General features: G+C 39.5%; 6 protein-coding genes and 2 long non-coding RNA genes across 13 annotated transcripts; 4 read left to right on the top strand and 4 right to left on the bottom strand.

Annotated features, from left to right (window-relative positions):
• Positions 1-1606: 1606 nt before the first annotated feature.
• LOC117207230 (zinc finger protein 395) lies at positions 1607-93425 on the bottom strand. Of its 2 annotated transcripts, XM_033447220.1 has the most exons (8): positions 92131-93425; positions 56208-56368; positions 35574-35791; positions 34368-34684; positions 29177-29248; positions 5460-5560; positions 4639-4903; positions 1607-4307 (listed from the first exon to the last, which is right to left on the bottom strand). In XM_033447220.1, the coding sequence occupies exons 1-8, from the start codon at positions 92518-92520 to the stop codon at positions 4089-4091; spliced, it is 1743 nt and encodes a 580-aa protein (XP_033303111.1). In that variant the 5' UTR covers positions 92521-93425; the 3' UTR covers positions 1607-4088. The 2 variants fall into 2 exon arrangements, with proteins under 2 accessions (XP_033303111.1, XP_033303112.1); XM_033447221.1 differs by lacking the exon at positions 29177-29248.
• Positions 80397-82676, top strand: LOC117207238. Its single transcript, XR_004487485.1, has 2 exons — positions 80397-81228; positions 81693-82676. It is a non-coding gene; the product is annotated as an uncharacterized LOC117207238 (long non-coding RNA).
• On the top strand, positions 83130-89730 carry LOC117207237. Of its 2 annotated transcripts, XR_004487484.1 has the most exons (5): positions 83130-84142; positions 84208-84368; positions 84475-86269; positions 86842-87427; positions 87497-89730. It is a non-coding gene; the product is annotated as an uncharacterized LOC117207237 (long non-coding RNA). The 2 variants fall into 2 exon arrangements; XR_004487483.1 differs by having other exon boundaries at positions 86842-89730.
• A 965-nt stretch (positions 93426-94390) lies between the features above and the next one.
• Positions 94391-98261, top strand: LOC117207232 (leucine-rich repeat-containing G-protein coupled receptor 5A-like). 3 transcript variants are annotated; one of them, XM_033447223.1, is made up of 6 exons: positions 94391-94975; positions 96043-96248; positions 96409-96581; positions 96730-96963; positions 97049-97209; positions 97442-98260. In XM_033447223.1, exons 2-6 carry the CDS (start codon positions 96053-96055, stop codon positions 98058-98060), a joined length of 1383 nt encoding a protein of 460 aa, XP_033303114.1. In that variant the 5' UTR covers positions 94391-94975; positions 96043-96052; the 3' UTR covers positions 98061-98260. The 3 variants fall into 3 exon arrangements, with proteins under 3 accessions (XP_033303114.1, XP_033303116.1, XP_033303115.1); XM_033447225.1 differs by lacking the exon at positions 96043-96248; XM_033447224.1 differs by lacking the exon at positions 94391-94975 and having other exon boundaries at positions 96108-96581; positions 97442-98261.
• Positions 98262-98341: 80 nt separating this feature from the next.
• Positions 98342-100947, bottom strand: LOC117207233 (lipoyltransferase 1, mitochondrial). 2 transcript variants are annotated; one of them, XM_033447227.1, is made up of 4 exons: positions 100011-100947; positions 99464-99571; positions 99025-99238; positions 98342-98963 (listed from the first exon to the last, which is right to left on the bottom strand). In XM_033447227.1, exons 1-4 carry the CDS (start codon positions 100575-100577, stop codon positions 98614-98616), a joined length of 1239 nt encoding a protein of 412 aa, XP_033303118.1. In that variant the 5' UTR covers positions 100578-100947; the 3' UTR covers positions 98342-98613. The 2 variants fall into 2 exon arrangements, with proteins under 2 accessions (XP_033303118.1, XP_033303117.1); XM_033447226.1 differs by having other exon boundaries at positions 99999-100601.
• Positions 100662-100979, bottom strand: LOC117207235. Its single transcript, XM_033447228.1, has one exon. It carries the CDS (start codon positions 100943-100945, stop codon positions 100793-100795), a length of 153 nt encoding a protein of 50 aa, XP_033303119.1. The 5' UTR covers positions 100946-100979; the 3' UTR covers positions 100662-100792.
• Positions 100980-102540: 1561 nt separating this feature from the next.
• On the top strand, positions 102541-106188 carry LOC117207228 (prolyl endopeptidase). Its single transcript, XM_033447212.1, has 13 exons — positions 102541-102721; positions 102796-102909; positions 103126-103349; positions 103410-103597; positions 103677-103902; positions 104042-104201; positions 104284-104484; positions 104603-104785; positions 104886-104999; positions 105065-105213; positions 105283-105495; positions 105577-105901; positions 105969-106188. Exons 1-13 carry the CDS (start codon positions 102593-102595, stop codon positions 106032-106034), a joined length of 2292 nt encoding a protein of 763 aa, XP_033303103.1. The 5' UTR covers positions 102541-102592; the 3' UTR covers positions 106035-106188.
• Positions 106189-107026: 838 nt separating this feature from the next.
• Positions 107027-114116, bottom strand: LOC117207231 (phospholipase ABHD3). Its single transcript, XM_033447222.1, has 7 exons — positions 113810-114116; positions 109742-109911; positions 109150-109360; positions 108426-108538; positions 107983-108220; positions 107714-107879; positions 107027-107595 (listed from the first exon to the last, which is right to left on the bottom strand). The coding sequence occupies exons 1-7, from the start codon at positions 114041-114043 to the stop codon at positions 107417-107419; spliced, it is 1311 nt and encodes a 436-aa protein (XP_033303113.1). The 5' UTR covers positions 114044-114116; the 3' UTR covers positions 107027-107416.
• Positions 114117-115764: the final 1648 nt, after the last annotated feature.

The raw sequence follows: 115764 nt of genomic DNA, 5'->3' as shown, positions 1-115764 counted from the left end.
CGCAAGATTTACACAATCCTCGTGGTACGACAATGACGAACTGTGTTTAAGCGACTTGTTCTCGACGAAGAGAATCCTGAACTCCACAGATCGATTGAAATTTGGTAAACACGATCGGAGATACGACGGCGTCTTTGGTTCGGAAATACATGATTCTATGTGCCTGTATGCGCGTGTCGCGAGAAAACGTAATGTATCGCCACGATAATAATATAATTGGTCTGATTTCGTGATTCTTCTTTTTCTCCGCGGAATTTGACACGGTTTTGCACAAAAAAGAACTCCGTAATTGACACTTCTCCTCCCTTTTCTTTCTTTCTTTTTTTCCCCTTTTTTTTTTAAATGTTTATTCGCCCGACGAATCTCTTAATCTCAAGTAACGTTAAAGTGTTAAAACGGGCATATATATATGTATATACTTACAACGTTAATATACATATAACTATCATATATAGATATATATATTAAATATCGATACACGATTCGAGAGTGATATAAACCGTAAAATTATGCGAGCAAACAAGGATAAAACACGTGTGTGAGGAGGAAAAACATCGTCGCGCGATTAAATTGTACTAGAAAAATGAGCATCGATTAACACGATGGAAGTAGTCTCCTCTCCGTAAATACGAATTAAAATAGAGAGGGAAAGAAACGAACGGACGTTAAATATATACCTACAGTCTTTGAAATACCCTTTGAATTTTTTCGTTTCGGTGTTCGTTTAAAAAAAAAAAAAAAAAAAAAAAAGGAACGAGACGCTGGTCTCGTTAACAGAAACGAGTAACAACGGTCCTAATAATATCAAACATCAATGACAAAGGATCAGTTTAAATTAGTCGATGAGACAACAACGAAATCTATCGCTACGTTTCGAAGCAACCTCTTCCAAAGCGAACATAATATCGTCGTCTAGAGACTTGATGCGTACGAGTTCACCCGTGTATCACGTCGCAAAATTTATGCAGATCAAATGATTTCTTTCTTTTTTCTCTCTATGTGTGTTCCTTTTTTTTCCTTTTCTTTTTTACTCTTTATTCTATTATCGTCTCTTTCGATAACCGAAAAAGATGATTCGTATATAAGTTACGCGCGAGTCGTGCGAACGATCGAAAGCGAGAAGGGAGCACATTTGACGATGTTGGTTTAAAGTAGAAGCGTCCCGCGATAGACAGACAAAGAAGTTGCTGAACGTTTAATACCTGCCTCACAAATTTTATATGTTTCATTTATCTTTTTCCATTGTTCTACATACACGTGTGTATATATATATATATATATATATATATATATATATATATAAACGCATTTATACACATATGTATATAATCAGAAAGCAAGATCTTGAAAAGAGAATCTCGCTGCTAGGGTACAATCGATCGATCGATTCAACTGCGAAGCCTATCTATCTATACCGAAATTTCGTGCATGCAGCTTCATATTCTTATTATTCGTTTTTCCTTCTATCGGCGAACACGGTCTTAGGTCGTCGAGAGGAGGCTAGCAAGCAGCCTGAGCCTGACACACACGATGGTATCTTCGTGGTGTGTGTGCGTGTGTGTATTTTTTCGTATACGAAGCTCGAAACGATATTTTAATCGTTCTCCTTCGTTTTTATACCTCCTTTTTTTGTTTTTTTTTCGTATAATTTTTTATTCGTTTCATTGAATTACTTTTTAATCTGGCAGTATAACAATTGGTGTATAAAATTTTGCTTCCGCGCGTTTGCCCTTCTTTCTTTTCCCTGCGTTTTTAAACCATTACCTTATCGACACGTCGTATTATTTTCGTCGCTTTTTGTCGACCCATCGTCATCCCAATAAAATTCATGCCTAATTTATAGTATCGGCCCACGGTGATTCGCCTAATTAATTCGATAAAATTTCGAGAAAAAATATCACAATTGCCTGTAGGTTCGCGGCGAATCTTCGTTCTAGACATGCCCGCCTGCGTCCTTCAAGGAAGAACAATCGGTCAAATCGAATATTCGATTTGTTTTCACGGTCTTCCGTTCGTCCGGAACGCGCGTCGCGTACGTCCCCCACGCTATATTACATACGACAGAGAAATTATACTATATCGACCCCCCACGAAACGTGCCATTCGCAAACGAATATTTCATGTTTTAGCTAAAGCCACGGAACGCGAGACTTTTTACGCGAGTCGATAAATTGATACGAAGCGAACCGCGCGAATATTCGTTTATTGGAAGTATACTTAAAAATGACTCGCAGCGAATACAAAGTCACGAATTATAAATTCGCGGATTTATGAAATTTTTAAAAGCAACAGTCTCGGGTAACGAGAATGAAACGTTCATTACACGCCAATAAATATGTTCCTCCATACATATTCATCGGATAAATATTAAAAATTTCAAGGCGATCGTTAATTTCTTCCGATTAAATATTTCGACACAAGTTTTTCTGGTTTAAAAATATTCCGTTCCCAATCAACTTTCTGGATAGTATGCGCGTTAATTTCGAATATTCGTTCGTTTCGTCTCGCATCAATTTCAAGACCAGCTGAAATGATCTTACGCGAATATACGTTCGATAATATTTCTAAAGATCGGCGAATATTCGTTGACGAATACGCGTATGCGAGCGCACGCGAGGGGCCACCGTGAGGCAAACGGACGAATAATCAGCCGAACAAACGAACGGCCACGATGTGGGACACGCACGCGTGACACACGGACCCACGGGGACTCTCTTTTTCTGCGAGGATCGCGTGACGACCATCCACATCCCTCGAAAAGGCAAGCCAAGAGAGCCCAGCGAGGAAATGGAGCCTAGACGCTCTCGTCGGATGAAGGAAGACCTATTGTAATGACCTAAGAGTCGGTTCGGGAACCAGCACGTATTTTCAGAGGCACGCGTGCTCATCCGTACGATTCTTGAGTCGCGTGTCTCTTTGTTTTCTTTTTTTTTTTTTTTTCTTTACCTAACGAATCACGGAAAGATTCTTTTTTTTTCTTTTAAAATTCTTGTTTTTTGGCGAACCGGAAGCGAGGTCATGTTCCGAGCCCTCTTACATTCCATCAGAGACAGGAAGAGAGAAAAGACTACATAGAGATAACAAAGAGAAAGAATGGAGAAAGAGAGACAGAGAGGGCGCGACAGTCTAAGGACGCCTCGTCCAGTACGCCAATTATTCGCTATCTACTAATCAAAACCCCTTATTACGGCTAAAAAGACCCTGACGGAGTTTGCCAAGTGCTAGACGAGAGTGATAAGATATCGTTCGACGATCGGTCAACGATCTTCTATTTCTATTTCTTTTTTCCTTTCGTTACAACGTTACACTCGATTTTCTTCTTCTCCGCTCTACCATCGCTCGACAACGCAACATATATCTGTGTATTTTAGACCAAGTCAAACACGATTCTTTCCTTTACGATTCTATATCCTTTTTTTTTTTACCACGTAGTAAACAAACGCGAGATCAGTCCTTCTAACCACCCGCCATCCGTCATGGGATTTGACGTATTTTTCTTGACCCGTGCCCCTCTCATCGCCTCGTTTCCATAAAAGAGGGAAGCGAGGAGAACGGCGAGGAAACACGACGGGTTTAGCGAGAAGAATAAGAAGAAAAAACAGGAAGAAGTGGTGTTTCGCTGTTCGATATGAGCCGCGCTGAACATCACAGACCACACAGAGATCGTTCTTCGATCTTTGGCGCTTTCTTCGTTTTTTTTTTCGAATCTATTTATATATGGATCCGGTCGAACGGAAGATGGTGGACGATACTGCAGGATACGTCTTCGCTGTCCCGTGACCATGATACAACGCGAACCACGCGAGAGGAAAACGCGCTTTCATCGCGCCTGTATCAAGCGAGTGGTCGCCATCGCCGCGACGACAACAACGTCACAATTGACGACGACGACGACGACGACGACGACGACCGTTCGTAACTTGACTTGTTACAACTCGTGGCTGTCTGTAACTGTTCGACTGTTGTGGAAATTTGCAATTGTTGTTTGCTGGCAGTTGGCGAGAAGTTTAACGTAGCATTGGCAAACTCTGGGGTCGGCTCGGCGACGGTCTCCGCCCGCGGACATACGAACGGGGCGGCCGCTTGGCCTAGTCGCCGAAACGGCTGCAGGCCTTCTTCCATTTGCATTGTGTGCACCATTGGTCACGATGCTCCATACCGTAGACCTTGCGGCATTTCTTCGTCTCGCCGCGGATCCGTCGCGGCGACGACGGCATCTTGCCGGTAGACACCGTCAGCAGGCCTATGTTCTGCTGATACGCCTGGAACGGCCGGGGCGACAACTTTATGTGCTTGATCGGTGTACCCTGTTTTGTGGAAAGAGAAATCAAATTTTAGTAATTGGAAGGGCTTTTGTAATTTGCTTCTTTCTACGTTTGGACTACGGTTGGACTGCGTTTATTTGGCTCGTTTGAATTTACTGATTTAGCAACTAACGTAATCTTGATCGATAATGCACGGCGTGTATTAAAACGAAAGAACTTTTTTTTCTTCGTGGTTTCCAGGCTTTTGGGAAACAAACCAACCGTTCATTCTGCTAAACCATGCTTCTCAAAAATTGCTCGATTCGAAGAATTGCTCGAACTACCACAATAAACGTGTCCAAGTCGGAATCAACACGAATGTAATGCGACGTACCGGCGATTGCGAGATGGCGAACGCAGTGTTCCGTTCTCTGATGCCCACCATCACGTTTTCTGTGCTGGTAGTGGCGGAAGTGGCCTCTAAACGGAGCTGTTTCTGGTATTCCGGATCTTCGTGCGGAGGCCTGGCCATGTCTCGATGTGACATCGTTGGCGGAGAGCTCATGTGATCGACCGCCACCTCTTGATAATAAAATTCTTCTTCGTGGTCAGAAATGTCGTCGTCTTCCTCGTTATCATAGCCATTCGACTTTTTCGGCCTGAAACATAAGCGTGATCCTCGTTAAAGGTGCCTATATCAGCGCGTGCGAACGTATACACAATCTGCTCGCGCGTGAACGAAAACGATCTACTCTTCCCGATGTTCACGAAGTCCGGCATGCCCAGTAGTTTTATCTTATCGCTTGGTTCAAGGTTAATGCTTGGATGGCGAAGGCTTTGAAAAATTATACTCGCGACGATAGATACCGGGCCGTTCCAACTTTGAGTATTGTAAGTTGGGAAGTAGCGCAGATGTGGTGAATATAGGATTGTTTCAAGTTGACAAATAAGATAGATGGCTTATCTAAAGATGAAAGATATCGTATCTCTTTTCTGATTGCAACTGGACGAAGATGTTAGAAGAAAAGATAAACAATCGAAAGAGTATAGATATAGATCTTGCAGATAACCTGTGACCATATTCACGAAACGAGGATTAATCGTAGCGCACACGAGTTCGTGCAACAGACGCGATAAAATACAGCGCGGTGTGCCGAGAGCTCGTTAGATTTTCACGAGACTTGTTGCGTCTTACGGTACTACGCTTAAACTTACCCCAAGTGTGATTGACGCACGTGCTCCTCGATAAGCGCCACAGTTGCTTTGATTTCCAGGCAGCCTGGCCAAGTGCATTTGAACACTATCGCTGCGTTCGCCTAAAATCAAAAAGATCGAATAGATTTATCATCTGTTAGTTTCTACGTTAACATAGTTCGTACTGTGTCAGAAGAATAACAGTGATTGTTTCAAATGTTAGACCGATGATAGGAATGTTGAATTGATAAATACGAAGATGATTGAACGTTAAAGCGATAGCGTTTTTAGTATCCATCGTATATCTTCCTCCTCGTAGAGAAAGAATTCGATATCTAGAGCGAAGAGAATTTATTAACACGTCGATTAGCGTTGTTGCGTGGAGTTGTTCGCAGTAGTGAGTTGCAAATCCGTTCGAAACTCTAACACACTATATCGTAAATGTAACATTTCGAAAACGTTCGAATCGAGCCAAATTTCACGATTAATTCAGAAATCTGTACGGCTGTAAGTGCAAAGTTGGAAAAATTTGAAATCCACCTCGGATCCGCGAGCAACTCACCTACTCGCGAAACGCGAATTTCAGACAAATACAGTCGGTGTTAATTTCATATGATTTTCGAACAGTCTCGATCGTAGTGCCGAAATATTTCGTGAAGGATTTCAGACGTCCTCTAACGACGTCTCACGGTCCGTCGACGAGAGCGGCGTAGCGTGAATCGTACGTATATCGCGCGAAGCACAGTGGCGCACGGGCGAAAATCGATGCGCGGCAGTCGGCGCGTACGCTGCGCGCCACGTTTCTTTGTTTATATCGGGCCGGCAGCTCAGTGCCGGCGCGATCACGTGCTATTGATCCAGGAACGATACACCGCTTGGTCGGGCCACGCGGTCGTGCTATGATCGTGCCGCGATCCTTCCTTCAACCGTTTCACACGGCTCTGTCTGCCGCACGCAACGGAACAGACGCGAAATCATGATTATGCCGCTTTGTTTTCCAGAGAGTCGACCGTTTCGAGATGCGAGACGATTGGAAATTGACGATGCAAGCACGCGTGGTGATGCAGATATGGAATTTTTTATATGTCGTGGAACGTGTCATTTTATACCTATAATTTGAGGTTAGGTTTCGGGGAAACGTAAGAATCGCAGGTACGCGAGAGGTTTAGGTGATTATTTAATTTGTTGGGTTTTGTGCTTAATCGGTAGGTTAAGGTTATTGGTTTTACGATTAGCCAAATATTCTATCTAACATTCTTCAAGAATCTCTAAATCTTGCAATTTACGAAAGCCGGTTGTTAGCATGAAATTTCCAATCGATAATTCTTCGCAGAATAAGTGATAATTACACGCGTTGTGTTTCATACTCGTCTACTTCAATTTCCTATATACTCTTTTATCGAAACACAGGAAGAAAGAGGCAATCCAACTTGTCCAGTAAATAATAAAAAAAGATAATGATAGAAGACATTCTAAAGCTACGTTCGTTGAATGTATCGATCTCTCTTGCATTTAGTTAAACATAACGTCAGGAATACGAAATCAGAACAGTTCTATTATTCCGAAAACGAATGATTTACGAAGACACGAAACTTCGTGTATACAAATCTTTCGATTTCAATAATTCAACTAACAACTTTCTTTCCTTGCGCGTCTTATCTCTTAATTAAACGCTTGAACTATCGGGTAATGCACATTCGAAGTAATGTAGCGAGAAACAGTGTTTTGAATGTAAGTTAAGAGATTTATTGTTCGCGAGCAAGATTATACCACGGTTGGCAAAAAGTGACAGAGCACACGCCTTAATCTGTCTTGCGTAATTACATCTTGAGATGTTCACGAAATACGCTTGACTTTTATAAGATATCCATGAGAATGTTCGTATGCAAATGTTCGCTATGGAAAAGGGAGGATGTTTTATATGTGTGTATGACAGTGTCAGCTGAAAATTTCGACACGACTCGTGTCTGACATTGGCTGCGCCTGCAGGCATACTCAAATCACGAAAGGTTAAAAGCGAAGGACGCCGCGAGTGGCGACACTTTGAGGAACGCTTTGAACGATTAAAACTATGTTCCACGCTGCGTGGGTCATCGATGATCCACAAATTTTAGTCGATAAAATATACATTTTACATATTCCATTACAGGTTCCGCGCTCTTTCCCTTAATATTGAAAGTGTGATTCTATAAAATTAAATATTAAATAACACCGCTGAATATAGATAACATTGCTAGAGAGTGACAAATGTAGCCAGATACGACATTATAGTACACTTGCATTGGAATCGAATAGCGATAAGAGAACATAGCAACATATATCTCCGTGACAGTTACTTCTCAAGGACTCGTTTCTTGTACGCCAAGAAGTACACGTGTATCAAAGACACTTAACAATGGAACTATTAAACTCGTAAATTAATAATCGCACAATCGAAAAATATATTTGCTACGAGTCTGCACCAGGTTTACAAATTGTAACTCTTGATACAAATCTAATACGGTGAACATTGCAAGATTTTATTGCCACGTGTAGTACGATAGAAGATTGACAGATAAAGAGATTTCATAAAGCAGTAAAATGCTTTTAATTTCACAAAGTAGGGATATAGAAAAATGAAAATTAAATTTACGCGTAAAATATCTTTACACGTTTCCAAGATGTGTAACTTCAGATTTACAATAATTCTAATTACAAATATGTCGCGTGGATTCTACAAAAAGAATATTATTTGCTCTAGCACAGTTGCAATTATCATTTACTGCTATTGTTACTTTTCCCTGAACTAACTCGGAAACTAAACCTTAACAACACGCTGGAAACCCCTACAGTTACACAAAGCTTCAAAGTCAATACCGTCAAACATAAATGGCCGACGCGACAGTTGACGAGTTTAAAACTCGCCATTAATATCGCATTAGAAAAAGGGAACAAACTTTTTCCATCGTAGAAATTGACATCGTAAAAAATACCGTGAACGCGGTTCAGGCTCGATGACGCGAATCTCCCCTCCGTTTATCGAATGAGTCAGACGGAAAACGTGTTGTACCGGTGTGTCTCGGTTTTCAAAGTTCCATAAAACAGGAAAAGAATCGCTCGAGAAAAGCTGCTCTCAGTTCTTCAAGGACCTTTCCGTTCGTGACATCACCTCTGAAACGGTACACGCGGCCAGCGGCGTATACACGGCGTAGCATAGGCATCGCCGAGGTCACAGACCTTCTATGCCGGTTGGCAGGCAATGTTTTCCCTTTGCTTTGCCTTGCCTTGCCTTGCCTTGCCTCGTACCGAAGAAGTCAGCGTCGATTCTTTCCCTTCTTAAGCGCGTCGACTTTCAGTTACGTTGGTTAATAATTACGAATAGAGGCTGTCCATATCGATGAACGTGTAGTATCATTACGTCTACGCATACACCTAATGTAGATAAGATGTAAACAGACTTTCTAAAATATCCTCCGATCTTTGTATCACATAATCGTTCGACCAGTTTCGTTTCCAAAAAAAGAAACGGTGGTCTGTAAAGCGTGTACGGTAATACGCGGTAGTATACGCTATATATACACACGAGGCTGTGTTAACAGGTTGCATCGAGTGCAACACGGTGCACAATACGACCGATGTAATTGGTCACGGTCCGTTCCATTGGCGAGATGATCCAAAAGGAGTACCGTGAGTCGAAGAAAGAGAGATGTAAATCTCGCCAGCCGAAGAGAAAGACGATCTTCTTCGGTGTTGCTCTGGATGGTGTGGCGGTCTTTTCAGTGAGCCAGGGATAAGTAAGCGAGCTGGCAGGGTTGCCGAGTTCGCTAGGCGAGTAGTCTTGTCCGTGGGTGCATCGCGCGCCGCGATACCATGTTGCCGGTAGTATAGATAGATAGATGGGGATGCACGCGGCTCCGCTCGGATCGGACCACGCCGGGGCCATCTACCCTAGGGCTTCAGGCTCGTTTACGCGACGATCTCCTCTCTTTCCCTTCTCTCCCTGCATCGTGCACACGCACAAGCATGCACGCCCTCTGGAATCCATCTGCTAATGTCACGCACGCATAGCGTCCGTTTCGTATCGTGGCGTACGAATTGCTTATAATTGGACCGTGCATGCGATTATACATACAGCGTCCTCCACGAATGAAAATTCCAAGCAAGGTCTCTCTTCGCGGTGCAGCCGCGTGTTTATTTCGCGTCCATCACGAGAGTACTTGGTGCGTATATCGTGGAGTAGTGTACGCGTATAGGTGCACCGCGGGATAGCAGCGAATCAAACGTTCACCACGTTCGAGGTGAACGTAACGAACACGACGAGACACGGGATATGAAAATCGATCCGAAACTACTTGCACCGCAATAACTTGCTTTCCACAGCTCTCGCTTTCTCCGCGCGTCACACTCGCCATGCTCACTGCCTTGGAAACAACGCCGTGCTTCCTTTCAATCCTTTACTGTTTCGACCTTTCGATAACTTGCATTTAGTACCGTTGCTTATCTATTTGTTTTGTTTCGAAACAACTACATCGTTACTTTTCCTAGCGAGCTATCGAAGTATAGCAATGCTCAATTCATTCGAACCTCAAATTTATGAAATGCATCGATATACAGATATATCTCCTTTTTCTGGTATTTCATCGTCGGGTAGCATTACCTAGTCATCGTGTACGTTCGTTGACGTCACGCTAATTCGATGTCAATTCCCATTTTGAGATCGCGTCGTCACCGTATAACACGCCGATCTACCTTCCACTAGCGTCGGACGTATCGTGCGCGCGGGAAGAGAAAGAACGAGATGACTATACGGTCGGTGCGGGTAAGAAAGGGAGAAAGAAAGAGAGAGGAGTCAGTTGCGAAGAAGTGGGGAGGCAAGGGTAATGCCCGGGAAACCAAAACAAACCAGGCTTCTGTGTGTTGGCGCGTCGATCCGTGGCGTGTGGTGAGGGTCGGACGTTGACCCTTCTTAACACACGAATGCTTTACGCACGAACATGGAGTATACAGGGTGACGAGAAATCTATGGGTTTGTTATGGGGTACCTCATCATGGTCGAAGTTACGTCGATATGAACGCACCGAGATTAGGAAGTTTTAGCGTAAGTGCGGGGCACGATAAGACGATGTCGCTTGAAAACTCTGGAAACGACAGAATCGCGCACGAAAAACAGTACAAAGTTTCACGCGCTTTCTGACATCTATTTCTTTCATTTTACGAATAGATAGGCAGAAACGAGTGGATATTCAAAAAGGTTTAAGCGTTTTTTACGCTCGGTTTTGAATTCGCGTATTGTTTGTACGCTGCGTACGCGCGCGCGTCAAAGCGTGCTATTGTTTACTAAAGCGTGTTTGGAGCGGCATCGGCGATAATAGATGCGCACAAAGAGCAAGAAGTTAGCCTGAGGTCTGTCATTGTTCGGCGTCGCCAATGTGTAGCAATTTGAGCGGTAAAAAATGCACGAGGCACAGAAACACGCTGGAACGGCAGATTCGGCGCAATTTCCAAGCAAGAACAGAGGTCGACGACACAGGGAACACAGAAAGAGAATCGTTCCTAGCACGTGAGAGGGAGGGAGGAGAGCGTTGAACATCCGTGAGTCACGATGAAACTGCATCAGGATATTCAACTGTTTACAATGTGTGCCTGGCCAACGAGAAATATGGTATAAAGAGACCGATTCGCAAATGGAGTAATATTTTCAGGAGCCATCCTTGCTCCGTTATCAACATCTGTTTGTTTGTTTTTTTTTTTTCTTTAATGATCGGGATTCTTCGGAAAAATTTGCGATAAATCTCGATTTACCGGTGAGATCGTCGCCATTATGAAGGTCAGCGCCACCATCGAGAACACTGTGAAACGGCAGTTGCTTGGCCCGTAAGAGCAACAGAGAACAATATACGAAGGAAGTAGGACGGAAAAAGTGAAAGACTCAAGAGCAAGAGCGCAGGGGGGAAGCACGGCGCATGCGCAGTCGCGTTGTTTACGTCGTCGAACGGCGTGCGTCTTTGACCAGCGTCTACCCGAAACGATAGAGGACGCTAGCACATCGAAGTAGCGGCAAATCATCAGACATGATACGTATGTACTTCCTTGCGTCGAGTCTCGATCGAATGTGTCACTTTGTCGTTTGGGTAGACAAACGCGAGCCGACGGCAAGCGGTCGAGATAACGAGCGAACGAAAACGATAACGAGATGGGATAAAGACGAGCGACGTGACGCGCGAATTGTCGGTCATTCCCTCCATGCTTATCGTCTTATCGTTGACTTTGACTTTGACACGGGGTACATTCCAGCCATGTTGTAAAAATCCGCCGGTTACCTTGTTCGTGCTTCCGCGATAAAAATACGCGCGCGTTGTTAGTTTGCGCGCGGAGCAGCTGAATTCAAGACGGAAACGAGGCGAGGCTGATTAATCATGGCCGACTCTACTTTGCGTTAGCGGTATACCGGTCGCGGCGTTTGTTTTCTTCGCGTATGTGGGAAACACCGCGCAGATTAGCATAATAATTTGGGATTCTACTTTCCAACGAAGATTAATTATCTCGATGATTATCTTAATTAGTTTGGCTCTGTTGTACTTTCGCATTGTTCCGATTCACTCGATCGAAAGTAACTAAGCTGATACGCTGTTACCAACGGAATAATTGAGATCGTAATTAGGACATTGATCATTTATACGATTTATACGACACACAATAAAATTATATTTCGAAGATATCTTTTAATTAATCGCGTAAATAGGCAACGTAGAAAGCGAGAGTACTGTTACCGTTTCGCTACGACTAATTCTTTGCAGTTTTTTAAAAATGTTGCATTACGATTCAGCTTCCCCATTTCTACTATTCTTATAAACTATACTTTTATGTTTATAAGTTTCAAATCGTATCGTCGCGATGCTATTCCACGTATAAAACATTAGACGTTCTAACCTAATTTCCTGACTTTACTTTGAAACACAACCGAAACTCGGAGCTTTCTCACCAGAACGAGTATCATTCCACTGAAACCACGAACGCTTAAGAATTCCTCAGTCGAGCGACCAGTGAACTCGCTGAAATCTCAGCGTGTCCGTTCGGCTGTTCCTTTCTACCTCGTTTTTCGTGGCCACATTCCACACAATTACGTTTCGTTAAGGAACAAGCATCGCTGCGAACCAACAGCCAAAACTGGTAGATACCGTTACTACGGGTAGGAAACATGGTTTTCGTCGACCATGCCTCGCCGTAATTCATTCTTAATTGCTGTACGCCGAGCAACGTTAACGATAGAGATACTCGTGGCCTGTGGACCGCGTACAAGCGTGTACAAGCGTGCACGAGCGTTGGAACGCATTCGGTTGGTCACGTATGAGCATTTTTCTGGCCGAGAGATACGCGGATTGAATCATGGCGAGCAAACGGGCGCACGTTACGCTTTTAAGGCGGTTGTCAGCTTGACAAGCGACGAGTTGTTACCGTTCACTGCGCCTCGAACTCGCGCCAGTCGCCGATTGTTCGGATAGGGACGCTTTTTCAAGGCCAGTGCCGGCTTGCACCGCAACGAGAAATATTTATTCGCGCTCTTATCGCCACAGGCTCACTTGTTATTGCCAAACTGGACGACAATGCTCGTCTGCGCGGCCGCTATCGGACGAGAAAGGTTCAAAATCCAAGCTGAGGTCGCGAAACGTACGCTCGATGCGATACCAGGAAATTCGATCGATGCCGCGATCTGTTTTATTCGGCGCAACGAAACTTTTAGCGTCCTTGAGATAGTTTTTCGCTTCACCGCAACTATTTTGCTCATTCTCTTCTGTGGAAATGTCTAGCTACATTCGATGATTCACAGCTATCCATATGCCTAATTTCACAAGGATACAGACGATGTCCGTCGATATTTGTACAACTTATTTGTAAGTTTTCGTCTGGTTGCATGGATCTCATTGAAGGACTCTCTTTCATCAATATTTATGGAGCATCATCGTCGGGCATGTTAGTCCCGGTTACAAAATTTTACGAATCGGTGTTAACACATTTTCTGATTTTATCAGATCGAAAACAGTTCGGAGAAATTGCCAAGTGCAGGAATAAAACGATTTCACTGCTTAAATTCAATACTATCTTTATTTCGTACTCGATCTGTGGCAAAAATTCACAAACCCAAGTGTTCAACTATCGTGTCACGTCGAATTATATATAGGTACTCGAAATCTAAATTTGTTAAAAGAAAACATATGAATAAGAAAACAAATAAAAAGAAATTGGAAACAGCAACGTTTATAGAATCCGTTTGCACTTTAAACCTTGCGTTGATAAAAATTGGCAAATACAGTGGCTGGCAGAAGCTTCCGGCCACAGTGCGGTATCGTTGCGCTGTCGAGATAACACGTTTTTCAAAGCTTATTGCACAATTATATCGTGCATACTTAACGCATAGAATACGATGTTCTGGAATTTGTTGGCCAAAGAATACTATTTTATAATATTAGATAATAAAGTAATCTAACCGAAACCTAATTTCGTATTCATTTACGAAAACAGTCTATAATTAATCAAAGCGTCTTATTAAAAGAAACGTGAACAATTCAAATCGAAACAGAGAACTACGATCTAGCCGGAAATTGTTGGCAGCCATTTACAATAAATCCTCTGTTCAGTTTAAACTTGCCATAGCATTTTTAGTACATTTTTAGTACATTTTTAGTGCATAGCTCGCGGAACTATTATTCACGTGGTCATCGGTTCGCGTTTCTATAATTGCAACGAGACTGCGCATGGTTCTTGGAACAGGCGCGAAAAACAAGTCTGATCGGCTTGCACAAGGTAAATCGCGCCGGGCCACGCCACTTGTAAAAATAAAATTCGGTTATACGTCTGCCTGTTAAACTGTATTTGTCTGTGCGCTGTGCTGCAAATCGTTTTGCAAATAAAACAAGATCGCGAAAGAATGATCTCTGTGCTCGAATTCGTGGATGATAAGACCAACGATGTGGTTCATTATCAGTAAATAATATTTGTTGTTTAGGCTGTGAGTATATAGTAGATTTGATTGCATATCGAGAAGATATTGCTACGAGCATGTAGAAAAAAAACGAAGTTTCCACAATCAGCTTTCTTCGAATGGAGACATTGATTCGTTACAGGAGATTATGTCGCAATTAGTTTGTAAACAGTGTTGTAAATCAGCTGCGTAAATATAAACAAGAACAAATTTGATCGCAAATTATATTCAATGAATCGAATAATTAATATCTTACGAGTGTTTTTCGTTGGTCTCGAGTGTAATGAAAGACAAATATTTTTTCGATATATGAGGTCAATGATACTTGGTAGTCTGACAAAGAGTAACGCGATTAGCGATAAGATTATCATGAATTTCCATGTAGATAAATGTGTTTATCGAGTATATTTTAATTTATAATCGTTACCCCTGCACCTATACATATTGCTACAATAAATTTCTTAAAGTCAGCCATAACTACGCGATTCTTGGAATTTTACAGAAAATAGTTGGAATCGCGTAAAGAACTGAAAGAGCGTCGTTTCCCTTGGCGATAGTTTTTAATAGTTAACTAGGCGAAAGAAACGAATTAAGCAGTGGAACCAAGGTCATGTTCTGAAACGTTAGAAGAGGTGATACTAGAACGAGCTGTCGACTCGTTAATGGTTAGCGTAAAATCGTTGAACAAACGACGAGAAAGAATACGTGAACGTATTTGGAGGATAATATTACCCTAGGCCATGGTTACTTTCCAATTTGATTGGTCAGAGGCGTTCTTTCTTCAAATATGACACGCAATCGATAATTCTGTTCGACTCGTTCACGAGTTCTATTATTTGATACCATCGAATCTTCATTCATTTTTATCGTGCCGTTTAATTTTAACCTTAGTTCACCGTTATTTCTAGAGAGCAATTCTTCCTTATTTAATAGGCGACTCTTTTTCAATCTTCCAACTCGATGCTCGAGGAATCACGAAAGGTTCAGGAACATCATTGGTCAACGTCAGTGTCCCCCAACCAGACAGATTCACCATATTCTTCTCTCTATGTTTGACAAATTTAAATATACCTCCAATCTCATATGACGTAGAACGATCTTTCTCGACAGACGAATTATCTAGCTTTAACTCTTTGCACTCCGAATTTTATTTCGATTTCGTTACCAGCAGCTCTCAACGCTGTTAAGCGTTTTATTTGAAATTTACTTCAACTAAAAAATAAGACAATTTGAATAAATAAAGGAGGAAACAAATTCACTTAAATACCAGTTTTATTCACACTATTGTTGCATTTTGTAATTTTGAAGTGTACGATATATCTTGAAGCAATTTCCAGGATGCAATCCTGGTTTTCTTTCTCACGTTTCAAAAAAAAAAAAAAAAGATGGGACTGAAAGAATGACGACTGAGACTCGATAAAGCAGCTCCTGAGCTAAAAACTGATGTTGAGTCACACTTGACATAGGAGTGCAAAGAGTTAAAGGATATTTACAGTCGATGACATTGGAAAGATTATCATCTTAACGACCACAAGCTTTGCCAGGAAACTCTCTTTCTACGTTCGCATCCAAGCGAACGTGCATTAGCAATGGATTTCGCTTTCGATGTCTGCATGCTTCGACCACACAGAAACGTTTCGAAACGATCGAATCGTCTCCCTGTGTCTCGTTCGAAGTAAACCGCGACTAAATCGAAACGAAAAAAGAGAATGCTTGGCACGACGAGCGAGCAAAACGGTCGGTTGGCCGTTCTGATCCTTTCTCGGCGGATCAGCTGTCCAGGCAGCGCAACGGTCGCGGATTTTGCTTGCCAAGCGTGACAACCATCGATTCTCTATCGCTGTCAACGGCCTTGCCGCGTACCCAACACACCGGTTCTCCTCGGCTTACCGAAGTTGAGCAACTCTCTGGGCGCGGCCCGTCTTAGGACCAGTTTACAGTTAGCCGGGTTCTAAGGAAATCGCCTGTCCTCCAATTGCATGAAAATTCCCATTCTTTGAATTCTGCACGTTTAACGCCATTAAGTTAAACAGTAGATGAGTGATTTCCTCTATGTTTCCTATATATTTTACGTTTTAAAATAGCTAAAGGTACACAAGAACGTACGTAACGCCTAAAAAATTCATAGATCCTAGAAAAACGAGGCTTCGTAGTTCTTTGGAATGTTATATATCTAAAGATCGTAAATTCGTATTTTTCCATCGATCTAATTTGCACACAGTTGATTTATATGCAACCTTCGTGTGGAATTTCCTTGATTTCAAGATCGTGAAAGTGTTTCTATGTGGAACTATGCCTTTTTGTAGCGCAGGGATGGCCGCTCTGTTCAGCCATTGTATTTTCCATAAATAACCGATCCACTGATTGCTTCTGCTCTGTTTGAAATCGTTTTTGTCGACGCGAGGATATATGATTTAAGCGTTTAGCGCGTGTTAAAGTACGAAGCGGACTCGTGCATCTCGATTTTCATAATCACGATGTCGAAAGGTCGAATTCGATTATATAAATCGGAAAGAAGTTAACAAGAAATCTTAAGCTAATGGCATTAATGGATCAAGCGCCGCGTTTTAACACGCGTGCCAAGTAGGAAATGCAAAACGACCGAATGCTCATGGATAAATTTTACGCAGGTTAACCGACTACGACGGCGGCGTCGAGTAAAAGGGAAAACGCATTTCTGCCCGTGCCACGAACGATCGTCGTTGTCGTACTTTCCCCTTTCGCGCGAGCATTCCTCTTTCATAAGTTCGTTTCACGGACGAACAAGTCCTCGCTGGATATGTGACTTTCCGACCCGAGATCGATACGAGAGAAAGTTGGCCGATTGCGATTCGATCGATGTCGAAAGTACGCTTACGTAAAACGCGTTGACGATTGGGAATCGCGCGTGATTTTCTGCGTCCGCGCGTCACGCATTTCGCGCAGACTTTTTGTCAAGGAAGTATTTATTGGATCGTTAACCTGCCGTACTTGGTTCTCTTCAACGAAGCTCGTTCGCGGCTCGCGTATATCGCGAGGGGAAACTTTGAAGAGTTTTATGAAATTTGACGTGGTTTGGGTGGGTTTTAATTTTCCCCTTTAAAGAGCGAAATCGAGCTTCATATTGACTTTGAAAGCTCTGTATTCACGATACATACTTGAGTTTTGAAAATCGTGGTTCAGAAAGCGATGTGAAATTCGAATTCTTAAACGAGAGCGTTAAAGCAATCGTAAATTCGAAGCGATATTCTAAATAAAACGTTCCAAGTTGGAACATTCGAATTGAAAATGTGAAACATGAAATTCCAAATTCGCTAGGCGACTTTTTATCATAGATGTGTCGTTTAACAGAATATTTCGAATGTACGTTAATAACGCGTAATACAACGCGACATGTATCTATCGAACGTTATCACGCATTATACACGTGGTAGTGATCTCACACAAACGCCCCACCACGCATACCAAAGCATCTTAACGCATCACCACTGATTAGGAACATACGTTTCATTAATTTTCCCGAAAATCTCCTCCTCCGTTCAAATTTCAAACTTCAACCATTCAAAAGCATGACCTTCGAACGTATTTCCAGCAGCTGCACCTTTTTCATAAAACACAGTCGCTCGCTCTTTCGATTATCTGTCAATAAGAACGCAAGAGCCGAACCGTTCAAAATCGGAGCGCGATGAACCACTGTCCCCTCGGATCGATCGCTGTGGCGTTAATCAGGCGGATCGATTCGTCCAGCCAAGGCCCTTAAGAGCTTTAATTGCTCGCCTTCGTCGTTCGAGGTCAAGGTAGAGTCCACGGGGACGATCGATAGCACGCCTGCGCGCGATCATGCCGCGTTTCGCGCGCGTCGTACAAGATAAGAAGCTGTCCGGACGCGGATCGTACAGAAGAACACGTGATACTTTTCTTGGGCAAGGTTTACAACACGATCGCGATGGGAAACTATCTTTCAACGAGCGTAGTTCGATAGAGTAAAAGTATCTCTACGCTGAAGTAAATAACGCGACAATTTTTCGAAACGTATCGATACCAATATCCGCGAACTCGTCGTTTCGTTCGCTTCGCGGACGTTCGTTTAACACTTTGACTGCCACGTTGGTCATATGCGACCGGCCACGGTTTCTCCTGTGACGCCACGGTGGTCATTGATGACCTTCAACTTCTTGCAATTGTAAAAATTGAATGAAAATTAACAGTTAGGGCATTTTGAATATAACCGATAAATAGAAGATACTTTGAAACAAAAGGTGCCCCATTGAGTAATTAAATATTTTTATTATAGCTTCAATAAAAAAAAAAGAAAATGAGAACAAATCTTGCATCTAACGGTGCACTGTGTTTGCATCAATATCTTTGAGAAGTAATCTACGAATATTATTATAAACGCAGCTTAGAAAATAATCGTAAATGATGCTTTATAATCATATAATTGAAGTTAGAAGTGCGAACATACCTTATTATTATATATAGAATGAGCAAATACCGTTTACTAATATCTTCTACTCGTTTCAACGATATATTGTTATTATATGTCGCTATCAACTGTTAGCAAGGCGCTACGGTGGCCACGGGTTTTTTTTTATTTATTTATTTGAATTTTACAATTTGTCCAGTAGGACATTTGGTAAAATATTATAGCTTAGTGGTATAATAATATAACATGTGGATGGCTACCCGCGGTGAGATACCATCTTCGAATTTGATTGATTTATTTCTTTACTGAGGCGAGTGTTTGGGTCACGGGTGATCGCCAATAAGGTAAACGGTCCATCGGGGAAGAATGTTGCCTTACATCATCAATTTATTATTATTTTGCCATTATATGCTTTGAATAATAAAAACACTCCCGTGGCGTCCTGAGCGAAACGTGTGATTTCGGCGTGGCTGTCAAAGTGTTATGGAAATAGACGAAAGTCAAAGGCAAAGGGAAAGAGTGGCTGAGGCAAATGGGATGGCGTATCGGTGCCGGGCATCGTGATCGCTCGTTAAGGAAGCCCGGGGCCGGACCGACACGTACGTTCGGCGCGCGCGTAAAAAAACACCAGGCCAGGACCTAGGACAACTCGCCGGAACCGTATCTCATCCCCACCAGGGGACCAGCTGTTCGGTAACCAGCTGAAATTCGCGATGCTACGGCGCTTCGGCCTTGACTTGTCTCTGCCTCTCGCTGCCTCGACAGAAAATGTCTAACGAGGTCCTCCTGCGAAATGAGACACGAAGTAGAAGAAAAGAGAGAGAGAGGAGAGTCATTCCGAGGCCTCTTTGGTTAGTCGATCGACTTGCCAGTCCAACTACGTACGCACCTGCATACACGTGACATCGTTTGTCATACGCGTAAAAGTCGTAGCTGTCAAGAAGGGGACCGGTTAGACGCGTTCGCGGCCCGAATGTTAATCTCGTGCCTGGACTTGCGTTCTTTATGTTTTCGTTTATACAGGGTGTTCTATTAACCTTTCAATAATATGGTAATAAGTACTCGTTGACAGGGCGAGAGATAGATTTGCGGGTTCTAGAGGCCAACGTTGCGTTAACGCATTTTTTTTGCAATTTTTACGATAGATTTATGTTATGCAGTCCTGTTTCTTGACATTGTGAATGTAAAAGGGCACTTGAAAGATTCGTTGAATATCTTTCTCTTTTTTTTTTCCAATACTTTCTCACCCAGACACTACAATTTGATCAAATTCAAGGAGATCGAAGTATTTGTAAAATTGTGATAAACTATGGCAATTTTTGGTTTGTACTATGGAAACAAAATCTGGGAAAAGAATTACTATAAATAGGCAGCTGAATGGAAGGAAAACGGTACAATAATAGAAAGCGATAGTAGAGCGATAAGGAAATAAGATAAGACCTAAGTCACAGCTGTATGCATAACATTATGTAGAACCGCACATATCTCAGACTTGTAATATATAATTAGTAAATACGATGATATCGATGATTAGGAAGAAAAATGTGCATGCGCAAAAATGTCTAGTAAAATGTGCATAAATTTCTTGAAAATCCCGACGAACCTTTACATCTAAGTATCTGTTATGAAATACCAGTTATCTAAACTAGTAAGAAGATTCATTGCAGATCGTAACTCTTACACAATCAATTATGTAACGTGCAATTTTGACGTTGATAAAAGATTACGAACCATAAAACCAGATACGTCTGACTGAATATGTTGATAAGAATTATTAGGTGTATTAGCAGTACTAAAAAACTTATGACTTCATCTTACCGCTCTTCAACGAGACAATCTGCCAATTTAATCGTTTATCCGTTCGTAATGTTGATCTTTCACCATTCGACAAGTTCACAAGGAATAAACGAATGCCGGCGACTCCAAACTCCCCTATTAAACATATCGATTCGATTTCGTCTACCTACGAACATTTCTTCGACGACGAAAGAAACACTTACGTAGAGACATACGTATCGATCGACGATATTTACGATATAATTGATAGAGTTTTTCGATAAACGTAAATCGTACCGATTAGATGCCTCGCTACATACAGCTGGCAATTCATATAATACACACATATATCACTGTGGTAAAAAGAAAAGCAAATAATATATTTATTGCTCGCGTACAAAGCGCAATGGGAAGCGCAATGCCGCAAAACTATGTCAATTTGTCACTGATTGGTTATTAGACGTATAAACGCTGCCTTTCTTTGCGCATAAGTAAATAATTGGGTCGGGCTGTTCTTAACGGTAAGCGAAACGAGTTCGAGTAGTATAAGTCGGCGCTTGGTGAGACAGACGCGACGACAGAAGAAAAGACGGTTGGCGTACGGAAAGAAGCGAGTCGGCGAGTTTCACCCGCCAACGCGAGATTAAAATGAATTCCACGATGGAAAATAACGTCACGTTGCAGCGTTCTTGTTCCTTCCGGCCCGGCCGGCTACCAGTTTTCTAATGCTTTGGTACATATACCACGTGCATGCGGCACTCCCTACTTCTTCTTTTGCTCATTAACTCGCTACGTCAAACCTCGCAAGGCCGACCAAGCTATAGTTTCCAAGGAGATGATCTACTGTATATACATATACATAGGCATCACACGGCCTTCCCAGAAACTTGCACGCATTGTGTCTTCGCCGTTCGCATTCCTCCTTCCTTTGCAACTAACGCTGACGTTAGGATCGAGACGATCGAGAAGCCAATTGGCATGGCATGCGCTGTCAGAAGATAAATCAGCCAGCGATCTATGGATTTTCTATTGTACTCTGTTAGATCTGATTCGGTGACGTACTTGTTACGTTATAAACGAGCGTTTGTTTCTTGGAAAGGGAGTTCCGATCTTTCTCGGCTTACAGGAATATTCGCGTTTGTCTCAGTGGTAAAACGAATAGGCCGGTAAATACTAGAACACGGAAATGGAAGTTGAAGTGTCGAGTGATTATGTCGTGTATCAACGATACATAGCGGTGATCATCAGCCAGTGCATTTTTATCGTAATATTTTAGAATAAAATTATCCATTTTAATGGGACAGGAATATAATAAGTTTCGATTAAGGTAGATGAGAAATATTTGATATCTATTCTAGGGACGAAATTGCCACGACTATTTTTTATTCTACAAAAATAAAATTATCGATTTCTACGATATAAAAGCTATGCTTTTTTCCTATCGTGTTATATTCCATATCGTATCACACTTATTATATCAAGGTGGATGAGAAAATCTGCGTTTGACTTTGTGATTTACGATATTAGGATACTCTATTAAACTGTGCAGCTAAATGGTATAAATTAACACGAATATAGCGGAAGATCATTAAACATTTAAATTGCTCGCATAAATAATTGTTATATAGGGAAAACGTGTTTTTTTTTTTAAATTCACTCTTGTTTTGATCGTTGACAGACGACCATACGTACGCTAGTTATAGCAATATAAGTTTTTCAATTCAAGTAAAAATCACGACATTAATTGCACTAACTTTGTCTCAGATAAAACTTTCAATCGAAAAGATAAACATTAAACATGAATTAACATATCTAGATCGATAGACTGTCATTATTGATTTTATTAAAAACCGACATCATTATTTTTGTCGTTCGTTATTGATCTATCGGAACGATCAAATTAAAATATTTTACCTGGAATGCTACAAATCTAAGCTAATTCTACGACGATCTTCCCCTCAGATTTCACAAATTCTAAAATATCCCTTCCTCCCTATTTTCATCCCATCTTTATCCAACCTATGACTTTACACGCAGAATGATTCAAATTTTACAAAAACAAAAAAGGACGATCGATTCGACGTGAATTTAAGGAGGTCGAAACGACATTCTCCCACGAAATGAACGCATACGCAGTGATATAATTCAAAATCCATGACCAAACGCTACGTAGAAAAAGACAAAGATCTTTCAACGAATCAATGCTATCTGTCCTCGTGCACGAGTCAAGAATACATTATCTTTAATCGGATCTAAAAGGAAACATTATAATCAGAAACATATACAGCGTCTAACAGTACTATCCACGTGATATAACCGAGTAAAGTGCCAAACGTAGAAACGATCTAACACACGGAATCTGATCGACAATCAAATCGCGTCGTCTAATTTCGAACGTGCTAATTTTAGAATCGATCATTCATTAGCATCGCTTTAAATACACGTTGACATTAAGAACGTTGAACGCGTGGCTCCGTGAGTCGTTTGACGATCGCAAACGATATATCGGAGGATATGTAGCACAGGCAAAAGTCGTCCAAGCGTTTCGATCATGCAATACAGAACTCGTTTTACGTGGTTGTATTTTCAAGCAGCTGATAGAATATGCAATAGAAGGAATCGAATGGTTGGTCGAAGCTCGAAAGCATTGAAACAAAAGAGAATCGAGCGTGTTTCCTAGTCGCTTCTAATGTCGGTGTCATGGTCGCCGACACTTATGTCACGCGACGTCAGCACCTAGTGTATATTAGCAATACAGTCATTTCAGATTTTAAATAATTACTCGTAATACGGAAATTTAGAATCGCTTCGAAAGATTATATCGTAATCTTACATTAGGGAAGATGCTATCAAAAACGTTACCTGTTACACTTTGACAACCTTTCGACTTGAATTCGATACAGGAGCGATAGAACATTATTGCAAAGTCGATGAAAGTTGGCCACGAGAAATTAAAGCGAAAGACGCAAAGTCTGGCGAAATAATCGGATGTGTACACAGAGATTCGAAGGAAACAAAACAAAACAAAGGAGTTGAAAAGAAAAGTGAATTGATTAAATAGCTTCGATTCCAGTTCTTAGATAACGCTTTACCACGAAACTGTGACTTTCCTGATACCTGCATTCGCTGAAAATAATAAACAACAAGCGTTTGGACACGCGTAACTATTGCGTAATTCGTTAAGAAGAAGAAAATCATTCGGTGAATCGATTTACCCATACGTTTACAAACACCACTGTTATTGTAAAATCAAGAACGTTCTACACAGTTCCGCGTATAAATTCGCTGCGGAAGAATAACTACGTTTTTATCCGCTTCCAGGCAATCGTTTCATCGGCGACGAAGCAATTTCGATCCTTCCGATGAAACATTTACGACCACTGTATTTAACACGATCGCAAAATATCTCGATACAATCGATGTATCAAGCGACACAAAGAAAATTCGAATTCCTTTCATTCTTCCCGTAAACGAACAATATATCGTCTACTTCCTGCCCTAGTTAGGTTCCTTGCTACGAACAAGTGTAAAATCAAAGAATAACTTGGAAGAAAGGTGATCGCGGAATCAACGTCGTATCGTATATTATTATATAATGCGATACACTGGTGGCGTTCGAAAAAGGAACGAAGCAAGAAAGAGAATTAGAATGTACGATTACACGTCGGGCGCGATTCTAATCGGCTCATCGCTGTTGCTGGGCGCGCGGAAATATGTACGACAGACATTACGGTGAACGTCAAGTTTACGCAATGTTATTACGTAAGACGGATGGACGTGTCACAATACGACCCGACGTCCCAGAGCTTCAGCCGTATGTACGCATACCTATGTACGCTGTTGGCAATGAATCGGGCCATCCACATCCGTGTTCGTTGGGGTACGTCTATCGAATTTTTACCAAGTTTGTGGCGAATCCATTCAAATACAAATAGGAACATCGCGAATAGGGTGGTATATACTTTCATTTACGATTCGCTTCGTTCGATCGAAGGTTCGTTAATTTCTGTTATTTTTCGGCAGATACGAATTCTCTGGTCTGGTAAACGCTTAACCGAAGGATTGAATCGGGTTCGCACGAGGCGGAAGTGTCCAGAATCGTCTTTGACCGTCGATATTCGCAACAACACCATTCCGCTGGAACATTGGTTGCGAAACGCGCTACAAAAGGCGAATTCGCGTAATTTTTCTTTTGCTCGAGTTATGCAAACGGCAGGTGGAATTACGTAATTGAGTGACAGGCGAGTTGGGCTTTCTACAGAGATTTTGCAGGCAAATGTTGCGAGGCGAAGAGCGAGCTTAGCGCAACGACGTAATTTCGTCGCGTTAGATATATTTTTGGATTCACCGGGGAAGATGCAGTTGACCTTGAATCGGCCACGGCACTGACTTATCGAATCTAACTACGCGTCGAATTTATGGGGGGATACTTGCTCGTACGACACGTTCGCCGAACAGCTTGGCTCTGAAATTAACGTCATTCGCGACGGCCACGATACGTCGCATATGCTGCTATTTTTGCGTCAAGCTGTCTGCGATTCTCGTCAACTGAAATTTCCTCTATCCTCCGTGAATCGCTATTCTCATACATCGCGAAAACTTGAAGAGGTTAATTCTGAAATACCGCGTCTATATGCCATATGATCTTTGTAACCCTTTGTTATTACGAGAATTATGTTATTTAAGCCTTTATGAGAATTTATTGCGCTACTATATGTATTTCGCTATACTATACTATACTATACTATACTATCAAAGGGAAATCATTGTCATTGTTGTTATAGTAGGAACTCGTAATTTATATAACTTTCAAAATTGTACTAGTAATATTTATTCGTGAATATCAGAAAGCTTGAAAATAACTGAAACAAAAATGGGTGGGAAACGCAGTAATCCGCCAGGGTAATCCATGGTTAAATAGAAACTTCCTGGGTTCGCACCGCGCATTCTGTAAAGGGATAGAGGCGTTTACGTGCGTGGAATCACGCGCACGATCGTTTAATTCCAATGAAAAGTGAACAGAATACCGTTGTACGAGTACATAAATTTACTCCGGCCTTTTGCTCTTTAAAACGAATTGAATCGAGTGGAACATTTATCCTACGCTTTCGTTTCGGCGTAACGTTAACGCTGTCCCACGGCTTCGTTTTAATTGCAACGATACACAGAGGCATTAAACAGGTATCAAGGTTTAGTAGCCAAACCTCGCGGTCGCTGTTTTAAAATACAACACCCATTTGGCGTCGTGCAAACCCGAGTTAAATCCTGCTACACCCGGTACACTGTCCCGTGTCGCATTCGAGCCGCAACATAAACTGGCATAAAAAGCCAGCACAAGAAACCAATCATCGTCTACATACGCGCGTCCATTTGGATCGTGCAATAGCCCGTTAAACGATTCTCATCCATCCGCTATCATTCATGGATCGGCACGCACCGTCTCGCACGTCGAAACGTTCAACGTCCAAAAACGTTGCAGCGGCGTGGCACGCGCGGCTCGAGCGAAGCCCACGCGCAACGTTCTAGGTTCTAGGTCATTTCATGGCCCTCCACCTCCGCCGGCCTAGGAACCAAAGGGTGGCCGGCGAGTGGGTGGAAAGGAAGGAAGGTTGGCCGTCGGGACTCGCGGGCCTTGACCATCGCACGCCACGAATTCACTTGGAATACGTGTAATGGCGACCTCCCTCTTTCTAAGTCATCGTGGTCGTGGTCGTGGTCGTGGTCCGATCAGAGAAGAAGAGCGTGTAGCGAAAGAACAGGGAACCGCAGCGCGCAACTAGAAATAAATCTTCCACCGGTGCGCTCTATGCGTTCGTGTGTGCGCGCGCGCGCGCTTGCTCACGTGACCGCGAGAGCAGGAGCGCGCACACAGTTGCATTCGGCCTGCACACGGATATTGTTTCGCGCGCGTGCAGTCAGGGCCACGGTGACCTTAACTACCTTCCCCCACCCTCGCCCGCCTGACCCCGCTCCACCGCGCGTCCCACGCCGCTGCGACGCCGTTGGCAGCGAGTGGTGGCGAGGAGGGGAGCGGCGGGAGGAGAGGCACGTGCCGTCAGTGACGTCACGCGGTGTGCACTGCAACGCGGTGCAATGCCGGCGCCGGTCCTCGCTGCTTCGCCGAGATCTAGGTCCATGCGGAGGCGTGCGTCGCGTTGGCGATGTTGGTCCGCGCAGACGCACCCTTTTCGATACAGAGAATGGGGGTGGGGGGAAGGTGTTATCACGGGATTGAAATTGATCCGGTGAAATGGAAATCGCGAAAGTTTTGGCAATAAGTATCCGCGGATGGAGAAAAGAGCCAGAGAGAACGATCGATGAACGAGTGAGTGTGCTAAGGTGAATGAAAGTTATTCGTGGAGCATGGCGACTGGAATAGCTTCTAGACCTTCGGCGTAGGAATTGCGGAGCAGGACATGGGATTGCGAGATACGGTGGGATAGAGACGTTCTTGGAAGAATTTGACGAGGGATGCTGAGTCAGGGGACGTTGGATGATGTGAATGAAGCGTGTTTGGGTTAGATAGAGAATGATGCGATTGCAGAGATTATTTCGGTTTTTTTTAAAGATAGTCGAGGAAAATGGAATTGTTGGTGGTAGGAGTACTCCTGCGCAGTTTATTTTTCGCGTTTTTATATGTTCATCGAGTCGTTAATGAACGTCGTATTTCTAGATTATCAGGATGCATGATTATCTACGTTGTCCTAACGAGCAGCGGATCTTGCGTCTCTTCTATTTCTGTTTCCGGTGGCTCGTTCTGCGAATAAATGTCGACGAAATGTGCGAGATTATGGTCCGATGCTCCGTGATAACGTCAATGTCATGCAATCGTTATCTGTCGAGACATTAGCGCCATCATGGCGAACGTGATTAGAGCGAATGATTTCCAGGCAAACAGATACACAGTGTCCCCGGTGATATCCTTTCCACACACAATGCAACGTTTGAATAAACTAGAAGTAGCTCTATACCACAGAGAATATGCCACAGAGAATACCAGAAAAAGGTTTTATAAATGTTTAAATACTTCCGTGAATTACATGATACATATATAATATATGTATATTATTATTATTATTCTTGAACAAGCGTAAAATAGTTATTCAGGTATTTGTTTTGATAAAGTATGCAGTCGAGGAAGTTTAATCTGGACGAACTGGAACTAGCGCTTGAATTTGGAAAATCTATTTTCGATGTTCAGTTACAAATGACCATTGCCCTTGCCGCGTTATAATCTGGCCGATACAATTCGTAAACTTCGTCGCATCTTAAAAATGACACTAACGAATTTAATTCGCCTTACTCGTTTTCAAGCAATTTCGAAAAGGATCGTACAACTAAAAGAATTGCCAGTCGTGAAACGCGCGACAGACGATTCGTCAAACTCTTGCATTTATCAACGACACTCGCGAATTCTATTTTCACACTCGTCACGCTATTGTACCTAAAGCCCTAACAAAATCTCGATATCAAACCTAAATTCTAAATCCAATGCCGAAAACAAATTCAACCTAACAAAACCTGAAACAGTTTCATACTCGAAACATCGACTTGTAGTAACTATAGTTGTCGACGTTTGTAGAGGTCGGGGGGAGCACGAGGAGGAACATCGTGACACGGTCGCAATAGTTGCACGGATCGACTGCAACCGGCACTTCCTGGCCGTCCCCTGCCCCTATACCTCTTCCATCGAGAGCTTTCCTGCTCACGGACGCCAATATGGGAACGGTACATGGTCGGAACGAACGCGAGTCTAGCTTAGTCGTAGAGAAGGGAGAAGCCTAGCCCGACGACCTTGATCGTCGACTACACGGATATCTCTGTTCTCGAGTCGGTCAACTGGGTCAGGTGCGCGGTCCGGAGAAGCACACTTCTACACACCACAGGTGGTAGCCAGTGAAAGTAGTCGAAAATTATGTGCTGGATCGCGGATCTGCCACGCGAACGAACTCGAACGGTACTTGGGCCAGGTCGACGGTTCCTCCTCCTACTCCGAGGCCAGTTGAATGGACAGAAGTCGACTTTGCGGTCGGTGAAAGTAGCAGGAACCTTCGGCTAACTGGGTTACGAACGCTCTCCGTGATTGCAGAGATATATCGGCCTCTTGGCATTTGCCGAGACGGCCTCGTAAAAGGACGGGACGTGATCGAAAGCTGAACAGCTTGGCAGTCAGGGTATGTGAGCGATGTGGACGGTGAGCGTTCGTTGAAAGTAAGGGGAGTCCCGAGTGTTTAGATTGCGTGGGAAGAACCTTCGAGTATTAATATTGAGACGGATGAAGGTTTAGGTGTTGGGTTTGAGTAGAGAGAGAAGCGGTTAAGGGGATGATTTGGATACTGAGATGGTGTAGGAATACTTTTGAATATTAATGTGCAATGGGAGAAAGTTTCGAGTGTGAATTTGTCTGAGATTCGCGTACTGGAGAAACGATTTTGGATATTTAAATCGAACAAGGCGAAAGTTACAGGCGTGAAAACTGAGTAGAAGAAGGCTCCAAGTAGCAAAATGTAATGGAAGAAAAATTCGAACGCTGATTAGATGGAAATTTGGAGTGTCGATATCGCGTAGGAAGAAACGAAAGTTGAAAACAAGACTCACCTGTTCGCTTTCACAGATAGCTGTGTTGACTGGTCCATTCTCGATGGGGTCGCGGCTTACTTTCGCTCGAATCTGAAAAACCACGAAGGAATCGAGTTAAGACGAGAGAGACGACAAAAGATCTTTCCGTTTAATCGAGGCTCGACCCGGTTATTTTCAGACCCGGTCGGACCCATTTTCCGCCGGCAACCGCGTAACGACGCGTGCCTAAGTTTAGACCACGGCGATAATACCTCAAGGTTCAACTTGTTAGCCATCTTACGAAATTATCGAAAATCGCCGCGCGTGTTTACATCCTTGGCTCTTGGTCGAGGATTATGTCATCGGCGTGGACTTGGCAAAGGACTGAGTCGTACGAGCCGATGCATCTGTTTCTTTCGCCAGCCTTTAGTTACTATACAACTATATATATAAACACACCTATGAAGTATGTTCGATACAACATTGTCGTTCGTTGCGATTCTTTGAACGACAAAAAGATGCTTCGAGTAGAAATTACCATCGAATCGATAATAATAGACCGCGATATAGGAAATTTTCGAAAAGTTCATTTTTCACGATTATGATGCGACCTCTGCTGCAGATAAGAGTTAGGGAAGTAAAGATCTTTTAACGACGCGCGAACAAAACAGGTTTGGCCTATCGGTATTCTATATTCAATCCTAATCTTGTTACTACCTACATATCGTGTTACATCAAACAGTTCTCTACTTTTACTTCTTTTCATTCTCTTCGCTCAACCTTGCTAGTATCCCGTGTACACGGTGCCTGTTCTTAATAATCGGAGAATTCGAATTTCCTCATCAAATATCGTCGCTCGGAATCACGATCAGGATTTAATCCACTCTATTCCGTTCACTGGGCATTCCGACACATATTTCCCCCGGTTCTGCGCGCCTCTACAATCTACACTCGTTAATGGAAAAATCTTGAATTTTAATATCAGGTATCTTTTATCAAAAATGTTAATCGCTATTTAATTTATTCCCATCCAATTGGTAATCCTGTATGTTCTTCCTTTGAATCTATGTTATATGTTGTATATATATATATAATACAAATATTTACGTTCTCCAGTTATTAATTTTATAGCCATTCAATGCGGCATTTATGTCATTATTCGTATAGATAATTAGCTAAATATTCTGCTGGTTGTGTTTCAGGTTCTAACCGCAAGATATTAACACTAGAACTAACACACCAGTCAAATTGACTGGTTTTACAATCTTATTTTAAAATTTCTACTTCATGTTATATTTTTTTCCCATAATAATGTAATGATTTTCGCAACGATAACTAAAAGAGTAATATAATGAATTTTATTTTGTTTTTATGTATTCAAACTGAAAATAATTTTGTATCAAGGCTACTTATATCAACACTAGTCAAAATGACTGGTATTGGTATAAGTGTAAAAGGGTCCTGCAATCTGTTTATCGAACCCCAATTAACCAGATTCCTCGTTTTGTACAACTCCCCGCACGTTTTTCAAATTTTTACTGCGTATCCTCCGATATGATGATATCAGTTATCAGGAAGATTCCGGATCGATCGCTAGATCGCAACACTAGAAATACCACACCAGTCAAAATGACTGGTTCTACAATTTTATAAATGTGCCAACCCTCGTATAGGGATTATGGTTCCAGATGGATTAATAATATCAAAAATGTACTACATAACATGGAATTCCTTCTGTAAGAAAGTAACAGATCAATAAATATACAAATATTCTATTATTACGTATTTTTTAAAGATCAGTCATTTTGACTGTTTCTGGTAAAAATAGCTTCGTATTAACTATCGATAGTTCTAGTGTTAATAATTGATCAAACATACAAATGCTCTTTCGTTGTCTATTCTACGCACGAGAGAACGATCATGATCTCAATTCGCTGATAATCCACAATTTTAATATATCAAAAAATCCTTACCATGAATCACTTGTATATTAATTAATCTCTGCTTAAATTTGTCGAATTAATTCCTCGTTTGTCTTTCATCTTATCTATTAACAGTGTAAGCTGTAGAAAATTGCTTGCGGTCGGGAATTTATTTGGTGAGTATTTAAAAATGTTGATCAAAGATATAGATAGTCTGATTACTATCATGAATCAGATTTTTTTTTATTTTTAGCTATTTTGCATTACGATATTCCTCTTTACTCGTAAAGCGACATTAAAGTAAAACGATCGACAAAAGTGTATTTACTGAGATCGTCGAATAAAAAGAAACAACATAGGAAAATCAAAATACACGTTACGATATTCAGGAAATTAAAAGCAAGATACGCGTTACGGAATTCAGCAATTAACGACATTTTATTCAAGTTCTATTCCTTTACGATTGTCTACGAATACATAAATTTGCATAAATGTTTATAACAAGCGTTTCTCACGATATGTAACGATTTCAGTGGGACTCTTTCCGGATTCTCGACTCGTAAAAATTCAACCGCATCGTTCGGCGGGTTAACGGTGCGATTCGATCGTTAGATCGCAGGTGGAGGCCGCGATGGATCTAAATGAAAATCTAAGCGCGAGATTCTCAATCGTTCGAGCGTGGCCAGACCGTTATCGCCGTGCTCTGCATTCAGACGTTCCCAGTGCTTTCCTCTTTTTTCTTTCTCTTTCCTTCCTTCGACGCCACGGTGAAAACGACGCGTCTCCGCGACTTTCGTCGTTTCGTAACGGTGCGACGCGTCGATCGCGATTCCAAAGAACGAAGCAAAATAAAGGAAAGCGGTTTAGTCGTCAGCTAATCGGGAAGAAATCTCGATATTTTCGCGTTTGGTCGTTTCTAACTTTTATTCTTCTCTTCTCGAATATTATTTGAATTCTGTTACCTTAGTTGTTCTTCCTACTCTACCCTAAACTTTCTATTTAACTATTCTTCCTTCAATGACACTGACAAGTAACGTAAAAATGATATTGGAAAATCATGTCAGAGCATATATTCGTTTATTAAGATAACCGATGATATGTGACACATAGTTGCGTAACAAAAGGTTAGACAACAAAATCTAGATATCCGTTTAAAACTTCTACAGAGATATTCTGCTCTGTTGGACTGGAAAATGCAAACAGACAGTAAATAAAAATTGTTCACAAATATGTTCAAGTCATTCGAAGCACATATGTCTCGCGTCATCAAAAACGCAATCGCTATTTCAGAAAAGCGATAATAACTTGTTTTATGCCGTAGTGCAGCTGTTCAATAAACATTCGAGATCCCCGTAAAAGACATCGCAAACAGATGCTGCGTAATCCACCAGAGATAAGCAATCCTTGTAAAGGAATTGCGATATGTAACGAATTTTCTCGTCATTTATTCCACGATCGATGCTCTCGATTATCGATGAACGATGAAAAACAATTTCACAAATGTGTATGTTATGGACATTGATCTGTGGAACCCATTATTCGATTTCAGATATACGAAAAACAAAAACGATATATATATATATCTTGTTAAGTATTCTAAAATTTGCATAATTAATTCCAAAAAAATCTCAAAAATGTAATTGTAGAAATTGGCAAATTCTTTTACAGCGTGTGTCGAGTTTGTTCATTTTTAATTGCAGGTTCGACTATGTCTTTGAATCTCATATACAGGGTATCGACCTTCGAACTGAATGAATTTTTCACGAGGATTTTATTTGTTTCTACAGGAACGTAAGATAGAAAGTTAACCGAGAGAAGAGTTGCGTTTCGCTTCGGAAAATCATCTCGAGGTCATGGATCACGCATACTCGCACACGCGAGTAGCTGCGTTATGTATTATGCAAGTACCTACAGCTTTATCTTGTCTCGTTGATGTTAATTAAATGTAAGCTGTGAAACGCGGAAGGGGCTAAGTTCGGGGAGATAAATCCGCCACGCCTTATAAGCGAATTAATCGTGCGTTCCAACCTCGTTGCATGCTGATAACCCTCGGCTGAGTTTCCACAGAATGTCCGTGCTTCACGAAAACGATAAAACCAGCATCGCTGTCCGAAGCGACCGAACAGTACGAATATCGATGTTCCCGCGAGAGTTAGATTTCACGAAACTCGCTTTTCAATGGCAGACGAGTGGGATTAAGGCCAATGAAATCTTTCGAAGACAAGCCACGCGGGACAAAGTTGAGCATCATTTAAATAAAATATCGCTTAACGTGTTCGCTACCGGCGTTATAAACGAGTCGTTCTAAAATTAAGAACGTAATCTTTCAGTAAGTGCTTCTTCTTCGAATTATTATTTCCATTGCAAAGAAACACGCGACGCGATAGGTGAGTTTGCTACTTATTCGGAATTGATGAGGGAATTATGTGTGTTAATTTTCTTTTTTTCCTCTTTCTTCTCTTTTTCGATATACACATATACACGTTTGCTGCTTATTCGGAATTGATGAGAGAATTATGTGTGTTAATTTCCTTTTTTTCCTCTTTCTTCTCTTTTTCAATATACACGTATACTTAATCCTTAAATCGCTTCACCTAATTAGAAATGATCGTAAGTTTCTGAATCAAGCGTGACATTAATTCCGTATAATGGAAGATTATATTCAATTTAAACGATATGCAAAATAATTAGCTAATAGGTCTCGTAGCAATTTTCAGATAATGATATAGCAATTTCATATAATTTAGCCTGATACGTATGATTTACTCGCGTCATCGTGTGATGTTTCTTGTGGAATATTTGTAATAGCGCTTTAAGACAATATAACTTTCGTTTCTTCGTGCGACGAGAAAGACAGAAATATTTCCGTCAATGTCCAATTCGATATTGACGATGATAGAAATTTCAAATATCTGTGTAACAGCGAAAGAAACTGCTTCGATTTCGAATACTATGCGAAATATTCGATTCGTCGTTCAACGACAGAAGCTTTCTCCAGCCCGCGTAAGCGTTCAAATGTATCCACGACGATCAAAGGTGACTAATCATCCACGTCATCCCACGATGATGAAACAAAACATCGTCTGGCTACGTAAGGAAAAAGGGAAGGACTCACCTTCTCGACGATAAAACGACAAATAATTGTCTAAGTCATACGAAGGCCAAGTTCGTCATCGCTGTGACAGTGTGCCGGATTGACGAATTGCAACAGAATATATCCGGTGCACTTGAATTTATCAGATAAGCAAAGCGCTCGTGCCCATTTATCGATCGATCGATAAAACGGGTATGCGTGATATTCCATTTACCTTCTTTTTGCGTGGGTGCTGTTCCTCGAGGTAATCGAGCACTATACCCTCGTCCAGGGTGGTTGTCGAGCCAGGGGTGCTACTCGACGACGAACCAGACGCGTTGTAAGGGTAGTGTTGTTGATTGTGCGAAGGATGAGCGGATGTCGGCCACAGAGAACCGGTGGTAGGTGCCCCCTCGTCGCTGAGAGGCGGACTCGGGGTGCCGCTACGCCATGAAGCCCCGCTGCTGCTGCTGCTGCTATTCGAGGTGCCACCGACTCCTGGTGAGCCAACGACCATGCCACCACCTCCGCCACCTCGACCTCCCCAGGAACCTTATTCGCGAAAAACAAAAATACACGGTTAGTTTGTCTCGATTGAACAACTTGTTTGCGAGTTGATTACTCGCAGATGATCCAAGCTCCGATTCGAGTAGCGTTTCATTTTTCGGAATTTTGTTCGCATAATTTTCGAGGAGCCTTCAATCTCCAAAATTAAATGTCCAATTTACTATGGTATTTGTATAGCAATTATATGGGCTGTAAGTATATTTCGTACCTGCATGCCTCGTCTATTGTATTCAAAAATATCTTAGAACAGCTGTAGGAGATGTTATAAAATGTTTGATGCAAACAAGTACCTCTTGTGTCTTGTTATAGATTTCGCAGGTTCGGAGTCGGAGAAATGCTTGAATTGATAGATCGTTGCAAATTGACATGCGATTGAGTGTAATCTCTGTGTGGAATTGAGATTAGATAGAACCGCTGTCAGACATAATGGCAAGCTTGAATTTACGATCATGTAGCTCGGATATGCGATTTCGATCGCTAGTAATTGCATAGACACTTAGAGTAATACATTGCGGATAAAGACAGATGACCGGTATACATGTATATGTACACGTACATACATGTATCACATAATAAATCAAACGTGTAAAGCGTATGTGTTAACAGCAGCGATTCTTAGCCCCTACAATACGGCTAAAGTAAAATACGAAATGTGCATCGTTCAAATAATTATGGCCGATACTACACAGCCGCATGCAGCTTTCTACGATCGAAACAAATTCATCTCGAGCCGAAACTTTGTTTTCGAGATTTCATTCGTTCTATCAAACATCTAGCAATTTGCTCGTTTCTAATGTAAACTTTGACTAGGTCGAACCTAACGAAGTCTGCGATGTCGTTAGAACACGAAGGCTATTCGCAGCGTGATACTGACCGTAATTGTGTTGGCAGTGCAATGGCAGGGGATTGTGAGGGCTGTGTGGCGAACATGAGAGCGACATGAGGACAAGAGCGGCGGTGCATTCGTCCATGCAATCGCCGCGTTCGTTGGTACGACAACCCTCGCGGCCGCATCCGTGGGGTATTCTGTCGCTCCAACCGCTGTACGATCGCTCGGAGTCATTACTCGAGCTGGGTCGTCGTTTTCTGGATCTGAAACACGAATGATACATATTCGTAGATTAATTACGATCCACAAGGTTCGCTCGTATTGCAATTTTCAGCTCGTTGCACGAACACCAGCCGTAAGACGCTGGTTAATGTCGCGTGCAAGATCGCAGAATCACGATCACTGTCGTCATCTACGTTCATTCACGGCCGTGATCGTGACTTTTTTATCTCGAGCGAATTTGCTCGCTGTGATCGTAATTCTTTCCTGAATTATTCTTATAACACGATTAATTTTTTACAAACTACCTCGATACAACGTGCATAAAAGTATCTGCACGTAAGGTAAATTGAAAATTACGTTACGTTTTCCTCGTATAACGTACATTTACCTTATCCAAGATTCAAACTAGAAAATAATTTAATTTTCTTTCCTTCGTCCGGTATTATTATTATCGGTATGTTAAGTACTAGAATATTAATTCTTCCTGTCGATTTCAAGATCGTAACATTCGTTCGATGTCTTTGATGTAAAGTATACAGGTTTTGCGAGAAGGATCGGTTAAACCAGAAGCGATCAGGAAAAATCACAAGCTACTGCGAACGATCATCGTGATTGGGATCGAACGTGATCGAATCATTTGAGATTGACAAGTAGTGCATACGTGACTATTATCTAATTAATTAATTAATTAAATTATTAAAATTATCTAAATTATCTAAAGACCGTCGAACACCAGTGTTCGCTTTACAATCGCCAGTTATTTCAATATTACAGTAATCGGTAATTCGTGGCAATTTGTACAATGTAACTTTGATTAGAAAGTAAACAATACGGTGAATTTCAAATACTTGAACGCTTATATGTCGAAAAAGAAGGACAAGTGCCAGGTGGGACATTTCAGCTAAGAGTAAAACTATTCGGAAACTGCTGAGGTTTGTCTCGGAATAGAAAGGGGAAATTCCTGGATGAATGTACAATAGAAATAAGTACAATGTATGCTAGTTACAGGTCCGGAGGCTGGCAGCTTTACTTTACAATAGATCCCCGAAGCCATGGGCCTATGACCATTTGTATAATTATGAAAACTGACCTGTCTATACCCCGTTGCACCATCTGTGCACGGCATGTTGCTAGAAAAGGCCACGAGGTAGAGAGACCATTCAAACTGATTTGAAGCTAAACAATACTCAATGGCTTCAAGGACTAAAAAAACGAACCTCTAAAGAAGACGTAGAGTTTTCCTAGAAGTGAGAATCGCTTCGACAGAAAGAACAGATTAATCGGTAATTTCAAACAAACGACTTCGTGACAAAGTAAAAAGCCCAACGAATCGTCAGACTGCATCGCAACGTAACGTTGTAAGGGGCAACGTAACGCAACGAGATTAGTGGATGAACAGGCAGCTTTCGTAACGGAAGAAGTTTCGTTTTCCAACTTCCTAACGTTTTCCATCTCTTTCCATCATCCTTTTTTCTTTTCTTCCTTTTTTCTTTTTGTTCGTAGAAGCACGTCTTTGCGTACGTACGATCACACGGCCTGTCCCGACAATAGGAGCTGTCGTAACAACCAATCGTTTGCCAGCCTTTCCGTGGAATTTCGTGCTTCTACAATTACGTAAAATAATGTTTTCCAGCCTATATTCCGTAGGCACCACGATGGCCAGTACGGTCGTTGTACCGTAATGTCCCGGCGGACGACGTGCTGTAAATTACAGTTTTCTAAGAACAGCCGTAAAGATGCCACGATAACACGCCACGGACTTTGGTCTACACGTTCCTCCAGATCGGTAGCCTGGTCATTTTCGACCGTGTACCCGCCACTGGCATCTTTTTTCGCGTGGAACTTTGCGCGAGTCGTTAGTCGCCGTGTCGATTATCGCGATATTAGATTGTTTCGTAAGTTTGCCGGCAATTGTTCAGAGTGTGATCGTAAACCGCTGGGAAATGATTTTGATACAGTATTGGATGTTAATGTCTTGCAATTTACCAGGTTTACGATGTATCGAAAAGTAAGGGTGAGGTAAGTTGCTCGGGGAAGGCCAGGAGATCGCCGGTAGATCGAACGGTTGGACAACTGACACCTGCTGATCGATAGAAACCCCGACTTTCTAGGAAATTACAGGGCAAATTTTCCTCGTTATCTTCGCCTATCAGGTGTCTAGACGGCCTTGTGAAATAATAAAATCGATGTGGTCGTCTTGAAAAAGTTTCCCTATAGACTGAATCGATAAAATTATAACCAATCTATATTTGTTCAAAGTTTAAAGCTTCACGAACTTGAACAAGGTATAGAGGATATCATCGAAGAGTCAACCGATTCGATCGAAAAGCAACGAAACTGCCAAGGAGGAAATACAGGAAAGAGAAACCGAAGGAAGAGAAAAAATCGGAGGAAAATCACGAAAGCAACGAGCCATCCGGCTCGGCGTACTTTCTACGATCCGATCCACCAAGTTTCACCTCCCCGCGCCATTCTGTCTCCGTGTTCCGTAGGACTTTCATACAAGAAGCCTTAGAACTCCTGGTCAAGCCTGGAAGCGACAGTCGCCGATGGTTTCCGTACGTACCGTCGATGGAAGAGATACGAAGAGATCGTAAAATCGATAAGTAAGTGTACGATCGAGATTCGGAAATCGGAATTTCAGGCAGGAATTTAATTTCGTATCTCACCGTATCTCTCATTTTCAGCGAACAGCATACGAAATAACCGACGTCCTCCAACGACAAATTGGTCAGTTCCACTCTTTGTGAATGTTTTCAATTTCGTTACCAGCGGGAAATACCGATACTCAATCGGAAAGAAAAAAGAAATCCTGACCATTTAACGCGCGACTACCGTATCTCTTACAGCGAGTATAGACGTACGCGAAGGACACGAGAGCGTGATATCTCTAACGTTGGAAGTGGGAGACACGAAACGACGTAGTCAAGGCCGCCGCTTAGCCGTTCCGCTCGGAGCGGTACATCGAGAGTCGAAAGTGAAACGTCGCCGGTACCGGCGGAATGACGCACGATTTTCTCTGTCTTTCTCCCTCCGATACAATTGAAATACACGAACGAACAGTCGTGGCTGTCCCGTTTTCGTGATCGCTTTCGCACACGCCGCTCAGGATACCGAACGCGTTAAACGCGTGAAAGTTAAGCAGAGATAAGTATGCTCGAGGGGTCGATAATTGCCGTACAATTGCAACAGGTATGCAAGCGGAAAGTAAACGGAAGGGAAGTAACAGGGAGTTGTACCGCGTGGAAACGAGCCTGGAGAGGGATGACGGTGAAAGAAGACTAGGCGTACCTACCGCTAGAAACGGCACAATACACAGTCAGGCATTTGTTGTATGGTAATCGCGGACGCTACCTTGGATTTCCAAACGAGAGGCTTTGGTCGAAGGGACTCGACGTATAATAATGGGATTTACTCGCCCGTTTATGTCGGATTAGTCACAGAGACAATAAGAGAAGATAACGAATTTTACGACCGTGGTAGCCTCTTTCGTTTCTCTGTCTGTTTCAGTCGCTTATTTCGTGCCAAATCAATATTAATATTAATCAATGTACGATAAAATGCAATTGCTTGGATTTGCGACGCAGGCATACGCCGGCTGTCCGAGACGATAAGATGACCAATTAATTATTCGCCGTGGTGCAAATTCGTAAAAAGTTCTGTAGCGGAGGTTGTCGCTGCCAGATGAAAAGAGAGTTTGCGTTTCGTCCCGGGACTACCGGTGGACTCTCGTCAGTAAAGCTATGCCCGGTAGTCCCTGCCTTAGACGTAGAGGGATCTCATTAGATACGGTATTTGTATCATGCGCCCGTATATTCGACCGCTAGCGAGATAGACAGACTCGTCGTCGTAGCCCTCTGGTGTTGACGGTTGGTACCCGCGGCTCGACCTGTCGGCGTCCTATTGATACCGATCCGCCACAGTTCGAACGTGATTCTCACAGCCACGAGGATTAATAAGATCGCCACGTGCGCAAGTGTGGCACAATCGCGAAATACCTCGAGCGTCCCGTTTCACAGCTCGGCCAATTTCCGATCTCGAAAAACCGTTTACCCGCGCCGCTGTCGTTTTAATTAAAGAGACGCTGCGCGTTCGACTAGCTCGCAAAGACGCCGCGCCGCTGCAAAAACGAAAGAGAAAGTAAATTGCCCCGATAGCTTGCGCTCCGAATAACTCGCCGGCTGCCTTGTACTTGGAAAGCCGATCGACGCCGCAGTCAAGGTAGACTGGGGATAATCTTCATCCTCGTCGACGAGCTTTTTTCCCTCCTTTCTTTCGCGTTGCGTGCTAATTACGCGGCGAGCCGGCAGCGTTTACAAGCCGAAACTGAAATTGGGTCGTGGGAAACCCACGCATCGATCTCGTCTCTTTCTTTCTTTCCTTCTTTCTGCGATGCCACGCCGTGTCGTACACTCTTCTCGTTTACCTTATTTCCTTTTGCGCGGCTCTCTTCGCGGCTTTCAACCACCCTCTCTTTTTATACGCGGTTCGATGCCGAGTCCGGGTCGTTTGAAAAATCCGCGAAATAAAGCGGAAAGACAGACAAGATTTGTCTACGATTATTCTCGCGCTGTTTTCTAAACGTAAGAGAGACTTTAATATTCCTTTGCCGCTCTTCAAAACATTCCACGAGAAAGAGAATTCGTGCTCTTCAGGGGGTTGCTGCGATAATTAAATTCCTACTATGTGTGGCGTTAAGAAAAGGCAGGAAACGCATAGCGGTTGCGTGTACGCCGTACGCTCTCGCGTGTTACTGAAGCGTTTCGCCGCATTATCATCTCTTGCGATGACGTAACGTTATGTAACTATTTCGAACGAAGGACACGCTCGTTAGTGCACTCTCGATACGTTGAATCGATGAACCGAAGGATAGCAAACGTACCGTCGAAATTTTTCAACCGTCGCTTTTACGACATTGAGGGAAATTGCTACGACGAATAGATCGATAGATGATCCGTCGATAAAGGAGCTTAATGACGGTCGTTCGACTCTTTCAATTAGCCCCGTTACAGGATTATAGTTGCCGTTTATAATTACACCAACTGTAAAGAATTTTCACGTCAACGGTATTGTACAGTTGTCTTTCGGCTAAAGAGCTACTTTGTTGGCAATCGAATACGCTTTATAGAAATTGTAGAACGTAATTTTACATTTTTCGCTGAGCGAGGATAGTATGCAGGACATTGGATATTGGTTCGCGTTGAACACAATGATTTTTCAAAGATCTTCCAAGTATCGTGTAATTTAGTTTGCTTCGTAATAGATAGAACGATTTTTAAATAAACTGAAACACAAAATCGGTCTCCGGACTGTGATTCACTTTAGAAAGAGAAAACTAAAAAAAAAAAAATCTAACTGACTTCGCTAAACAAATAAAACAGTCAAACTCAAAGATGGCATCTCGCTGGGGTTAGCCATCCATACGTTATTCAGCAATTAAGTTAGAAAAATTTGCCAAATGTCCAGCTGGACAAATAATAAAGTACAAATTAAATAATTAAAAAAAGCTTTAGTAAGATGCCGAAGTATATATACAACAATCTTTAGTTTCAAATGACATATTTGGTCTAACTTTTGTTATACATATATCAATCTTTCCTGCTGATCATCGTAAACGAATAAATATCGAAAGAAAGTCAGATTCGTGCGAGCCGTTGATTTATGCGAAGTCTTTCTTCGATCGTCGATGTATATACGTCAGTCTGTAGAGTTGAAGAAACTTACCTAAGGCTGTCCGCGAGTTTATACGAGACGGTCAACAAATTCAGCTCGTGCCACAAATAACTTAATGCAAAAATGTTCTCTGAAAAGCCTTTCAAAATAGATTGTCTCGAAAAGTAAAACTCGTACGAAGAGAAACCTTTTTCATGCACCCTTTTAAAATTGAAATACAAAGATCCAACAAGGCCAGCGACAGAATTAATTCTGACATCGATTCTAAAGCACCATTTACATACATACGTATACGAAAGCAACCACTAACGACAACGCGTGTGTACGAGAGAAGCGTTTTACGTACAGTATGCGTCGATTCATCTTCGATTTAATTTTCCCCCGAGCAGGCACGCCGATCGGACCTATACTGGGTGAGGCGGATGTAAAGGGGAGAGGCTGTTCCGTGTTCTGGCTCCGGTTGCACGCTCGTGGTTGCCCCAGAAACCGTAATACACTTCTCGTTATATGGGTCAGGGAACACGTTGATCCATATTCGGGACGGCATCCCCCCGTGATCGGGAAACTAGGTCAGCGACTCGTGTGTGCCGCGCCGGGCCACGCGAAACCGTGTGTTGCTAGCTGGCTGCCGCGATCCTGTTCCGGGCTGAGCACGCTTTTCCGGGAGGATCAAACTACTGTATCGAACCGCGTGGTCTACCGTTTTATATACCGATTTCGTATAGGAATTTTCTTTCTCGTTGCTTTTTAAACGTAGCATTAAATCAGTACTGTTTGTATGACATAGACGTCGGCTTGAAATTATTGCCGTAATATTATCAAATATATATGTAGATTTTTCATCGCCTAAAATTCCGAGTGAAATATCTATTCTTGAAAATTGCGTTGCTTAACACGTTGAATGTCATGGGGGTCACCGGTGACCGGCGCACCGAGGTTGGTAGAAATACATAATTTGAACAAATTTCAATAGTTATAAATTTTGTATTGTTACCATCGTTACTACAATGGTGCGACGAAATGAATACATTGTATGCGCCGACCCAGCCAGTGGCTGTCGAACATGGGAAAACCCAGCTTTCTCCGTGTTTCACCGTAAGGAACCATAACCCTAAGGAACGTTTCTACCTGAAAGATGTTCCTTAGTAATTAAGGGCCTTGCCAGTAAAGTAAAAGATGCTAAATCTTAATGACGGTTCTTCAGGATTATTGCGAGTCCGAATAAATATGATCGAAAGATGGATTATGGTTTATGGTAGGTAACGTAGCGTAGTTAATAGAAAAAATGTCAGACCTTGTAAAACTGGCGTGGCATTCAACGTGTTAAGTATTTTCCAAAGAGGATCCGGGTAGTCGCTAGTGTACTTGCACGAGAATATAGTATGCTATTAACAAAAGCATATACCAAAAATGCACCTATACGTATAATAAGCCTACGTCTGAGTTGGCAGCATCGTCCCTTGGAATTACTTTACAGCTTTACTGTAAATTCTTCAGCAACAGTTACCTGGTGCAAATCCGAGATTCGTAATAAAGGCTCGATGTACCTAATGGCACATTGCAGGCCCAAGAAGTCCAAGATAAAAGAAACGAATAATTTTCGACTAAACAAAGAACAACCCTTAAAATGTGCCAAAAATTACCTGTACGCTTTATGTCGGTTTAAAGTTGGTACAGTAATAAACACACATATACACAGAGGTATCTGAAGGAGGATTTTCCTCGAGAAGATAACAGAAGTAAACAAAGAGAAGGAAACGTATGTCGGAGTCAGGTTGGCATTTTGGGACGTTCTATGAACCTTTACTTACTTTACCGTCGCGAATGTAGCTAATATTTATCAGTACGAATGTGGACACTACAAGAGGCTACGAGTAATGACAATAGGATGTTCGAGATGATGGTGACAACGAATTCAGGTTCGATAACGAATCCACGGTCCACGGGAGGACAAGTATCAACGTACTACTCGATTCGGCTAACTTCTCGAAAACTCAATCAGTAATTCGTCCAACGACTAACTAACAAACTAACTCACACCTAATCCAAAAGAAACTGCCCTTATATACTCTCGGGTCAATCTTTGTTTTTAAGGAGAGTCACATAATCATTTCATACCTTCGAGTCAGATTGGAACATTAAAACTATTTCTTATTTTTATTACTTAAGTGCCGCTATAGTAAAAGTCTGGACTAGGGTGTTGGGGGTTTTCCCAACATTCCGGACGGGAAATCCCGATGTTCTTTCATCTCCGACAACGTGTCTAGACCCCGCTAATATACGTTTAGCGGGGTCTAGAATCTAGGTACATCGGCGACAAGCATTCACACCCCATAAGGACAGTGCATCGATCCGGTACCAAACGATATCCGGGTTACGAAGTCGAACAGCGGGGTCAGTTCGCCGGATACAGGAACGCGATAGCCGGCTGGCCTCTATCGAGCGACCTGATTCCGCGGCAGGACAACCCGGACAACCTGATTTCAACTACGTCGACCTTATTCGCTGACCTAATTCCCTCGATCACAGGGGCTGCTTGGAATTTACGACTACGAAAACGGGGCTGTATCGCGCTCATAGCAAATTCCCAGAATCCATTACCTGTTTCGCCCGGAGGTTGGTTCCACGTTGATCCATACAACTATTCTCGAACTATCTAAGAGTTGGAAATGTTTGTCTTTGATTCTGCTATCTGTTACGCTCATGATCTAACTGCGCGTTATTATGCATCTATAGTGGCTGACCAAAATGTTTCGACACTTACCATAGAAAACTTTTATGCATATTGCGTGTTAAGCATTCTGAGATTTTATTAGCGATGTGAAATTATTTATTATTTCACTATGAGAATTATCCTTTGATTTACGCTTCTCGAAGATTAATATGCCGCAAGGAATCTTGACGAATCTTTATCTCATACAAGAAAGTAATAAGAAAGTAAGAGAAAGGTCTACCGCAACTATATTTCCTCATGGTTATCGGAGAAAATTCTATTGTTCGAGAAAAAAAGTGTGAACACGATAGGTTTGACTTTTGATTAATATTCTATCGCGTGGATCGTTAATCAAACGCGTCGTTTTGTCAAGGTGCACACCTAACTCCTCTAACTCAATTTGTCTCTGAATAATTAGCAGATAGGAGGAACTTGTTTAGATAAAACGAACACCTTTCTTCAAACCAGAGAACACTGCCATTCAACACGGATGAATTAAGTTGAAGTTTCATGCTAATTCCTGCTGAAAAAGTAAGTTATACTTGAAAGGGAAAGTGTGTTGATCTCTCGATTAACATCTCAAGACGGCTATTAATCAAACGCGTCGCTTTATCACACCTGCAAGCCACTCCTTCCATTTCATTTCCATCCTCGAATAATCGACAAATGGGAGAAATTGCGTTTTCATCTTTCTTAGAGGACGTTATCTCGCGTATATCGAAAGTTCCAATCTCGCAACTTCCTCGCAATTCTATAACTAATTTTATCTACATCTTGTAATACGATTATCTACATTTTTCACATAACCGTTAAATATCCTCCCTTAATATGTCGCGTACTAAACGTTCTTTAAATTCAATACGGTCGTTAAGCCAAACCCAAAGTCCTCTTTAGCTCTACGAACGCAAAACCTCAACATCCAAGAATACGATCTACCGCTGCAACTCTACCTGTCGATTAAACTCGAGTAAAGTCGTGTAATTAGTCGGGTTATTACCGCCCATGAGCAAGACCCATGTCCCTGAAGCGGGCATTCGATGGAACAAAAGCTTCATCCAAGTGCGAGCGACGAGTCCCTCGTCGGAAAAGTTCTCTCTAGCAAGGTCTCGGAATTTTGCACGGCGAAACGTTCTCGTGTTGGCTTCGGCACACAAAGCGCCGAGAAGGGTATATAAACCCACGGGAGGGTATCTCGGTGTTGCACACGATGCGACTCGGGTCGATGTATTGGTGCACGTGTACTGCTCCGGTTTCATTGTCCCAGATTTACCAGTGGGATAGAGAGTGACCCACCCCTTGACCAGTCGAAGCGAGAGAAGGGCCAAGAGCGTCGCCACGGAACCCTCTCCTTCCCTTTCTCTTTTTCTTTTCGCTCTTCTCCTTCTTATTCTTCTCCATGCCCCTTGGCTCTTCTACCTCAACAAGTAGCGGCGGTTGCCAAGTACTACAACAGGTACGAGCGGCGTTGTATGCGCTGGCACGTGCAGACCCACGTCGGCCAATAAAGGAGGAAAGCTCGTAGTGCGCGAGAAAAGGGGCAGAGGGGACTCGCGAGACTCGAGCGCATTCGAAGGGTGCAGCAAGGGAGGATTTTCGGGGGAACGGGGAAAACAGGAAGGATGAAAACGACGCGTGGCTCCGTGTACCTGACCCATTTATTCGACGCGACTCCGCACCGCTAGGTACGTAGCTCTATCGATCGGCCTAGATCCGTGGCCCCAGCCTGGCACGACCTACTATTTGTTAGGCCACCTTAACCACCCTCGTGTACCATCGTCCGCCCCGGACGCCTCTCCGTCTCGCTCACCTCGTCGAGCAGGCACGGTACCCTCGCGATCCGCGTGGTATCAACTTTAGACGAGCCATCGACGTCTCGTTCGCAACCCTTGCACAATCGGAGCCTTGGCGGGCGAGCGAAGGTCGCGCAACCGATTCGGCTGTGCCGTAACGCTTTGCTAAATAGATGCTTCGACGAGACAATTCACAGGAGGATTTTCATGACTATTTCGTTGGGACGATTTTTTATACAGAATTACAGCGATTCTTGCATTAGGATTGGATGAGAGTGGATATAACGGCGACTGCTAATTTCCAGAATGAAGCTGACGACAAAGGAGGAAAGAAAAGAGGAGAATAGACGAAAATAAACGACTCTGCCAAAGAGTAAAGGTACTCGGAATTGCTGCAACGTTTCGACAGTCTAAATAAATTAGCTTCGGAAATTCCACTTATGTTATCGAACCAACTTTACCCACTCGACAAAACAAATATAGGAAAAATTTCTAAATACTACTCGATACACGGAGATTCCGCAAATCACGTGTGTTTACATAGTGTACACGCGATCCTAGTTCTAATTTGCAAACAGTGAATACAGTCGAAATGCCTGGCTGATTGCGTCATTTCGTTCGTCGTTGGCGCTGTCTGAACACACGAGGAATGCGTTGAAAACCACTACTACTGTGTTTTGTCATCAAAAAAAGAAAACGAAGGATCGTGAGAAAAGAAGAGATATTCGGAGCTCGGATGTAAATCGCGAAGAGAAGAAGGTTTCGCGAGACAAAAATGACATTTGCCAGTTGTTCGTTGCTCTATAGGTCAAGATCACGCCTGTTGGCATATTTTGTCGTTCGAGACCTTGGCTACTCGCTCGTGTGCTCTTTGTCTTTTGTCTTGCATATACCTAAGTTGCACACGTTACTCGCTAGGATCGTAGTTTCGTACTCTAACTTCGTTCTAGCTTCTGCTAGCTTCGTCCTGTTCAAGCTTTGGTAACTTCCTTTGGAAGTCCAATGAACATCGCGTTGTTCTAGGTCAGTGAACCTCAGCAATTCGAACGATGATCCTGGAGAACAGTGGAAAGGCAAAGTAAATTTTACGTCAAGACCTTTGAAGAGTCAAGAACTTTTCTTTATCTACAATAACGTACAAATTAGATACTTGGCTAATCAAGATTATCAAGTTGACAAATCGAAATGCAACTGAAATTTCAAACGAAATTTGCTACAATTTTGCCCGCAAAATTGTAATTGACGAGACAGGCGGTTCTTATGGTATTCTGTAGTAACATGAATTTATTATTTTCTAGAATAAATTTTCAAATTGTTTCAAGCAACGTATATCCGAATTTTATACTTGTACCTTGAATGAATATGCGAATACTCTATTTCTTGTAGCTTAGAACGTTTGGAACAGAGAAAGAACCTTCCTAATTCGTTTGGTGGTCGCACGATAGAAATAACATCGAGTCTTAGCACGTGGCGTACGGTTCCCAGAGGACGTGACATAGATACAGACGCTTCTTCCAAACGAGACAAATCGAAATAATAAAAGCTAATTAAGAGGCTAAAGTAACGCGATCCCACCAAAGAGAAGTAGCTAAAAAAAAGTGTTTTCCAACGAAACTATCGAACGTCATCAACCTGAAATTTTGCAACGTTATTAAACCACGTTTCAATCGTACGCTAAATGTATTTCGAGTAAAGATAACGAATTTATTAAAAGAACATTAGCTAGAGTGTCCGCGAAGAAATTTTCTGCCATCGCGTGGACCAGAATATATTGGTGTTAACAAGCAATTTAGTATGTTTACAGCATGGGACCTTCTTCTATGATATTCTTAGACCAGTTCTACAGCCGAAACTCATTTATTTTCAATTAGCGTGGCTTCACAGCGTGGTCTTGCCTTTACGAACAACACGAAATAGCATTCATTAGCGGAAAGCGACTCGATAATGAATCTTGCAATCGCAAAGACGAGTTGAGTCTATTCCAGTGTTATCGTAGAACCTGCGAGAACTCTTACTTCTTGGGTATTTTGTCCAGCTATGGACACAAAAGATTAGTCTCATAACTAAAAACATACTTGTAAGCGAAAAAATGTAACGATATCGTTTATTACGATAAAATGATGGCAAAATACGATAATGGCGAAATAACGCGAAAGTCATAGGCAAAAGAATTAAATCGACCTGACAAACGTATAAGAAAAGTCCAATGAATACTTCGACCCCTTTCTGCGCGTATAATACGCTCCTCGACGATAATAATCTCTGAACCGAGGCACAGAATGACCGATCCAGAGACCACCCAGTTTGACTGCGAGTAGAAGACGGATCGAGATCGACGCTGATTGAACTCAATTAACGCGTTAACGCGCGACCAACGAACAGATCAAAGGGACAACGGACCGCGAACTCGAAGGGAACTGGAAATGGGCCGATCGAAACGGGACATGCAGTAGTCCTGGGGGATGGGAGGGGTTGCTAGGTACCGGTAAGGCTAGCATATACGAGTACAGAACGTGGTAGTGCACCTGACCCATATAGCGACGCGGTATTGATCGACCTAATTCTGTAAAGCCGGCCGCCTCCCCGCCCGCAGAGATTGCCGCCCGAAATTACGTAAGCTAACCTACTGACTCACTGCACCCGTTGCCGCAGCAGAAACTTTCAGTTGTTACGCCCGTGTCTTTCGACTACCAAACTCTAACACACCCTCTTTGCTATTCTCAAGTTTGGGTCACATTCGATGGAAAATCGACGAGTCATCGAGAAGCACGTGTGTAAGGCGAAAAAGAATGGGAGAATTTTTAGGCAATGTTGGAGAATTTCGGGGTTTCTGCTATACAATGAGGTTGTCGAGGGGAATCGAACGACTCTGATACGTCCTGTTCGTTGAATCTCTCGAAAGATTAAATTACTAAATGATGGAATAGTCTCTTTTTACGTATCATTCCCGTGTTTAACAAAATAAATACTTTTGATAATAAGGAACGTCGTCAGGGATCGAGACTTTAAAGGTTGGCGGCGATTTCATTCGCTTTTATTGTCAGAAGCTATAAATTCTGCTACGTGGGTGCAAAGAAAATAGATACACCGTTCGGTATAATTAGATGATCAGCTGGTCGAAGCATCCATTGCTTCGAACATTCCAGCACGCTAACCCACCCATTACAATTTATCACTACTAGTACTACTATCTCCATTCATTCGTTCAAGAAGACAATTACAATCGCGACGCGGGCGAACACTTTTCCATAATGTCGTCGGTATGACATTAAAGAATCGTACTAGTTAAGGATTACAAACGTAGCGAACTAGTTCATGTGCTTGGTAAAGTCACTTGCTTCCGTTGTATAGAAATGTCACCGTATTAAATCGTTTCAATCACTTGTACACGAAATACTCCATACGAATAGAGTAAATTCCCGAAAAGTTGACTTGAAACACTTTCAACGGCGGAATAACCTAGCTAAGGGGAAGAACGCTGTGGCGGGCAATCAGGAAACCATAAAATCTGGTTAGTGAAGTATTCATTGGCGAACGTTCACTAGGAAGCAGACAACGTGCATAAGCGTCGAATAATTTAATCTCGTTTGCGCTAAAGACCGCGATTGCGGGCGAACCGTGGCCGTCGAACGAGAATCAGCGCGAACGGATTGCCTTCCGAGCGCGAGATCGCGAAGTTCATGAATTAAAAGCCGGGCAATCGATAGCCGTGGAATAATTGAATCTCATTGTACGCCGAAGACGATGATAATCGCCGCGAATACAGAACGATCCATCGTGAAAAAAAGATCGAGTATCTGTATTACGTTTTTAATAAGCCTGAACGCGTTAGTGATGGCTTCACAGTGAAAAAAAAAGCAGCTACCATTTATCCTCGAGTATAATTAAGACGGAGCTTCGAGCGGTATTTGTAAATTGTATCTGTGTCTTAATCAACTGCCATACAATTTTTTATTTATTCCTGCTAATTTTTTAATTCTTCTTCTCGTGTTGGTTTACCAATTGTTTCTTTCGGTATTCGTTACTTCTTATTCTCTTTCGCTACTAACGTTACTTTAAGAAAAGAACGTAGCGAACGAATATTAGCTTTTAAAAAAATGTGAATAGCCGAACACAGAACCGTCCATCGAAAAGATCAACATCTCCATTTTCATCATAAAAATCACAATTTATCCCTGTCACATTGTTATTCCCCCTCCTACATCGTGCTGTCAGAACAGGAAATTAAAAACCGCGTGTGTGCGCTAAACAAATGTAAAAGCGAACTAGAAATAAAATTTCAACTGCGGCGATAGAAAATTCCGCGAAATTCGATCGAAACTCGACATTTACAGAAAAATCACGATCTATTCGTACGTGCCACTATGATTCCTCCGTTTCGACGTTTCCCTTAATAGAAAATTCTTCAACTTCTATTCGCCAACCAGAAAATAAAATGTGAAAAGGAAACCCAAACTACGCGAAACTAAAATTAAAGCTTCGACGATCACCTGCAAACCACGTGACCAACGAAAGCATAATAAGTAGTTGCCATTGGAAGAGAATCGCTTGCAGTTTCGTTACGAGAGAAGAGCATGATCTTGCTCAATTTACGAACGTCGAGTTGCAGTTGCAATTGCGCTACAGAGTAGCAGAATGCCCTCGCGTGCATGATTGCGTGTGAAAGGCCAAACAGGGCCATCGTTCGTTCTACGAAACGAGGCTAGACGGTGAAAGAAGAAGAAGAAGAAGAAGAAGAAGAAGAAGAAGGAGAAGAAGAAAAAGAAGAAGCTTCGGATGAGTCGGGTTATTCGTCTTCCATGAGCAATCTTCGTTGTAATTCGAAAATTTTATCGATGAGAAGCCATGCATCATAAAGTTGCTTCTTGTTAGGAATAGTTCGAGTGAAAGGAATTTTCGAGGATGACGTTATTGTGAACGGAGAAGGGTAGGTCGGTCTACGGGGAATTTTAATTCAGTCATGGAATATTTTCGTTGCATTCTACTACACTTTCTCGATGAAAGAAACGATTAACAGGAACTGATCTGTTTCGAAGTTTATAAATGCGATTACGACAATGGAATTTTTCAAAATCATCCTCGTTTGTAAAGAAATATCAAGAAACGCTAGCACAGGAGGAAAATATCGGGTATTTGACCGAAGATAGAATGTCGGAAGAGTATGGAAAATTCCACCTAAATCGAAGACCTAATAACCTAATAACCTAATAATCTAATAACCTCGTAACCTCTGCTAGTAGTTATCCCTTTGACCCATTAAGTACATGTATATTCTCATAAATCGTTCTCTCTAAACTCGAATACAATATCACAATCTATAAAACGACGACAGTTAGCTTGGCGAAATTGTTAGTTCGTCGTCTATCGACGACAGCTCGTGTTTAGAGAATTAAGCAAAAAGCTTCGATCGACTAGAAACACCATCGCTATGTTGATGCGTCAGGCCCAATGTCTTGTACGCACGTCGAACAGCGAGCAGCAAAACAAAAGCAACGAGAATCAGCTCGAAGGAGCCCGGTTGGTTCAGCCTCGAGAGGCCAGTCACCGGTGATGAATTTCGCGCGAGATCCTTGGCCGCGACGCAAGGTCTCGTTAAAGCCGGTAGCCGAGGGGCCCCGCGTGCGCTTTCGTCATCGATACACCATCGAGACTGGAAAGGCATTCGATTTCTCTCGCGAGAGAGGCCGTGGTGTGTGTGACCTCTCCTTTCACGTGGGGCAGGTCGTGCCAGGGCCAGGTGCGACAACCTCGGCCGAAAACACCGACGCAGGCCGTCTACCTGCGTGGCTTCGCCCTCAGCTACCGGACGTTGCACCTTCACCCCTCTTCCCTTCTCGGTATCCCTCCTCTGGTCGAAGTCGTCCTTTGTGAGGAGGATGTTCGAGGCCTCGGTCGTGCACGACTTCGTCCAATGGGGGGAAGAAAAAAAGGTAAAAGAAGGAAAAGTCGACACCGAGGTCGTTGGCATCGTGAAACTGCCGTTCTACCCTTCTTGCTGAGGGGAGACGATTATGGCGGTGAGGAGAGAGAAAGAGAGAGACAGAGAGAAAGAGACAGACACACAGACAAGCAGACAGACAAACAGAGCGAGAAGGAGAAACTGCGCGGCCGAAAAAGATGAGAGATCTCTAGACACGGGTGGGTGGAAAGATGCGAGTTTTGAAACTTCTCGACGAGAGGCTAGATTTCGGGGAATACGTCGCTTCCTATTTTTTTGATTGGATACGGTTGACGGATTCTTACGAGGATGTTAATAGGATTTGATGCGATAACGACCTGCGCTGTGACAGACAGTTCAAACTCGGGCTGCTGTTGTCATTTGAAAGCGCGATAGGTGTACGAGTATTGGCTTGTTTTTATGATTCGAAGATGACGGTTGCGTCGTGGAAAAAACAAATACCGTTGTTGTTAATATCATGTTATCGAAATATACCGCGTGCAAATTATTATGATGAAGGTTGTTTGAAGGCGAAAATGAAACGAAGGTGCGTAGTCATGTTTCAATCTCGATAGAAGTCGACATTAACTGTGCTAATAACATGTATGTATAACCGGGCATAGTATGGAATGTGGAACGTCAAAGCCTACGTGCATCACGGCAGGAACTGAATCAGTCAACCATTTCCGGGATATCGATCAAATACAAGAGGACCATGAGACGTTTCCGCAACATTGTACCGAGCACACGTACATGCATCGTTCTTTATTATAAAATAGAATACCGCAAATAAATTACCATGAGGGAAGACGACCGCCGCAACGATATGTAAGTATAATTCTTTTCAAGCATCCGTTTCAACTTTTTTCCATCGTTCAGCCTATTTTTTATCGGGAAAAGAGAGCATATCTAAAGGACCCACGAGTGCATTAATATTCAACCCCTTGTGTTGCAGACAAACTCTTCTTACCTTCGAGCATGCGTCGCGTCGTGAAATTGCACGGGCAAGGAAACAATTCAACGTTCATTATTCAGTCTTTAAAAGTCTTGCCGGACAGATATATCCTCCTACGAAGTGCAGTCAAAGAGGTTTCAACGAACTAAGTTGTCTCATGGCGGTCGTACCACGCCATAAAAATGAAATTACGGTTTTGTAACGCTACAACGTGACTTGTTATTTCACAGTTCTCGGTCCTAAATCATAAAATCTACCGCTACACTTCTAACTAAGTAACTGTACAGTTTCGGCTACCTTCGTATACGGGACGAGACACCTGGAAGGATGCGCGGTTTAATACCCTTGAGTCTCTTAAGGGTCGGAAAACATTGTTAAAAAGAATTTGCTTTATGTCGTCGTATATTGTTTTTGGTAGCTTTCCTTCATGAAGTCATATATTTATTTTATTTCCATTTTTATGGGGACATAAAAACTTAAGTCTAGGTTCATCGGTGACCTATAACAGCAGCCAGAAATAAAGTTTTCATTAGCTTGGTATAAATACTCGCTGATTTACCGGTTGGCAAGGGACGCGAAGGAAAGTAACATTTTCAAGAATTTGTCACGCTTGCTATTTGCTTACGACGAAATAATCCGAACTCTCTCTTTAAGATTCCTAAGCACGTTTCTAAATGGATCTAAGAAATTTAATCGAACCATCGAAATATCCGAAGATATCTGGCTGGTTAACATCAGTTCCTAAAAATCTTCATTTAAAAAGCGTCTGTTTGACAGAAACAAAATCTCACTCACCACACTAAAGAAATAAATCAATCAAATTCGAAGAAGGTATCCCACTGGGAGTAGCCATCCACATGTTATATTATTATACCATTAAGCTATAATATTTTACCAAATGTCCTACTGGATAAATTGTAAAATGTAAATAAATAAATAAAAAAAAAAGAAACAAAATTTTCACCAATGTCAGCCCCGTGTCAAGACGAAACCTGTGAAACGCTGGAATTTTTTAAATCATCGTTCGATCCGCCCAGTCATCGACCGCGTAGCTTCTCGAAATCATTGAACAGGAAAATCCTACAACTGACGAGTTGTTCGAGTTCTCGAAATCATCAGACGAACGAACCTAAAAACAGGACAACATACCCTGCTAGACAAAATCCCCGCCCCTCGTAAAGGTCAAAGCTCTCGCCCGCCTCCGTAGAAATTCCGCGCTTGTCGATCCCACGAAACGCGTTCCCCTCTGGCCAAATCGCGACGGTTGGATCGGATTCCGGGACGTTTCACGAGGGTGAGAGCCGAAAGCACTTGGACGACTGCGTGCGGTGGAAAGGCGAGGGACAGGTGTCCGGCGAGGGTGCGTTCACGGTCTAACGATTGGCAACCAGACGCCTTTTAACGCTCCCCTGGTGCAACGTGTGGGTGCGCGCAGCCTTTTTCGAACTAGCCGGAGAGATACCTTCGATTTTTAGGCGGAACACGCACACACAGATCGAATATGGGGACATGCACGCTCGTATACAGGGTGAGGCACGCAAAGCACCACGATAGAATCTTTCAGAGAATATTAAAAACGCCGGAAAGTGTTATTAGACGAGGTTGAAACCTATTAGGCGATTGATCGTTGTTTAAAGTTTATTCTCAAGAACGTGAATGCACGATATAAAAAATTGTTCGCTAGTAAAGCCGAGGTGTTCTACGAAGCCTGATATTTCTACGCTATGCGAAAACATTCGGAAGATTTTTAAATCGCTGATTCTTTCGCGAACCTTTTTGTACAGTTTTAAATGTGCATAAGCGTAATGTATTAAGTTGCCGCAAAAGTTTCTTTCGTTTCATAAGTGAAATAATAGATGCACAACATTTTTTATTTTATATTCTTTCATGGATTTATGTACGATCCATTTTGTAGTAATAGAATAAACCGGATCTAACGTAGTTCAATAAAATAATATAAAACAAAAAATGTTCTGCATCTACTACTTCCTTATAAAACGAAAGCAACTTTTGGGACAACCTAATATATTCTAAACGTAATTGAACGACTACAATTTCTCTGAAATATTAACATAATCAAAAATATACGAAGAACATGTGAATTGAACGTATACATGTATTTTTTGATTGCTTTTTTCTCACCTGTATTCTTGAATGATTTTGAATATTTCATTGAATTCGTTCGCATACACATTCACGCGGTTTCTAATATGGTTGTAGCTATGTATTTTCGTGATCAATTTTTTAGGAGGACATAACCGAACATACAAACACTCACCACACTAAAGAAATAAATCAATCAAATTCGAAGATGGTATCCCACTGGGGGTAGCCATCCACATGTTACATTATTATGCCACTAAGCTATAATATTTTACCAAATGTCCTACTGGACAAACTGTAAAATGTAAATAAATAAATAAATAAATAAAAAAAAAATTTTTAGGACAGCGATCTTGAAATCTTCTTCACCCTAAAAAATTGTTCCCTTAAAGAACTTTAACTTCGTTTGCCGATATTTTTCCACGTTACCGATACCGCCAAAAATGTCTAACCGTTGCTCTTTGCACGACTCACCCTGTATATACGTATGTATGGGTGTGGTATGTGTCTACGTGTGCGTGCACGCAGGCTCACACGAACCCACGCTAATCTAGCGTGGAAGGGTCCGAACGAACATCCAGAATTTTTCGAAGGGAGAATTTCGCGTTCGGTTACGACAATAGACGTATATCGTCTTCACGATCTTCTCGCGGTCACGTTGCAATTTTCGTTTCTTTGCTTTAAAAGCAATTTTTCGAAATTCCTTAATGATCGTGGATCACTTTGTACTTTTACGTCCAAAAATACCAATGATGCTCGAAGCGTATCAATTGGTAAAATTAAAGCAAAGCAAATGAATCTTATGTCGTATCTCGTTCGATAAGAATTAGTCGAGTTAAGGTCGATGGATTGCAAGAGTTGAATTATACTTACGATTTGACGGTTAATGTTCTAACGGAAGGGTGTAGCTAGCGGTGATCCATTGGATTTTGGGAATGGGAATTGCGAATTCTTGAGAGTGATAGGAGATCTACAGATATTGGTTTTGAGTTAGTTGGCTCGCGAAAGGATCGTTGCGAAGATGAAAGGAATGATTGTAATTTTAATAAATATTAAAAAAAAAAAAAAAGATGAAAGGAACAGAGAGAATAGGAGGTTTTGCGAAAGGGGAAATTAATTGTCAAAATATTAAGAAGATTATAAGACATCTTTTCTGTGAATTACCATTATCCGAATGACTGTTCTAACTCAGTTTATGACTCGAATTTGAAATTCGCAGGCACGGTTCGCGTGATATGAAATTGATATAAACAAAGTGAATAAATAGGACCAATTAGAGACTTACCCAATCACATGTGGTACATCAATGGAGTGGGAAGACGCCCGCTTACGATCACCAGCCATATCGGCGAGTCTAGCGAAATCTGTATCCTGATCAGCCAGTCGGGCGCTCTTACGTGACTCGAGCAACCTGACCTCGTCTATACGTTTAGTCAGCCTCATCGTCTGCAACAAGATCAACGTACTCCCATAAGATGAAATGTCATACTCAAAATTTACACGTATTATAAAATTACCGGATTTTAGAAAGCAAACACTCTTTTCTCAATCTACGTACATATTGCTTGACTCTCGTTACCAACAACACATCGTAATCTATCATACTATAATAATTCTTAGCAATTTTTTTTTTTTTTTTATTTATTTATTTACATTTTACAATTTGTCCAATAGGACATTTCTTAGCAATGACAATCGGACTGTCATATTCGATTCTCGGGAGAAAGTTTGGATTTTTGAGCGGCACGCGATTCCCACTTTCCCCCGATTCACCTGCGCCGGCCGGTTAATCGCGCCACGCCGGTGATTACTTCCTCGTAATTACTCGGCTCGCGAGCAGCATTCCTGACCACGGAGCGAACTAGCCCCGAGAGATACGCGTTATTCATGCGCGAGTTACGTCAGCCTGTGTTTCCCGCATTCGCAATGTTTTATTTGCGTTTTCCTTCGCTTCCTCTTCGATACGACTCGACTTGTCTTCATCCACCAGAACAATCTGATATAATTATCAAACGAAACGTCGAACGATTTCCACGAGTTCTCGTGCGAACGATCTCGCGCGCTAAGCTTTACGGATATTCGAGACACTTTTCGACGATTCACGTGGCTCATTGATAGCCCGCGATATTTGGCAAAATTTCCATTCGATGGTATACGGCGTAGGTGATATTAGGTTGTCGGAAAAGTCTTTTTTGTTTCATAAGATGATAGTAGATGAACGACAATTTCTGTTTTATATTATTTTATTGAATTAGGTATGGTCTATTTCGTTATATTTCTATTATTATGTTCGTGCATAATTCAATAAACTAATATAAAACGACAAACATCGCGCGTCTATTATTTCCTTATAAAACGACGGAAACTTTTCGGACAACCTAATATTACTGTTCAAGCATAGGTGAAGAAGAAGTTAAGGAAATCCTTGGAATCAACTTTTACTCGATCGAACAATGCGAATTAACCAGAGAAAAAAGGAAATTGCAAAGGAAATATTATCTTAACGCAATTTCGAGTAACAGGCCGACTGATTTAATAAATTAACGCAATTGCAAAATTGATGACGATCCAATGCACGTGCAAAACGAAAAGGTAATAAATCGAGCAAGTTACGCAAACGACGTAACCCATATGTTACCTTTCTAATCGCAATAAAACAAACAGAGGCCGGATATCATTTGAATAATTGCCAAGTTCGCGATTCCACTCGACTTAAAAATCAAGAAACTCGATAATAAGAGATAAAATGTACAGCCGTATTGCCAATCGCAAATTCCTCTGTAGACCGTTTAGATGAAAAATGGACGATGAAAGATGACCGGACTGAGGCATGATTCACGTCCAATTTCTGTTGCGCTATCGCAGAACGAGGCTAATTTAAGCGATTTAGGCGAACAAATTTATTAAACGTAATCTTACGTGGTAGTTTTACTTTTCTTATTATTTGTTCTTTCCACTATACGCGGCAGTGGACAAAAGCAAGTTCAAAGGATAAGCGGTAAGTGGAAATACCATAATCTTACAAAGAAAAAGCAACATTGTATTTGGATAAAAGCAACGAAGAAGTACAAATATATTGACCAATGTTGGGCGGGTGGTGGTTAACCGAAGCGAGTTCCAATTAACGCGTCAAACGCATGGGAAACGCAAGCTAATTGATTGGTATTAGACGTCGTAATAATAGATGAACAGGTACACGAACACGAGTTACCCCTACACGCGGGCCGGGAAACGAGATCGCCGGAACGATCAGCTCGTTTTTCCTCGAGAAAATGTATCAGTTGAAAAATACCAGTACTGTTAGGCGCATGATGGATACTCTCTTAATGAGAGCTCGCTTACTCGGAAATGTTTTCCATTCCTTTGGTTGCTCGGCAGGCGAGAAATTTGTATAAATGCTTTCTTATATAATTACCTAGTAATTTTATCGATGATATTAATGACTTCGCAAGTTTTGTAAGGTATACATTTCTGTTGCAGTAATTTCCTCTACACGCACACACACACACACAGGGTTTATTATATTATTCTTTTCTCTAATCTCTCTAACCAGTGTTTTTTTCCAAATTTTCCGCTAATCGTTTCTTCGATCGACGTCCTATCGCGCAATATGAGAATTAAAAAAAGAGAAACAATATGTTAATTCTAAAATACGATAAAATAACCAGGTAACCGTAGTTTAACTATGCAAGAGCGCGGAATTTAAAGGAAACTTGGTCAAAGTAATCGAACCACGACCACGAATGATCCAATGCTTAATGCACCATAATAAAAAGCGCATCTAAAGAGAAGAAGCGACACAATGAACGTGTAGAACGATCTGAAAATCCGAACACAGCGAGGAAATGGCTGCTCCATCTGTCGCGCAAAAGGAAGAAAGGGTCCGTGTATCCGGAAACGTTGAACTCCGCGCACGTATACGCGGCCACGCAGAAAACGATCGGAACCGAGCCAGCAAACAGTTTACCCGTGGCAACGTCGTCATTATATTCGCATTATCGTGCCTCTGGCCGGGCGACTTGCACAAATGCATCCACCGTACGAGCTGTCGAGCCCTTGGAAAAAGCATTCACCAGGTTTCCAGCCGATTCAAACGCGTGTATCTCGAACTTATTCGCTCGCACGCACTGCACGCGCTTGTAATTGCAAGGAACGCGTGATACAGAGGCTGTGCAACTAGCATGCGATCAGCAACCTCTCGCTACCGACCCACGACTATCTTCTCAAAAAATCGAAACCGCGAATTCCAAAACGCCGCAAGTTCACAACCGATGTTTCGAATCGGAAGATCAGTTTCTTTGTTATTCTTAGTCAGCTTATTCAAAAAATGATATTTAAAAATAAATTCTTTGTAAGAAGAATGGGTGGATTTTGAGAACGTTTGAGAATTGGAATGGACTCGTGGGCAACCATGTTGGCGTTGCTCGAGTTCGTAGACACGCAGATTTCTGTGCTTATACTTCAGTGATAATATATCGAGAAGAGATCAGGGTAAATATATTTTCATTGTATTTTTGGTTAACCTAAACGTGATACTGTATACAGCGGCTACAAAAGATATTGGCACATATGCGTATTTTTCACCAAATTTCCAATTATATTTACTTTGGATAAATATAACCGAGGATAAACACGGTTGATCTTCAGCCTTTTTGTCAGATATTATAATGCAGCGTTTCTTGCGCGAAAGTACTGCGTGTTAGTGGCGTTTAACCTTGTTCGAGAGAATTAGATTTGGTCTCGTGTCGATAGGTGCATTAACCGGTTAATGGCATACTAAATACTATGTGTATACAAATACAGGAAATTAATATCCGCGTTCGGTGTTGGCCGTGCGGCTACATTTACATCTTGGCTACTTTAAAATTCATCGACGATACGATTATCCCTTGGTTTCGAATGAAATTTAATGACCGGCCTGCCTGTTCAATGAAACCAACGATTTCAATTATCTTTTTTCTCCATTCTCTTGTAATCTCGTTTAAGCGTATAAAATTTTCCGCTTTTCTATTAAGGCGTACATATTTTTCAACTCGACATACAGATAAATACGGATATTACGCTTTAACTCTAACGATAGTATTTTTAAATAATCGTAGTGTTCTTAGAAAGAAGAAAGAAGCTTATTTACGAGGATATGTACACACATTCAAGAAAGTAGAACAATACTAAATCTATACAGTCATAAACTTAGTATCCAGCGACCTAGAAATTCAACAAACTGTTGCGTGAAAACCCTTAAGCTACATATTCGTTTTCCCTCAACAACTGTGTGCCAACCCAATAGATCCAAAATCTTCAAGCGAAACAGCCATCGAAAGTTTCGACCGGTTCTAATTCGACGTTCAAGCATTCTATTTTTCTTGTAAACGACAAGCCACGTCTTTCGAACATCTTTTGGACTTTAATCGTGCGTGCGAGAGAAGTTAGCCCGAGCAAAGAGTTTAAATAGCAACTAAAAAGATAAATTACCAGGCAAAGGGTTAATCATCCTCCAAATAAGAAAAACCGCCTTCCAATTTCCTCGATTCCTCGATCTATCAGCCAGTTGATGAAATCCCGCCCATAAACGGTAGCAAAGTATAATAATTCTAGGTTTTATTAGGGTTTGCGGGATCCATACGGGGTCTACTACCGGCTACATCGATGTTTCCAGTCCGAAATCGGCCGATCCACCTCTGCGGAAGCCTCTTATATAATTTTAATCCGGCCGGTAACCGGCAATGGGACGAGATAGGAATCACGCGCTGCTGAATTCGGCATGTAAATACGCCATGTAACGAATGTTACGCATGCCACCACGTTCCCACTCGAAATTCTCACTGTCGCGTTGCCTCACGCACACCGACTACCGTTAGAGATCAATTTCGAGCGTAAATTTGGACGGGTTGCTGTAATAAGCAGCCAGCTCCATTCTGTATATATTGTTAGCAGAATATTCTATTTTGAAGAAAATACGTATTTTATAAAAAGAAACAACCGAAAACGATAGATAGCTCGGGATATAAAATTCTCTAATGGTTCGTTTCTGTAAGAGTGAAGAAAACTTGCACGATTCTAAACTTTCTATTTCTTAAACAAATTTTTAATTCAGTATACTGAATCTCTCTCTCTTTTTCTCTCTGATTTCACGTGTCACCGTATTCCATATAAAAATACAAATTTGCTTGTCACACTCGCGTTTCTTGGTTTTGGTAAAAAAAGTAAAAGTTCAGTGAACAGAAAACGCACAACTTGTGCGATAACAGCGTATCAATTACAGATCATCGAAGCAAAGATTGCGTAAATTCGGAATCAATGACGAAGGTTAGTAGACAGAAATAAAGTCGTAAGGAGTAAAATGAGAGAGGAGAAAAAGCAAGCTTGTGCGTGAGGAAGACATTTTCCAAGTTGCAAGTACCATCTACCCTCGACTGTTAAAATACGTCTATACGTCTGTACATGCAGCTGGTAGACGCTTTTTCGAAGCTAATCTACGCGTAATCGAAGCTAATCTAGCCGAAAAACGCTCCGCTTTTTATTTTCATTCTTTATCGGTCAAACGCAGTTCGTTAATCGCTCTATCGTTCTGCGGGCATTCTCGTGAATGGAATATCTTTTCGCGAACACGTGGTGGGAATCGACTAAAAGTTCGAGCTTTCGGTTGAACCAAACGGTCTACTGTGCAGGCGACGTTGAGTTTCGTGCGCTGGCCAAGGATAGCGACAATTCCTGGAGGATTTAGTGCTCGGATTTATGATTTAGGAGCTTCGTACACGTGTATATTGGGTGTTAAAAAGATACGATCCAAGATGTTTCGATCAAGAAGATACAAAATCAACGTATAATTACCTACAAAAGTTCTTCGTACGCGTGATACAAATGCCATATTTCGATGTTTCCAAACGAAATTAGGAAGACGTAGAAACAAGAAGTGGAAACAATGTGAAATTCCAACTCGATCGAACCCGTGTACAATCGCGTATAACTGTACTGCGCAGACGAATTTCGCGAGCATAAATCAGCAATCGTGAGCGTCGCGACACGCTCATGGGACCGCAACTACCGCGTTTCCCTACGCAGATTTAAGATTCCGCGTAATTGCAAAAGACTTCAACGTTTGATAACGAGCTGTTCCCTCGACCCGCGCCCCCTCAAACATGTTCACGCGGCATGGAACGTGTGCGTACATGCGAGAGAGGCGTTCAAGGCCGACCAGGCTGACACCGATTAAACATTAGGAAAGCGGAACGCGACGACGTCAGAGCCGAAGAAAATCTACGTCTATGAAGTTCTCGAGTCTAGTTTCATTGGTTTAAAGCCTCCAGCTGAGTAAAATGTTTGCAAACGTTGGCTAACGTGAATTTCAATCGGTGGAGCTACGAAGTGTACGAAGGATTGTGAACACTTGTGAATTGTGAACGTTCGAAGCAATGTTGTTGCAAGACGCAAGATTGCAAAATGGAGTAAATAAAAATTGTGGATACATAGGAATATTTTAAATAATCGTAGGTAGAAGTTAAAGTTGTTAGACATTGTCGTTCGATAGTAGTAGCAGTAGTAATAGTAGTAGATTTAATAGTAAATCGTGAATGGTATAAGGAACTTAAATATATGGAGATGCGTATAATGGACGTGATATGGAAAAATATACAAAACATGCAAAGCAGTTATTATAATACTTAAAGGGTGGAACGAAATATTTTTAGTTGCATCGGCGAAAATGTCAATTGCCACGGACCTCTCCTACTGCCTTTTAATAGCATCAATGTTGTTAACCGTTGCTACAAATTGTTCGAAACGTTCACATTTCTCTTGACGGTATCACAAATAAATTCAACCAGCAATCAAGAGTCGTTTAACAGAGCAGTATTTAAAAGTGTCATTGCAATAAACAGAATCCTACTACGTTCATCCGCTGCAGTCTATTTCTTCAGTTTCGACGAAAACTTTTGCGAACGTTTCGGAGCACAGAAATACGGGTTTGGTGGGTAGCCGCTTTAACACGGCCGATCTCTCGTTATCGAAAGTCGATATGCAAGGAGGAGGAGGAGGAGGCCGGTCGGTCGGTTGCGGCCTTTTTTCCGCTTGAACTCTATCACCTTCGTAGCGGTGGCTTAAAGGCCAGCAGGAGGACGGAAGAACGTTCAAAGGTCATACGCAGACGACGATCAAAGGGGTCTGCCGTATGAGAACAGAAAGAAGCGTATCGAGGTGTATCGGGAAAACGTGGGAGCAGACAGGGAGGAAGAAAACCGAAGGAAAGGAGGAAATCTATTGAAAAAGGGGGAACGGTAGTGGGGACAGCCGGCTGCAAGAGGAAGTACGCTCGAGGTCGCCATGCTCTCTGGCCGTGAGCCACGTGCGCTGCACTCGACCGCACTTTCACCGTCCACTTTCAAATTTCTCCCCCTCCTGTGCCCGCGATTTTTCTCCTCCACGCGTTCCACGGCTCTATCCAGGCTTATCTGAAACAGGATAGAAGACGGTCTACCGCCCTATCTCTTTCCATTCATCGCAGTTTTGGCCCGACGCGACGCGACCAAGGGATTTCGACGTCGTCGTGCAAGAAGTCGTCGACCTTTTCACGGTTCCAAGACCGAATTCTTACGCGAAGGATCGTCGCCTTCCTCCTGCCTGCATACCACAATGTGACGCATTTGTTGTATATACAGGGCGTTCCACAATTTGGGGATACATTTTCGAGGAAAGAAAAATGTTCGATACGATGTACACAGGCTCGCGAAAATACTCGAACGCTTGTGAATAACTTGCACGGAGATGTATACGTTTCATATTCAAACGAAGAAGTTTATTATCGGCGGATATTAGCCGAGCATGAATTTTTATTGTCCCTTTTTAAGCTAAGTACGTCAGCGTCTTTCAAAAGAAATCGTAGTTTACTGCATCAAGAGGCTCGCCGTACGACCTTTGGCCGATTTAACTGCTTCAACCGCGTAATAGTAAACACCAATTAACTTTGCGATTTTTACGGTTTACAATCCTTCTTCAGGTACAATATTAATAGACAACATCCTCATCATCGCGAACGATATTAACCGAATTGCATACTAAATGATTATATACCCACGAATAATAACAAGAACAGCAACATTGATAATAGTAATGACGATAACAATTTTATTATATTATTTTATTTTATTAATGATTTTATTTAAGTTGCTAAAAAGTGGAATATGTTTTTGTTTTGATACGCAGGATCTATACGCCAATTTTTCTCTAATCCTCTGTATCCGAATATTTGAAGAGATCTGTATACGCGTGCGAGCATCGGTTGCCGGCTTTGAAAACACAATTGCGTAACAATTCGTTAGATAACTAGACACGAAACTCGTGGCTCGTGACGTCGCGAGACTCGATTCGCTGCGAAAAATTTCTCGAACACGGTACGGAGCAAGTGTGCCCGATAGAGGAGGAATTCTGAATTAAAACTTCGCAGCAGGTCGGTTTTAAGCGTGCGTTTGGTATTGACATTGATTCTCTTCCTGTGACAAGAATTCTGAATACTTCGATTTAATGTACGAGCATGCGTATAATGTGTTTATATCGTCACTGAGATTTATTGGAAACGACGTTTCTCGATTCTTCTTATCGTGCATCGTGTTTGTGTTATATACCGCGATGATTGATATTGTTTCTTCCGGAATATAAAATGACGACCGAAAGAAAAGACGTGCGGAGCGCCCTTCCGTCAGGCAATTCCCTTATTCCAGCAACTTTAGACTTATTCCATCTTCTTATTAGATCGAACACTGAAAGTTCCACTGTACTACGTTGCATTGTATGTGACGTAGTGTTAGTAGTAATGCAAAGCAAAAAATTGTTCAACATACACTCAAGACACGATAGTAACAGGTTTCACCTGTTATTCGCAACTTCTATACTCTACTGCAACCAATTACACGCTTCATAAAATAAGAAATCCTGTTCCCAGTTAAAAAGCAATGGCTGCTAATTCGCATCGAACAAATCCAAAACGAAACTCTTTCCAAGCAAAATGACGTTCTAACTTATACACTCCTATCCATAAATACGAAAACATGCACGGTAGATGTGAGGGGAAATGAGGCAAATCTGGTAAATTATAGTAAATTATTACCAATGTTGATTCAATATGCTGGATATTGAATCCATATCCATTGCATTTTACGGTTACTTGAAATTTTTGTATTCCATAATAAAAGCAACCCACGTTGAACCAACCCAAACTCGATGAGATTTCCTCGAAACTACGGTAAAACACCAGCGATCGACATCGATCACTCGGCAATCGGAAAGAGAAATCACGCTTTTTATCCAGCTTGAAATTAATGAAATTAGATGCAGTGAGCAGCGCGGAGAAATTTTTTTTCAGAATTTTATTCTCCCGGATCTCGCTCTACATCCCCGCCTTCCTTCCCTCCATTTGCCACCAATTTTTTTTTCTTTTCCTTTTTCTTTTTCTTCTTTTAATTGTATCGCGTCAACCCATTGCAGATACGAAGCAAACGGGGATACAATCGAAACGAAATATTCTCGAAACGTTCTCGAGGGAATGACTCTCGTCGAACGACGAGCAGGACACGGTGGCTTGCATGGTTTGTGTTCACCGCGAAGTGGGAGGTTGCGAAACGCAATGTCGGGTGAAAGTGCATTAGCTTCATTTCACAAGGTACTCTGGTGCCGCGCTGCGGACGCCGAATTGCTTGCCGGCAAAGAGTTTCGCGAACGAACGAACGAACGATCGTGTTGCAACCACGCGAACCGTTTTTGTTAGGCAACGAAATTCACTTGTGCAATGGAAAACGCGATCGGGATGGGTTTAGTAGGCTCGCTCGCTCGGCAGACTCGTTGCTACTCGCCACCGCCGCCGCTTTGAAATCTGTTACGTCGGTATAAACTCGTAATTCGTGGTTCGTTACTGTTCAATGGAATTTCCAGAAACGGTGGATGTCGTAAATGGAAGGGTAACGATGAATGGAAAAGTGAGAGGGATCGGGGAGAAAGGCAGAATGAAACGAACGGGAGCGCGGTGATTTGGTGAAGTTTAGCGAGTATGATGATACATACTGCTCTCGTTAGCTAGGTTTTCACTTGAGCATGTCAGAAAGAAAACTGACAGTTGGTTCGATAAGCTCACTCGTTGCAGGAAAATCGCAAATAATAGTATATTTTGAGCTAAAAAGAAAAATATAGGATTTATAACATCGTAACTTTCATTCTGCTTGTTAATTCATGGACTTGATCAATGTGGCTTCTGAACAATGGTACGGCATTTAGCCGTGCTATTTTTTTGTTTTTTGTGTATGTCAGTCTTGTTAAATTTGGAAATTTGCAAATCTGAAAATTTGAAGGTTACGTATAACGAATATCTGGCGGGTATACTTTAAAATCAAATTATTCGTTTCACGATTACTTTATCGCAGCATTCGTCCGATTATTCGAGATCGATTCGATTACTGAGAAATGATTTGTTTAGAGACAAGTCACGTATGGAATTTCGCGGAAGTCGATTAATCGCGAGGCACGAATGTGCGACAAGATATATTCACGAATCACTATAGATGAGTTACTAACACAAGGCGAGGTCTATGTGGAAGTTGGATGTTACTACTTTAATAAACATTGTCACTTTTGAACTAGCTCAACACGAACAACTGTTACACCACAAAACTGGTATTACATCAACGTATATTTACGTGAAACACACGAGTCATCGAAGTTCGATCGTGTTAGATCTTTAGATAATTACCAACAGATAATTACCAATTTCCAAGAGAAACAATTCGAACGAATTCTTTGCGTCATCCAAGTATCATTCTTCTCAGCTGTATAACTATGGGCATAATTATTGTCATTTATTTCTTTGCAGGAACTGGTAACATTGATAAAGACCTGCGTTATCAGAGATTAAAAGGGTTCGGCTTGATTCAGAAAAAGAAATAGTTGGTCAGTTTAGAAAATTTCGCCAAATACCATGGGTGAAATATATATATATGTATATTTTTGCATGGTGACATTTTCAGCAAATGCTCGATGACCTTTAAGTGACATGTTAACATACTAAGCTAATGAGCAAAATGTATGAATATGAAATGTTTCCAACGATCAAGATTTAGCACGGATATTCAAAGTTTTATGAATAAAATCATAAGCTTCTTGGTGAGTAAATTAGCAGATCAAAAAGAAAGATAAATCACAGTTAAAACATGCTCGTCCTAATTCCTCACCAGTCTACTCATCTGTAATCATCGGGTTACTCAGTTTCCATTCGAAAAGTTTTCAAAATTTCAAAATTTGTTGTATAACACAAATGACGTCGGTAAACGAGAAGACATCGTTCAACGTGTGAAGAAACTCGATGACATGGAATTTAGTTTTTATCCTTACTGTTGTTCCGAAAATAGTGAATGTGGCTTCTCAGTGAGTAAATTAGCAGGATCAAAAAGAAGAATAAATCACAGTTAAAACATGCTCGTTCTAATTCCTCACCAGTCTACTCATCTGTAATCATGGGGTTACTCAGTTTCCACTCGAAAAGTTTTCAAAAGTCCAAAATTTGTCGTATAATACAAATGACGTCGATAAACGAGAAGACATCGTTCAACGTGTGAAGAAACTCGATGACATGGAATTTAGTTTTTATCCTTATTGTTGTTCCGAAAATAGTGAATGTGGTCAAACTATCTTTTCAAAAGATTTTTTAAATTCTTCCCGTTATATATTCACAATGCTTTCCCTGCTCTCTCTCTCTCTCTTCCAATTTTTTCAAAACAATTAATCACGAAGAGAAGTGTACGCAACGGCACGAAGAAGCGCAATTATTGCAAACATGTGGTCGCAACGCGGTGGTCCTGCCCGATGTCCGAATGTTTCGAAATCCGCATGATTGCGTACAACAGAGCCACTGTATTAGGTCGCTTTATCGAGCCACGGAATTCGCAATCGACTGACGAGCGAAATGTCTCAAATGAAAACACACCTGCGCACGCGGCCGTCTTCATGCCTATATATTACATTTTTTCCTCGCTGACCTCTCCTTATGTATAACGCGGCGTCGGTACCATTTTCGACGAGCTGTTAATCGCGATGGAACGCGAAATCCACGTGTCGAACAAGCCGGCCAAGGCCTTTCCGGGTTTAGACGCGTATTCTGCAAGTGCTGGCCTCGTCGCGAAAACAGGAAAGGAAGGTCGCATTCCATCAAACAATGATAACTGTAAACGCGACTCCGGCGAATAAAACGATACTCCCAGCAGATCATTTTGGTCGTTTTTGAGAGACCTTAAGTTTCTACGTGTTGAGTATGGTAATTTCAAGAACTGCAGTTTGGTTAAGTAAGGTATTACGTTTATGCAATTTTCTTAGTGGTTCATAGACTGCGGATATTTATGCACTGATAGGAAATTGAACTGTGCAAAAATATCCAAAATTCGTATAATATGCAAAAATGTACCGGTGTCGTCCAAGTAACACGTGGATGAGCGGGCACAATGTGATTGCTTGTGGTAAAATAGGAGAAAAATATAGAGTAAAATTTGTTTATTCTCGGCTCAGTTTTGGAGAAAAACGAATTTGAAAATTTATCAAGTATATGTGAACATGGCTAATTCCAAACTGGACAGGAAGTCATTCTATGTGTGAAAATAAGTCGAAAATGTACAATACAATTTTTCTGTTTAGGGCTCCATCGACAAGAAAATGGATTTCGAACGTGTTTAGTTAAGAATTGGCTTCATAGGTGCGTACGATAAATTTTCAAATTTATTTTTCTCGCAAACGTTCTGTGAAAAGATTTTGTTCTATGCCTTTCTCTTATTTTCCCACAAGGAATCGGCACGTTCCAGCGTTTACGTGTTACTCTGTCGGATCCTGTATACAGTGACAAAATTCAGATACATTGTAGTAGCCAATTTACAAATATTATAATCCATAAGAACTTGAATTTTCATAAATATTCACCGTCTACTGACTTACTTCATTAGGAACGTCGATGGTACTACTGGGAAGACCAAAATTCTCTATAAAATATGAACATAGAAAATTAAAATTTCATTCAAACAACATCATTCGACGATCAGACGCGCACGTATTCTCGAATTCAACTAGCTGGCCAAGCCATAAATTAAACGTCAAGCAACGAGCTCGACATTCCTTAACAGTTGAGCTGTCGATAGCACGTAAGCCGCGATAAATCACCAATTAAACGTGGACACAACGATCAACGCCAATTAGCAGGGAGAAAGAAACAGGAATAGGTCGGTCCAGGTGGTACAATTTTCAGGATTTATCTCATAGATGATTCACGGACAAGGAGTTGCTTGGTAGACCGTATCGCCTCCACTATTTATTCAGCGCACGATTCATCAACGATCCCACGCGTTTTCTGAAACGTAGGCGAAACCACTGAGCATTTTCTCAAGTAGCGCTGCAACGCGGTCTGTGGAAATAATTATCGAACACAGAGAATTCGCGGCAATAGAAGCGATTGAATAGAAGTGAATTCGTAGGAGCAACCGCTTCGACTCGTGTCGTCATTGTTACGCTAAGGCTGTTATTCATAATCGCGCATAGTTTGAACACCTGCACGAACACCCTGGCTGCAATCACGAAAGGTCAACGCGAAACTAGTGTACACCTGTTTCTCGATAACCGTGAACGTTTCCACTCGAATCTCCAGTGGAACGAGCGTCGACAGCTTCGTGATTGACTTCTTGAATTATCGCGCACTGTATGATTGCAATTGCGAAATGTTACTATGTTGCGCCGTATAGCAATTGCCATTCTTTTCGCTGTAAATGGCATATATAAATTGTTTCGAAAATCAGTTGGAAAATTTTCGTTATCGTATAAATGCGTTGATATCCCCATTTCCTAGAGAATTTAGTGTGGCATAAGAAGAAAATTTACATTTATGAAGGATAATGGTACGAAAGTCAACGAATTAAGCCAAAAATATCAGCGTTTGTTTAACGAAAATACGCAAACAAAAACAATTCTCGAATGTCTCGTGATTTTAAAATGACTGGAACCAGATCGCGTCGATAAGTTTAGTATCTCGAGTATTGGCGTCTGAATATCAGTACTGCAAGAATTGTATGTTTTTCGTTGCACAGCTTTGTTTGCATCTGCTTATTTTTACGTGTACATTTACTACTCGAATGATTGACGTTATGTTATGGCTACATTCTCTATATAGTCATTCATAATTTGATAACTACTTAGAGTCGAGAAATTAATAGCGATCTAACAACAGAATCCACAACAGAAATTGTTTTTAAATCTTCGTTTCAAAATCTAAATACACTTTCTATTTTATTCGAAATTAAACTATGGATTGATTATCGAAATTGAAATTGACTTTCATCTTTCCAATTATATTCATAAAAGTATCTTCATAAAAATATACATATTAAAAATATACATAATAATATACACATAATATCGCATATATAAATAAATAGATATAATTAATCTGCCATCGTCTCGATTAACCAGCACAGCAACTAATTTACTTTTTCTCGGAAAAAGAGAAACACGAAAGCTACCAGCGTTTTGTACCACGAGACACGAGTACAAAAGCGGCTTTTTCACAATTTTTTTCATCGATCTCTGGCGAGCACGCGAAATTAAAGCCTGCTACGTAAGTTCAGCGACTGCGAATCGAACCGGTAACAACCGTTTAGTAATTCTCGGTGTTCCATTCATCACCGATTTGGGCAATCTTAGTCACGAACACAGTAGGAGAACAAGTTCCGCAGCAACTGGCCACGTTCGCGAAACCGTGACCTCGATCGAAGAATGCGACGAGATTCGGTTCGTCTAACGGGATACGTAAAATTCAATCGAGGGCCAAGCTTAGCACCATGCTACTTAACGTATTTCATCCGGTGACTGGCGAAAAAAAAAAGAAAATACCGAAGGAAAAGAGACGAGAAGGAAGAAAGAAACGGTGTTGGATGTCTCGAGATTGCACATCTTCGAGGGTTCCGTTAAGCAACAGAAAATTCGAGAAATCGCGCTCGATCGCTACAACGTGGGATAGCCTTCGCGAGAAAAGCAAATCTGGATGAAGGACAGCTGGAATATGTGGGTTCGATGGGGGAAAACGATGTTCTATCCTCGAATGAGACAACGGCAGAAGCTCCACGAGGCTCGCTGTAATCTCGTTAGTTATGCGTCACTCAATGTCGAGCTTAACCCTGGAATGCTAACCTTCGATGTTCTTTTTTTTTGGACAAAAGGATTTAGCATAACGATCGAACATCGTCGAGCGTATTGAAACGGGCAGAAAACTTCCAATGGCAAGATCAAGCTAATTTTTTTCTGTGGATTAGAATTGTTATACTTTCATTAGAGAATACGCGATAGTCGTCATATGGTATTATACAAAAAATGACGGATGTCAGCTCACAGACAAAAATCAAAAGTTCAATCATAGAGCCTCTCGATAACGAACGACCAATTTCATTCTTCCCCGATCAAACCCATCATCCATAAAAAGCGTGACTAATGAAAAATATTAAAAACACCGCTTCGAGATAACGAGCACAGGGTCAGAGCTAAATTCCTTGCAAAACGACGCTCAGCGATTGATCAACGTGTGAGTGAGTGAAAAATTGAAACGGTGAATTTATCCCTGTGGTTGTGGACCTTTCGCAAGATCCGGCAACGTTACGACTGATAATTTATCCCTGACGTCAGTTCTCGCAAGCGCCCTACCCCGAGCCAACGCAAGAAACTTCCAAGGAAATGTTGGGAAAGGTTCGTTCCGTCTGATGTCACCCATAATCGCTTCAATTTCGGAAATTACAATTCTCGATACAAATGACACAGACGTAGACCAAAAAGTACTTATACGCTCGACTATGCCTAAACTACTAAACTACCACACTACTGTAGACTACTATAAATAAATATTTGCATATGTAAAATATTAGATACAGTAAAATTGGGTAAAAATATAAGAAAAAGTTACAAGTATTAGACTGCGGTAAAAATATTAAAAATACAGTACATACTACTAAACTACCACACTACTGTAGACTACTATAAATAAATATTTGCATATGTAAAATATTAGATACAGTAAAATTGGGTAAAAATATGAGAAAAAGTTACAAGTATTAGACTGCGGTAAAAATATTAAAAATACAGTACATACTACTAAACTACCATACTACTGTAGACTACTATAAATAAATATTTGCATATGTAAAATATTAGATACAGTAGAATTGGATAAAAATATAAGAAAAAGTTACAAGTATTAGACTGCAGTAAAAATATTAAAAATACAGTACATACTACTAAACTACCACACTACTGTAGACTACTATAAATAAATATTTGCATATGTAAAATATTAGATGCAGTAGAATTGGATAAAAATATAAGAAAAAGTTACAAGTATTAGACTGCGGTAAAAATATTAAAAATACAGTACATACTACTAAACTACCACACTACTGTAGACTACTATAAATAAATATTTGCATATGTAAAATATTAGATACAGTAAAATAAAAATAAGAAAAAGTTACAAGTATTAGACTGCGGTAAAAATATTAAAAATACAGTACATACTACTAAACTACCACACTACTGTAGACTACTATAAATAAATATTTGCATATGTAAAATATTGGATGCAGTAGAATTGGATAAAAATATAAGAAAAAGTTACAAGTATTAGACTGCGGTAAAAATATTAAAGATACAATAGAACTCTGAAGTTTTTCAACAAATATAATAGGTAGATAGGTGTTGCAATATTTATGGTAATATACCGTTTACTATTTCTAGAAAGAATTTCAAAAGAGCAATATGAGAGGCAAAAAGATGGAATCCCCGACGAAAAACGATAGGAATAAGTTTAACCTTAGATCCATCGATAAGGATTTGCATCACAGAAGACGCCTGATCATTATGATGAGTTAGAATGCGGCAGGCATTAGAAAAACAAGCGTTACGTCATACGAGGAAGGCTTCTCGGTTATTTTCGCGCGGCGTACACAGTATCTGTTTTCATATGGTGACGTGGATGTAACTTATTCTATCATAAGATGATTTTCGGTGCTAATGCACGAAATTTGCATCGTCGATACTGAAACACGTACGTTCGATTCATAAGAATCTGTCCATCTTCTTTCTTTCGTTTTTCCTTTCTTATTCCTTATTATTTTTTACACCCACGGTGTTCCATCGATTCGATCGATCCACGGATCAAAAGCGAAAGTCGGCAACGACCTTTACTATGACCATCACGAAAAATTACGGGTCGGTGATTCAGTTCATCCGACATGCGCGTACCTTGCTACCAATGACAGCACCTTTTCCCACTTGGGATAACTCATGCTTTGTTTTCGTGTCATACAACCACTTCGTATCGCATTCCAATTGTCATTTTATGCTAACAAGTTTCGATGCGGTATGACAAAAGTATCGACTAATTTAATTACACCCGCGATTTAATTAGCCGCTTTCAATTCCAGAATAACTGCAAGAGTTATCGCTCACTTTATATGCTTTTCTTTCTGATTTAAAATAAACGATAAATTAAAGAAGTGATATAACATGGAAAAAGTTGATGTACTTCTATCTACTACTGATAGCAAAAAGAAGAAAACCACTTGTTGAACTATGAAGAAAGAAGATTAATTATTGAATCAAGGATATTTATACGTCGAACATCCTTTGTCTTCAGCTTTATCTTTCGAAGATAATGCAACAATGCAACACGTAAACTCTAGATTATAACTAGTGAAGAGGCTAGTAAATCACGTGTCGTTCAATTGTCGTCTAATTTTAAAATCAGAAGAATACAACGTTGTGATCATTCGTTTATAATTTGCCAGAATATAGTGTGAACTAGCATTACATCTACTATAATGGTTGCAAATATAGTCAGCATTATTATCATCGATTACGAAATCGTTGCTTTAATCGACTTGAAAGAATAATATCTCGCACAAGAACGTGTTAATATTCATTAAATACCAGGATTTTAGTACCATAAACATTCATTAAAAGTCGATCAATTTCCTCATCGGCATAAAGAAATATCATTGCAACAGTGATAAGGAATAAAGAAATTTTTCGTATAATTTATTCAAGTTTTTATTTATAATAGGTACGTCAATGACAACAAGCAAAAAATTGTTTCTCGCTGTATGTTCCAAAAAATACTGCAATTTTCATAGATAAATAAAATAGCGAAATAAGTAATAAAACATATTGCTGATGTACGCTTTTAATTCTCCATTAATTTATGCGTTTTAATAGAATTCACACGGTATTGCCACAAATCGATCGAAATCACCGACTATTTATAAACAGTAGTTACCGTGTACCCAATGAACCAGAAAATTACTAAAAAATTCCCCATAGATAAGCGCAATGAAAGAAACGATTTGAAGCCTAACCGGACCACAAAACAGAAACATCAGCGTACAACGTTCACCGATTGCAAAACCGTTAGCTCGCTCAACCTTAAAAATAAATGCACCTCGGCCACGGTCTAAGCGCCTGCATCTTCCATCATAAAACGTGTGCAGCGAGCTACGAGTTTCCTGCGAAACACCCGTAGTACTACGTCCATCGCATCAGTCTGGAAACGTTACGCAAGTGACGTCGAACAAGTGCAATCAGTTCCAGTAAACCGAGCTGCACCTTGGATGCCGTTCGAATCATCCGCAGCTTATCTAAAGGGGGCACGGAATCATCGTTCATCTGGCCACTATCTTTCGTGACGGCACGCGTATTCTGCGATTCCTTTGTTTCGAACCGGCTGATTTATCCGCGATCCTTCGTCATCGACCGTTCTTACTAATGGCGCAACCGCGTAATCACGGTTCCACGTGCAGCCTGCACCTGAATGTGACTAACGAACGTCTGCTGGATAACCGGGTATGTAGGAATCTAGAAACGACCGGCTCGAGGAACACGGGAAAGGACAAAGTCTGGTATTCGTTGGACGAGAGGGAATTGAGGTAGTTTCCAGGTACTTGAAAATCGTTTTATGATTTTAGAATCTTTCAGATTTATGCTCAAAACGTTACCTGTAGTATGTAAGGTCCACTTAAAAGTGGTATATGGATTTACTTCGTGAAAATGTATGTGTAATATTAACACGACTGCTATACGAGATTTATATTTTATCTATGTGTCACGATATTTTATAGAGATCTAGCACGCGTTATTCAAAGTTTTTTAGTCGATGGTATTGGTCTTATTGTAGCTATTCTAGAATCTCCGATTACGAAAGAATAGTAATCGTATCGAATTGTCCGCACTTTGGTATCTAATTTCATTTTCCTTTCCATCTAATTTACTTTAATTTGCGATGTCTATTTTAGAATCACGATAAGACCAATGTATACTTAATCGAATTGCGTTAAAACTGAATTATGGAATTATTATATATAATTATAGAATTACAAATAGCCTGTGCTGTTGATTAAATCTCAACATAAGTGATTAGTTGTGATCCTTTAACAGAATCGAAATTAACGAGCAATTACACTCTCATTGGAAAACGAGTAGATGCTCTGAAGCTTAAGGACTCCTCTTCTATTTATTTCAAGTAGAAGATTAGACATTGGCAAATTATAAAATTGAAGCAATCGAGATAAAACGAAGGAAATATTTGTAATCATTCGCGCAAACATACTCAATTCTCTTTACAAGCTTACTTTCAATTTGAAACACGTTCGTTCCTCTATTTGTCCTCGGTCTATCTAAAGATATGGTCAACAGGATAAGTCTAGACAAAGTTCGTCCGGTTTTCGTCGATGTCTTTGGGTTCAAAGTCGACTCAAAAATCCACACAATATAAATATAGGACAAAAGAGACACTCGTGGCGATAATTCGAGTCTCCAAGCGAAGAGCCGAACAAACTCGACTCGTTGTTTAAAACTGCGTGGGTTGCATCAGCTCTTTACGCGGCAACTGAATACAGAATCTCGAACTGAAGGAAATTAATATCGCCCCGACGTTAACGACCATAAATGAGAATCGATAGCGTTCCCATTAGCGAGATTTTTAAAGAATTCTTTTCATTAGGAGAAGACCTAATGACAAAGATCAATTCTTCGTCTTTCTATTTTTTCTTTTTTTTTTTTTTTGTAAGAAAATGATGCTCCAAATCAATTACATATATTAAGAGCAACAAACTACGTATTTACCCGGCCATGTTGAGAATAGAAAAAGAAAGACGAAGAAACAGAGAAGATGAGCGCACATCTCGATGATGCAAAGTTCACGTAGATAATTCCTGTTTGTTCCGAGATCAAGGAAATGTTAGATAATTATATCGGCTGTAGTAACATGCTGCTGCGTGCTCCCTCGAACACAATGCCACGCGTGCACATGAAAATGGTTCCATGAAAACTGATTCTATGGAAAATCCATTGTCACAGAACACCGAATCCATGTTAACTTCACGTTACAACTTTGACGTCTCTATCTGTCTCAGTCAACGAATTTTTATCTACCGTGGCCTTTAACAAAACTTATTCGAGATGCATAAACGAGGAATTAAATACGACAGCTATCCGAAGGAATTCATTACGGAAAAAGACGAATTTGTTAAAAATTGTTCTCGCGACACTAAGTGAAAAGACTCGCAAAAGATCTAAATCCAATTCTCTAGTTAGATCTTTCTTAACTTTTACATTGAATTTCCCGAATTTTCCGAACAATGTAATACATGGTTAAACGTATTCGTGTAAGTCGAAATAAAGCTTCATTGAAGATTCAAAATATTTAATAAAAAGGAAATGGCCTCCCTTGCGTCTGTAGACCGTGCCCCAGACTCTGCTTTTACGATTAGTTCAACTGCTAGGCAACCTTTACGCGTCTGCTCATTGACTGGCTGCAAAGTAAGCGTTCGTGTTCTGACACCGCGGGAATTCAGGACTATGCCCCCGGTCAAATTTAGTCTTGCCGAAATCTTAGTCAGCGACTCGGTCACAGGCTTCTCGCGCGACCGTTTTACGACTACCATCTTTTTGTCTCTTTCTCTCTCTCTCTTTCTCTCTCTCTCTCTCTCTGCTCCTCTTCAAATAGAGAAGGAAGCTTTTGTCGACCGAGCATAAACGTTATACGAGAATATGGGTTTATTCATAAAAGGGAACAGCCTGTCTGTCGGAGACACGAACGGCGAGATGGATATACGATAGTAATAAAAATAACGATAATTTCTCCAATTTCTTAAATTATTTTTGTTCTCTATAAGAAAATAGGGATTTGAAAAGCAAGAGAGATTTGCTAAATTCTGTTCATTCTGAATTCTTTGTTATTTTATGACACTGTCAAAGAATTAAGCCTACCTATAGCACAAGGAATTTGAAATTACAAGTACAAATTACAAGTTTCATAGATAAACATTAAATTTGTACCTAATTTTTTTCAATCAGAGGCACTTTTTAATTAACTATAGTGAGCTGATACGAGTAAATCACGAGTTGATACGTTCTATGCAAAGCAAACGTGACTATACTTTGACATTCCTGCTACACGTATAACGATAAAATTGAAGGTAAGAAGCTTCACTAACAGATAAACGATGTGTTCTTGGAAAGAGATACATGTTAATTAACTAGTTCACGTTAACGTTAAAACGATAATTTCTGCTCTTTGATTGCAGAAAATAGAAATTTTTACGTTCTTATTAATGTTGAAAATAATTGAGCACGTTATGAAATCATGCTAACGTAAAAGTGCAAAGAGTGTTAATATTATACTAAGCGCACTGGTGAAACGGTTCTTAAATAATAATGACAACACGTCTGCGGAAACAAATTTGCTTTAAGCGTGAAACATTTCTCAGGCTATAAATAGATAGACGAAAACCTTTTACACGTAAAGACAAACTTGAGGCACAAACAAAACCGTGGAAAGTTACGCGGTTCTACTTTTGGTCATAGGTACGATAAATTATTAAATTCTCAATATCTAATTGGAAACTTTATATTTTACTAAAAACAATTATTCCCGGAATAATAAAATTACATTGAAAAACCAGACTCGGATGGTAAATTTATACTATTATTTTATTATTAATCTGGTTATTATATTACTCGATTATTAAATAAATCCATAATGCATCGTTTCATATCCAGAAACCTAATTGGTTACCAGATATCTGATTTCGACTAACAATCGAATCGATATTACACGTATAAAAGAAATCTCCATGAAAAAATGATCGCACGTAAATATTTCATTGTTTTGCTGAAACTTAGTCGATTCAAGCTGAACACGGAGTTTATCTAAAAGGTTCATTGCTAAAGCGTTTCCTTGCCTGCGCCATCTCAGCCAGAGTTTAAAAGCGCAAGCCAGATAACGGAAGTTTCCAGCTCGGTAATCGGAAATTTCGAAAACACTCCCGCCTCAACTTTTGAACTAATTTAGAAATCGAGATACGTACGAGTCTCGTTATTGTTATTGCTTTAAACGTGCTTGACGAGAAGACGAGATAATATCATTATACTGACAATCAATCTGGAAAAAGCGTGCGTCAGTGTGGCAATCAACAACGTCACCTTCATTTCCATACGTAACGTCGATTCATCGATACGATTCTTTATCGACGGTAGATTGGTGAAAACTTGTCAAACGACGTTCCTGTTTATACGACCAACAAAATTCCTATCGAATTAATTGATAACACGCTCGTTCCACCAATTGACGCATTGCGATACATACAAAGGAGAACAAGATATCGAGACTGGTATCGTTTCAAAATATGATTAGGGTAGAACAGAAATATATACCTCTTTGTACTAGGTCATGACACACGAAATACGTATTTGTTCTTTTAGATTAAAATAAATATATATTAGATTAAACAAATTTCGCTGTAAAAGTGTATTGGTTTTTAGGTAGAAATCTAGATTGTTATCATGCGTAGCTTTGGCCAGACAGAATGACTGATTACAAGATTATAAGATTACAAAATATAAAATTATAAGATAAGAGGACGATTCGTATTTCGTGCGAATATAAATTCATCGGAATATTGGCAAACAGCATATTAAAAAATTCCAAGCAAAAACACACGGAACGAAGGAGCATAAATCGATATTCAATTCTATTTTCTAAACTATCCGAAACATTCAAACGAATATTTCATTTGTGACAAACAAATATAACATCGCCAAAAGCGGGTATATACATATCCATTTGAGGCGAATATCCGAGCAAAAAGAGGTTCCCAAGGAAAAGGGCGGAACGATGAGAGCAAAGGGAAAATTTTATCGCAACAAAGGACGATAACTCCTTTCTAGCGAATGCATTCCCCGAGAACGCCACGATAGAGTCAGAGAAAATAGCAAACGTCCCTTTCGTTCTGTTAAAAAGAAAAGGTGAATGAAGAAAAATTTTGTCATAAAAAAAACTCACGAATATCAGTTGACCGGTCGATAAGGTTGTTACGAAAAAACAAAATAAAAAGAATAAAGTAAAGAAAGAAAGGAACAGCGACGGCGCATTCGAGCTGATTACTCGTAGCTTTAGATAAGATTTATACAAAAGACGGCCTTGGTAGATTTGATTGGAAGGAACGAAGACAATGATCTATGAAATCATATCTAGATTATCGACGAGAAGCGTGAACGAGGAAAATACCATATTGAAATATATCAATTTCTTATGATACGTTTCATATTAATTACGAGCTTGTTGATGATAAGATGCGAAGGACGATCAAGATGCGGGAAATCGTTCCGCGATTCGATTCACAGTTTTTCGTTCGTTTCCCTGAGCTATGTCGTCACAACGAAGACGAACAATCATCGACGAATTTTCGTAAGGGGAATTATCTTGCTAAGATAAAGCATATATGTATCGATTTTCCACAACACACAAATGGTAGTTCAGGAAGCATCGAGATCGCCACGAAATAATTAGAAGATTCTTATTAGGAACAATACTATTGTATCAACTAAACAAGTAGAAGCGAAGAAGTTAATTTTATTCCAAAAATATATGTACTTCAAGGCAAAAAACGTTTCGCAGATGAGAATTTTATGCAGATAAAAGGTTATTCTAGTGGCTGCGAACTTTTTCATTATCAAATTTTTATCTGCTTCCGTTTTAAATAAATTAAAAGTCAATTTCGATTAAATAAACCGTCCAAGCGTTAAATAATTGTAATTTAGATAATCGAACCGTACTAGTTGTAATCTGTAGTCATAACGAAATCCGTAAAAAAAACCCAGTCTGTGGAATGGCTATTTCAATTAAATTTTATTCGACGACTTTATATATACAGAGGAAAGTAGGCATTGAAATACACACTAGTTACACGAGGCTTTTTAACGATAAATAGCGAAACTTCTTTCATAACACGAAGAAAACCCTTAATCTCTTCGTTGTATAAATAAAGTTATTTCCTGCATTGTACTATAATTTTTTGCTTAACATTATTTTCAGCTAAGAAATTATTATAAATTCACATAAGAAATTATTATGTAGCAGAAATGGGTACTCCAGCATCAAATTGCCATTAGGATTAAACGAAGAAAACAACATCGATAAGAAAAATTACAAACAAATAGAGTCCGAAGATCCAACAAAAGTATTCCAGAAACTTCCTCAACAGCACTGCCAAAAGCGAAATCTCTATTGAGGCAAGCGGGAAACGGTTCCAGGAAAAATCACTTCATTTACAATAAAGAATGAAGAAATATGTATAAAAGAGACCGATGCGACAGAGTTACTGCGAACAAGTTCCCTAAGAAGGACCGCAAACATCGAGTGGCCATTGAAACAAAGAGAGCTACCGTACAGAGGTTCGGTTATCAGCAGAAAACATTTTTCCTGGGTGTCGGGAACGATAACGTGGCCAGGCCACGTTCAGCACGAGTGAGAACAGTCGTGAGCGACTACAGGCAGCAGGAATCGTACACAGCTGCTGCCGGCCTGATTGTTCCTCCCGGTAGAACCGGCGATCGGTGTCACTGTGTCGAGCTGTGCTACCGGTGACGTCACTGCTCAACACCGTCAACAGCCATCCCCTCTACGATCCTCGTAACGCTATTCACGACACTTGCTTACTTACGACACTGAATAAGGAACGAACGCCAGAGATTAGCAGCTGGCAGATAATGTTGCAGCGTGTATGCGAAAACCGGCTTTTTCTCGGTCGGACAACGAGCCACGCGGTTTCGTTGTCCCTAAGTGAAGTTCAGCTGCAGTAAAAAGACGTAGATCACCGTAAACGAGATCGAACAATGAGTCAGTTGGCTAAGAGTACAACTACGACCAGTTTAATGCTAATGGGTTTTGATCAACTGTCTTGGATAAAGTACAGCTGAAAACTGTGAGTCTTAGTTTTTTATCCGAGGTAGCACATTTTTCATGCTTTTGAATTCTCTACATTTTGCATACGATTTTCAATAGGTTTTTGAAATTAGTTTTGTAAATTTGAAACGTTAAGTGAAAGGGTAAAATTCGACACTGAATCATTTGACTAAGGAAGCAATTATAAGGACTGGAGAATGTGAATTATGAATGTGGTTTATATATTGTGCTAAATTTACGATTAGAGTATCAACTGAAGATTGGAATAGGGCTTATTTATGGTCTTCTCAACGCAACAATAAAAATTCTCACTATTCGAGTTCACGAATCATTCGACAGTTGTCAGAATTCTATCGGAGATAAAAATTTAAATCCATTCGCGAGCTCCATTTGAACACGCGATCTATTTCAAATAAATCGTGACGTTAAAACGCTGACAATCATGGGTGACGCCAGATCAGTAATTTCTCACTTGGTCCACAGCCTTAACGCTCTTGTCAGCGGTTCTTCCTACTCTTCATGCGTCATTGTGCACGCATAACGTCACGGCCGCCCGTGGAAATTGACGCCACAGCTTTTGTTCGGATTTTACGAGCTTGGAAACGAAGGACTGCACTGCGATACCGACCTTAAATTTATCAACTGTGTCACGATCATCGTGTAAATTCGTAAAGCTGAACAGAGAACCACATCCAATGACATGCTCGAGAAGAAAACGTTCTTTCTGCTTCACGGTCTCGGATACGAAAGCTGAGACAAGAGACACGAACGGTTTCGGGGAACGAACTTTCTTTTTGGCCTAATTGGAGAAATTAATCTTTTTTTAAAGTGGAACACTTTATAATAAATATTTTCCTTTCTAAGTAGATCACTATGCGAGTTCCATTATTGAAGTATTACTTATTTTGGGATAATAGGAGAAATTAAATGTTTTCGGAATAGTTGCGATATGAATATATGTATAAGTTACACAACGTATACGTTGTGAATAAACAATATCTATTTCCGTAAATTGCAAACAATTTTCAGTATACTCTGAATCTGTAAAGACTTCAAGACCAAACAAAACTGCACGACATTTCTACAAATTCGGAATAAAATACTCAATGTAACACCTGCATTTCGATGATTATAGTTTGTGGTGGCTTCGGTATTTCCGTCTTTCTTCTCTTTTAGTGTTCCCCGCTGAAGGAAGGCATGTACCAAAAAGCAGGTCACGCAACGGCGATAACGGTAATCCGTGCAGTCGTGGTGTAACGGCGTTCACGTGGAAAAGCAAACGAAGAAAAGTGTTTTGTTCGCTTAGCCGTAGAATCGCGGCAAGACACGATTTATAATGACTGCGAACAGAGTAATGACCGCCTGGGTTTACCTTCGAGTCATCGTAGCTATTGCGACGACGGCAATTCGGAAATCCCGAGCTAAATTGTCTCTTCTAACCATAGTAGAATCGTATTAAATTAATCGTCAGATGAAGAGTTCACGGTGAATTACGAACTTCAATACGTGGAAACTATTTTCCTCGTATAATAGATGCTTAACAGGTGCTTTAAAGAGATGTAAATAATTAAACCTCTAAAATTGAAATTGTGTTTGCTTCTAAACCAAAATATTAAAGATATATTGATATATGGAAATGTAACTTCCAATATAACGTGGCATTATATATAGATGCTTAATCCAAATTCTAGTTTTGCTTCGTGTATTTAATCCTAGTTTTTTAAGTTGTATAGTTTCGCTTAATCTTAAAATGAAAGTATGTTATTAATACTTGCAAGAACAGTAATGCAACTAATATCTTATTGTTGAAGGAAATCAGAGTTACGAAACTTTGATTTTTGCAATATCCAAAATCTCTGACCTAAACAAATACAAATCTTAAGTTAATTTTGCGATCGCATCGGATAAGCCCTATTAAAAATGTAAAAAAACCGATATATAATTACGATCCACTCAACTACCTAAAGCCTGGCTCTATCCCTCTTCACCTCGGATAAAAAATATCAAACAAAGAAAGTTTATCGTTCAACCAGAGCTTACTCATTCATCGACTATGCCGTTATATATGTCATTGTATATCGAAACGACCACACAAACCTAAACTCACAGACATCCACGTATATATGCATGTACAAAACCTATTCGCATGCCCACGTACATATATGCATAAGAGAGTACTCGATCCAGTTCGTGGCGCGTTATCGAAAGGCGAGAGTGTCAACGTTCACCCGCGCGAAAGTGAAAATCTGGGGCTGCCGGTCGTAGCACAAGCGAGAGATACTACTACGTTTGTCGACTGTGTCGAGGCGGGCGGGAAAAGGCCGGCCCGCGGCGGTATCTAGGCTGCGACCCGGTTCGCGATATCATTTAGGTCATTGTGTTCAACCGGGTCCAGCAAAACCGGGTAAACGCTGCCCAATGGCGGCGCACGACGCGCCACACTGATCCTGCTCTCTGGCGCACACCTTTTCGACGCATGTGCGCGTAGTACGGTGTGAAGAAACGCGACTACTATATCGCTCTCTGCTCGCCGGCCGGGCTTCTCTTTATACACGGCGTGCGCGCGCTCGTTATATCACAGGCGACGTTGCGTAAAATGTACGCTGGCACACGCTCGTCTCTTCTGTTACACGGAGAGTATGTGGCCGCCTTTCGCCCCTCTCCTGGCCCCCTTTTAAACCTATCCCCCCGTTCCGCCGTGCGTTCTGCCCTCCTACGACTCCACCGCTACCTCCTTGTTCCGTCTCTTTACACGCGCCTTAACCAGCACCGCGTGAACGCGAACACGTTCCGAGCTTCTTGTTCTACGTAGCGAAAGTTTGTTTTCATTTTTAGTCTCCCTCCACCAAAACCGGTGGCCGACCGGCCCGCCATCGCCACCTGACTTTTCATCTGGCGTGCGCGCACATTAATACGCAGAATCATAGCGAACCGTAAGTGACTATGTGGTTGAGAGGATCGAGAACTCGAAAAAATAGGTGGTCTTTATCTGTTACAGTTGTTTCTCACTTGGAAATCGATAAAATAGTTTAATCAAGAAATCTTTCCCAATTGAGGGAAAACGATATCCGATGGTAGATCGCATCGTCCCACGTGTTTCGAAACCTCTATAGATACCCACACGCGAACGCCTTATTTTACAACAGAAGGGTGTAATCAGTATGTTTGTATTGATTATTCAATCAGTGGTCAGATCATCCAACTAATAATTGCCTATTTTATCTCCGCCGTGTAAATAATTGAACACGCCTTATCTCGGTCGTAGGAATGACTTCTTCAGCTGTCTCGTTAAATCATCTAAGTCCCCATATTCAATAAGGTATTTGGTAGTGTATGAAATGGAATCGGTGATACGAAAGACCACTTATCTCCTACCACATAGATGGAAGCGCGGTATACTGGAAAGTCATAAACTAGCAAAAAATAAGAACGGCATAACGAGCACGTTCAATCGACGCCTTTATGCGGGAGAACTCTTCCTCCCGTTTTCCTAATACACCATCGCATTCGTGAGAGCCGACGGGATGTATGTATTGCAAGCGCGTTTGCCACAGGGACGAACAGAACACGATACCTTTCCTGTGAATCTCGCGCGCGTGGAACGCAGCACGCGTTCGTGTGCACGATCGGTACCTTCTCGACCTACTTCTCTGAGAAAGGCCCGACCTCGCTTTTCTCTCTGTACAGCAGATACGCGCCACTTTTCCTCGCGTCCTCGTGCGTCCTATGCAGTATGGCACGCGCATCAACTTTTCGTGCCCTGGCCATTTGCTCGCCAGGGCCAGCACTATCGAACCATGCAATTTCACACTTCTCGATGATGACGAAAATGCGCTATACAAATTCAAATGATATTATATTCCACTATTTGAATTTGTTCTTTAAGAATCAAATTAGAATTCAAATTAGAATCAGGATAATTTAATGTTTATTCGATTCGTACATAGATGTCTATTGCTTGATTTAAAATAACGGATTAAAAGGATTAGATAATAAAGGTAAATACTACTTTGCGACGATCTACATTGTGTTATACCACGCATAGTGCTCTTCTTACACGGTACTATTGACAGAAACTGTTAGAAAGTCTCAGAGGACTTGGATGATGCATATTCAACCATATATTAGCTCGGCGTGTGCAAGGTTGCATTATCGATCATAATTTACGACGCGTGCTGCATTGTTACGTCAGTGCAGCTCGTTTACGGCCAATATTATCAGGTGGAAGCGAAGACGCATAAACTTACACGCGTTATGCCTACGATCAGCTGATTTCGCACTTCGTGTCAATTTCGTAACAAGCAAACAATCGTTCCAAATATCTAAAGAGAAAAAATTCCAGGTGCATCTAAGACGTCAACTTTTACCGCAACAATTAAAATGTTATCCATCCAAATAACTCCGGGTGTCGGATTCGAAAATCAAGGACGGCAGTTTGGCACGGATTTCAAGCGGCATGCTGATTTACTTTCACGCGGACAATGAAATTTCGTTCACGGCCAATACGTTGTTTAAATAACAGTAGAGAGTGTCGGCGCATAACAAGGAGCGTGGGCAAAGCAGCAACGATTACTCTGATGGTATTGAAGAACCATGATTCCGGGTAATCATACCGGCACGCGCGTTCTATTTTGCAATTCCATACCGTCACGTTGGCGTGTGCAACTTATTAAAAGTCGACACGTCTCGCGCGTACTACGCGCCCATTTCGAGGGGAACCTTGCGAGCGATCGTACGCGATGCATAAGTATTGCACCGGGTGGCATAGAGTTGTTCTAATATCCAAGGTAATTGTACTCAGACGTGCTAATGGTTGCGACACAGTCGCAATCGCCGTAAACCAAATCAGAAGGAGCGTAAGAGGGAGAGGGAAAGCAGGTAGAAAGAGATTTGTGTAGTACGCGCTGGACAGAGAGAAGGCGTTGCATTGTAAACTCTATGACCGACTTTACAAGCGATCGGCTAGGATACAGTGCCTCCAACGGTCGATCGGCGCAACTAACCGCCATGTTGTTTCCAAACCCGAAATCAAGTTCGCACCACTCTTTACAAAGAGAAAGGTAAACGCCGATCGCTACCTCGTCCGAAATTATGACATAACTTTGGTTTCGCTGTGTTTTTTTTGTGGTAAGGGAATTCAACGTTCGTAAAAAGAGAATGGAATTTCTCTTTTTTCTTTTTTTCTTTCCATTTAACGATAGATTCTTAACTATTCAGTCCACGTAACATCGATTTTAATCCTAGTTTCGATACTGATCTGCATTTTAGCGCTCTTATGCATATCCGATTTTCGCTGGTGAAACGATGTTAAACAGATGTTCGTTTTCCGTGCCAACCTTTCCTAAGATCGACTGTTATTCTGCACTCGGTAATAAATACGAGGCAAGAATATATAGATCCCAAAAGAGTTACATAAATTAAGATAAAGAATCTAAAACGGAGAAGCGAGTACTTTAAAATCTGCTATTATCAAACTAACGATTTCTATTATAAATTCTGTATTCTACCGAACCATAAGATTAATTTTTTTCATTTAAAAATAATTTTTATGAGAAGAATTATAAAATTAATTTATATCGCGTATAATTCTGCTACGATTGCAAAGTTATAATACAGTATGTGTCGTTTCTAGTTTCCAACTGCCGAATAGGTCCTATGGACAGCTACAGCGGCGGAGACCGGCCGGCCGGCCTATGACTATAAGTTAATACTTATGTAGAGTGGCCATCCGTGATCCATCTTGCGTAACCTATTTACCGGCAAAGTGGTACAAGCACGTATGACATAATCCCGTGCAACAGAGCACGCACTGTGCACTTTACATTCCGGTCTGTTCGAATACTATTTTAAATAGCCCATACTGCGATTGTGCGCCTGCGCGGCAGCTCAAGCCGGCACGCCGCGTCGCACCAGTGCGCAACGTTTAGCAAATTAAAAATACACGAAGAAAATCAGCCCGTGAAACAAGAAGATACAATTTTACCATTATTATATATCCCATGGAACCTTTCTTTTACGCCCCACTTGTTTATTTTAAACATACTTTTGTTTCCAACATACTTTTAAAACTATACAACAAGATCTTTGAGAATCTTGAAGAACTTAACTTCATATTCTGATACCGATTATGTGGAACTTAACTTTATTCTTAAATCTAACGATTATAGTTTTTCAGTCTAAATAGTGTTTGACACTTAATTCCATTTACTTCACACTCGGTAAGCTATTTTTATAAACTATTTAAAAAAACGTACAATTTATGTTTGAAACCAGCTTTATGTATGTAGATCTTAATCGAACCTACAGAACCTCTCTCGACTAAACTGTAAACGACCAGGATATTCGAAACGTGGCTGATAAAAATACTATATACTCAATCACACTCCCTTTACGATCAGTTTCCCTCGGTCGAGTTCGTAACCTCGAATCGAACGAGTACGCGACGAAAAGAGGCGAGGTTAGAGAGATCGAGAGAGATTGACCACCTGCTGCTGAGCGTGGCCCAAGCAACTAGAGCAATGAATTATAACCTCGGATCTCATCGAGCTGTCGGCAGCTGTTGGACGGACGTTTCTTCTGTATGGCAGAAAAATTAAAGCGTTCTGGATTCCCCGGCGCACACAGCGATTGATAAACGAATATAAGAGAAGAAAAGCAAGAATTTATCGAAACTAACATACGTATTTCCAAAAACGTCAGTGGCTACAAGATAGCACGAACGATCGCAAGGAATGAAGGAAACACCCGCGTGACTATGTCAGACTGCTAGACAAGCCTGTACGCATACCGACATTTGTTTACATCGCGAACGGTTGTTGCGGATGCGCCTCTATGTATGTATGTATATAGAGTCGGGCCAGTTAGGTTTGGTAAGCCTGTGCCGGGATATCTATCTTTGGATCCACGCACGAAGTGCGCGCACACACTGGCCATCTCTTACTCAATCGTCTCACGCCCGTGCCGGTGACCAGTGACACCGTTAAACGCGACCATTATTTCGAATGCGCCCCGCAGGTCGGATATTTCCGTGGTGACCGTAGATAGACCCGATGGATCGCACCGTTAACGGCGAAACGCACTCCCGCAGTGGAACGCATTACTACGTATCCAATGTTGTGCTATCTTTTCGTCGCAGTGAAATGCACGCGTCAGTGATTCTCAACTTTTATCGGTTACGGTTGTTTTGTCATGTTGGTTGAGGAGTGATTATGTTGGACAATTTGACGGAAGAGTGAGCGAGTTTGACGATTGTGACCGTGATAAGAGATACGACGAAATAGCTGCGAGGATTTGTAAAGAGGCGATTTTATTGCGCGATCATGTCGGTTTGGTAGGGTACTTGGAATCCAGATAGAGAAAGATGTGCTAAAATAATAGCAAAATCAAAATATGAACACTATCTTTGAGGTGGTTTTACTGAAAATATAATAAAACTTGGTATAAAAACTAAATTACCTTCTAAGTTGATACTTTTAGGGATTCACAACATGTAAATTCTAGGAAGCATTTAGTTAAATACGTAAGATGCATGTTTAATTAATTGCCGATTATTTGTAGTAGTACAACTCTGAGCAAGTAAAGCCTTATAAATATTCCGATAAATGTCACGCTACGCTAATTTCTTCCTCTTTCTATGAAATTGTAAACGACGATAAAATCTAATATTTCTTAAGGAATGAAAATTTCGAATTAATGAGCAAATCAATTGTTAAATTTTAGAATTCCTTATAGTTCTGAATAAATATAGTAAATGAATAGTGAGTACAGCCATGGACAATACTTTGAAAAAATAGGGACTGCAACGAAATTGACGGTCGAGCGCCATGGCTATTGACATATTGTCAGGGCTAACAGAAGGCAGGTCGACCGGTGAGGTGTCGAATCGCGAAGTGGACGTTACGAAACTGCATATGTAAGATGTTTGCTAAAGCAGAGGTACACGATAGTCGGCAGAACGCACGGAAGCTTTAAAATTACCACTTGCGCGTACTTGCGCTAACAGATAAACGCCGTCCAGTATTTACCGATTCACGGTTCGGTAAATACTTCGACGTCACTAAAAGTCAGCCATGTACGCTCGCTTATGTGTTGCATGTATAAACAGGTAACGACGTGGGGAAGTACTTACGTCAGAGTACTACATCGGTAGATTAATTATGGCGATTAAAGATTACAGATGATCACGGTGAATTAAGGAAGACAGGAACACGAAAAGCACGCCCTGTTACGTATATCTCATCACGGATACGATGATTAAAAATAATCATAATTGCGATCGAGAAGATTAAGATGAATCTCTGAAGTTTACTACTATCACGCGCCGGCGATAATGTGTTCGTTGAAACCAAGACCTGAACGATTTTCATTCAGATTTTATGCTTTCGTTGATATTAAGGAATATTACCATAAGAAAAAGTTCCCTTCAATAAACTTCAATTCTCTCTTGAATGTAGTAATAATTGCCGTATATGTATGTACTTCAAATAAGAATAAACGTGTGTTGCAAGGTTATCTATATTTAGCCCTATAATGAGTCTCCCCTTATTTAAGTGCTACCGCTTCATATTTTCCATTGTCAGAATTTTTTTGTACGAAACCACCAAGGGATATGTAAATTTTAAAAATTTTGATTTAATAAATTACCAATTTAATCAAAATTAATTAATTACATAAATAAGCTATAGTACAATAAAATTATCATTTAGTACCCAAACCGAAATATAAAATTTTCTAGCATAATTTTGTTTATGAATTCTCTATCATAATACACATACCCTTGAAATGTATACAAATTTGACAAATAAAAACCAACTATTGCTCGAAGAATATTAAGTGTCAGTCTTTCATTCTAAACATCTACTGGAAACGTGTCTTTAGCCTACGTGACATCGTTGTTAGATAAAAACGCGACAATTTGACCATTTGCCACCGCAATAAGGCAGGCCGATTTTCCGGTGAACTCGTGCAAAACAGACATAACTACATATTGCGGGGCGCAAAAATATCGGAACCGGACACTTCGGTCTGACCAGATCCGGTTTATTTTTTCCCCCGAGTGGAGCATGAGCGCTCGCGAGCGCGCAGCAAAGTTTCCACGAAATGAAACCGTGGTCACGCCTGAGCTACCTAACGGAGGTAGAAAGATATTGCGCTAATGCGTTCCACGTGGGGTCACCGGTAGCCGGTGCACGGGCCAGTACTACCGTACTGGCTTCGCGCATAAAACCGACCTCTCCCGCATCTACGTACATACATACATACGCGCGAAAGAGCCTCGCTGTACGGACAAGCAAGCTAGAGAACGCCAGTGCCTCTCATTACGAATCTAACCGCGCCCACGTAGCGGTATCGAGGCTGCGTATACTTCTCTGCCACGCCTGACCGGCCGTAATAGCGCTATCCCTCGTTTTATGGGGTATTTATTACGTTGCGCTCGCTACGCTTTTCTACGAATCTGCAAAAAACTCTTGCGGCTCTCGGCAACTGTATACGCGAGTATACTCGCGTGTGCGCAGCCGCGCGTGCGCGCGGCCACTTCGCGGATTCTATCTGGCCGTAACTCGAGAAAGGCGTGTCGAAAATCGACGGACTGGCATCGGTCTCGTGTATCGTGTGACTCCAATATCGGGCGGCGGATGCGCCTCGAGACGCAGGCATTTCCTTCTGTTAACCCATTCGTTAACCTGTTATTCGTTCGCTGGAAGTTATACTCCCCTTCCATCGGTTCCCCCACCCATTTACGATCAGACATTGTTTTACTCTCGAATATTCTCGATCGCCAATCCGCTAGATCGACGACAATCGGAGAAACGAATTCCATTGTGCGTGGCAGTTATGCTTCACAACGCGGCATTCGTGTTCAGATACGGGTAACGTGTTTGTCTCTTATAAACCTGTGTCTATCCCGCACGCGGACAAGGGGAGTGAAGTGACCCTGCTCATGCGCGTCGCGTAAATAGGAGAGCCACTGTACAGTCTGCACGCGGAACGAGGTCACGAAAATTAAATTTTCTGATTAACGGCACGCACGCACACACCCACCCGGTAACAGCCGGCTGTCACATCGTCACGTGCCATTCCGTCTTTCCTCTCTTACCTTTTGGTTGATTTCACCCAGCTGTCAAAGATCTATCGTCTATATCTTAAGAATAAACGCAACATCGCGGCAATTCGTCATAGTATGTCATCGGTACTGTCGATGGCGTGTTATCGCGCGCGAGAATACGTTTTTCTCGCTCTCCGAAAACATCGCGAACATCGCGTTCGGCGGAACAGCCTGGCTATGCGCATGCGCGCTCGCCGAGTTTGATGCGCGCTAACCTGTGCTCCGATGCAACGAGACCCGGCGGCGGTACGGATGACGTATCAAACCTCGTTATGCCTAACGTGCCCCGCCAATGCTTTGTGCGTTTTTCTTTAAACGTATGTATATACAGCGTATATATGTTTGTAATATATGAGTATGTGATATACAGCAATACACAGCGCTACCGAGAATGAGAAAGGAATGTACTATACATACATGTAAATAAGAGCGAAACTTTGACCTATTCCTCCCTTTCCAATATCAATTCTCATTGAATCAATTTCATATTGAACATAAAATTTGGCAGTTAGTGATAGAAATCTGATAATTAGAAATTTGATCTAGAAATATAAAATTGTTTAATTCGATCATTCGAAAATAAAATTTACCAAATTATTGTCAGTTCAAAATAAATAAACTACCCAATAAACTTATCGTCAAAGATTACAAGAAAGCGAACTTAAAAGTAACTAGCGTCACATCCGCCATCCGAGAGTTACGGCAATACGGGTTTTGAAAACTCTGGAAAGATGTACTATTTGCCCGAAATACGCAAAATTAAACAGAAGAGATAAGAGAAAGTAGAACAAAATGGGTATTACCAAACTCACTCACCTCTTGGCCGTTCGGTACAATTATCACGTCTACTTCGTCGAGGTGCTCGCGATGTTGCGTGACCTCTGCGTGAATTTCCCGTCCGTTGTACGTAAGATAGACCTTCTGGCCGGGCACGAGATGCGCGCTGGTGACAGAGCCGAAACCAGGCCCGATCAAATCGCGATCGGAGTATTCGGTGCTGGGACTCGGCGGACGGCCGCCGGGAACGGAATCGAAGCGCACGGAGTAGCGAGTCTTCGGTGTAATGCTGAGGCCTGACTCGGACGCGGCTGACGCCGGCGTTTTTACGGCGTGAATGACGCCACTGTAGTATTTCCCGTCCTCGCCGGGAGCACACACTCTGGTGCCGATTATGCTACGTTTCGCCAGCCTCTTGCCCGTCGACATTATTCGTGATTATCTATGGTTAAACGATCTCGGCTCTCGTTTCGATCACTTCGATAAATCGATTGAAACGTTCGACGAGGATTCTAACACACCGATATACTTCACAACAAAATACCATGTATCGAATCGTTCTCGAAAGTATCTCGCGCGAATTCGCCTCTCGTATAAATCATTTGCACCGCGGTTAAAGACTCACTCTTCGACTACCGTCCGCGAAACTCACGTTAAAAAACGTACGTAGATGCAGAAACCGGAAACAAATTTGGATCACACTAGAGAAGAAATAATGTCACGCGCGATTCAACAGTTCGACACTTTCCATAAGAGATGATCGAAACACGATTGATATATTATGTCTATGATTCGAATGAATATTTGGAAAGACACTCCCGGAAACTAGAACACCAGTTTTACTCGTCGTGTGTAGCTTCAGCTCTTTTTCTTTCCTTTCTTTCTTCCTACGTCTCCGAAACTCCGTACTGCGACACGTTGCTTTAGGTCATCGTTCCGTGATAACTCGTCGAGGACAGATTGGGCAGTTTTGCGTGAGATTGCAATCGCGATAGCAAATGCGATCCTAAACCGAGGAAGGACGCGGTGGCCTTCGCGGCCTGAACACAGAACTCAACGTATCAACAAAACGGCGTGCACCGTTGCCTGTATTCGTCACGCCGTCCGCATGTTCGAGGCACTTCGTGATCGATTTGTGATAATACTTTGGAGTGCACGCGGTAGATAGCATAATATATGACTGACGCTTGCCGGTGAGTAGAAATCCGGCGCTGTACGGTAACTTGAACGAGCAAGCGGTACACGATTCAATGGTATACGGGCAGGAGTAGGACTCGCGGTACCCGACATGTGACGCACAGCTGAGCGACCGAGGGACTGAGGACAGACTACCAAGCGGCTTTCACTGCGCCGGCCGGCCGCCCGCCCGCCCGGGAAAAACAGCTGATAGATAACAACAAACCCACGTGATTCGGCCTCGAGCACCGATTGGTCGCGCTCGCTGACCTACTTACTCTCATTGGCCGTCCGCCCGGACAACGAGAAGAACGGGAAAAAATCGCAGACTAGAACCCTAGCCAAAGCATTTCGCTCATCAAGACCTTCCACTTTCTCAGCCCTCTCCTCTTTTCGTACGCCTGTACTCGGCGTCCTTTCTGGCGTCCCTCTTTTCTATGCGCAAAGTACGTCGATTACATACAGGCTCATATGAAATCTTGCACACCATCGATTTACTTTGTCAAATTAACCTAAAAGTATTCATGGAAATATCGATTTTGCATAGGTTTTATAAACGACAGTTTTGTAATCAGCTGGTACTTAAATACACAAAGCAGTCATTTTGTCATCAGCTGAGAACGCCTGTGACGAAATCGGAGCGAGTGATCAGTCTGCCGATAGGTACAAAGCCCGCGTCAAAGAAGCCTCTCTTCGTAAGATATTCCTACTGCCGCTCGTACACCATACTGTAACATCTTTTTAATGAAATACCTTGAATTTCCTCAAGATTCTTACTTTTTGGTAAAGTAATGTCTGTAGGAAAAGGGGAGTTATGCGTTTCATCGCAATAAATATTGTTTTAACAGAGAAAAACTATGTTTATGGTTCAGCTGTCAGTAGAAGGCGGCCATTTTACGTCAGCTGAGAAGGTCGGTGACGACACACATTGAGTGAAATATCTTTCGCATGGTAGTCGAGCGTCAGGGAATGTGTCACAGAGAACCTCACCTACAAAGTTATTTGCAAAGCTTGTCACTGTACCGGAAACAGTGTATACTTTATATTTTTTATTTAAAGAACAAATTCATCCTTCCTATCAAATATATAAAATTAATTAAAAACATGTAATTTCAATCCGATAAAAAGTTCAATATTTTACAATTATTTCTCTGTTTCTTATACGATATCCTGCCTTGTAATGCAAAATTGTCGTATATTCAATATTTAATCGTAACAATGTCAAATTAGTACTTCGTGTCAGCTGAGGGCGCTAGTGACGAAACACAGTGGAGTGGATAGTCTGTGAGAGCAGCGATATATTTTGTTGGCCAATTCGTAGTAGCTTTCGCAAACCGGTAGATGACCGTGATTTTTAGTCCATTCCGAGTGATTTTGAGCAGCATAGAGTCGTAGGTACATCGATGAAAAATCGACTTCAGGTAAAAACGTAATTACGCCGATAAATGCGGCGTGGTCGGTAAAGGTGAGGCAGCTGCAGTGCCATACCGTATGCTTGTCATGGCGGCATGGAGGACGAGCAATGAAAATGGCCGGAAGATGCAAGGGGCAGTGGGGAGGGATGGTAAGGCCGAATAGAAGGCAGCGGTCCACGCGTTCTCAGCAGCCTATCCTAGATTTATTTCCGTGGATGTTGCGCAATAAACGCTACACTGTTAGCTCACTGAATGCTACCCCTCGTTTAACTTCGAAGAGATGCCAAGGGCTAGTGAGTAACATGTTAATTGTCATCGGCTGCCATTCTTTTCATCGCATAAAGGAGCGCGATTATGTTCGCCATGTATATGCGCTGTAATGTAATTTCTCGCTGTCAATGTAATGGAGACTTAGTCATCCTTGTATTATATTAATGCACCTCTTTAACGCTATCCACGTTTTGGCGTTCACATGGAAACGCTTTCCACACGGGGAATTTCGAATGAAAGAAGGCGCACGGAATTTTTACGGAAGGTTTTTATCGGTTTTCAAGAATCAGTAAATGAAAATAAAGAGGTACAACAAGTAGTTTACAGTACGCTTTCACTGTATCGATCATGAGAAAGCAACTCTATAAGAAAAACTAAATCACGTTTTAATTGTGTTTTCAAGTATGTCTCAGACTGAGGAACTTTATTTTTCTAAAAACTTGGTAATATAAATCTTATTATTTGACATTGCTTGGTTTCATCGTTATTATTTTTTTATTCATACTCAGATATGTCTATTAATAAACATACATACATCAAACTTATATCCTTATTAAAGCAAAAAGTTATTCAATCTTGATATCTTATTTAAATACATGCATGAATTCCATATGTTTTCACAGGAGAGTATTCTACGGTGTAGACAATAAAATCTGCGTTTTAATCACTGAATTAGCTACATTGCGAATATCAATTTGAAGAAACTTATTGAAGTTATCATTTTAATAACAAGAAATTTTAGAAAATTATTTTTTTTATTTCTAACAATAAAATTATAACAAGCTCAAAATTTGGAGGACCATATGATATGAATATTTCTTTTACTGATTACCATCCGTTTCTGATACGCCGTTGTTTCTGCCTATGAACGTATCAGTTAGATTAAAATATGTAATACAAAATGATGAATAATGCCTGATAAATAACATCTTACTTTTCATCGTACTCTTCTTTCACCCTTCGTTTAAGGAATAAAATTTCCAGTTGCTCCAATAGTTCTCAACATGAATAGAAAATAGTTCTCAACGTTTCAGTAATAAGGAAAAACATTAGGTAATAAATAATTGTATTCAGCTACTTTTTATTTCAAATTGCTTCATATGTTTTTCATTGCGGAAAACACATTGTTTCTGTCAAAAAAAATAATGGGAACGGTAAGAAAATTGAGACGATACGATGACGTATCTCAATCGTTAACACATTTATCCACGATATCCATCCAGTCATGTTGCAAGATAAGATTACATTGGCGGGGCAATCACGAGCCACAAGAAAACGCAATAATCTCTATCAGAAGTGAATTTGCTGTACTATTACTTCGAAAATCATTAGTTGCGGTATAAGTTTAACGAATTTTCGTGAAATCTATCGTTTACTTTTATTACCATGACCCATGGTATCGCCGTCTATTTAACCATTTCACTTATTTCGATGTTTTCCGCTTGCGGGACGACAGTTTTGACGCGACAATGCTCGTCGTTTTGCGTGTGTGACACTTGGTATGGTTTGGAGCGCGCTTCTTGTGTGGGCCGCCATCTTTACAGTATACATACAGGTGCACCGAACAACGTGCAAGCACTCGACTTATCGGATAATGTGATATCACTTTTAAGTAACTTCGAGTTAGCGGTATGTTTGAATTTATTAAATTATTTTTCTTTGTTTGTAATTATATGCAACTGAGTATAAATTTTATTGAAGCAAATTCTGATAATAATTTCACTAAAATATTGTGAATTTGTGCGCATAGTAAGTGAGAAATTGTTCATTACTTTAGGATGTTGGAATGACGAGATTAAAATACCTTAATCTTTCTGAGAATGCAATCAGTGAAATCGGCCTAAATGCTTTCGATGGCCTTACGAATTTAACGATCTTGGATTTATCGAAAAATAGACTCCATGATATTTCAGATGAAGTCTTTGAAAGAAACAGAAATCTACGAATCTTAATACTATCGAAAAATAATTTCAATTCGCATGTACCGAAATTACGATCCTCTTCGTTAATGGTATTACCATATGTATATCTGTGAAAAAATTATTATCTTCGATAAAAATTTCATTTTTAATAAGGTGAAGTAAATTTCGATGCAGGAACTAAGTTTGGATTCATGTCAGATTAGTCATTTACCTCCAGATACATTCAATGGACTCACGCACGTTCGTCGTCTCGATCTTTCAAATAATTTGATGATTCAGATGAGTACCATCGTCGTGCAAACATTGCATGTTTTGAACAAATTATCGTTAGAAGGGTACGATGAACAAAGCACATAAAATTAATATATGTATATCACGTTATTTTATTAACATAATTGTTTCGAATAAGAATTTAACTTTTACTCTTAAAACTTCATTACATTTTATTTGTTATCAATAATATTCACTTCTCAACATCTCGAATAATTGACATATCTTACCTTGTGTAGATATGTCAGAATTGTTCAAAAAACATAAACAAAATTTTCATTTTTTCATTCTTTCCAGAAATCCATGGTCTTGCAATAAAATTATGTTTGAGTTACAAACATATCTCAATGCTAAGAGCATCGAATTCAACGAAGTTTGCGGTAAGAAAATTAACGTAAAAAAATTCGAGAAAATGATTAATCTTCCCACAAAATCACGTAGTTATCATCATTTGGCAAATGCGAGTATGCTTTTTGATGAAACTAAATCGGTAACGGAATATAATGTATCGAATACACTGAAGGATAAAAATCTGTCAACATGTGAACAAATGATAAACCAAATGCATGTTGTCGATTATAAATCTGTAGTATATTGGTTTCTTCTTCTTGGTTTTATACTTGGTATTTCAAGTGGAGTATTCATTTCTTATATTTGGTTGTCGAGGATGTGTTTGTGTAACCGAAGATACAGGTATCACGAACAATTTAACGACGAATTAATAACCTCCCAACGACTGTCTTTGCTGGATTCGTATTTACAAGGACTCATAAGTAGCGATAGAAGTTTGATAGAATCTTGTCCAGGTACCCCGCCACCTCAATATCGTGATGTTATGCTACGACCTAACCTCTATCCACCAAGAGAATCGAATTTAAATAACAATGGTAACGGATATGGAGAAATGTATACATAATCTCAGAAGGTAACTTATTGTTGTAGTATGACAGGGAAAAGTAAAAATGCACATCACTACATTATTTATTCAGCATTGAAGCTTTAATTTTTGTTACATTACATATTTTTCATAGAATATTTTTTATATATGTTTGTTGTTATGCATCGTACATTAACGATTACATCATTGACCAATAACTAATAATTAGATTAATAGTAAAATTATTTACGAAAAAAGAAAACTGGATGAAAAATTTAGTAAATTAATTGTCGATAACTAATCATTAATGGCTACACGTATATATATATCTTTGTTAACAACATTTATTAACAAGAACAAACACGACTTATACGTGCATATAACAATAATGCAAAAATATAAAATCGATAGCTACATAACTAAAAGCGCATTTTTTATCATTTATATTACAATATAAGAAGAATTATAGGAGTAAAACTATATACAGTTCAGACTTATGCTAATAATGCGAGTTATCGTACAATAATTCGGTTCTCGTTTTGAACACAACGACAATTTAAGTACAATCATTGTTATTGTTCGATGGGTTTAATCATTGCGTGGCAATCATATTACTTTTATCTACATTTTGATTAGTACTTAGCGTAACAGTCTTGCAACCGATCGCGGTTATTATATTTTCCATTACTCCATGATCGTATCTCGTACCACGTAGATTAGTTATTACGCTCACGTCTTGACTAAAATCTTTCGATACCAAATTAGCTGGCAGCTTCATCTTGATTTCCTCAATGATGCCGTTTTGTATTTCTAGCGCCAAATTAAATTGATGGACTTTGTTGTCTTCAGTAGGTACATCTACAACGCGTGTTACCGTGAATTTCGGTGTTTTACCATAATTCCATTCCCAGGAACGAAATTCGCTTATTAATTTGTCCAATCCTGAAAATAATAATTAAAAAATATTAGACAAAGAATTATACCTTTTTTAATATTTATATACCTGGAAACCAGTCCTCGGTAGGATTGATATATTGAAATCCTTTTTGACGCTGAATGAGATCCTGTCCACCATCATCAAGAACAAGAGCTTTAGTGCGAAGATATTCCCAGCCTATTGCAGTAATGAGTTTGTCCATTCGAATATGAGAATTTATATCAATTAAATTTTTTATTGAAGATCGTATGGATGCAGTAGCATTTGTTTCTATACCATCCTGTAATACATACAAATAAACATATAAAAATATCAAATAAACATATTTTTTGAAATTTAAAATTATAAAAAAATTAAATTCTGTTTTTATATTCAGCAACTAGAAAGATTACATTTGAAAAAAGTATAAAAATTCTGTCATATTGTATTTTGAAGAAAGTAATTAGATCTTTTAATAGTGATTATAAATAATATCTATCTTGCAACATAATTGAAAATAATTTACCTTCTTCTTCTCGAGCGCTAAGCTTAAAGCTGTTTTGTTTACATTGACCAATAGGGTGCAGTGATGATATGCATTAGGCCGTCCTAATTTCGCTGCAGTACCAGATATCTGCGTTTTAAAATAGTTAAGGATATATAGGTAAATTTTTGCAAAGCGCAAAGCTTTGCTCTTATGTAGGTTGTTCCAACTGGGTTTTTAATGTTACTTCGTACAAAATAAAGAAAAGTCTGTTAGTGTTTTTCTCGAGAATATTCTACTTTTATAAAATGAATATAAATTTTTAAATAAATCGTTACACGCTATTAAAATTTTAGAATATACAACTAAGGATTCTGCAATATAAAACGTCACATACATATACACATGCCCCTTAAAGTTTTATAATAATTTTACAATTATTTTATATATATTTATTATTATTTTATAATTAACTTCGTTCCAGCAAATTAAACACCGACTAATGTAATCATTGAAAATGTAATTTTGGAACACCCTGAATAAAAAAATATATATGTAAGTATTTTTAATACATTACATGAAAGGATACTTTGTACTTCTCTTCGACAACGATGTCCTCGCGTTTATTAACCTCGGCTTCTACACCCCATTCCCGATACAAAGCTCTGGTAATGATGTCCAGATTATATCTTCGATTATACCGTTCCCGTGGCGTGAAGAAGGACAAATTCAAATTACCATGATCATGATAGACAGTGCCACCACCACTGTTACGTCGGACCAGAACTATACCGCGTTTTTCAGCCAGTTGAGTGTTGTGCTCAATCCATGGATTTTGATGTCGTCCTATTACTACACACGGGTCGTTACGCCATAGGAGTAATACGTGGTGATTCGTAAAATTATAGTTGTTATAGAGCCAATGTTCTAACGCTAAATTGGTGAACACATCTGTGGCTTGCGATATGAATACTGACTTCGTAATCGAATCATTAGCATCATTCTGCTTGTCGTTAAAGCTCGTTGAGTATTTACACATGTGATACAAATTGGGGGTGATATTGTATTGGGGTTTCCGTTTGATAATGATCATAAATCTGTTTATCAGAGACATTTTCCTTTCGTTGTGCACGTGTAAGTAGAATTTATTTTTCATACACACGCAAAATCACTGCCTATTTTTTTTATGTCACGATGAATCGAACGATAGGTACGTATGTCAGCACTGATATGAAAATCGTACTCCTTGGAAACGTTGTACGTGAAATCAGTCTTTAATTACTAAATTTGCGAGACTTCCTTTAACACCTCTGTTTTTGTAACGAAATCAGCCTTGACAATGTTTAATATTTTTGTCCGTAGATAGCACCCTTACTGACAAAATCTCGAAAAGTTAGATTGAATGGCTGTTATAGAAATTAGGTAATCGTGAAGGGCAATTGTTTGATGCAACCACTTCCACGTTTGATCCAGGGAGTTAATACGGTATCGGATACCTAAACAGTCTCGGCAGTCCTTTTGCATTCCTCCGTGTGCTGACAGTTTGGAAAGTATTCAAATTATCCGCAGCGAACGGTATACGGTGACTAGGGCGACCTCTTCCTCTCTATCGATGCGTAAATTCCGTCCAAGATAGAATCGCTGGTTCTTGTAACGTTACTACACTTGAGAATAAATTGCACGCAATTACGAATCGGAGCTAAAATTCACTGATGCACTCTCCGATTCACTGTGAATACTCTAGCGGGAGATTTTAATGTTATATAAACTCCTACTATAGTTGAAGAAAGTAGTGGGAGGTCTTTAAACCTCCATGCGGGAGGTTATCGAAGTTCACAGCACAAAGTACAGGCAGTACAGCTGACCTGCTCATGATAACACGTCACAAATGTATATATCTTCTTCTTCGTAATCGACTCTCTCCCACGAAGTTTCAGACTCGTAAATAGTACCATGCATATCCTTCCGTATTCTCCTTAATTTTTTCATATAAATATATTTGCTAAAAATTGTATTCTGTGTGAATTTTATTTATTGTAATATTGTCTGTTATTAGATTAAATAAAAAAATGTTAATAATGGAAAATTAATTTGTTATCAATTTTAAACTATGCTATTCCGTTTAAAGGTTATAAGTAATTACATTATATTTGGAAAAATAGTATCAGATTTTGTAAAAATATTTATATTACATGTATTTTTTTCAGTATTTTTAAATAACAAATATGGATAAAATAAAAATAAAGTTTATGTAAAATAGAGCATTAAAAATGTATATACCTCTTATTTTTTTATCTGTATAAACATTTGTCTTTATTGTACGATACTGTGCTTCGTATTTATATCCTAGTAACAGCTAAGTAATACTGTATGGTATTGGAAGAAGTAATTAAGGCCAATTTGATAAGAATATATCCCCTACTCTTCCGTATCATGCGTTCACACTACTATTGCATTTATAACTATGCTGATAAATGACATTTTTAATTACTCCGATACAAATTTTTTATCCTTATTGGCCCTTACCATACACACAACTGATCGCAGTTTGTCAGTTTTTTTTCAAATGTGTTTTATATCAACTGTCACGTGATTTTTATCTAATATTGTACGAATTGTCTTTAACCGCGCTCGTTAAAATGAAAGCTGATCATAATTTAATTTTGACTGGAACGTTTCATGTAGAAATCGCATACGTGAAATACGATTTCGTGAAGAACAAGATAAGATTTGTATTTTTTTAAGAAAAGCAGATACGACGAGCGCTTTATGCGTAATTATAATTTGCTATATTTAAACGAGTAACTTATATGTATTATCGAATTTGTTGAAGATACAATAAAAATATTTAATATTTATATTTTAATAATGTATAATTTTGCAATAGTAATGGTTTTAGCTAAACAAATATTTTACTACCCTTTATTTATAATATATATATATATATAAAGGATATAAATCTTTTTAAGACATTTATCAGAGTTTATTCAGAAAAGTAACAATTTTTGTACAATATATATATATATATATATATATATATATATATATATATCACTTATAGATTAATAGAATTTTGATTGTATTGGTGACTATTTTAACGTGTAATATTACAAAAAAGCATTTAGTTTATATTTCACAAAAAGTATGTGTTAAGTAAGAAAAATACGTATTATGGCTATGTTCTTAATTGCAAACATATCGACGAAAATTTGCTCACGTAAAATTCAAACTGGTATTTACAAGAATTTGCTTAGTAAGCGCCCACAATTTATTTGCGCATCGGCTTTTTCGACTGTGAAAGTAAGATTTTGTAGTAACATAATTGTCAGCGATACTGCCAAAATTTCAATTATATTATTTTGAAAAATATCTAGGTGCTGGATCCTACGATACGAAAACACATAGAAAATCAAAAAATAATGGAGAAATTGCAATATCCTGAAGCGTATCGCGATGAAACCATTGTCGATAATTATCATGGTGTCGAGGTTAGAATAAGAAAAAAGATAATCTTTTTAAATGAAGTTTATACGTAAATATGTTTATAAATAACATTTCTTTGATGATAGAAACAGTTTATCTTAATAAACTAATAGTAGTACGAGATATATTTCTACTTTTTAGTTAAACATAATGATAAATTTTATTCAAAATAGAAATTAAAAACAATATAAAGCATGAGACTTTATCATTCTTATTACCAGGTTCAAGATTCATATAGATGGTTAGAAGATCCTGATTCTGAAAAGACTAAAGCATTTGTTGATGCTCAGAATGCTGTTACCATACCATATTTAGCTTCATGCAAAGCACGTCAAGATATTCATGATCGATTAAAACAATTGTGGGATTTTCCAAAATATTCATGTCCTGCTAGATATGGAAATAAGTATTATTTCTATAAAAATACTGGCTTACAAAACCAAAGGTAATAATAGTAAATATTAATCTATGTTTGATTATTACACATGAATATTTCTTTTTCCAGTGTTCTGTATGTACAAGATACATTGGATAGTGAACCTAGAATATTCTTAGATCCAAATACTTTGTCAGAAGATGGTACCATTGCGATTACTAGTAGTAAATTTAGCGAAGATGGTAGCATATATGCATATGGTTTGTCTATTAGTGGATCTGACTGGTGTACAATCCACTTCATGAATACAGAAACTGGTACAATTTGCATTTTTATCTGTAAAAAGAATTTATAATTACATGGCTCATAGTCTCAATGCTTAAATAATACATATAGGTGAAAAATACCCAGAAATTTTGGAAAAAGTAAAATTTTCTCCAATAACATGGACTCACGACAATCGTGGAATCTTTTATGGTTGTTACCCAGATCAAAAAGGTAAAACCGATGGTTCAGAAACAGAAGGTAATCGAGATCAAAAGCTATGCTATCATATTGTTGGTACACCTCAGTCAGAAGATGTCATTGTAGTTGAATTTCCTGAAGAACCTTTATGGAGGATGTGAGTGATACATTATGTATGTGTTTTAACAAAGTTGATTAATTGTAAATACGTATGATTGCATCCTATGTGTTTCATGCAAACATATTTGATTAAATATTACCTAACACACTTGTTGCATATGTTTCTCTGTCTTTAGAGGCGCACAAGTTTCTGATTGTGGAAAATGGTTAATTGTTACACCTGTGAAAGATTGTAGAGATAATTTAGTTTACTTTACGGAATTGAAACCAGAGAAGAAAATAGCAGAAAAGTTACAATTAACCCAAGTAGTTGACAAACTTGAAGCTGATTATGAAGTTAGTGATAATAGTAGCATGAATATTTATTCTTTTAGTTTTAATATTTTTTTTACTACTTAACCTTTTCTTTCCTAATTAGTATGTAACAAACGATGATACCAAGGCAATATTTCGGACAAATAAAAACGCGCCGAATTACAAATTAATAGCTATAGATTTATTGGATTATAAGCAAGAAAAATGGGTTGATCTTTTACCAGAACATCCTGATAATGTATTAGATTGGGCATGTGCAGTTGACGGTGATAAATTTGTAGCTTGTTATATTGCAGATGTTAAGGTAACCATGAATTAATATTACTCAAAACAAATACAAAAAATTGTAACATTGTGATGGAAAAATTTAAACAAAGTAAAAATGAAGTTATGATGTCATTAATCTTGTTTGTTTTTTGTAGAATATTTTACAATTACACAGTTTAACAAGTGGTGAAAAACTTAGAATATTTCCGCTTGATGTTGGTACAATAGTTAATTTTGCGGGACAAAAAAAATATTCCGAAATATTTTATCAATTCAAATCATTTCTAGTTCCTGGTATTATATACAGAGTTGATTTGAAAAATGAAGAAGAACCACAAGTTAGTATTAACTTCACAAATAATAGTGATATTACTAGGAACGTAACTTTAAAGAAAATTAAAAACAATTGTATGTGTATATATATAAATGTATTTATAGGTACTACGCGAAATTAAAGTAAAAAATTTTGATCCAAGTTTGTACAAGACTAGTCAAATATTTTATACAAGCAAAGATGGTACAAAGATTCCAATGTTTATAGTAATGAAACATGTAAGTATTGTTTAAATTCATTAAATTTATACTAAACAAAGTACAATAATGGATCTTTTATTTAGGATGCAGTTTTGGATGGTTCCATGCCAGCTTTATTATATGGCTACGGAGGCTTTAATGTTAGCATTCAACCGACGTTTAGCGTTACAAAGCTGGTGTTTGTTCAGCATTTAAATGGAGTACTTGCCGTGGCAAATATTCGTGGTGGCGGGTAAGTTGAGTAAGCAACGACGTTAGTTGAATGTGTTTCTGATATATAATATTTTATTATGTATTTTAGTGAATATGGAGAAAAATGGCATAATGGGGGACGATTTTTTAACAAACAAAATGTATTTGATGATTTCCAAGCCGCTGCTGAATATTTGGTTGAAAAAGGATATACCACTTCTTCGAAACTAAGTATTTTAGGTGCCAGTAATGGAGGTTTATTAGTTGCTGCATGCGTAAATCAAAGACCTGATCTGTTTGGTGCTGCAATTGCTCAAGTTGGGTAAGTCGATATGCTAATTCTATTAAAAAATGTTGATCTTCTATTTTATCTTATATTTTATGTTTTACATTTATCGTACAGGGTAATGGATATGTTACGTTTCCATAAATTTACCATTGGTGTTGCCTGGGTATCTGATTACGGTAGTTCGGATGACCCAAAACATTTTGAAAATCTTTTAAAATATTCCCCGTTGCATAATGTGAGAATCCCGGAGAATGGACAGTATCCCGCAACATTATTATTAACTGCCGATCACGATGATCGAGTAGTACCATTACACAGTCTAAAACTTATCGCCACTCTGCAGTGTACATTGGGAAAATTACCACAACAAACAAATCCTTTACTAATTAAAATAGAGACTAAAGCCGGACATGGTGGTGGAAAACCGACTATGAAAGTGGTTAGTATTAACATATAATAATTAACTGATCATGCATGCATAATTAACATTGTATTTTTCATTTCAGATCGAAGAGAGTACAGACATTTTAGCATTTATTGTGAAGTCATTGAACTTAGAATTTAAATTGTAACATATATCGAGAATATTAACATTCTTATATTTGATACTAAGTACAGGTCTTTTAACACAATTCTGTCTATGGATCAAATCCTTTGTACTTTATCCTTCTTTGATTGCTGTGTTACTAATGTGGATATAATATGTTAGTAGGGAGAAAAAAAAAATGAGAAACTTACTTTGTTCCTAACAGTTAATTGGACAGAATTAATTTTAATACATTCGAAAACATTATTGCTATACAATGGGAAGTGTTTTTACATTATGACCGTTCATATTACGAAATAATATTTCGAAATATTCTAGAATGCTTTTTAGCAAATTATTTTATAGTAAAAATCTTTTTTGTATCAAATAAAAAATTTATGTAATTTACTATAGCCTACCTCTCCCATTTAATGTAACAAAATACATTTTCTAATTCACGTTACTAACTTCTAGGATTAAGTGATAATATTGATCAAATTCTATATAATGTGATTTTTTATTTTTATTAAATATTGAATAACAAGAAAAGATTTTATTGATAAAATATATTATTGAACTTTTACGTTTTACGTACATTTAACATTAAAAAATTAGTAAAAATAATATAGGATATCTTATTTTTTTTACAATATTTGTTTATAAAGTTTATAACAGAAACTATATATAAAATTTAACAACATACATTAACAATATGTTTGTCTCTAACTGCTATAATAGTATCACAATTCATAATATGTAGTCCTTAAATGTGGATTTATGCGTTTTTAATATTATTAAATTTATTAATCAAATTTCAACATTAGCTCTTGGAAATAGAGTGTTAATATAACGAATATGTTTGTTTGTACTTTCCAGATTAATTTGTTCAGGAACTTTTATTTATTATAATCTTGTGCGAAATATTTATAATGAACGAAATAAATTATTGAATGATACATTACAAAACTATTTCAAACGACTTAAATTGTTTATATTCTTTAATTTGAAGCAAATTTGCCCGAATACAAAGCAAATATATAAAACTAAAGTGTCATTTATTTTGAAAATAAGATATGCATAACAAAAGTTCATATTAAACACTTAGTATATTAAAAATAAATATAACATTACTAGCAAAAACGAATATGTGCATTTTATTTTTATACATTGTTCTATGTGCTTGTAAAAAATTATATCTATATATATTATGTTATTAACTAATATTTCGTAGGTCGTTCATGAAAATCTTTTTAGTATAAAAGCGGAGGAAAGTCAATAGTTCTTAGTACTATTTACATCGCATGTGCAATACCCTGAATATGATTAATTATGGCACGTGATAGACTTAACGCAATGCCTGAACGCAAATATTAATGTTTAGATTTGAATGCATTGATATATAATTTGTAAGTTCATTTAATTTCCATATCACATTTGACAATCGAAACCAGTAGTGAACAGAGCGGTGAAGAATTGTGAAAACAGTTTACCCATGTATTGTTCTTCTTTTACTGGCCACATACCCTCCATGAAACCAATGTGACCGCCGCGGGATGTTACAACAACAGCTACATTTTTAGTTTCTGATATTTCTTTTACTGGTATGGCTAAACGAAAAAAAGATATTAAAAAAGGTTATTATCATAAATAAATTATCTTAAATAAATAATATAAAAAATAAGCACGACTAATGTAATCATTTGGTGACTTAAAATAATAAGTTACCTTGAAATGGTTGAAATGGGTCGTCTGCAGCGCTGAGACACAATAACGGCACGTCAATCAAATGTAATTTGTCATGTATGGTTGCATTGGAATAGTATTCCTCTACATTTTTGTAACCGAATTGTTTCACCGTAAAATGTGAATCAAACTCTCTCAATGTTTGACTCTGATCACATAAAGAAAGAAAACACAGTTTAAAAATAATAACATTAATTTTAAATAAATTTTAAAAGTAAATATTTTATAGTAATTCTAGTAGACAAGCTTACTTTAAGAATAGTGTCAATGTCAACGTCGAACATTCCGGTTTCCGAAGAATAGTGTAAACGCCGTAAATTCTTACGAAGTGTGCTGGCCAAATACTTATTTAACATCAAATTAAAATAATTCTCTTCCGTACTTTTCGTTGCAGCGAATACGTTCCATGGCACGGATATCAAGAATCCCCCTTTTAGTTTTCCTTTTGCCATTACTCCTTGTCGTGCTAAATAATTACCTAAAATTAATCTGAAAAAATACATGCATAACAAAAGAAATTATTATTATATCGCTACTGATACTGTCATAATATATTAATTACATCTCTTATGTGCCTTCTGTGTATAGATACGAAGACGATGAACAAACAAATGATTTACACACACACATATACACATATATATATGACACTTATACAACTGTTTTGCATATAAGGAAAAGATTTTCTCATTACCCTCCCATCGAGATTCCTGTCGCTCCCAGGGGCACATGAGGGTGAATCTTCTTCACGTATTCGATAACCTCTGATAAATCGTCACTATTTGCAGCGCAATACATTCGTGGAGTCTGAAATTGTACAATTATTTGATTAAACTTCCATTCCAATTTCCAAGAAAGAAGGATAAGTAGACTGAACGTGTAGAATTGAAACAACTCGAGAACAATAAGATAAAATACCATTGACTTTGTTCTCAATGCATTTTCATTCATTCATCAATTTGATAGAGTTGTACATATACAGGGTGATCGGTAACTGGTGGTACAAGCGGAAAGGGGGTGATTCTACGCGAAAAAAGAAGTCGAAAATGTAGAATACAAATTTTTCGTTTGAGGCTTTGTTTTCGAGAAAATCGACTTTGAATTTTCGCTCGGTACGCGTGCGGTACGTTATAACGGATCTCACTGTAGATCGTTGTCTCGATGGAAAAATTAAAAAAAAAGAAAAAAAAATTTTTATTCTATATTTTCGACTTCTTTTTTCGCGTAGATTCACCCCCTTTCCGCTTGCACCACCAGTTACCAACCACCCTGTATATATATATATATATATAGTAATATGTACATGTATATAATACATATTACTAAATATAAATTACTAAAACAGACAAGTTAATAAAGGAATATGATAGAAAGATCGATACATATTTTTTATACAAAATTTATATATGTTCCTATACCTTTAATTCTACGCCTCCTAATCCCCTGTTGTTGAAGATTACGCATCGTATCCCAACTTTTTTTGCGGACGAGACAAGGCACTTGATATATTCTGCTTGACTTGCGCCGGTGAGTCCTGGCAGAATAATCACGATGGGCGAAGTAACGGAACATCCCTGTTCCGCCCAATCCAGAGCCACTTCACCCCCATCCGACAAGGTCAGAATCTCTCTGTGAGACAATTGATTAATTAGATCGAAAGCAAACGAGTCTGGTAATTAGCTTGTAATCGTGCACTTCAAGACAAGAGCGGTCATTAATCTTTGCTTGTACCATGCCACAATAAGTTCTTCTGACGTAAGAAAAAAAGTATACATTACTTAGGATAATTAATATTCTGGTATAAAAATGCTAGTATTTGAATCAACAATTTAATACAAAAATAATTTGATTAACAATTAACATCTTTGATTTTTATATTTCAATTCCAGTCAGATAATTTTCCTTATTTTCAATTGTAAGCTTCCTTTATTGCACTATTTTTTTTCTCTTCTCATATGGGAATTGATTTTGTACAAAAGTGGGAATAACGTTAGACGTAAACTTACCAACCTTTTATAGTGAATAGGTGGCAAGATTCGCGATCTAAGAAGGCTTGCTATAATGGTTTGTGCTCTGGATTCGAAACACCATAGGGTTGGCCAAAACTTGTTCCTCACTAGAGATACGTGCTCTTCTAGAAATGATCGGAATGGTCCATTCGCACATACCAGCATAGGCGTCTGAAAGTCATTTAAAAGGCTTGCTATTTTTTTCATCAACTTATTGGTCGCAATGAGCGGTCTGATCAACGAACATTAGAGCTGAGCAGCTGCAGGGGATTGAAGATAATTTATAAGTACCAAAGAAATTGAAAGAATATATTTATTCATGATAACTTTTTGTTGCTTGACTGCTGTAATCACCTTTCAATTATTATGTACTATTACTGGAAAATATTTTTTGATATATTAATTTAATAACGAATTACAAATTCTTTGTAGATATAAACTTAGGAAACATTCGATTATTGTATGAAAATGGGGAGCCAAGTGTTGTAAATTATGAAGATAGAGAAACGATTCTATTTCTTGAAATTAAAATTTTAGACTTGCTAAATATAGAAATGGATAATGCGAGTGAAAGAGAAAGAGGGACTGAGGGTCGGGAACATTCGACAAATATTAAAGAGTCACAACAAGCTGCAAACTTTAACTCAAAAAATTTTTATTTTTGATTTGTGGTCGATGAAACTTTTACCAACACATTTGTTATATGTTTCTGACTAAAATGACATCAGACACAATATAATTTAGCGTATATTTGCTTATTTAATAAACGATAACTAAATATATATCAGTAAGTAAATATAATTCAGATTATATCATGTTTGGTCTTATTTTCATCAGAAAGATTTCTTAAATACATTAGTAAAAGTTTCATTAAAAGAAAGTCAAAAATAAAAATGTTTTACTTTTGAATTAGTACCTAAATACATTGTCTCAACGATATCTGATACTGGATCATATTACATTACTCGATTGCGGCGGGCCATCGAGCCTCTGGCTAGGTTAGGGGGCCCAGGTCTCGCACCCCCCTCCCCCCATTTCTCCGCTCGTAGTAGGGATGACGACTGTGCAATTATGCACAGGGTCTGTTTGTACGATTATCGGATGTTTCCTGTAATTATTCATAAGTTTTTATGAACGAATAAAATGTTTATTTCACGAGTAGCGTTTCTTGTACTGTATGTACATGACTCATAAAAAAAATTTAAAGAGAAGTAGATTAATTATCATCGGTATCATCATTCATAAAGAACTTTCTGTGATAGTGGATATAAAATAGATAAAGACTATAATTTGTATCAGTTTTTGGAAAAAAATATTTATATATTCTCAGATGATTTGATGTTACATATATGGTGAGTTGATGTTACGTAAGCCATAAACACAATTTTCATTTCCATAAAAAGAAATCGATTAATATACATATATAACATAGACTTGAACTAGTACATAGTACATTTATGTAAGTTATTTAAATTCTATGTTTTGCTACATGTACAAGGTTATGCATTTAACTCGGAACCCGCGCTTGCAGTACATTGAGTATGTACTGTGAGAATGGCAACAGTGTAGCATGAGGCTTACTACTCCAATCAAATGTTGTGAACCAACTATGAGCTGTCGAATACTGATAGTAAATCTGTGATTTAAAGATACGTTCGTGTTCTTATTGTTCTAACATAAATAACTTCTATTGTTCTCCGACTAGTTCGAACGCAGTTCACAACAATTGTGGCATTTGAATGCGATTTTGAATAAAAATTACATTGCAATTACATTTCAGATAAGCTAAATTCTGTTATTAAAAAATTGAGCTACATATGCAAACAAAATCGCGTTCGCTTGCGTGTTTCGAAGTTTCGGGAGCTCGCAGGAACATGAAATCGTTGAGTGAAAATTTGCCAGGTTCGCTTTTTCAGCGATCGTCCTTTCCTTATTGCGATGTTAAATTTAAAGTCCTTCGGCGATAACCAAACTACTCTGTGTTCTCACTTAATTATACTTCTAATAACAGCTAATAAATGGCTTACGACATTTGATTGTAGTAGGAAGCGTATATGTTACATTGTGACCGCTTCAATATTCTCGTGAGCGCCGATCCTGAGTTAAATGAATAACCTACCCTGTACGTATAGAAAGTTTACGTTATTGAAGTACGATAACTTAAATTTACAAAAGTAAGATTTCTTCCATTGTTCTGTTTATATTGATACAAAACTGTACGTTAATGTATGGAAATACATTGTCCGTTTCCATTTACACTTTAACCACAAAAAAACCACATATGCTCCTTGCATGTGTTTGCAGCAAGTGTAACATAATCTCTCCACTAGGTTCTGTAAATACTTTAAGATCACTATATATTCCACGTCTTTAGATCGAATGAAAAAAGGAGAGAAAGGTAAAATCAACCAATATACTGTCCTGAGAAGATATTCTGCACATCGATTTTTTTCCCTGATGAACATTCTTTTTCATGATGAATAATTTTTTAAATTTCACTGTTTTTGTCTGCTTTCTTGCCACATTCAGATTTGTATTTTGTATTCTTTAGTTTCTGATCACGCTAGAAACTCACTACTAGATATATATTTACTGCTTTCAATAAATCGTAAAAACAGATTTAATGTTTATCTATGTATGTAGATAATAATTGAGCACGTGAATACAGAGATGTTTATGATTACCTAGTATTGTATTATTTTCAATTCGAGTAGTTGTTATTTAGCAAATACATACGATGTTACCTGTTCCGGTGTTGCGTGCGCTGCGCGCGCACACCGAATGCGCATACAATATGTTCAGTGCAAGTGCCTCGGAGTTTTTAAGGTCGAATTAATAGATGATACATCTCCTCGTGGCTCGTACGAACCATGAAGGGTGTGTGAGAGTTCCAAGTATTCGTAATCGAATCATATCGCGGAAGTCCTGATAATATATCGATATAAATTAATAAACTGATAAGAAAAAATTCTTTGACTTTGAAAATTTCTCGATAGATTAATCAAACGTGATTATCACGAAACTTTAATAACGTTGCAAAAGATCTATTTAGGTCGTACCATTAATAGATTAGACACGAAATATTAAATTAATATGAAATATACAGCAAATATCTTCTATTGTATATTGCAATTTTTAAGTAATTCATATCAAATAATATGAATTCTTCATCGTTATTTATAAACAAGTTGCTTATATATGATATTAGAGATATTAGACTTTCAGGGATGGATTATGTGTGGTTAAGGTTAATGTACTTTAAAATTATCAATGCGGTTATTGATGATTCAACTTTGTAGTTTTCCCTCATCATGAGCCACATCTCCGAGTAGCGATTATTTCTCCGTGAAAGTCTAAATAACTTTCGCTTACAATTAGCCTCAGAATGAATTTAATGTTTCAAGTTGTGTTGGCGAAGTTTATCTTTCTACAATAAATGGCGTTAATAGAATGAAGGCAGACACTATAGACGCGTGACTCTGGACTAAATGTGGTGCTGATTGAATTTAACGAAGGTTAAAAGTCTGCGGATAAATGCTATCCGCCGCGCCGTCGTGTATAATTCAATTGCAAATTTAGATTCAGTTCCAAAATATTCATACGTGGGAACTTGTTTACCTATTATTCAATTTTACTTTCAATCATGTACCAATTTCTGTATTATTCTTTTATATTATCGATATATATATATCGATTTATATTAATAACATTAAAAGTTTATATTAAAGTTATTATTTTAAAATTTTCTGTTATCTATCTTCTTTTAGAAAAACGTTTAATTTATAAATATAGTATCTTCTCTAGAAACATAAATAATATATCATTCATAATATTTAAATTATCATTTTATATCCCCATCATTTTTCTCTAAAATCCACAAGTACATTGGTATTACCGTCATAAAATCATATTAAGTACCTGTACTCAATCGGTCAATTTATTAATGATTCATAATAAAGTATACTTCATTTTTTTCCATTGTTCTATTCGCGCGATTCATAACTAATAATTAATTTCCGGAAAAATAGTAACAAAATGAAACAGAAGGTGTATTTATCAAGTTACTCACTTTAACAACTTCAAAAAGATAATAAGCGCAGAATCCAACGCCCAGCAGCGCCCCGTAGTAGGTCGTCGGAATGTCGAGAAGTGGTCCGAATAAATTCAACATCGTGCACTTTATCGATATGTGCGACGTGCGACAGCTGCTGTCACTGGCGTGACGTGAACTCCAATGATTACCAAGACCGTTGACAATCTTTGCTCGCCGAATGCCGATAGCGAACAGCCGATTGCTAAGCATTAGGATGGACTCGGTTGACCACGCGCATGACGTTCGAATAATTGAACAGCCAACTACATATAGATGTATCTCACTAGACGACCAACCGGTACCGCTAGTCATACATCGACTATACAGAAACGTATACTCGAGATTCAGTCACGTGCACACCAGTGAATCTCACATTCATAGACTAACACTTATGTCACTCTATACGTATACGCATTCAGAGTATAGGAGTCGTGTGCAAGGTATACAATATACCTGCAACCGAGAATTATGTAATATGTACAATGATTTCAACTTTTATATTAGCACCGTCAATGCAACTATGCTTCGATCATTTTACACGTGTTAAACTGTATTTGATGAAGGTAAAATTGTTAGGTACAAGTTACTTATGCACGAAGTACTCACATACGTGTGTTAGTGACATTGTATTGTTAACATATACAAAACATTGGTTTTCTTATTTATACATGGTATCGTGATATTATTTTAGTTCGTTACATATTTGTGTGTAAACCTTTTTTAATGTATCTATGTCCGAGCAAATTATTGAATTTATGTTATGCTTTTGTACTGTTTTTACAATTTAGGTTATATTGTGGAGCTTCGTATACACGTAACGAACATGATTACGAGCCGACAAAATTTCGCTTACATAAGTGTTCATAAGTTCGTCCACATGTCGCTTAATGTGTGTCATACCGTTTATTTTCAATAAATCGCGCCTATTTTATACAGGGTTGTAATTTGGCGAAATCGTTCCCCTGCTTAAACTTCAATTTCAGGCGGATACGGAAATAGTTTTATATATTAATACTTAATGTAAAAAATGGAATACACATTTTAAGCAAAATGGTTAGAATAGACAAATAGAAATATAGTTTACTATTTTCGTAGTGATAGGAGGAATTTTTTTAATTTATTCAGTATAGTATTGCAAATTGTAAATACCACATTTCTGTTTCATACGACATGCATTCGCAGCATGCAAATGTCTGGATAAGATTGCGGATAGTGTCGATACAAATGTGGATTACGTGAATGAAATATAAATAACTGAAATATGAACTCAGTTGATAAGTTCGTGTTTTTATACATTTATTAAAAAATAACGCGTAAAAATAATTTTATCGGCAAATATGTGAATTGGAATAAATCTTAATATATATTTTTATAATTCTGACATAGCAAAATTACGTACTTATGGGATTATGAAGCTTATTATAACAAACAGACGTTAAGATAAAAAAGTATCGATAACCTTCAAATAATCTGCATTGTTACTTTGGGCGAATATCTATTATAATTATCAAATGCACAGAAGCACATTTTTTATGAATCATTTTTTTTTTATCTTCGGTAATAGCAGAAATAATTAAGTATTCAATATATACACTCTGTATATATAAATGTAATATCATAGCTGCCGAAAGCGAAACTTCCTTTCTGAAACATTATTCTTCTTTAAATTGCGCAATATTTCTCTCCCAATTATCATTATCCAGAAGGTTCTATGAAATTTACAGCAATAGCGAGTAATTTGTGAACATTAATATATGGTTATCTAATCGTTTGTCGACTTCAAATAAAATAATATTGTATATTATTTATTTATTTATTTATTATTGCTTAGTCCGTGCCTTTCAACTTTGGACGAACTTTCGGTTTTACATCTCTTATACCTATTTCGCTTTTCATATATCTACCTCCCCTTTTATCCACTTTATTATATT

The sequence above is a fragment of the Bombus bifarius genome, unplaced genomic scaffold, assembly GCF_011952205.1.
Source record: "Bombus bifarius isolate JDL3187 unplaced genomic scaffold, Bbif_JDL3187 scf7180000008026, whole genome shotgun sequence".
Lineage (NCBI taxonomy): Eukaryota > Metazoa > Arthropoda > Insecta > Hymenoptera > Apidae > Bombus > Bombus bifarius.
Note: the sequence above shows the minus strand (reverse complement) of the source record. Positions and strands in the feature narration are given on the sequence as shown.

Excerpts from the sequence above, each read along its gene's own strand:
- LOC117207228 (XM_033447212.1), top strand. The coding sequence starts at position 102,593 with ATGGCTATGTTCTTAATTGCAAACATATCGACGAAAATTTGCTCACGT. Across the intron at positions 103,903-104,041 it reads GAAGAACCTTTATGGAGGAT|AGGCGCACAAGTTTCTGATT; the intron begins GTGAGTGATACA and ends CTCTGTCTTTAG. Across the intron at positions 105,496-105,576 it reads GCTGCAATTGCTCAAGTTGG|GGTAATGGATATGTTACGTT; the intron begins GTAAGTCGATAT and ends TTTATCGTACAG.
- LOC117207232 (XM_033447223.1), top strand. The coding sequence starts at position 96,053 with ATGTTTTTCATTGCGGAAAACACATTGTTTCTGTCAAAAAAAATAATG. Across the intron at positions 96,249-96,408 it reads CGCAATAATCTCTATCAGAA|TTTTGACGCGACAATGCTCG; the intron begins GTGAATTTGCTG and ends GCGGGACGACAG. Across the intron at positions 96,964-97,048 it reads TACGATCCTCTTCGTTAATG|GAACTAAGTTTGGATTCATG; the intron begins GTATTACCATAT and ends ATTTCGATGCAG.
- LOC117207230 (XM_033447220.1), bottom strand. The coding sequence starts at position 92,520 with ATGTCGACGGGCAAGAGGCTGGCGAAACGTAGCATAATCGGCACCAGA. Across the intron at positions 34,685-35,573 it reads GCACTGCCAACACAATTACG|GTTCCTGGGGAGGTCGAGGT; the intron begins GTCAGTATCACG and ends TTCGCGAATAAG. Across the intron at positions 29,249-34,367 it reads AGCACCCACGCAAAAAGAAG|ATTCGAGCGAAAGTAAGCCG; the intron begins GTAAATGGAATA and ends GTGGTTTTTCAG.
- LOC117207235 (XM_033447228.1), bottom strand. The coding sequence starts at position 100,945 with ATGCAAAAGGACTGCCGAGACTGTTTAGGTATCCGATACCGTATTAAC.
- LOC117207231 (XM_033447222.1), bottom strand. The coding sequence starts at position 114,043 with ATGCTTAGCAATCGGCTGTTCGCTATCGGCATTCGGCGAGCAAAGATT. Across the intron at positions 109,912-113,809 it reads ATCTTTTTGAAGTTGTTAAA|ACGCCTATGCTGGTATGTGC; the intron begins GTGAGTAACTTG and ends AATGACTTTCAG. Across the intron at positions 109,361-109,741 it reads CCACCTATTCACTATAAAAG|AGAGATTCTGACCTTGTCGG; the intron begins GTTGGTAAGTTT and ends ATTGTCTCACAG.
- LOC117207233 (XM_033447226.1), bottom strand. The coding sequence starts at position 100,577 with ATGAAAAATAAATTCTACTTACACGTGCACAACGAAAGGAAAATGTCT. Across the intron at positions 99,572-99,998 it reads AGTACAAAGTATCCTTTCAT|ATATCTGGTACTGCAGCGAA; the intron begins GTAATGTATTAA and ends TTTAAAACGCAG. Across the intron at positions 98,964-99,024 it reads TACCGAGGACTGGTTTCCAG|GATTGGACAAATTAATAAGC; the intron begins GTATATAAATAT and ends TATTATTTTCAG.